The sequence below is a fragment of the Thamnophis sirtalis genome, unplaced genomic scaffold (assembly GCF_051295495.1).
Source record: "Thamnophis sirtalis isolate CommonGarterSnake01/CBP01778 unplaced genomic scaffold, rThaSir2_p1.2 scaffold_8, whole genome shotgun sequence".
Lineage (NCBI taxonomy): Eukaryota > Metazoa > Chordata > Lepidosauria > Squamata > Natricidae > Thamnophis > Thamnophis sirtalis.
Genome location: NW_028261388.1, coordinates 70,009,860 through 70,154,038, shown reverse-complemented (window position 1 = coordinate 70,154,038; position 144,179 = coordinate 70,009,860). Strand labels below are relative to the sequence as shown.

Below are 144,179 nucleotides of genomic sequence, written 5' to 3'. Positions count from 1 at the left end.
TTTCTTTTACCTCAGACCTGATCCCATCCTTGTCGCCAGTGTTCTGTAGGGAGAACGAGGCAGACAGGAACTGAGGCAAAGCAGGTTGAAGCTAACACAACCTTTATTTACAGTAACATACAGCTCAAACCTTGAACTGGCAAACAGCAAAACATTTGACAGCTGACAGACCTTTTATACTAGAGCTGTCATACGCTTTACCAATAGGATAGCTGGATTATCCCGTCTCCTGGTTGCTCGCATCTTAGCCAATCAGGAGCTAGCAATGCAAGTCAATGGCGTTGTAGCCACGAGGACTTAACAATAAGATTTTAAACATTGGACACTAAAAGGAATTAAATATTCAATTAAAGGAGAAAAACACATACACTTGACTAAAGTTTACAAAATGGTGCAAAATATTCTAATATTTTGAGGGATATTTTGAAAAATATCAACATTGATATCTTTTAGACTGTGTCTAAAAGATGTTATAGAAAAACAACAGATTTTACTTGACAAGAGACTGAGTTGAAAGTGAACTTAGAAATGTAGGCTACAAGAATAATACAGAAAATATGTTATATTGGACATATAAAAGAAACTGGCTGATGTCTAAATAATTAAAAGAGATACACAAATAAATCAAGGGGGTTTCAAAACTTTGAAAAATCTCACTGGGGGTGGGGAGACAAAGATTTTATTTCTATAAAATCATTTCAATGGAAGATAATTAGAAGTAAAAAGAAGGAGCATAAAATTAGTTTATTTGATCAAGATTAAAATAAACGTGTGGTTATTACTGGTAACCCTTAATAGACTTTGGCTGACTACAGGACCATTTAATTTGTAGTCATGTGACCACAGGACACTACAAGTGGCCATAAATGTGAGTCAGTTTCAGAGTGCCCAAATCGTGGTAACATAACTGCAGAGAATTTGGAACTGTGAAACTAGGTTTTCACAGGTTTTGTAGCTTTGAGCAGTTGCTAAGTAACCAGTTATAAGTCAAGGATTCCCTCTATAATTTTTGAAAGTATTGTCGTTCTGGTGTTGTTTTCTCTTGTTTTTATGAAGAGGGGAAAAGAGTATGTTTTCTGCCTCACTGGTCCTTCTGTAATAGAGGGAGACTCTATTACAGAAGGACCAGGGATCACTGATTGGTTAACAATTATCTGCACGCAGCTAAAAGCAAAATGAAAGCAAAGCAAAGTGAAATTTAAAAAAAATGAGATAGAAGTTCCTATATGACTGATACGATGGAACACAGCGAATTTTGCATAGAGCAAAACAGAATTTGGGCACAACAGTTATATATAGATAAGATCAGAGTGGCCTGAAACTTTAATTAAAAAGAGATCAATGAAAAAGAGCCACACATCTTTTTCAAGTGGAAAATGTTCCAAAACGTGGACAATTAATTCTTTACCACATGGGCAGAGGTTAAAATGTAGGCGTTTCCCCCTGAATTTTTCTTCAAAAATATCCATTGGGAGCATATGCTAGGGGTAGTGATGTTCATTTGATTTAACTATCATGCTGATCTTAAAAAGAGAGACTTCTTTACATTCAAACATTGTGCTGGAATAATTTGAAAAGAATCAGCATAATCTGGATCTATCTTGAATGTTTTTAAAATAGATTCAGAAGGATTAGAAAGTAAGAAATATAGTTGTCAAATACATCTCATTTCAAGTGGTAAATTGGAGTGTCTCTGGGTCACATGTGTACCAAAATACCTGTTCTGGATTGGTGGCAGGAAGTTTGTATACTTGAACAGGGATGACTTTTCCCTTTAATCTGAGAGCAGTACAGCGGACTAGCAGGGGCTGAGCGTGGCACGACAAAATCACGCTCGACTAAGCCGCGCCCGATTAAACCGCGTTGCTGACGTCATCAACAGGGTGACAACAGCAAGCGCAGAGAAAGAAGGGTGGTTTAAAAAGTGCTTTGAAAGCAAGCCGATTCAACTTAAGGTAAGGGTTAGGTTTAAGGTTAGCTTTAGGGTTAGCTTTAGGGTTAGGTTAAGGGTTAGGGTTAGATTTAGGGTTAGGTTAAGGGTTAGGGTTAGGGTTAGGTTAAGGGTTAGGGTTAGGTTTAGGGTTAGGTTAAGGGTTAGGTTTAGGGTTAGGTTTAGGGTTAGGTTAAGGGTTAGGTTTAGGGTTAGGTTTAGGATTAGGTTTAGGGGGGTTAGGTTTAGGTTTAGGGGTTAATTTTAGGTTTAGCGTTAACAGCGTGCTTCTGTCTCCACGCTGTTGTCGCGCTGTTGATGACGTCAGCTACGCGGTTTCGTCGAGCGCGGTTTAGTTGAACGCGGTTTTGTGGTGGAACCGGGGCTGAGAGCAGTGCAGTAGACCAGCTGAGCAGCGACAGTGCAGAGCTTAGTATGACAGCAGACTGGAGGACTCACAGTAGTGGCTGAGAGCAGCAAAGCAGACCAGGATCAGCTGAGCAGCAACTGAAGGGCAAGAAGGCAGGTAGAAAAAGGATAAACTTTCAAAACCAAGAGTAGAAGATTAAGAGGAAAGCATCTTCTAGAAAGCAGTCTGAGATTTCCAGGCAAAAAGAAATGCATATCACTTCATAAAGGACCAAGAAATTCTGTAAACTTTTAAAATCTCTGGATTAAAAAAAAACTTTTTAGAAACTAAAAAAATATATTTTAAATTTCTTTTTTCAATTTTTCATTTTTTTCCAATTTTTTCATTTTCTAAATCCTTTTCCGTTTTTAATTTCTTTTTTTAATATTTTAAAATTTCATTTTTCATTTTTTTTTCAATTTGCAAATTTATTTTTTTAATTAAAAACGAGAAAAAAACAGTTTACTTATTTTAACTCTTTAGAAATTTTTAAATTCTTAATCTAAAAGGGGGAAAATCACCCCAAAAGAGACATACACTTCGAAACAAGTAAGATGGTGATGAATTTTTTTAAGACAGAGAATAAAGGGCCAAGAAATTTTTTAAACTATTATAAATGGACACTTCACAATAGAGAAAATATTTAATTTTTAGACATTTTAAATTTTTAAACAAATAAACAAAAGTCACTGGAAATAGAGACTGGCATTATAGTGATTTACAAAATCACTAAGCAAAGCAACTAAGACCTGGCTGTTCCGGCAGGCCTGGGGCTGAATTTTTCAGCCCCATCCGAGGTTACGACTGTTGCTCTATTTTAAATTGTCTGTCTTTTTATTTTTATTTTGTATCCCCCTCCCCTCCAGATTGTTAGCCGCCCTGAGTCTCTCGGGAATAGGGCGGCATACAAATTAAATAAAACCTAAACCTAAAATATGTCATATATTTGAGCTTATCTCCACAGAAGACCCAAACTACATATGTATCAAATGTAAATTACATGAATTACTAGAAGAAAAAGTAAAGGGTCTAGAGGTGAGAAACCCCAACTTAAAAAAGAAGACTACGCCAAAATTAAACACAATAAGGAGCAAACAGTTTCTAAAATGATGATCCCATAAATGAACCTAAAGAAAACTGATTCACCCAAACTGAACACAATAGGGAACAAACAATCGGGAGGCTCTGTGCACAGTCACTCATGCCCTCGTCCTTTCTCGCCTGGACTACTGTAACACTCTCTACATGGGGCTGCCCTTGAAGAGCACCCGGAGGCTTTAACTGGTCCAGAATGTGGCTGCGCGGGTCATCATGGTGGCACCTAGGTGCTCCCATGTTACACCCCTTTTAGGCGGCCTGCACTGGTTGCTGGTTGTCTTCCGGGTGCAATTCAAGGTACTAATTATGACCTTTAAAGCGCTCCATGGCTTAGGCCCAGGGTACCTGCGAGACCACCTATTGCCACCGGTAGCCTCCCATCGTCCAGTGCAGTCCCACAGAGTTGGCCTCCTCAGGGTGCCATCGGCCAGACAGTGTCGGCTAGTGACCCCTAGGGGGAGAGCCTTCTCTGTGGGAGCCCCTTCCCTTTGGAATGAGCTGCCCCCGGAGCTTCGTATAATCCCCGACCTCCGATCCTTCCGACGCGCCCTAAAAAGTTGGCTTTTCCAGCAAGCCAGCCTGGCCTGAACAAAACAAAATAAATTATTGATCATTGTTAATTTTAATTCGATTTTTTTTAAAAAAATATATGTTATTGTCAATTCTTATTTAGTTTGTTTGGGTTATTCTATTTAATTTTTTTAAACTTTTGTATTATGTGTTTCTTTTAATGTTGTACGCCGCCCTGAGTCCTTGGGAGAAGGGTGGCATATAAATCTAATAAACCTAAACCTAAACAGCTTCTTAAAGTGGCTAAGGTTAGGAAACATTACTCTTCTGTGATGAAGAATAATGTCTGAAACCTATTTCTATAGTTCATTCCTACTTTGTCCTATTATGTGAATTGTAGTTTCTTTTAATGAAATTTGAAAGTTTGTCCAGAAACATTAATTTTTCATAGGTATCAGGAGAAAAACAAGTGGTGGTTCAGTTTAACTAATCTGAGACACAACAATTAACTGAAAGCAAAGTATTTAATTTTATTTCTCCAAATAAAAGCAATAAATGAAGATAAATGAATCATTTTCTCATAATGAAAGGTGTTGCGTTATCACAAATGGACACAGGGTGGCAGTCTAAGACTCCATTACGATCACATGTAAACCTAATTGTTAAGGATGTCGTCATTTCAGTTTTGAAATCCCAAGTAGATATTGGTTAGAGTCTTCTGTTGAATTGATGTACTTTCAGGGATTTCCATTATGACCTTGTCAGATTCAGACCAGGCTATGAAACTGCCTTTAATTTAGAAATCCTCACCAGAAGGAAGGCTGCAATCCATCTAAGCAAGGTGTAAATGGACAATTAAAAAGTGTCTTCCTGAATTGAAGGGGAAGAAAATATCTGAACTGAAGACATCTACATGCCGATAAGTCTTGTGTTCACAAGGATCTTGTTTTCTAAGGAAGTTATTTTTCAGTAGCATTAAAAACGTTCATTTGAGGATTGGACACGATTATGGTACCTTGAGGAGAATTCACTATGGGGTGCATAGCTGATTCTTCATCAATAGAATAACAGAGATGGAAAGGACCTTGAAGGTCTTCTAATCTGATCCCTTGCTCAAGCAGGAGACCCTATAACATTCTGGAGAAACGGCTGTCCAATCTTTTCTTATGGTAGCACCCATAACTGTGAAAGGCAACCTGTTCCATTGATTAATTGTTCACACTGTCAGAAAATTTCTCCTTCTAGCTTAAATCTTTCTTTAACACCCATTATTTCTTGCCCTGCCCTCAAGTGCTTTGATAAATAAATCATCCCCTCTTCCCTGTGATAGTCTTTTATGTTCTGGAAGCAGAGGTGGGTTGGTCCCAGTTTTACTACTGGTTGGCTTCGTGCGCGCGCACTTCGCTTGCTCGTGCACCAAATGCATGCTGTGTGCGCGTGCATATTTCAATTTAATTGTTCTTCGCATATGCACAGAACAATTTACAGTGAACTGCACACACACACACACACTCACTACTAAACAACATGCTGGCAACGGCAGCGGCGACTAGGGAACCAGTTTAGGGGGGTGGCCAGCCTGGGTTGCTGCCGGTTCTGCGACCCAGGCAAAAATACCACTACCCGTTCGACCGAACCGGGAGCAACCCACCTCTGACTGGAAGACAGTTATCATGTCACCCCTTATCCAAGTCTTCATTATGCTAATATACCTAGTTCTTTTAACTTGCACAGTTTAGCCTCCACACCTCTTTTCATCTTTGTTGCTCTTCTCTGCACTCTTTCTGGAATCTCAGCTTCTTCTCCTTCTCCTTCTCCTTCTCCTTCTCCTTCTCCTTCTCCTTCTCCTCCTCCTCCTCCTCCCCCCCCCTCCTTGACTAGAACTGGATGCAGTATTCCGGGTGTGGCCTCACTGCTGTGGCCAGCATTGCTTCTGAAATGTGCAAGTGATGTTGACTGCCAGGCATGTTCTTAGCAGCATGATGTGGCAAGTTTTTCCAAGATGAAATCGTCTTAGGTCCAAGCCACGGTTACACCTGTGCTAGTAGATGGTGATGTTTTCCCTGTGAATTTAAAGACAACTCAGAAACTCTTGTTCATACCAAATGCAAATATCAGTATGCTGGCTTCAGAGGTAGTGATCCCAACACAATGTGTGAGTCCCATTGATTACCTTCAAAGCCTTGTGACTTATCTCCAGGGTTCCTTAAAGGTTGTCCTTCATTAAGGTTTGTGTTTTCCTCAGCCTTGATGTTATTTTAGGGTGGGCTGGGGGGAAATCTTCTTTGTCATTTATTGAACATGGGAGTAGCAAGTTCCAGGCTGTTTTATGATGGTTCCTCAAGTGCTTTATGAAAACTTTATTCAGTAACTATGTGATCATTCTTGTTCCTTGATAATAATTTGGTCTATAGTTTTATAATGATACTATTTAAACTTTGTGTAATATTTTGCATGCTGCTTTGAACACAAAGGATGGATGATAGATGATAGACAAACAGTCAGATAGATAATAGCAAAGGGCATATATAGATGATAACTGAAGTGACAATTAATTCATCCTCTGAGCTCAAGAGAAAGGGGTTAAACATTCAAGCAGTCTTGGCCAGGGTGGGTTTCAACCGGTTCGCGGCGGTCCCTGCGAACCGGTTGGTCGCCGAACCCAGAAGTAAGTAACTCCCGGGAACGGCGAAGGGCGCGCCCGCCCGCCCGCGGTCCTTACCGGTTTTGACGAGTTCTGCGCTTCCACGCATGCGCAGGACGCATACAGCGCCTGCGCGATCGTCCAGGAGCAGCTGGAGCATCGTGCAGACTCTAGTACGCATGCGTGCACTGCGCGCGTGCACGAGGACGCTGCCGGCCCCATTCCAACCGAACCGGTTGGAACGGGGCGAGAAACCCACCCCTGGTCTTGGCCTATGGAAATCTTTCTGATCAAGGAAGCTAAGCAGCAGAATGGCAGAAAATGAAAACACCTGCTTCATTTTGTGGCTGATGTGATGGTAAATCAGATTTCTTGGTTACAGTTGCCTCATGATACAGCAAAAACAACATGCTGCAAACCACATTCTGCTTACGCTGCTTCTACTTTTCATCCACAGAGAAGGGGATCTGGCTCTTCCTTCCCATCGCTCATATCTTCTCTGTTCTATTCTCTTCCATTGAACTCTTCCAAAGCTCTTCCAGGTCTAGGTAGTCCCCCCATAGATAATTCTGAATGCTGGTCTTTGTCTCAGGGCTGTTTTTCACAGCCCAAACCATTTCCCCTTCCAGACTGTCAGGTTCTGGCATCTTTACTTAAAGCTGCTGGTGGTTTCGTCTTCCCCGCTGACATAATGGGATCAGCATGCTGGCACTGCAGACTCCCAAGGGATGCTGTTGCTTAGCAACACCTCTTACCCAGAAGGAAAAGGCTGAGAGTGTGCCATCCACCCTATCAGCTATTGCAGAGGTGCCAACAGATAACCGAAGCAAGACAGAAACTATCTTATGGTTTCTATGCTCCTTATTTCACGACAGGGGAACCGCATTTTGGGATCAGAATCTGTTGCTGCTTCTTGCAATGATGGGGCAAATATTTTGTTTAGCCGCACCCTCCCTTCCCAGCAGAAAAGTAGCAGAAACAGCTACAGAAACAGCAGAAAGGCTGTTGTGGTATTTGTGGGAAATGAGAGATGGGCAGAAAAAAGCACCTAAATCACACAAAATACATTATATGAGCAATCTTATGATTTTGGATTGGATTGGATTGGATTTATTCGACTTGTACGCTGCCCTATTCCCAAAGGGACTCAGGGAGGCTGAACAAAAACCAAGGGGGGGGGGAGGGAACAAATACAAAAAGTAAGACAAAAAAACAAAACAACAATACAAACAATTTAAAAATCACAACAGGCACGACCAATTCGAGTAGGGGTGGAACTCAACAGCCCCAAGCCTGCTGGAACAGCCAGGTCTTAACGGCTTTACGGAAAGCCTGAATTTTGACTAATTCTGCTCCACGTTTTAATTTCTTATGGCCATTGATTCTGTATTCACATCTCTAAATTTTATTATTAGCATACTATATACATTCAACAGCCATTAAATATTTTATTGTGGTTGTATGGTTAGGAGGAGGATGAAGGCTAGGTAAACCAAAGAAATGTATATAAAGGAAGTAGAATATCCCCCCACCCAACACACACACACAAAAACAACGTTTTTTTTAAGAAATCATATCATGAATGGTATAGAAACCATTCGTGGTTCAGGAAAGGCAATTTGGCCTGAGCTCCCATCTCCTGTTGCTTTTTGCCATCTAGAGGCCCTTGGAATTCTCACACCCACATCAGAAGGCTGAGCTCCTCTTTTCGAATCATTAATGCCATGAAACGTAATCTACGATTTTTCTAAACCCTGCTATTCTTCTACATTTTGACTATGTTTCCATTCGCTGCATGCCTCATAGGTGGAATGAGAGAAACAGTATGTTGGCTTACAAGGGAGCTGGTAGTTTATAAATTCTAGTGTTCTTAGGTAGAAATGGGCTTTGGTTGCCCTTGATCTTATTGGCCTAAATGCATCCAAACTGACCAGTTCTGTCCTTACTTACAGCAGGGAAAGCTCTGTGTAGCATGAGTACAGCTAAAACTGGTAATCACGTCTGTATCTGAAGTCTTATGCAAAAAAATTGATTGAACAAAGTCTTGGTGGGAGCAGAGCAGGAGTGGGTTTCAACCGGTTCGCGGCGGTCCGCGCGAACCGGTTGGTCGGCGAACCCGGAAGTAAGTAACTTCCGGGAACGGCGAAGGGCCCGCCCGCCCACCCGCGCTCCTTACCTGGTTTTGACGAGTTCTGCGCTTCCACGCATGTGCAGGCCGCATACAGCGCCTGCGTGATCCTCCAGGAGCAGCTGGAGCATCGCACAGACGCTAGTACGCATGTGTGCACTGCGCGCGTGCACGAGGATGCTGCCGGCCCCGTTCCAACTGAACCGGTTGGAATGGGGCAAGAAACTCACCCCTGGAGCAGAGATATGTAGACCTGTCTGGTGAGAGCCGTCACATATGAAAGACTGCAACTTGGGGTGTAAGAAAAGTCAAATGGGAAAGTGTGTACATTAATTAAATGAATGAAATGGATTGTGCTGGAGCTGCCTTCCCCTTAGGGCAGCTCCTTGGATTATTGAGATCATGGAACAGAGGAGATCCCTAGAGTACTAATGGAAGAAGGGCCATCATCTCAAACCTGACCAGTCCCTATTAGTACAGTAATACATGTCTAAGACTACATGGTGGTAATAGGGATGGTTAAAAAAAATGTTTTGTTACTCTTACTTCTATTGAACGCCATCCAGTAGCAGGACCTGTTGCCTCCAAGGAAAAGAAGATTGCAAAGAACACCTGATGTGAGAATTCTAGCAGCGTTTGATAGATAAACCTGATCAGACACAAGCTGAGTTGGACTCTATTGGCAATTAATGCCAGTTGTCAGCTGTTCTGATCCCCCTCGTCCCGCACCAACACACACTCCGAGCCAAATATAAGTTACGGTATTTAATTAACAGACAGACAGGTCCTTGGCAGCAAACCGGCACAGACAAGCTTGGGCAGCAATAAACACAGATAAGGCTTGGCAGCAATAAACACAGATAAGCTTGGCAGCAATCCAGCCTGCGAAGCTCACAGTAATGTTCTCTGACATTCAATCCTGTGTTGACTTCTGCAAAGAGGGGCGTGTGCACAAGGAGTCTTTTTATAGTCTGGAGAGGAGCCTAATGACCACCAGCTGAGTGCAATTACCTCCTATAACTGTGCAACTGTTCCTGACACCTATTAGCTCTTCGATGCCATGCATCCAGGAACAACTCACTACTGGCGTCTGGCTCACTCTCCCTTCTCTCATCCCCACTGGTCCAAGGCTCAGGAGCCTCCTGGTGGCCAACCAGCCTCTCTGAGTCCTGCTCGGAGTCGGAACCCTGTCCAGGGTCCTCCACATCCTCCAGAGCCGACTCATAGGGCCCCTCACTGTCGGAGTCTGGTGGCAGCTCCAACGGTTCCTGCTGGGCCACAACAGTCAGCCATATAAAGTACTGTAGATCAGACTAAAAACCATATAGGTCTAAACTACTTTTATTAGAACATCTGTAGCTGTGGTGACTGAGCCACGGTGGCACAGTGGTTAGAATACATTCTGCAGGGTACTTCTCTTGTCTGCCGACTCCCTGAAATTTGGCAGTTCAAATCTCACCAGGCTCAAGGTTGACTTAGCCTTCTATCTTTCCAAGGTGGGTAAATTGAGGACCCAGATTGTTGGGACAATATGCTGACTCTGCAAACCACTTAGAGAGGGCTATAAAGCACTGTGAAGTGGTATATAAGTCTAAGTACTATTGCTATTGCTATAGAAACAGGACCTTGCAAATTTAAAGATGTTTCCCCCTCCCTCCTCCCTCCTTTTATATAAAGTAAGGAGAGGCCTGTCTGGGGTGTTAGCTCAAAATAGTTTCTTGGAATGGGCTCCAGTCCTGCTTATCTAATCACTATCTCGGTAGCAGTTTTTCCTCCTGTCCTTCAAAGCCATTCCCTGTGTCTTTTTTTTTTTCATGGAGATTGGGGAACTGGGGACAAATAAGGTTCTATCCTTTCCTTGTGGTTCTGAAATGTATATTAAATAGAAGAGACAAACTGAAGGAGTCTGATGACCCTCAAAGGGAAGGAGGCAGAAAGGAGAAACCAGATTATTGCCTGCTCCCTCGTGCGCGAGGAGACGGTACATGGTACAGCTAAAGAACGCTGCTTATTTTAGGAGCTGCTAATATCAGCAGAAGATGGTGAGCTTGGAACCTTTGTAGGAAGGTGGAATTTAGAGACAGCCTATAGTAGGTCATCCCATAATATTATCAGATATTACATTCTCGTTGTAAAAGTCATATGATTTACATTTCTTTTATGTATCAGATCTGTGGGTACAGTTCTGTGAGTATAATATAACCTTTATTTGGGGCACTTCTACATTTTCTTGCCTGGGGCCCCAGTAATTACTTGTTGCTATGCATGCCAATAACATTTACTTTCTTTTATCTCCAAGCAAGTTGGTTCCTTATTTAAAATGGATAACTTTTCCCACAACAATCTTATGAAATTATCTGACCTCAGTCTGTGAGTTCTGAGGAAATATATAGTGCTCACTGTAGTAATAGTTCCACCACTACTTAGTTAGATCCCAAGTCCCTCATGACTGACAAATAGTAATAGCAATTTTCTGTACTGTGCATAATGTGTCTTACCTTAAAAAGAATACATAATCAGTACGGAAGTATGAATGTTGTATTCTTGCTCTCCTCTACAACATTTTTTCCAGGGTTCTTGTCATCTTCCTAGAAGGTGTCGGGCGGAGGGAGAGGGGAGGAAAATCTGGCATCTGTTATGTGTTCCCAACTATTATTGTTCCTCTTATGCCTCTGTTCTGCTATTTCTGGATTGTGACATTGCTTTTGACGAATGGGCTTTTCTCATCTCCCTTTCTCCCTCCCACCATTTGATACTTTATTTTTCATCTCAACCTTTAAGCATAGTTAGGGCCAAAATTCATGAACAGAAGTGATTCACACTCTGATTCTCCTCCATCAGTCATTATCTTATAGCAGGAAAATTCTTCTCCAGTTTCCTAGGCATCAAAGCCATTATTTTCTCTGTATGTTACAGTAAACATGGAACTAGATGCAGCAGTTCAGTGTGCAGATACAAGATGGGCCTAAACAGAATTTGTTGCCAAATTATCAGGAACTTCTGATTACTGGGATACACAAACAAGTTTTTGATTTCTTTAAATATTCACATTTTTGTTTTAAGCAGAAGTTATTTACTCCTCTTTCCACAAACATTTGTGAAAATTCTTGCTAAACCTTACAGAATAAAAACCCCAAACTACATAATTTGTATCTTTCATACAGTACTCTTTGGATATTTTATCACTACCATAGTTTCTACTCTCTATTCCCTTAAAATCATTTTGAAGCTGGGCAATAATTTTTTTCTCCTTTGCCAACCTTGCGATGATGTGAACAATTATATGATGTATTGGTTTACATGCTCATGCTGTTTTGGCCTTGTCTAGCATGGTGATCCAACCAATGAATATGATGATTGCACGAGGATCTGAACATTCCTTTTTTAATTTATAGTTCAGGGATCTTTGGGTTATAGAGTTTTAATCAAAAGCTGAGGGAATCAAATTATAGAAGCTATATTTATCTAGACACCCCATTCACATGCTTGATTGCATTAGATTGCACTAGTCTCCAATCATCTCCAAGAGCTTCTCTTTGCAGTCATCATGCTGATTTTCCCCTGGTAAGACCTGTCATTTGATGTGCTTCATTAATCTGTGTTAGAGTGATTACTGCCCAGTTGTGCAGGTGTGAAGCTAATTCAGTTTTCTTAATCCTGACAACTCTATAATGTCCAAACTTCAATTCCCAGAATTCCCCTTCCACCATGCTAAAATTAATGTCCAGACTGTTTAAATTTGCCATTTCCCAGGGCTCATATTGTTCCTCCCATGCCTTAAAAAAGTGTATGTGTATATGTGTATATGTGTACGTACGTACGTACGTACGTACGTACGTACATACATACATACATACATACATACATACATACATACATACATACATATATATATATATATATATATATATATATATATATATATATATTGTTGTATTTGTGCTGATAAATAAATAAAGGGAGACTAGTATAGATCTATTTCAAGCTATTTAGCTCTCATCAGCTAGCCATACCCTTACTGGGATTTGAACCTGGGCTATATTACATACTAGGCAGTATCAATACGCTGATAACGGATAAGAGCCTGTGGCCTAATGGCTAAGATATCTGCCTAGTATGTAATATAGCCCAGGTTCAAATCCCAGTAAGGGTATGGCTAGCTGATGAGAGCTAAATAGCTTGAAATAGATCTATACTAGTCTCCCTTTATTTATTTATCAGCACAAATACAACACAAATATAACAAAGGCAACAGTAAAAATATTGGGTTTCTGTCATGATGGACTCTTGTGACGAGCCGATTGACAGATAATGGAAGCAGTTAGCTTCCTCCCATAATTGGGGCATACCAGGGGTTGTGACACTAAATATATACCTTCTTCCCTGGCTTCAGCTGATAAGGAGGACCTGTGGCTTAATGGCTAAGACGTCTGCCTAAGATGTAATACAGCACAGGTTCGAATCCCAGTAAGCGTATGGCTAGGTGATGAGAGCTAAATAGCTTGAAATAGATCTATACTAATCTCCCTTTATTTATTTATCAGCACAAATACAACATATTATATATATATATATATATATATATATATATATATATATATATATGTGTGTGTGTGTGTGTGTGTGTGTGTGTGTGTGTGTGTGTGTGTGTGTGTGTGTGTGTGTGTTTGTGTAGATCTTTGGTTATTCGGGTTTTCTCCCGCATAAATTTGGAAGTGTCTTGGCGACGTTTCGACGAAGTCTCATTCATCATCTTCAGGCTGGTTTGCTCAGCTTTGTGCTTCTAGGAGCAATGTGAGATCGCAGCTGTTTCTTGCTTTTAACTGCCAGTGTGGGTGTGAGCTGATTGGGTGGGAGCTTGGCTGTGATTCTGATTGGGTGGAGGTGTGTTCTGATTGGTTGGGGGTGTTTGTGCTCGGCTTAGTGTGGGTTGCCGGGGGATTTGAGCTAGTGAGCTGCGTTGCTGTGGTTTGACACTTCCAAATTTACGCAGGAGAAAACCCGAATAACCAAAGACAGACAGACAGACAGACAGACAGACAGACAGACAGACAGACAGACGTACGTACGTACGTACGTGTGTGTGTGTGTGTGTGTTTTTGTGTTGTATTTGTGCTGATAAATATAAAAATAAGTAGTAAACTTCCTCCCATATTTGGGCATACCAGGGGTTGTGACTTTAAATACACACACACACACACACACATATAGTCAATAAGTGTCTCAAGTTCTTTTTTCTAATTTGTTTCATTCATTTGCATTAAAAATTCCATATTGCAAAATGGTAATGAAAGTGATACATAGGACAAGAAAGTTTAGAAAACTTTTTTACAGTAGCTTCGTCTCCAGACAGATACAGATCCACATTAGAGTTAGCAGTAGCAATAGCAATTAGACTTATATACCGCTTCATAGGGCTTTCAGCCCTCTCTAAGCAGTTTACAGAGTCAACATATTGCCCCCACAGTCTGGGTCCTCATTTTACCCACCTCGGAAGGATGGAAGGCTGAGTCAACCTTGAGCCGGTGAGATTTGAACCGCCGAACTGCAGCTTAGCAGTTAGCTGAAGTGGCTGCAGTACTGCACTCTAACCACTGTGCCACCTCGGCACTTCTAGTGTGGCATCAATAGATAGCAATATTCCCATGTATACCACCTGGTCCACTATACACTGTTCATTTAAGATATCATTTTAATTTTAAACATGGGAATGTTTATGCTATAACCTCTCAGGAGACATACATGAAGCATATGTCTCCCGAGAGACATATGCTTCAATTTCCCATCGCCCATCAGACACATATCTGTACAGAGACGTGCTCAGACACCCTCTCAGCCACATCTACATATACACATATCCAGCTTTCTCCTATATACAGTCGTGGGCACAGACACCCACAGTCACACACACAGCATGCATTACTAGAGAAAAGAACAGGTGAATCTTCTTCTTTCCTTCCAGAGAAAGAGATTAAAATACATAGAGGAGAAAGGCTGCATGGCTCCATGAAAACTCTGCAAATGGGGACTTGGAGTCCCACTGAAGAGAAGTACCCTTCAACATTATGAACACTTATGATCATCCACTGCTTCCTTGGCCCAAAAGGGCTCAAACTAGTTCCTTTACTCAGTGTGGTAAAAATTGCGAGGTTGTGGTCACCACAGACTTAGAGCCCAAGGTGGCCATGGGAACTCCCCTGAGAAAATGAACAGCAGCAGCCACCATAAACAGCAACCCCATATAACAGGTACTAGTCCCACAACATTTTGATCAAGCATATCTATACTGTGAGCCAGGGACGTGCAGTCACTAGAGGCAGGGGAGGCGGGGCCTCACCAGTCTCCTAAGGGAAAAGAAAGAATTTTAAATAATTTTTTAAAAATAATTAAAGCCAGGGTAGTTGCTACCAGATTCAAAGTCACAGTGGCTTGGTGTCTGCTCTCAGTGTTAACTATGGGAGGAGGCCACAGAACTCGGGGCCTCTTTTGCCTAAGGAATTTTTCGCCTTTTAAAAGTTAAGGAGGAGTTAAAAACCGAAAACTTTTATATGCAAAAGAGGCACTGATTCTCCCGCCTACTGATCGGGGAGCAGCGAATCATGCCTTATGAGCACGCTTACATTGAGCACGCTTACGTTGGGCGGACAAGAGGAGAGTTGAGAAAGTTTCCACAGCTGGAAAAGGTGGATTGGACGGAGCGAGGGGGGGGATTCAAATTTATTGTAATTTAATTTGTATTTTTTTATTGTGAGGTGTGTGTGTGTGTTTTCTTTCTTCACAGCGGTGGGGTCGGAGGAGGCGGGGGGGGCGAGGCGACGGAGCGCGGCGGCGGCAGGGACGTTCTCGCCGCTGTGTCCCAAAAGGCCAGGTGTCTCGTGTTTTATGTCCGCCATAAACACGAGACGCCTGGCCTGTTGGACACAGTGGTGGCAGGGGAGGAATGGGCTAGGTGGGCTGGCTGGCTGGGGAGAGGGGAGCCCTTTAAAGCCCATCTTCCCAGCAAGACTTCCTTTCGGCTCGCGCAGGCTGTGGAAGGAGGAGGAGGAGGGAACCAAGAGAGGCATTTACCGGGCGTGCGCCCCACAGCCAGAACCGTCATTGCTCCTCAAGCCGCGTTTCTTCCTGCAAAGCCCTTCAGGAGTCAGGCGGAGCTCTCGGGTTGCCCGAAGGGCTTTGCAGGAAGAAACACGGCTTAAGGCGCAATGACAGTCCTGGCTGTGGGGCGCACGCCCGGTAAAAGCCTCTCTTGGTTCCCTCCTCCTTCTCCTTCCACAGCCTGCATGATGCTGCCACCATAGGCCGAGAGCTGCTGCCGACGCTGCTGCACAGCTGAGAGAGGGAGAGCGCGAAAGCAGAGGCAGGGCGCCAAACTTTGGTTAAGGCAGGCAAGGGAAACTGCAAGCCAAAAGGAAGTCTCGCTGGGAAGACGCGGCAGCAGCTTTAAAGGGCTCCCCCCTCCCCAGTCAGCCAGCCCACCCAGCCCAATCCTCCCCCGCCACCACTGTGTCCAACAGGCCAAGTTGCTGGGAGGAGAAAGTTTGGGCTGCAGAGCAGAGTTTGAACTGCCGAGTGACGTGCGTTGAGCTTCATGGCCGGTGAGGGTCCCGCTCTATGGCAGACGCGGCGCCGGGGCTTTCGCGGGGCTTTCGCGCTTGCCTCACTGGCCATGAAGCTCATCGCACGTCACTGCTGTGAGCCACATAATAGTCACTTTTACTTGAACTTTGAAATGTTCCCTTTAAGTGATCTTTCCATTGTTTCCATCCCTGTAACATCAAAATGTCATTTCTGATAGTTTAGATCAGTAGCCCACAATCTTTTGGGCACCAAGGACCGGTTCCTTGGAGAGAGGTGTTTCCATGAACCGGAGGGGACATGGTTTGCATGTTGCCTACATCCTGCAGATGGGGCTTTGCGTGCAGCCCAGTTTCTGGCATGCTATGGACTGGGGCCAGCCCACAAACAGGGGGTTGGGAACCCCTAATGTAGATAATTTGAGAAAATGAAGAGGCACTCAACTTCTGTAAAATGACCTTGGAAACCTATTTCCTCTGCTATAATGGGAACATTTACTATACCGCTATAAAAGCAAATATAAAAAGCAGGCATTAAAACAACTGGAAGTGTTAGGCTATTTCCAGGCTAGTGATTTACAGCATCTTCTAACATCAGCTAGCATCCCACTGCTGATATCACAGTAATAAGGTCAGACTTTATATTGTCACAGTGATGACTGAATGATGCTAGAAGATGCTATAAATCATTAGTCTGGAATTGCCATAAATGTTGTAAAGCAGCATCCGATAGAACTACTGTAGTTGACTTTTTTATTGCTTTGATTACAAAATGAGTAAATAGCAAAGCCCAATTCATCCAGGGAAAGAAATACAATTTTTTCATGTTTAACAAAATTTGTAAGAAACATTAAAAAATCCTATATCTCTAATAATTAAGAGACAGACATTATTCTCCTTTTGCCTTTAGCTAGATCAGGTATTTGTCTCTTATAGCAATAATACTTAGACTTACCAAACTCAGAAGGATGGAAGGCTGAATCAAACTTGAGACAGTCAAGATTGAACTGCTGAAAGTTGGCAGAATTTACCTGTAATACTGCATTCTAACCACGGCGTCACCAGGGCTCAGTTATCTTTACATTTCTTTCCTTCTTATGGATAGTCAGTTTGTCAGGCCTGCAGTTATATACCTTTTAGGATCTTTGGCCTGCCACACTCTCTTTTATTTCACTCTGCTGTTTCATTAGTGTAGTAGTTGGGAGGGGGGAATAGAAAGGAGTAGAATTGTGGAATGTGCTGTTGTCATTCTTTTTTAGAAGCCCAAGGTCATCTTTTGTCTCCGCACCTCTGCATCTGACCGGAATTAGATCGGTGGAAATGCCAGCGTGGCTGAAGAAGATTGGACCATGTGATGAATTTATGGGTGTGGGGATAAGATCATGAACTTTCAACTGGGTGAAATCCCAGGAAGTTTTCAGATTTGGGATTTTCCACAGATGTGCCAACATGTCTGTCTTATTAAATTGGAACTTTGATGAAAGTTTTGCCTTGGACTCTGATTTAATTCTGCATGATATGTGGAATGCTGACACAGTTTTCAACCCAGGCATTGAATTCTCTTTGACTTTCTCATGGTTTATTCTCAGATGTACTTCTTGCAAAGTTCTCAGTTTTGTGATCCTCCAGTCTTCTAAGCTAGCACTCTCTGTCCCATAACACTCTCAGTAATTTTTTAATTTCTTTTCTTCTCTGCTACATTCCTGTTTCCTTCCCCTATCTGTCCCACCTAAACAGTAAAGACCTTCCCCTTCAAAAGTGTGACCACAAAGAGGCCTCTTTGTGGCCACACTTTTGAATTTGTAATATAAGTACCCTTTCTTAAATTGGTTCTTGTGAAAATTCGCTAAATGAACAGTTGTACCTGCGGGATTACTTGTATTGGATTTAGACATCATCAACAAGGTTGTATAATGTAACAGAGAAGTTTTCTATTTTGCTGGAACTGTAGTATTCGAGGCTGAACTCTCTCTCAAATTGGTGTGTGTGTGTCTGTGTTTGTCCCTGGTCACATGGCCAAACAATCTCCAATGATTTTGCAACTGGCGCACACTTTGTTTTTGCTTTTTGGTGCTGCATGGCAGATTATTTTTTTGCTGGCTTGAGGACTGGAGTGTTAGAATTTTTTCTGTAAGCATTTTAAAATATTCTTTTTTGTTATTCTATAATACTGTACTGTTTGTTTGTAAACACTTGGCAAAATCTTCTGCTTCTTTTTAAGTACGGTAGTTTGCAAACTATTGTGTTTGTAAGTACAATATTTTGCAAAGATAAAGTTTGTTTGCATTTACCTTGAAACTGCCTGTAGCAATGCTAGTCACATCTACACAAAGCATTCTACAACAGTGGTTCTCAACCTTCCCAATTCCACGACTCTTTAACACAGTTCCTCATGTTGTGGTGACCCCCAACCATAAAATTATTTTCGTTACTACTTCATAACTGTAATTTTGCTACTGTTATGAATTGTTAAGCCTGGTTCACTTAACAAAAGTGTTACTAACTTAACTTGCAGTGATTCACTTGACAGATGTGGCAAGAAAAATGGTAAAATGGGGCAAAACCCACAATAAACTTCTCACTTAGCAACATAAATGTTGGGCTCAAGTGTGGGCTGGTAAATCAAGGACGACCTGTATGTTAGGCTTGAACAAAAACAGCCCAAGAGGCAGAGGATCTCCATTTGTCCCTATTCCAGCAAGGCAACATTTGCTTCTTAAGGAAGGCAGAGAGATCCCCGCAGAGCCAAGGTGGCGCAGTGGTTAAATGCAGCACTGCAGGCTACTGCTAGATCAGCAGGTCAGTGGTTCAAATCTCACCGGCTCAGGGTTGACTCAGCCTTCCATCCTTCCGAGGTGGGTAAAATGAGGACCCAGATTGTTGGGGGCAATATGCTGACTCTCTGTAAACCGCTTAGAGAGGCCTGAAAGGCCTATGAAGCGGTATATAAGTCTACTGCTATTGCTATTGCTCTCACCAGCGGGGCAGCTCGGGTCTGCTGACTGTCACTCTTTCAAGGGCGCCAGAAGGCAGTGCCCAACCCCGGACTTCCTTTGCTGCTCCCAGGAAGCTGTGGGCTGGGCCATAAGGGCAAGGCACCTGCAGGGTCATCAGGGAGCGAAGCCGGCTGTCACTTGATGTGCTGCCCGACTCGTTCGCCTGCCTGGCTTTCCCGCCTCCTTACCAGGCCCAGGAAAACGGCTCAAAGAGCAGCTGAAGTACACCACTTCAATGCCCGCCGGGAAACCGCCACTAGCTTTCCTGCACCAAAGGACTCCCGCTTCTTCTCGCACTCCCTCCTCTTCTTCCAACCGGGCAAAGTGGACCTGCTTCTTCGCACTCACCACTGCCATATGTCTACTACATCCGAGGGCCGCCACTGCAGAGCTGGGGAGGTGACACATGACCGGAGCTGGCGGCATCTTGGCAGGCAAAAGGAGCACCTTAAGACTACACTTCACAGAAAGCATCGGAAACCAGCTATTTACAGTGCGGAGGCTGCTGCTGCAAAACGCCTCCCTTTTCACACTGAGGTTGGCAAATGCTCCCATTGGCTAACATCAAGTGAATTAATTCCTGTCTCCGGTTATTGACTCTAGGCCCTAGAGGTCTTAGGCGACCCCTGTGAAAGGGTCGTTTGACCCCCAAAGGGGTCGTGACCCACAGGTTGAGAACTGCTGTTCTACAGTGTTGTTTCCTTGCTTTTATTTTGGAAATTAGTTTATATTACTGTAGTTAGTTTGTAGAAGTACTACATCTTTTCGAATGTATGAAAAAGAGGGGAAGGGATACATAGACAGTTTTTAAAAAGTATGCTGCATTGCAGTATTTTTTGCAGTACTCTGGAGGCTTTTAAGAAGAGACTAGTTAGGCATTTATCAGAAATACTGTAGTATAAGTCTCTTGAGAGACCAGTGGGTTAGACTAAATGACCTCAAGTAATAGTAAGTCTGATCTTTGTTCATTGAATGACTCATTGGATTCAATGAATGTGTTTGATTTTTAAAAAAATAGTTAAACTGAGTCTGATTCATTTGAGGATTTTTTTTTATTTATGAGCCTAATGGGCAGGCTCCATTAGGGTCGTACCTTGAGAACTACCTATACTCCCTAAGTTATATAATAAATAATGTTAGCTATGTGGCCCATTTAAAAAAAATATTCCAACCCCTTGTTGGTTTTGTCCTTAAACACTTGGGCATTATGTATGTGCCTAACAGTTGGTGTATTTTACAAAAAGATCCTAGGTCCAGGATGGCAAACCTATGGCACATGTGATGGCCTCATCCATCTTGGGCTACCAGACCTAGCTGCGGGTTAGGGACTTCATGCGAGCTATGCCTGGGTGGCCCAAGTGGAGTCAGTCCAACACCTGGTTCCCGGGGAAGGGGGAACCACCACCCGGTCTCCCCACAGCAGGCAACCACCCTGGGTGGAGACTTCCAGCTGGCATAACTTGTATGGCTAGAACTCTGCAGACACCCTGCACAGAAGCCACCTGCTGCACACCTGGTTGAGCACCTGGGCCGTCATGGGGTCTGCCTTGGAGTTGTTGGTGACATCGGAGGTGGAAGTGGGAGGTAGAGGTCCTTAGTGTAGAGGACCAAGGAAACCGGAATCAATGGAAGGGAGGGGCAGTGGCTTAGCACGTAAGCATGGCCAAGCTGCTTGCCCGGGTCATATAGCAGGGAGTAGGAATAGATGGTCAGGAACTCTGTCCAGTGTGATGTGCATGGGGACAGAATGGGGTGGGTGGGACAGTCACCGGCCAGAAACCCAAGGAGAGTCTTATCGTCAGTGATCAGGGTGCCATCCGTAGAGGTATTTGTGAAAACTTTTAATCCCAGAAACTGCAGCTAGAGCCTACTTGTCAATCTGGCTGTAGTTTCTCTCTGTTGAGGAGAGAGTCCAGGAATAAAAGGTGATGGGGGCCTCTAAGCCATTTGGGAAGATGTGGCTGAGGACAGGCCCCACTCTGTAGGGGAAGGCACCACATGCTAATGTCGGCGGCAAATGGTCATTGTACTGGACAAGGACAGCTGCTGAGGTTAGCATGGATTTTACAGTCGCAAGTGCACGCGCTTCACGGCTGCCCCAGTGCCAGGCTGCCGATCAGTTGAGAAGCCAATGGAGCGGCTTGGCTAGTGATTCCTTGTGGAGAATAAAAGGGGTGTAGAAGTTCAAAAGGCCAAGGAATGCCTATACTTTGGTTTTGTTAGTGGATGCCTTGGGCATCAATGAGGAAGCCCAAGAATTCCACCTGGGAAATGCTGAAAAAGCATTTACTGCATTTCAATTTTAGACCCATGTCCCTAAAATGAAGTGTTTCAATGAGTTCCGATCAGCTGCCAGCAGCGATCAGAACATCATCGAAATATGGGACAACTCCTGGAAGGCCATGGTGCAACTGCTCCATAAGGCTCTGGAAGATCCTAGGGGCTACGGACACTCCAAATTGTAACCTGCGGCACAGGAAAGCTCCCCGATGGGTAACAATAGTCTGGCCTCGTCATCCACCGGGAGCTGCTGGTAGGCCTGGGCATATCTAGCTTCACGAAGATGCAGCCTTGCCCCAAAGAGTGGAGCAAGTCCTGCACCATGGGAACTGGGTATGGATTTGCCTGGAGGCCCTTCTTAATGGTCAACTTATAGTTGGCGCAGATCCTGATGGACCTGCCAGCCTTAATGAGGATGTCTCCCATTTAGAATGGTCGATGGGTTCCAGGATTCCCTGTGCCAGGAGCTTGTTGGGCTCAGCATCGACCTTGGGCCTTATGGCAAAGGGAACCCGGCGAGCCTTAAGTCTGATTGGGGCTACCTAGGGATCCAAATTGAGGGTGATAGAGGAGCCCTTATATTTACCTAGTTTGCCATCAAAGACGTCAGCAAACTCCTGGATGATGTCTTCTACAGAGATGGCAGCTGGGCAGGTGGAGTGAACGCCCGCTAGGGATAGGCCCAGTTTAGGGAACCAATCTAACCCTAGGAGGGCTGGGAGGGGTTTGGCCACTACGAGGATAGGCAGGCTGCCATGGGAATCAGAGTAATCAACCCAAATGTCAAGGGTTGTCAAGCTGCCCAGGGTTTGAATTTCATTCCCCTGGTAGTCCCTTACGTTAGTGGCAGCATTGGTCAGCTGGTCTTGAGAGATGGTTGGCATCAGGCTGGTGAGGGTGGTCCATGAGAGATTGACCTAGAGGAACCACAGGCAACCTCCATGCGGCATGGAGCCCCCTCAATGAGCAGCGAGAGGTGGATCTTTTTTCCATCAGCCGAGCGAGACGTTGAGTAGCTGACTGAAGCAGCAGGGTGGCTCTGGTTCCTGGAGATGGCAAAGCAGTCATCTCTAGGCAGTGTTGGATGGTGGGCAGGATGGGCAGCCAGGGGGCGGTAGTGAGTTAGGGCCAGCACCAGAAGGGTGGCTCAGCAAACATGAGCGAGGTGCCCCTTTTTGTTGCAGCACCGGCAGATTGTATTTTTAAACTGACAAGCGATGTGGGCATGGGCTCCTCGTGTGGAGGCAGCAAGTTTCTTGTTAGGCTGTGTCTTCAGGCGGTCGATCTAGTGATCCTCTTGATTTTCGAGAAGTGCCAGGTCATCAATTAGAAAAGTTCTGGGTGTCAGTGAGGTAAACTGCTGGCACTTTTGGATTTCAGCCATGGACTTTTCAGAGAGTTTGGCTGCTCTGGCTTCGTCCATGGCTGCTTGTAGAGTCAACTCAGAGAGGGCCAGCAGTCACCGCTTTAGGCGAATGTCCCGAACCCCACAAACGAACTGCTCCAATAGTGAGTCATCCAGATCTGGAAACTCACATTGGATGGCTGCTGTTCTCAGAACTGCAAGGAACTGGCTGACAGTCAGTCCATCTTTTTGACAGTGTAGAAATGGGCAATGCGGGAAGGAGTAGGAGCATAATGTTTACGGAGCTTGGTGATTAAGGTGTCCCACAATAAGGCGTGGGCTGGTGAAGGTGCGGCTAAAGCTCTGGCAGTGGTAAGCATTTTCAGACCACAAGAGCTGAGGAAAAAAATGCATTTTCTGTCCTCAGACAGTTTGTAGTAGTTGTTGGCAATCAGGAAGCATTCGAAGCGTTCCAAAAACCCATCCCGCGATTCTGAGGTAGAACCGAAGGGAGCAAAATGAGGAAGTGATGCCATACTGGAAGCCACAGGAGACTGATGAGGGAAAATAATTTTCCCCCTAGTCTAAGTTGTGAGGTCCTCATGATCCCACCTTTGTCGCCAGTATTGGAGACTGAGTTGAGAAAGAGGCGATAGACTCAATGAGGTAACCGGAACAACATTTATTAACACAGAATTGCAGAACAAGGTAACTCAACAACTTCAGCACCCACTCTGCTTGACAGCTATTTATACGGGAGCTGTCAAGCAGAGTGGCCAATAGAAATACAGTAAAAAGCGTGCTTCCAGCCAGGTGCGTCTTAATCAATAGATGCGAGCCTTTGGTTGCCGGGGTGTCATTCGTAAGTCGAGAACTTGCAGCCAGTCGTAAGTCAAGTTGAGGACTTAACAGCAACCAACCCTCTCTTTACGATCCTCATAGGTCTGTAAAGCAAAGGAAAGCTCATAAGCACAATCTTAGTTTCCAAACTCTTCACTTAACCGCTGAGTTCCTGATCCTAAATGTGATCCCTAAACAAGGACTACGCGTACTCCATTTTATAAGATATCATCCAAGCCTAATTTCTGCCTGGAATTCTTCCGTCCTTCGAGTTTTAGGGTTACATTTATTAACTAACTAGGTATCAACCACTAGATGGAAATTCTGGAAGTTGAAATCCACAAGTTGCCAAGTTTGAAGACATTGGTCTAGATCAGGGGTCAGCAAGCCGCAGCTCTGAAGCCACATGTGGCTCTTTTATCCTTCTGCTGTGGCTCCCTCTTGTGGATTCTTCACTCCCTCTGCTGTGCAGAGAAGTGGCTGGGACTGAGTCTTTGGCACCTCATCTCTTGCTGAGTCTTGCAGGCAATGGAAAGGAGGATGGGCCCACAGCAGCCAGCTTTGGTTTTAAACCTCGCACAGGGGACTTTTGGTGCCTGGAGGATGCTTTTCAATCGACGTCGCCAGTGGCACTGCTGCGCTGGAGGAGTAAAGAGGCTCAGGGCAGTGGGAAAAGGGGGATGGCCCTGCCAAACTTTGCATGCCCACCCAGGGGGTCAGGGTCAGAGAAAGCCAGAGCACCCTCACCAAAGATACTCACCCGCCAGCCGGTCAACCCACCTGCCCTTTGCTGTGCTTTGACTGAGCCTGGCTGCTCGCTTCAGGAGGGTCTCCCTGCTCATGCATACCCTCCCGGCTCCGCCACAGCTGGCCAGAAGGTTGCATGAGGAGGAGGAGGAGGAGGAAGAGGAGGAGGAGGAGGAGAAGGGTCATCTTCTTTCGCTTCCTCATGAACTGCTGCAGTTCATGCTCGCTCCACAGCCAGCCCTTGCACAGCACAGTGAAAGAGAGAGAGAGGAAAAATGACATACAAATACACACAGAGAAAGAGACAGTGGCACACAGAGAGAGACAGAGACACAGAAAGAAAAAAGTGAACAACACACTCAAGGCTGGGTGTAGCAAGAGGTGGCTGGGAGGGAAGGTGTGGCAAATAATTTAACAACCGGTTTTCTGCCCTAATGATCAGCTGGGTAGGCATGGCTGGGGGGCCATGTGACTGGGTGGGAGTGAGTGACATTGAGTTGGCCATATTCACCCAGTCACACCAGTTGTTAAATTATTGGCTCCTGGCAGTGGTGGGATTCAGCCAGTTCGTACCACTTCGGGAGAACTGGTTGTTAACTTTTTGAGCAGTTTGGTAAACTGATTGTTGGAAGAAATCATTAGGGCAGAGAAACAGTTGTTAAATTATTTGAATCCCACCACTGGCTCCCGGTGTTTTCTTTTCTGTGGGAAATGGTTCAAAATGGCACTTTAGATGTTTAAATTTGCAGACCCCTGGGCTAAACCTCTAGACCAAGAAGAGATTAATATCAGAAGAGGAAAAGAACCCATTTATCAATTTAAGTTGACAATTACAACCTGTACATTTAAGAATTATTTCTGCAACTCTAATGGAACATTGAGATTTGGTGGCAACTTTAGTAGGAATATTGAAGGACAAATTTGTGGACTTAAAAGTAATGGCAACTGCTGCTATTCCTGTGCAAGCAAAAGCTGGCAAATTACAATAATATTTTAAAAGATATATTACTTCAGCCACAATCTTTACTGGGAAAACCTTCTGATATAAAAAGCCTTTAAACTCTTGCTGACAGTTGAAGGAGAGGCATGATTTGGATTACATGATAACTTCAGAAACTTATATGAGGCACATTTGTATGTATGTATTTTAGAAGATTTGAAAGAACATCCAAATGACTCTGGGAGGCTTACATATTTAAAAAGAGAAAAAGGCGATTAAATGAGGAATTGTCTAAAATAGAAGATCAAGTAGTAATCAAACAGCCTATCATTTGACTTGGTTGTCTCACACAAAGGAACCAGCCAAATAGTACAAGAAGGCAGGATTTGTAATAAACAATACAATTTCCCTTTTAGTGATTTGGAATACTTTTGATTTCATTATCTTTTTTAAAGATATTACCAGTGGATGGAATGGATCAGTTTTATGAATACTTGAGTAAAGCTGTGCAAAAACTCAAGGCATCTATTTCCCCCTTAAATGCTGTACTGAACCCATCTGAGGGGGAAAAGGTGATGGGCATCCATAGGAGATGAATGATTCATGCCTGGTGAAATCATTAAACAAATGCCACAACTTACATCTTATGTTAGTTATCACAAGGCATGCATGACTGACTTGAACAGTGGGCCCTAAAGAGCCAATTTGATCTAGTGGTTAAGACACAGACTAGAAAGTGGGAGATAGTGAATTGAATTCCTGCCTTAGCCATGAAAGCCAACTGGATGGCTTTGGGCCAGTCACTCTCTCAGCCCAACCCCAACTCACAGGATTGTTGTCCTGGGTAAAATAGGAGGAGAAAGGAGTATTAGGCATGTTATATAAGTATAATATAAGGAAACTAGGTGAAAATTGCCAACAGCAATTTGGAAAGGAGGATTAGAAAAGTCTGTTATTAAATATTATGGATGTTTAGCTAGAATAGGACATAAGGATTCAGTGTTATTGGAGGATTTTAGAAATATTAAATGAAATGCCAGTATGTGGTTAGGTATTAAATTTCGGTATATTTTATGATGAAGGACGTTTAAATAATTATACTCAAATAAAAATGGAGGTATAAGGGTAACATGTATAAATGAGTTAAAATACTTGAGTTAAATATGAATTATGCTTGATGACTGTGGAAGAGATGCACGAAAACCTTTTGTAACCAACTGATACACTTTCTACAGTATGTAAAGAAGGAAGATTTTATGTGTTGTGTCTGTTTTGAAAATAATAAATAAATAAATTCTAAAAAAAATGTCAACACAATTGGTAATCTTCTATAGTTACCAGCTTATTTAGCTTGTGGCAACTGAAGCACTACTGAAACACATTGTTCAAGAAAAAAGGTGATATGATATGATATGAAGTAATCTATTCAAAATAGCATTGTTTATGGCATGAGTTAAGGCATGCATGCAGCTGACTTGTTATATTCATATGCTACAACATTTGGTGAACTTGTGAAACCTGTGAAACCCCCTTTTTTCAAACTTGGATTCTAGTTTTATATTCAAACTTCAGTAGAAAATGGATAGCTAAAGTTAAGGCACCAGGCTAGAAACCCAGAGACGATGAGGTCTAATCCTGCCTTAGGCTGGGTGTCCTTGGGCCAATCATTCCCTACTCGCTTACTTACTATCGGCTGCCATAGAAATGGGGAGGGTGGGGGCATGGTGTTTGGGATGGGAATAAATGGTACGGGAGCGATATGAGAAAGGGAGTTTTCTTATCACCATCTTCTGTGCATGCTGGTGACCGGTGTTTGGACTTGGTCAAGGTCAACCATACTGCATACCAACATGATGATGCCTTTGGAGATGCACCCCACATGACACCTAAGGGAGTTGCAGATTGGACACTGGGGTGGGGTCATTGGAGGGAGGGGGCTGGGTTATCATTTGATATGTAATTGTTTGCGCCTTTTTGGCTCAGATCTTTCTTTACTTTCGCTGCTATCTTTTTCATAACCAGTAAAAGTATTTTAATTCCACAAACAATGGAGTTAGGAGTTTTCTTTCTTGGTTATTGATGGAGGCATGCCTGACAATTATTGCTGTGGGGAAAATAAGGGGAGGAAGGAACATTAGGTATTTTTGCCATCTTGAGTTTTTTTATAAAATAAAGTTGGAATATAAATAAATTTAAAAACTAAAAGTTGCCTGTTTTGAATAGTTTTGAATTAATTAAATGTCTTTTTAAATATTGTTGTGACTTTATTATATATTTTTTAATATTGAATCTTTATACATATGTTGCTCTTTCTTGTATTCCTTTGGACATGTTAATAATTGATTGTTATGAATCAGATAATCTGAAAATTGACTGTCACAATATGCAAGGCATCAGATATCAGACTAAAAGACCTCCAAGGTCCCTGTCCATTCCAGCTCTATTCTGATTGATTGATATGGGGATAAAATTAAATGTAGTGAAGAAATAATGAAAAATTAACAGTATGAGTCAATTTCCAGAAATTTGCTAAGTGAATTATTTGTTAAGTAAGTAAGTGATCACGTGATGCTGGGACACTGCAACCATCATAAATATGAATCAGTAGTTAAGCATCCAAATTTTGATCACATGACCACATAGATGATACAATGGTTGCAAGTGTGAAAAACGGTCATGTCACTTTTTTCAATGCTCCTGTAACTTTGAATGTGTTGTGATGTGCCAGCAGAGCTGGCAGCAGAGTCTGCAGGCTTCAGCAGGGCTGGGGTAAGGCAACCCCCCCTTTTTTTTGCAAAAAACGGTCTGTTTTTTGTCCTTTCCCTCCTGCAAAAATTGGGACATTTTTGCCTTGTTCCAGCCCTGCTGAAACCTGCAGAATGCTGCTGGGGGATGAGGGAAGGCAAAAAAGCCTCTGTTTTTGCAAAAAAAACGGCCTGGTTTTTGCCTGTTTTTCACAAAAATGGGATGCGGGGCAGGGCTTCGGGAGGTCAAAAATGGCTGTATTCGGTGTATAAGACAACATTTCCACGCTCTTTTAGGGGGGAAATGTGCGTCTTATACTCCAAAAATGCGGTGGTTCATCTGGTCAGTTCAAGCTTTGAAAAGTTCTGTTTGACTCTGTGCTAAGTTTGACCTTGCTCTGCATTTGGCAATTAGGTCTCTGGCAGCATTCCAAGGGAGATAAGGTGGGTGTTTATCCACATTCCCCTGAAAGACTGTGGCAACTGGAGCAAACATCTGTCGGAATCTTCACAGACTGTTTGTGAAGCCTTGTGGACTGCGAATGACCATAATTCACAGCCGTATAAATAAAAGAGGGTTTTTGGGACTAAGATTGTGATTTATGCTTTCTCAGGAAACCTAGGTCAGAACAGAATGGTCACTGAATGAACTGTTGTAAATCACGAACTACATGTATTACCAAAACATTTGAATGCCCAGAAAGTATCAAAAGAAAATTCTAAGCATAATGTCAGGATTTTTAAAGTTAAAACATTAAAAAGAATCATTGTCTCTCATTGGTTCTAGGTATATTGTTCTTAGCGTTTTCACTGATTGGGATTTCAAATTGGTACACATTCTGAAATAGGCATAATTGAATCATTATTTAGCATTCCAGTATTATTGTTTTATTCTAGTTCACGCTTCTTTGGATTCTAACATAGTCATAGTCAGTAACAGGAAAGCCATGTTACTTTGGGGATACTTTCATCATTATTACTATTGTTGCTGATATTTAAGACTGAGAAGATCAACTAAATTCCCTAAGAATTCCCATGGAAGTAGGTGTGCATATGCTCTCACAATGTATCTTCTCCGTGCAGGAACAACAGTGAACAAAACCACTCCCTCCTTGTCAAATATCTGCAAATATTTGAATCAGATATGCTGGGGGGGAAGGGGGGGGAGAGACTATCCACTGAATAATGTTGGCCTTTCCCACTCGCCTAAAAAATACAGCCTGTTCCTCCATCTTGCCCCCTGTGCATGCTTGGCTTCTGCTTCTTCCTTCCCCGGGAAATTTCACATAATTTGTCTTTCTTTCACGTTTTAATACAATAAACTAAAACCATCCAGCTTGAGATCAATCCTCCTCTGATTCCCCACCCCCCTTCTCAGTATATATGTTTCATGCATGTTTCATAGATAGCTCGTTGTGTTGAGGAGAAGACTGCAGTGGCACGTATGTTTCTGGGTCTGAAAACACTGGTCAACCAAAAAAAAAGGTCATGCATGTAAGAGAAAATAACCAACCCAGTCAAAGCATTTTACTGAAGCTGTTGCTTTGTATGCATCCCATTTTCTTAAAGACGGCTTGCCTGTTTGGTAGGAATTTCCTAGTTTCCAGTTTCCAAGTGTCTGATTGGCTAGCAGGATCATCCATCTCTCAGATCCTTGAGGAAAATGTGAAATACTCCGAGAGGTTTGCTCCCTCTTGCACTAGGAGCTGCTGCCTCGATGGCTAGCTGCTTTATCTGCATATTCACCCAAAGCCTCGTGCATCAGTTTTCTCCCATTGCTCCGGTGAGCTCCGACGATCTCCGCCTTCTGGTTCAGGCTTCGCTCTCTCCTTCCCCTTCCCTTTTGTCCCCTCCTGCCTTTTCTGCAACCTGATTCCTGGCAATTTTTTTGACACCTGAAGGAAAAGCTTGGGAGGCGTGAAGCCTTGCAAGTAGTAATGTTAAGGGAGGGAGTAAAAAAGAAGAAAGTCTGGGAAGGCATGAGGTACAGGATGACTTATTACAAATAGCGTCTGCTGATTTTGCATGGATTGTGGAGCAAAAGGAACTGCGTTTGGGGGAAAAACGTTTTTGCTCTGGTAAGTGGAATCACAACCTGCTTGATTTGATCCTATATCTATCCACTCTCTGGCATATTGTTCTTGAATAGGTGCTTTATTAATCTTACACTCATCATGAATATATCTTGCATTTACTTACAACCACAGTTGCTAGGGTTTCATTTATCTCTAGTATTCCCTAATGAATGTATGTCTCAATAAGCATATTCTAAATATGTACCTATAGGTTGAGATGTAAATATTATTGTTTTAATGAAGCACCATCATGTTTGCATTTAATTGCTTTCATATGCCTTGACTCATTTAGACAAGCACCTTATTTTTATATATGAATTATTAGACTGGGAAATGAAAAATGAACTGTTCAAATAATTATGTACATATTTTGCCTTGTCCAGCCTCAAAGATCCAGACACGGAAAGCAATAAGTTTAATTGTGAGTTGATACTTATTTAAAACACACACATGGCTAGGTTACCATTCATTATGTACAGAAAAGGCATATGCAAAAAAAAACCTGATGTATTTGATGCTGTATTTTATATCATCACTTCATTTAAGCATCAGTTCTGCAGTGTAACATCCACCTTGTAGGGTTGTCATGGAGATGGTACAAAGAAGATTTATCTGAACCATCAAAATGTGATGCAGTCTTGTTTTAACTTACTCCTTTTCTCCACGTTTTGCTTTTTGTGTGTTAGAAATGTGTTACTTTTATTTTAGAAAGAAACAAATCAGTATTTCAGGATATAATGGAAATTATCTCACTTTAATCTGGCTTCTTTGCCAAGACACCCTGGTTATAGCTGCTGCATTAGTGTTAGTGCCTGTGTCCACTTTCATTAAACTGGAGATGAAGATGAAGCAGGGACCAATATAATTTAATCTCTTAATCATTTTAAGAGATGCATTGAAAAACAATCCTGCAGAGAGTGGGGTTTTTTTTTGGTAAGTAAAGCAATGGGAGATTTGACTTGTTTTATTAGGAGTTAATGGCATTTCCCTCCCCTTCTTAATTTCAACCATGCAATGTAGTCTGGATATTTCATTTTTTTAGCCAGAGTGAGGGGGATATTTTACATTTGACAAAAAAGGGAAGATGTCAGCTCTTGAAGAAAAGGAATATATTTCATGGTAAAATGCTTCCTCGCAAGACACACTCCTGTGCTCCTGTGACAAATATACATATGTATCTCCCATAATGTGCTCGGTTTTATAATGCAGGCATGCTTAATTCTGTTGTAGCTGGATTCTCTTTTATTTGGGGTGTGGGATGAGTTTTACCCATTATTTAATTTAACTTTATTCTATGCCCATACTGAACATGTATTTGGAGTCCTATCTGAAATGCGGTGGGGAAGGCATCTTTGATTTCTCTGCAAATAATTTCACCCTTTGCCATTTAATATCCAGTAATATGTCAGTTAAAAATTTATGTTGGAAAGAGCATGTTGATATGGCAAATATCTCCAAGCTAGCAAAATTTCATCACCAGGATCTGCACTTTTGTCTGTTTTGTGACAAATCCATGTAGTTTCATGTTCACATGGTATCAAGGTGTACAGAACTGTAATTGGTAGTAACCATCCCTTATCAACTTTCCATAGATACATCTTAGCCTGTTCACTTTGATTCTGCAGATTGGATTGTTATAAGAAGAGAAGTTAATCATATCTACACTTGATCTTTACTCCTCTGATAGAATTGAGAAGGCTGAATTGGAACTCTATACCTGCAGAACAGAAATTATTCATGCTTTGTTAGGAAAAAATGAGGCTTTCAACTGAACTGAAAATGGCAGTTACACATTTTTCAAAGACAAAGGAAAATTATTCCCCTTCTGCTTCCAATGTAAACAGCTTTCACTGAGCTTTGAAAACATGATGCATTGGCTCAGTTTCAAACCTTCTGAATGAAATGATCTGGGATCTCTTTCAGTCACAAGGAAATGAGAATCCCAACAATTGGATTCATTTAGATTTTTCTGGAGATGGAAACTGAGCTTGGGTAGGCAACCTGTAGCTCCACAGTGGCACCTACCACCTGAACCCCTTTTACAATTCCATGGAATCTGTAGCTGTATTTAGTGGCAGTTTCCAAACATGTGGGAAGTATGCAGAAACTGCAGCATAAGCCCTAAAACAGGTTTAATCAAGTTTTTAACAGCAATGATCGCACACCGACACACCCCTCAAAAAAGAAAAGTGTTTGTTTGCATGTGTCATGTTTGGAGTTCAATCATGAAGTTGATTAGGTGGCTTTGTGCTGTCATAATTCTTTATTTTCTATTCAATTTCACTATACTCTTCTGATGAAGAACTGAACAATCCATGTCTCCCTAAGGAACCTGGAGGCAGATACTATATAAATGATAAGTAGTCTAATTTCAGGTGAAGTTCGAGTCCTTTATTGGTTGTGACATTATGTAGTGTCGGGCTTTTATTTTTAACTCTGACTATTGCTGGTAATAATAATGTTTGAATTAACAATTTCAGAATGCTGTCCATAGAATTTGAAATAAATATTTTTCAAACAGAATATTCTGGGGAAAACATATATTTCAGCTTTCCGCAAAGAAGTGCTAGTTTCCAACATTCTTGGTCAGCTTGATGGTACTTGTCAGGATCCAAGAGCCTTGTTCTTGAGCCACTCCATTACTCCGCTTCTTGTTGGCCAAGGGAATAGAAAGAATGAGGTGTTCTTTGACACCTCATTCTTGAAGCTGGACATAGTATAGATGCCTGATTTGCTTTCCTCCCATTCAACCTCCTCCCCGGGTCTGTCCTATGATTCAGAAACTTACCATCAACCAAGAAGGGAAAACCATCTGGTCGTTGTTCATTTCAGATATTGAGGGGGAGAAAAGCATGGGACCCAGAGATCAACGGGTTGAATTTCAAATGAAGACAATCATTACAAGTAAATTCTAGTTGGCCAGCTGGTGAGATGCTTATTTTTTTTAAATATACACAGGAATAATTTTTGTATGGCAACATTTCTCTAGTTAACAACCAATTTTATTTTTCATCACCCTCATTGCCATTGTCACTTGATTTTCCTTCCTTAGTTTGCTTTTCTAACTTTTGATTGCTCTCCTTTCCAATTACCTTCCATTTTCTATTTTAGTAACAGTTATAACAACATAGTCACAGTAGGTTTGTTTTATTTTGTTTTTACTTAATCCTCTTCTGTTTATCCCTCTGCAAATCACTCTACTTATTAATTTTTAAAACTATGTAATATTGTTTTCTTCCTGATTTTGTCCTTTTAAGCGATATTCTTCCCTGAAGCAAAGGCACACTAGACTTTCTGAAACATCTCTAGAGAAAATCTTTAAAGTTATAATTCTCAATGCTCAAAAAGTTTCTTCAAAGGATTCAGAACTAAAAAGGTTGGGCCATGCATGAGGCAGGGAAATTGGACCAATATGTAAATAGCTAAATATATTTGCATCTGATAAGTACTTGAAAGGGACACTACTAGCAAATCCAAAGGTTATATGTTATACTGTAATATTGAAAAATTATCCCTGAGAATGATAATGCCAAATATTCTCTCCACACACTCACAAACACCATTGCCAAGAAAACTGCATGGATGGAGATTTGTTCAATTAAATGGAAATATATTACTGTCCTGATAAATGAACATTATTTAAAACACTGTCATAAGATTATGCATTTACCATTACCATTACATGTAAGAACTATAATGACAGATAACTGCAAACTCCTGCAGAGTATGTCTATAGCAAAATTAAAGACTGTAAATGGATTTTAATCTTGTGTATGAAGTTCAGGCTAGAATCAGAACAGAGCTGGAAAGAACCTTGGAGGTCTTCTAGTCCAGTGTTTTTCAACCTTTTTTGTGCAAAGGCACACTTTTTTCATGAAAAAAATCACGAGGCACACCACCATTAGAAAATGTTAAAAATTTTAAACTCTGTGCCTATATTCAATATAGGCGGGTGTTTTTCCCACAGCACACCTTACACTATGTCACGGCACACTAGTGTGCCGCGGCACAGTGGTTGAAAAACACTGTTCTAGTCCACCTCCCTGCTCAAGCAGGAGTTCCTATACCATTTCAGACAAGTGGCTGTCCAGTCTCTTAAAAACTTCCAATGATGAAGCACCCACAACTTCTGAAGGCAATCTGTTCCACTGGTTATTTGTCCTCATTGTTAGGAAGTTTCTCCTTAATTGTAGATTGCTTCTCTCCTTGATTAGTTTCTATCCATTGTTTCTTGTCCTGCCCTCTGATACTTTGGTAAATAAGTTGATCCCCTCCTCTTAGTGGTAGCCTCTCAAATTCTGGAATACTGCTATCATGTCCCCCCCCTCCCCAGTCCTTTTCTCTAGACTAGCAAACTCAAATCCTGCAACTGTTCTTGATATGTTTTTTCCCATGTTTTAGACCTCTGTTCTAATATCCAGGTTTGCATGGTCATATAAGAAATGGAAAAGAATAAAGATTCAGTTCTACTTCCTTTCTCCCACTTTTCCCGACAACCATTCCCTGCCAGAAAAAAAGGAGGTGGTAAAACTCTATATATATGATTTTAATTGCTCCATGTATAGCATGTTAAATTAGAAAAGTGCAGCAGAAAACAGTAAATATTGAATTATTTAAAAGTTAAAAAATTAGCTTTATTTGACCTCTAATGATTTGGAAATGGGATATGGTTCACTGTTAGTTAAAAAAAGATGTGCAAAAGCAATTCTTCTGTCTGATTGGCCCTCCTACCAAAGATCACGGCTGCCAGAAGTGTCCTTGGGATATTTTTTATTGCTTTTCTGCAGAGCTGCGAAGATGGTATTGTGTGAATGAAGCATTTAAAGTATGATTTTTAGTATAAGTAGTCCCTGGTTAATGATGCCTTGTTTAGAGACCTTTGAAAGTTACAACGGAGCTGAAAAAGTAACTTTACAACCAGTCCTCGAACTTACAACCATTGAAGTGTTCTTCAGTCACATAATCATCACTTCCACACCTCACTGCCAGCTTCCAAAAGCAGAATCAATAGTAAAATCATAAGTTGCAGTTTATGTCTTGTTTAATGACCATGGGTAATCGATTCACTTAACAAGCAAGGTGGAAGTGAGTTGTCAACCCTGAAGCTGGCCTGACTGAAGCCATTTTTTTACCGCTTCAGTGTTTTCACACTGGAGCTAAGGGATAGGGAGGGGGGAATTGTGATAGAGGGGCCCTTGTAGCCAAAACAAAATATTTTCTCTTTGGAACCAAGGACATTCTCACACCTGGTTGGAGGAAGGTGGAGTGATGCTACCCGGCTACCAGACTGCACCGTGATTGGACAGTGTGACTGATTGTTTTGAAAAAGTAAAAAAAAAAACTTTTAGTTAGATGAAAACCAATGGAGGCTTCAGAGTTGGTTTTCACCAGATATATGCCAATATGATATTTCCAATAAAGCTATTCTTTGAGGAATCTACCTGCCTCAGAGTTTTGTTTGCTATGGATCTATTACTTGAAACTCTGACATGAGGTCTTAAGTCCATTGCACTGATGTATTCTCTTCCAACTACAATGCCACATTGCAAGAGAGTTGCTGGTCTCAGTTGTGGTCATTAAGTGAGGACTAACTATACTGTCATTTTTAAAAAAATATGGATTGGTAATTTGATTATACAGATATGGAATCTGTGGACTTACATTTTAATTTCATATTAGTTGAAACTGCACAGAGTCTTGGAAGTTGAATGACACATAAATTTATGTAAATCAATTACTCTCTGGCACATTCTTGTTAGAATTTGGAAAAGGCTGGGACTGAAAATTTGGAAAGCTGCTTATTGGCTTAAATCAAGTTAGCACAACTTGTAAAAATGAAAGGGCCAGACTGATACCTTAAAAATAATCACAGGCCACAATCTGCTGGCATGCCCATCTGCTATTTGGGGGCCAGAGGTGGGTTCCTACCAGTTCGCACCTATTCGGTAGAACCGGTTCGTCAAATCTACCGAACCGGTTAGAAGAGGTTCCACCAGTGGACCCGGAAAGCAGGCCACACCTACAGAAGAGGTTCCAAAAAATTTTGAAACCCACCACTGGTGGGTGTGTAATGTCCCGCAGTTACCTACGCATTAATAATCTAGTAATATTTCCTTATACATTTTAGGGACCTTTCCTTACATAATTGGTGTTTTCTTTCATACTTTTGGATTTCTAATTTCTGTTTCCATTAGTTGGCAATTGCTAAAATCAATCCCACGTGAAAAAGTATTCAAAGCCTTCTTGATTTTAATTGTCTATTTATTCCTGCACATTGTAATATTTATTCATTTACGTATCTCTGTTTTTCCACTGTTGTACAAGCACAATTCCAGCAGCTGCTAATATGTGTAAAATTAGATCTATATTATACTCCCTTTCAAATAGCCAACAAAATATTTCTGGTTTTAATTCCATATCTTGCTTTAAGATTGCTTCTAACCACTAACTTCTGAATAGCTACTTGGACCGATCTAAGTACTAATTCATAATTTCATATCCGGTCACATGGGCAGCAAGCCACTCCCATCCGGTCACATGGGTGGCAAGCCACTCCCACAAAGGAGGTCACACCCACAGAGTAGGTTCCAACAATTTTTGAAACCCACCACTGTTGGGGGATAGCAATGCAGTGGGATGATGGAGCTGGCTGGGCCTGTGAGGCCTGGAGGCCTGGGAGGTGCTCAGCAATGTGTCTTTAGAGCTACAAGTGGCTACAAAGCCAATGATGACAGGGGGTCCTAATTGGAAGCAGTGACATTTGGTGGCAGTGTATTGATTATTTTTCAAATATTGGTGGGCCACACATTATATAGTCTGGCTTAGGCAAAATGAATGAATGAATGAATGAATGAATGAATGATCCTGACAAAATGGTGATCGATTATGAAGGCTGCTAACTTCAGAGTTTCTCTTGCGGTATAGAATCAAAAGCCACCTTTAGATCTATGAAAGAGATATACAGGGCTTTCATTACAAAGAATTAATTTTGCCGGATATCTTAAGCTAAATCCAACATGGTAGGTGTCAGTGTTAGCCTCTCTTTCACCTCTATGAATCATTCTACAAAGAGACAGAGATTACAGAGAGAGAGAGAGAGATCCCATGTTGGGGTCAAAAATGAGAGGGGATGTGTTCAAAATGAGCTATTCAGCTCTGCCTCATGGTCGTGGCATACTCATACTTAATTTTCCCGGGTATATAAATAGTATTGATGGGGGGGAGGGGTTGTTATTTAAAACTACATTGTAATTTGAGTCTTCTGCTCCCATCTTCTGTTATCCTTTTTGTGCCTTTTCATTTTCTTATATTTATTCCACTGTGTGATGCTTTAAGGATGCTTTGCACCATTTTAGTTCCTTTTATGTTGTGCGTTATTATCATTCTGATTTTGTTTTGTTTGTGCTCTATATTTCTCTGAGATAAAGAAACTACAGCATTTTAAGAATAATATAAATGTATATGTGTATTAAAATGTATTATTTAGAGAAAATGAAGGGGCAGCATGAATATTTTAAGATCAATAGTGTGTGAATATAAATGATCCCCCATTTTAAAAGTGGCATTAAAAATGGGAAGCAGTGAGCATATGTGAAATTAAATAGACTGACAATAGCTTAAGTCCTCTGTCAAACATATATATGAAATTGCCTGACCAAAAATATTGGGGTAGTGTTATTTTCAGTAGAGAAGCGAGTCAGGCTGCAGCTGCTATGTTGATCTTGACCAGGTTTAGTGAGCCAGATGAGTTATATAAGTTCATCCTGCCCCTCAGCTAGATTGCCGAGTTCTTTGTTCCATAAATAGTATGGAGTTTTTGCAGACAAAATTAACTATAATGTATTTTTAAAAACCACTATTCTGACTGTATAAATAATAAGACATGTAATAAGGCTGGTAGCTTTGAGATATATTAAGAAGAAAATGGGTTGGTCTCAACAGCAATGTTATGGAAATGAAAAGCAAGACAAGTAAAGTACAAAAATAAATTATTTTTTTAAAGTGATGAGCAAGCAGGGTCTTGGACCAACTTCTCTCATCCTCTTAGAGCAGTGTTTCTCAACCTTGGCAACTTGAAGATGTCTGGACTTCAACTTCCAGAATTCCCCAGCCAGCATTCGCTGGCTGGGGAATTCTGGGAGTTGAAGTCCAGACATCTTCAAGTTGCCAAGGTTGAGAAACACTGTCTTAGAGCTTTGAGATCTGACGCAATTGAAGAATTATTTCAAGAAGGCTTCCTTCAACGAAAGAAGATAAAGGGGAAGAAGAATGAATTAAAGTCTATGGAGATTCTCAGTCATCTAGGTCATTGTTGTCCAAAGATGCTTTTTTCTAAAAGGCAACTGGACTTTCTTGTTTTTTTTCCCTTTGAGAAAGTTTCACTTCTTAGCCAAGAAGCTTCTTTAGTTCTGAAGTTCTCTGAAGAGAACTGCAGAAGCTTCTTGGGTGAAAAGTGCAATGTTTTCAAAGAAAAAAAACATCAAAGTCTAGTTGCCTAGTGGGAAAAAGCACCTTTGGGACAAGAATGAATTAAATCAGGTCAGAGTACCTTCCACTAATACTACCCAGAACCATTCACATGGCAGTTAAGGGTTGCAAATCTGATTGTTAGAAATTACTATATGTGGTCCTCAACGTATGACTATAAAGGAGCCTGTTCATCGTGGCCTTAAATTGTGACACTTGTACACCAATTTTATAACTTTTTGCCATGGTCATTAAGGAAATGACATGTTGTAAAATGACGACTGTGGTCATTAAGTAAACTAATGGGTGACTATTGGCCAGTTTTGCTAAAAGCCAGAAGTAAATACCAGTTTTTGGCAAAACTGTCATAAACACATTCACATGACAGCATGATGCTGTAAACGGTTGTAAATGCAGGCCAGTTGCCAAGTATCTGACAGTAGTCATGTGACCACAGGGGGGAAAGCCACTGGAACCAGGGCATAAGTACTCCCAGGGAGGTCCATCATGACTTCAGTCGCTAGGTGACCAGTCATAAGTCAAGGACGACCTGTACAATAATTGTAGTTTGACCCTATCCATTAACTTGTGCTGTATTTTATTCTAGGAATGGACATAAATTGAACTGGATGAATGAAGGAAAAGCGACATGATTAATTGAATGAAAAGGAATTCTGATATGCAAATCTTATGTTTGAGAAATGAGATTTGCCTTTATGATATACAAGATTATGACTAAAGGAACTTCATTTTTTCCTTATATTTCATTTTAGTTTTTTTTTTAAGTTCTGCATACTTATATCAGCACAGGAGTCCCCTCTCCCCCTTTAAACTTCTTCTGTGGCAGCACATCAGAAAGGATGACCCTACAATATCCTGTCAATTGGACATTCCAGAAGCAAAACAAAAAACAGCCCCTTTCTACAGACAGATGGGACTTTTCTGGCATTCCAAAATACATTTTTGTTCGTGATGGCACAACTTCATAGCTCTCCAAAGGATAAGCTATAAACAAATCGTGCTCTTCCCACTGTTCCTTTCAGTAAACCAAGTCAAGGACTTTGAGATATAAAATATAAGTCAAATGTTCATAGGAATTAGTGTTTCCAAGCCTCCAGCCTCTAGGTGGCAGTGTTACTTCTTTTTCTCCTGCTTTTAGCCCTTTCTTTGTTCCGAGCTTTGGAGAAAACTTTTTTAAAAGGTAAAAATCCACCCGAACGTTACAAAAAGAAGGAGATTTTTGCTCCGCAAATACAAAAAGTGAGGAAAAATAGAAGAAGAAGGAAGAAAGAGACCAGTCCAATTTAAAAAAGTAAGAGGCATTTGTAGGAATTCCATCCAAAAAAAGAAAACAAAGTTAAGAAAAGAAAGATAACACTCTAATTTTAATACAGGTTTAACCCGCCACTTACTCTCTTCTGTCTTCAATTTTAATTTTGCTCTAAATCTTTTTGGGTGTTCTCTTCCCCAATAGTAAAGTTTATCTCACCAATTTCGACACACTCTCTCTCCTACTCTGCTTCCGTTTCAGGGGTCTGTCCCAACCTTGTGTAGCCTCAATGGCTGCTTCTCTTGGAGCCGGAGGAAAGAGCTTCTCCTGGATCAATCAGGGGCTTTGCAATGCCCCTGAGATCAGCAGGACATGCCCTTCTCTATCACCGTCTCTTCAGGATGGTTTACCGTCTCTTCGGTCCAAAAGGACCGTCCAGCAAGAGAAATCAACAGCAATCCTGGAGCACCAAGATTGCATGTCATGTTGTAGCGACATCAGCCCCGCCTCCCAAACTGCTAATAAATATTTTAGAAATACAATAGGATAATTGGCAGTAGTGGCTTTGCTGGAGGCAAAAAAAGCCTCTCAGAGTCACTTAAGTGGAATAACTTATAAGCCTAATAGAACAACCTAAGCAAAATTTTTGATACGGTGCAAGTAAATTTGGGGAAAATATTTCGGTTAAAAATCTGGTTTTCTCCAATTTTGGATGTATTAAAATGCAGTATTGCCTGGGGGTGTGGCCTGAATTCCAGCAACAGGATGTGATCTCCGGAGGGCTCTCTGAAGAACCGTCAGATTCCTGCTTTATCAGGGGAGGGGTGACCTGTAACCCCACCATAGCTGTCCTGGAGAGACAGTGAAGAGGGGGGGTGCAGGTGGGTGTGGATGGGGAACCCGCAACTCCACTAAAACACCTGCTTTTGCCTTGGACCCAAAGCAAGAAAGGTAGCCAACGTGAGCTATCACAGCTGGAAGGCCAGATAAAGTACGGGAATAAACATGCGTGGCACGACAAAACCGCACTCGACTAAAGCGCGCCCGATTAAACCGCGTCACTGACGTCATCAACAGGGTGACAACAGCGAGCGCGGAGAAAGAAGGGCGCTTTAAATAGCGCTTTGAAAGCAAGCCGATTCAAGTTAAGGTAAGGGTTAGGGTTAGGGTTAGGTTTAGGGTTAGGTTAAGGGTTAGGGTTAGGGTTAGGTTAAGGGTTAGGATTAGGTTTAGGGTTAGGTTAAGGGTTAGGGTTAGGTTTAGCGTTAGGTTAAGGGTTAGGTTTAGGGTTAGGTTTAGGGTTAGGTTAAGGGTTAGGTTTAGGGTTAGGTTTAGGATTAAGTTTAGGGGGGTTAGGTTTAGGGTTAGGTTTAGGGTTAGGTTAAGGGTTAGGTTTAGGGTTAGGTTTAGGATTAAGTTTAGGGGGGTTAGGTTTAGGTTTAGGGGTTAATTTTAGGTTTAGCGTTTACAGCGTGCTTTTTTCTCCGTGCTGTTGTCGCGCTGTGATGACGTCAGCTACGCAGTTTTGTCGAGTGCCCTTTAGTCGAACACGGTTTTGTAGTGGAACCTAAACATGGACAGCGTCTGGGTGAGATAATAAGAGTGCTTGAAAGTGCAACATTCCTGTAAACTAACTTTTAAACCTCCGGTTAAAGCTTTTTAAAGAGAAAGTGGCAAAAGAAAGAGGGGCAGCAGACATTACAAAGCTCTCACTTCCTCGGGTCAGCAGCAAACGGACAGAGCCATTAGCTAGAAGAAAGGAAGTGATAGATCTTGAGAACTGTTTAAGGATGTTAGAAAGCGAATCGGAAGCCATTGGTGTTTAACTTGCACTCTATGCCTATGATTTTCTTGGTAACTTGGTGACTTTTGAGAATTGCTTAGATTCACTTGGAACTTAAAAGAAAATATGTTGAATTAATTATCCTCATTGCTGTTTAGTAGCAAACAGTACCCGGTAAAAGCTGCCTAAGAAGAGTTGACCTTGAAACATTGTGGATAATAATGAATTGATAAAAGTCCTCTAAAAGAAAGAAATAAGACCAGCTGTGTAAACATTGTCGTGCCTTCCCTTGCTACATTATAATGGGCTGTTGAGACTGCCATCCTGTTAGTGTGTGCCTCCACCTGCTGCCTAAAAAGGGGGGGGGGGGAATTGGGATAACTCAGACAACTCATACCAAAGGTTTCCCTTTTTTTCTTTTTGTTTATTTGCCTACTTTGGGTCATTTTTTTACCTATCCAACTTTTATCTTTTTATCTTTTTTTACCTCTTGCAATGAGGTGTGGATTACCATCGTGGAATTAATTTTGTGGGTTTTTTTCTCCCCCATTTTTTTTGGGGTGTGTGTGGAGCGATTGGATTAAGGTAGCAAGAACCTGAAGACAGGGCCCAAGAACAGGAGTCGGTTTATTGGAGGCTGATGCTTGGGCCGGTGCGGGTGACTCCAGGACTACAATTAATTTATTAACCTATTTTTTGAATTACAAAACTTGATTGCAAATTACATATAACAATGTCAGATCCAAATACCAAGATGAAGAAAATAACATCATATACCTCTGCAAGAGCTACCCCACCTGGTTCAGTGACACAGAAACCAGCAGGCACAGGAACACAACAAGACAAAGCTGTTTTGGAGCTAAAAAAATATATTGCAAGACATACATACAGATATCAAGGAGCACATAAACAGAGTAGAAGAGTAAGTCAGTAAAGTGGAAGACAAATTGAAAGAAGTCAAGGAAATGATGGGGAAAAATGAATAAAGACTGCAGAAGGTGGAAGAAAAGGCAGAGATAACAGAGAAAAAAGTGGAGGAGATGGATTATAGGCTGACAACATTTGATAAAAAACAGGAAGGAGCCAACATATTGGGGGAGATGGAAAGATCTGAATTCTATCTAAGATTCCAGAACATAGAAGAGGAGAAAGGAGAGAATTTAGCAGAGAAGATCGCAGAAATTCTCTCAGCGGCTACAGAAATGAGTAAGGAATATATTCTAGGCAGAATGGATGAGACTTTTAGAGTATATACAAGATATACAATGAGAAACAACTTGCCCAGAGAGGTACATGTAGGATTTGTCAAAAAAACTCCTAAAAAATGAAATATTGCAAGAAGTGCCACAATAAAATACAAATCTAGAGAGATAATAATATTGAAGCAAGTTCCAAGGAAGGTCAGAGAAATAAGAAAGGAGTATCACTTTTTGATTAAAAGTCTGATTAAAGAAGGAGTGAGTTTTAGATGGCTTGTTCCAGAAGGATTTTGGTAAACTGGTACAAACTACAGACTAGATATACTAGAAAAAGCAGAATTATTTTATGAACAAAATATAGCAGCACAGGAGGGAACTCTGGTAAGAGAAAAGGAGGGAGCCAAATGCCAGGAAGCTAAGGGGAAAGATCAAAGAGAGATGAAGAAAAAACAGGAGAGGAAGCAAGAAAAAGAGAAGGAGCAAGGACCAAAGAGACAAAGGAGAAGAGGGAGTTAAGAATGACTAGATCAACTAAACCTATAAACCAATGACATGGAGGAAGAAATAAAAGTAATCTCCATTAATATAATCAGATTAAATTCGGCAACAAAAAGAAGAACATTCAATAAATTAGAGAAATTGAAATTGGACATTATATGCTTACAGGAAGCACATATTAGAAAGCAATAAAGAAATTTTTTGGAACAGGCAAAACTTGGTAATTTATATATGACCCCGGCTGACCAAAGCAAAAAGGGAATAGCATTATATATTAGAAACACAATACAATCAAATACAATTTTTGAAGATGGGGAGGGGAGAATAATGAAAGTGGAAATAACGATGAACATGAGAAAGATATTATTAGTGGCAATATACGATCCAAACAACAAACAAGAAGAATTTTTTGGGAAACTACACAAAAAGAAAACAGAATATAACTATGAAGATATATATATACTAGGAGACTTCAATGCAATCGTAAATAATGAAATAGACTATAAATCTACAAAGATGAACAAGAATCCGAGAAAAATTCTACCCAAAACATTTTTCATGATGGAAGAATTAAACTTGCAAGTTCTTTGGAGAATAAGACACCCGAAAGAAAGAAAATATACATTCTACTTAAATAAGACATTTATCGTGGTCAAGAATTGATATCATGTGGTTGTCAACAGAGCTAACGCTCAAAATAACTAAGATAGACATAGATATAAGCACTTGGGCAGATCATAATCCAACAACAACAATTCCTCTGGAAGGGACAGAGGAAAAAGGGGAGACGGACTTTAAATTCAAGAATATTGAAAGAAAAAAGTTTCCAGCAATATATGGAAAAAGAATTGACATATTTCTTCCAGTAAAATAGAAAGGAAGACACATCATTACAGAACATAGGGAACACTTGCAAAGCATATATCAGAGGCCTTGCAATGACATACTTAGGGAAAAAGAATAGACAGAACAGACAAATTCAAAAGAAGTTCAAGTCAGAGTACAAAAGTCTGGAGACGGAGCTGCAGAAAAACCCACAAAATAAAAAATTAAAAAATATGATGGAACTGCAAAAACATAAATTGAACTTAATAGAAAACGAGAACTTGGCAAATAAACTAAAATCGGCAAAAAAAAAAACTTCTTTGAAAATGCAAATAAACCAGGACCTTGGCTGGCTTACAAGATGAAAAAGGAAAGAGAAAAAAGACTGATAAGTCAACTGGTGGATGAAGAAGGGAATATACATTTAAATGAAAAAAGAGAACAATAATTGAGAACTTCTACAATAAGTTGTATCAGCATGAGAGAGTTCCAGAAGGGAAAATGAGACAATATTTAGAGAAAACTAGAATAAACCAAAATCCCAGAAAAAATTAAGAAGGCACTAGAAGAAAGAATTACAATGATGGAGGTAACAGAAGGCATCAAAAGGCAAAAAAAGAGGAAAACACCAGGACCAGATGGATTACCGGCAGAACTGTACCAAACACTACAAGAAGTATTAAGCAATGTAATGTTGGAACTATTCAATGACTTATTAAGAGAGGCAAAAATGCCAGAAACATGAACGGAGGCATATATAATGCTTATACTAAAAGAAGAGTCAGATCCACAACAAGTAAAGAACTACAGACCTATTTCACTATTAAATGTGGATTATAAAATGTTTGCATCAATAATGGCAGAAAGAATGAAGAGACTTTTAAATGAATGTATACACATAGACCAAAAGGGATTTCTTCCCAAGAGACAGATCAGAGACAATATGCGGATTGTATTGAATACGCTAGAATACTATGAAGCCCACCCAGAAAAACAAATGGTGTTGTTGTTTCTGGACACTCAAAAGGCCTTTGATAATGTGAACTGGCAATTCATGATAATGCAACTTCAAATGATGGGATTTGGTGAGGGATTTATAAATATGATTAAAACTATATATAATAACCAATTGGCAAAGGTAATGGTAAATGGTGATATGACAGGAAAGATAGCGATTACAAAGGGAACTGGACAAGGATGTCTACTATCGCCATTATTATTTATAGTGACACTAGAGATTTTGAATAGAAATACGACAAAATAAAGAGGTAAAAGGTGTGAGGGTCAAGAAAGAAGGGTATAAATTACAAGCGTTTGCGGATGATTTGGTGTTTATTATGGAGGATCCAATAGAAATAGGGCCAAAACTAGTTGAAATAATAGAAGAATATGGAGAAGTAGCGGGCTTGAAGATTAATAAAGGTAAAACAAAAATTCTGGTAAAAAAATATGACATAAAAACAGAAAAAGGAATTGATGGGGAATCTGGACATACAAGTGGTACCCAAAAAGTGAAATATTTGGGTATTCAATTGACATCAAGATGTGGAACACTAAAGGAGGATAACTTATAAGGAGTGAAAACAAATAGAAATAGACTTGGAAAGATGGGAAAATCTACAATTATCACTGATGGGAAGAATAGCAGTAGTAGAGATGACTATATTACCAAGATTGTTATACCTATTCCAAACAATACCGATAAAACTAGAGAAAAAATTCTTTGAAAGTATGAACAAAATAGTGGGGAAATATATATGGCAGGGGGAAAAAAGCAAGAATTAATATAAAAATGTTGCAAGATGCAAGGATTTGAGGTGGATTTGGATTACCAAACTGGGAATTGTACTATCAAGCAGTGGATCTAGCTTGGATGAAAGAATGGTTTTTACTGAGAAATACAAGATTATTGACACTGGAGGGGCCTGATTTGCAACTGGGTTAGCATACTTTTTTGTGGTATGATAAAAGTAGAGCACATGGCTATTTTCAAAGACATTATGTTAGGAATGGATTATTAACAATATGGGAAAGAGTGAAAGGGAAACATTATTTAGAAATACCAATGTGGCTTTCAACAATGGAAGCATTGACACATTCAAATATAAGTAGTACGAAAATTATTATTAGATACAAAGATATCTTAACAGAAAGAAGGAACTAAAAAGACAAGAATTAGAAAAGCAAGGGATTGATATAGGTTGGTTTTCACAATTGCAAATACAATCAAGATATGAAAAAGATAAAAGGGAGTATGGTTTTAACTTAGGAAGTTCGGAGTTGGATAAGATACTTATGGGAACGGGAGAAAGAAAAATCAAGGAATTCTATAGCTATCTATTAAGAACTATGCTAGAAGAAGAAGTGGTAAAAGTTACAATGTTAACTTGGGCAAAGAATTTTGGCCATGCGATTGAACTAGAAAAGTGGCAACAACTATGGGAAAGAAATTATAAATTAACCATGTCAACAGCTTACAAAGAAAACTTATACAAAATGTTTTACAGATGGCACATGTCATTGGGAAAATTAGCAAAGATGTTTAAAGACCAGTCAGCGAAATGTTGGAAATGTCAACAAGCAATACTATCATATGTGGTGGACATGTGCAGAAGCAAGGAAATATTGGACTAAAATAAGAGTATGGTTAAAGAAAATGTTACAACAAGAAATAGAATTTAGACCAGAGATATTTCTACTAGGTATTATCCCAGAGAAATTCAAGAAAGAGGATACTTATTTGATACATGTATCTACAGCAGGGAGAATTGTATTTGCCCAAAATTGGAAATTAAATAAGCAACCAACAGACGAAGAGATAATAAAAAAGATATTAGATTGTGCTCTGCAGAGATGAATAGGTTGACAATGAAAATAAAGGATAAAGAGGAATCGGAGTACTTCAAGACATGGGGAAGATTCTATGACTGGCTAGAGAAAGCAAACTAGAAAAGAAAGTAGGGAGAAGATAAAGTACCCAGATTACGCACTATTAAATGGAAAAGTGGGGGGGGGAGAAGGGGAAAACAGAAAAGAAAATATTAAACATATAAGTATATATTCAAGAACGAGATATAAAGGGGGGGAACATACCTAGGGTAGATTAGTGAAGATAAGGAAATAAGAAATTATGCTAAATTATATTTGGGCTGACAGAAATACCATCCCAAGGAAACATAAACTGAATTTTGAAATACACACCAACAATAATAGAAAAAGAAAGGTAGAGAGAAGGAGAGAAAGAAAGGAAGATGAGGGAAATAAGAAAGAGAGAAGGAGAGAAGGATGGAAGGGGGAGAAAGAGAAGGAGAGAGGGAAGAGGGGGGAAGAGGAAGAGCAGGAGTAGGAGAAAGGTAAGGGAAGAAGAGAGGAGAAGAGAGGAGGAAGGAAGAAAGTAGAGAAGGGAGGGAGGGAGAAAAGAAAGGGAAAACAAGGAGCTGTTACAAAAGGAGGAAGGGATGGTAAATAAAGCAACCCAAATTGTACATTATAACTTATTAAATGAAATAATAAATGTATAAGTATGATAAATGTAAAGAAGAATATCAATTATGTGAATGTATATCTAAAATGGTATGTAAGAGAATAAAAAAATAAAAATTCTTTGGAAAAAAATGCAGTATTGCCTTAGTAGAATTTCTTCATCTATTAAGGTATCATAAGAACACACCTTTTTTAAAATTCATTAAAAATGTATTTTATTTATTTAAAAAATGTTAAGACTCTACAATGACTCTGGGTCCCAAATGCCAATGTCTGGAAGAAAAACAATCATTGTGCAACAATCAAACTCAGAATCTCCCAATCTAACCCAAGAGCCAGGTTTTCAGAGTTCTTGGAAGGTGACTAGGCTGGTAGAAAAGAGTGGGGAGTTGTGTTCAAGGGGGCAGGTGCTATGACAGAGAAGGCAATAACTTCATTTTAAATCCATTGGCCTCTCAATTAAATCCAGCTAATATTTTGGAATTAAATTGAGTGTCAGGGTTCTGACCAATGCCCTAATTAAATCATGAGCCTCGAGCCAAGCTTCAAAAGAAATCCAGTTATTTATTAGGAGCGTCATGTCGGCACGTTCAAAGTGAAGCCAACTCTGACCTCATTTAATTCATATCCAGGCTCTGACTCTGTTCCCCACTCCCCCCAAGATGTATCATCAGTCACATTCCCCAACGAAGCAATTTTGCAGGCTGTAGAAGTCCCTCCCTCCAGCCACTGTGGGTCTCCGTGGAGATGGCCTTGACATAGAGATGGCTGGAATGTGCTGTTATTTTGACTGAAGTGCAATACCCACACTGCAGCTATGAGGCTTGGTTCCCCATCACCCTGCCTATGGCAACTTGAGAGCAAGCCAGGAATGCTTCATGCGTTGACATTCGGCTCCCCACACTTTCTGAAGGCAACCTGTGCAAAGCAAAAATACCATATTTTTTGGAGTATAAGACACACCTTTTTTCCTCAGAAAAGAGGCTGAAAATCTGGGTGTGTCTTATACATTGAATACAGCAATTTTTTGCCTCCTGAAGCCCTGCCCTTTCACAAAAATGGCATACCCTTATGGAGGCTTTCAAAGAGCTCCTGGGGGCTGGGGAGGGCAAAAATGAGCAAAAAATTGGCCGTTTTTTGCTCCCCAGCAGCACTCTATAAGTCTCCATAAGGCTATGCATGCAAAAAAAATTTGACAAAAAGCGGGCCCATTTTCACGAAAAACTGGGTATTTTTTTGCTTATTTTGGGGGGGCCAACCCCCACTAGGAGCACTCTGCAAACCCACACAAGGCTATTCATGCCTTTTATTTGGGGGGGGAAAAACGGGCCCGTTTTCACAAAAAATGGTTTTGGGAGATTTGCAAAGTGCAAAAACTTTTTTTCCTTTCCTTTTGGAAAGCTCTTTAGTTAGAGCGATTGATGAGAATTACATTGATCAAGTGCTGTGCCAGCAGAAGCAAGTCTTAAGTGCTGCAGGTTGTCAGCAATTTCCTTCTCCACACATGGATTCCAGGTGTATTTACACCTGGAAACATCTACCTACCTACTCTCTCTCTCTCTACCTACCTATTGTATTTCTCTCTCTCTTTCTCTCTATCCCTCTACCTACCTACCTACCCTCTCTTTACCTACCTACCTACCTACCTACCTACTCTCTCTCTCTTCCTATCTACCTACTGTATTAATGTATTGTAATCAGTACAGGTATTGATTTCAGGGGTATGTATTTGTGCATTTCTTGTATTTCCCGGTGTGTCATTGCATACAGTTTGGGTTTGAGTAGTTTTGCCCCAGGGATGATTTAGATGGTGCAGTCCATCTCATGATTGGGGGGGGGGTGTAGGATGTCATACTTGGGCTCGCTGAACACTTCCATGAAGTCCTGATATTCTCTGGGGATCTGTTTGGTCTCTGCGGTTTTGTCAAAGGTGACTGCCAGTTGTTCTGGTGGGGCCATTGGGAGGATTTCCTGCGTCAACAATGTTTATATTTGCTGGTGTGGAGGGGGTTGGAATCCTCTTTCTATCCTCAGTCTCTGGTTGCCCCCTTGCCACCAGATGGCCAGGCCCCACTTGTCTAGCAAGGAGACAATTTTGGGGGCTATTACAAATTGAATTGCTTCCCAGTGATTCACTAGCTCTAGCTTCACTGGTTCGGTCAGGTGGGTGGCGTAGGCTCCCCGCAGTAGGGACCCATTGACCTGTTCGAACCTGATTGGGTGGGCCACTCTGTTCACTCTAATCCCCAGTTTTAGGACCGTAATTAGGTTAATCAAGTATCTAATGCAGTCTGAGTCTATTAGGGCTTGAAAAGTACCCCAGGTTCCTGTTTTTGGGAAGATGAAAGGTTGGATCGGTTTACTCACCATTGGGTCATTTTCACCTTCGTTTTCACTGTCATAGGGATTCATTGATTGGTCATCATCGGCTGGAGTCCCCCCCCCTTTGTCTGGGTGAGGAGGGACCTCTACGGCTTGGAGGGACGTGTCGTGGCACACCTGGGGCCTCGTTTTACTACTGTAAAAAAATGGTTGACACTTCCAACTTTGCAAGATTTTTTTTTCCATGAGAAGTTGGAAGGTCTGAACTATGGTTTTTTTTTATTGTAGTCCCACAGATTTTTTGCCCTGCACGGGCAGCGGAGAACGGAGCTGTCTCTCTCTCCCTCCCCCATCCCCCCCTCTCTGTCTTCAGTGCTCTCTCTCTTCCTACCTACTTATTGTATTTCTCCCTCTCCCTCCCTCCCTCCCTCCCTCCCTCTCTCCCTCTCTCTCTCTCTCTCTCTCCCTCCCTCCCTCCCTCTATCTACCTACCTATCTACTTTTTTTTAAATTTGCCTCTTCAAAACTTTGGTGCGTCTTATACTCTGGTGTGTCTTATATTCCGAAAAATACGGTAGTTAGGAGTACAGGTATTGATTTTAGAGGTGCGACTCTTGGCTTGGCTGGCTCTATGAACCCCCTTGCTAGGTTTTTATCTATGTATTTGTGCATTTCTTGTATTTCCCAGGGTGTCATGGTGTACAGTTTGGGGTTGGGTAGTTTTGCCCCGGAAATGATTTAGATGGTGCAGTGCATTTCATGATGGGGTCCAGTGATTGGTCATCATTGGCTGGAGTCCCCCCCCCCCTTTGTCTGGGTGGGGAGGGACCTCTACATCTTGGAGGGGTGTGTCGCAGCGCACCTGGGGCCTCGTTTTACTATGGTAAAAAAAAGGTTGATACCTTCCAACTTGGTGAGATTTTTTTTCCATGAGAAGTTAGAAGGTCTGAACTATGGTTTTTTTTTAATCGTAGTCCCATAGACTTTTTGCCCTGAATGCGCAGCGGAGAATGGAGCTCTCTCTCCCTCCCTCCCCCTTCTCTCTTCAGTGCTCTCTTCCCTGGTTCTTTCCTTGCACATTTCCCCTTCAAATTGGCTTTTGGATTTATTCTCAATTTTTGTTCAGTTTGGTCCATATTATGGGGAAAACAGCAAGACTGTCAGATGTTCTCTATTAGTTCATAATCATAAGGCTCAGGCTCAATCCCTCCAAGACTGAGTGGCTGTGGTTTCCGTCATCCCGATTTGGGCATCTTGTTCCATCTTTGATGATAGGGGGAGAAACTTTACCCCCCTCAGAGAGGGCCCACAATCTGGGAGTCCTCCTGGATATGTGGCTTAGTTTAGAGGAACACCTGACAGCTGTGACCAGGGGGGCCTTTTAACAGGTTTGCCTGATACGTCAGTTGCACGCCTTTCTGGATCGGGATGCTCTGTGCACAGTCACTTATGCCCTCGTCCTCTCTCGCCTGGACTACTGTAACGCTCTCTACATGGGGCTGCCCTTGAAGAGCACCCGGAGGCTTCATCTGGTCCAGAATGCAGCTGCATGGGTTATCATGGGGTATCTAGGTGCTCCCATGTTATACCCCTTTTAGGCGGCCTGCACTGGTTGCCGGTTGTCTTACGGGTGCGATTCAAGGTACTAATTATGACCTTTAAAGCGCTCCATGGCTTAGGCCCAGGATACCTGCGAGACCACCTACTGCCACCAGTAGCATCCCACCGTCCAGTGCGGTCCCACAGAGTTGGCCTCCTCAGGGTGCCGTTGGCCAGACAGTGTCGGCTAGCGACCCCCAGGGGGAGAGCCTTCTCTGTGGGAGCGCCTTCCCTCTGGAATGAACTGCCCCCAGAGCTTCGCATAATCCCCGACCTCCGGTCCTTCCAACGCGCCCTAAAAAGTTCGCTTTTCCAGCAAGCCGGACAGGCCTGAATAGAATAAAATATAGGATTAATTTGGTTGTTAATTTTAATTTAATTTTTAAAATTTTATTGTAAATATCAATTGGGTTTTTTTAAATACTTTATTTAATGTCCCTTTTAATTTTTGTAATATGTGTTTTCTTTTATGTTGTACACCACCCTGAGTCCTTGGGAGAAGGGCGGCATGTAAATCCAATAAACCTATAAACCTATAAATGTAAATGTGGTTATATGGTACTGGGGTCTTAATAGACTTGACAATATCAGACATTTTACTTATTTCAGACACTTATTTCACTGCAGCACTGATGGGTAAGGAGCGGTATGGTGGGAGGCAGAGGTCAGACTGCAACTTGGGAAATTTGCCCCTGGTGTTTGGTCCTGATATGTTCTGGCTTCCTGCACTCTACCCTCTTCCCTATTTGGACCTTCAGAGGTTTGGGGCTGCAGCTGCAGTGTAATAAGATCTTCCTTTTCTGTGACTTAATCATGGATGAGAAGACTTAGCTGGTGAGTATTACTGAGTCCTGAGCCCAGAATAGGGATGGTAGAGCTACTCTGGGAGCTTGTAGAGTCTTGCAGATAACTGGATGTCAAACCCTGATGATTAACCAGGGCTCTAGGGATCAGTTGGAATTGCTGTTGCTATATTAGCTTCCCTGTTGCATTGCAACCTCCCTGCCTGAACTCCTTGATTGTGTAGCCATAGCCATTGAGTTCCCACAAGCTTGGAGGATTTCAGTTTGTTTTCTTTGGGGTGGAGTCTGATACAGGTTCAGGTCAACATGGTGGCCATGAACTAACTCAGATCAACCAGAACCAATTTGATCAGTTCATTTCAGGTAGATCCATTGGATTTCAGAGAGTTTAGGCTTGTTCCTGAAGATTTGCTGCGTAAGTCAACAGAAGCTTTAATCATGGCTTGGAAAGACCGGGCAGCCGGAACTTTGGATTGGATCAACCTTATGTGGCTGTTTTCATCTTATAGATCTTGGATCTCTCTTTGATTTATCAAGGAGTTCAGGGAAATGAAGCAAGAGAAGCGATATCTAGAGCACCACTAGAGGATATTAGAGAATGAGTGTGATTGAGCATGAGTTAGAGTTGCTATTAAGATCTACCTCAGGGTGGTTAAGGAGGAGGGGAGCAATATATCACTATTTCTTTGCCCTTATTATATTTACACATAGTTTTCAACTCCTAATGACCACATAGATAGATTTCCCCCATGACAATCTGTCCTTAACCTAATTTTTCAGGTCATTCAACTCTGCACTCAACTTCACTGTAATTGAGTCCATCCACATTGTTACTGATCATCTCCTTCTTGTCTTTTCTTTTACCTTTCCTGGCATTAGACTCTTTTCAAGAGATCTGATTCTTCTCATAAGGCATGACATAATTTGAACCTAGTCATTTGTGCCCCAAAGGAGAACTCTGGGTTCATTTGTTTGAAGATCCATTGGTTTGTTTTCTTGGCTGGCCACGGTATTCTCAGGAGTCTTCTCCAATATCAAAGTTCACAGCTGTCAATACTCTTCCTATCTTGCTTCTTTAAGCTCCACCCTTTATTTCCATAATGTGTCACAGGAAATACTATGGCTTGCACAGTTCTGATCTTTATAGGTACAGAAATCATGGCATTTCAGTATCTTTTTCAAGTTTTTCATGACTGCTTTACCAAGTGCAAGTATGCAATGCATTTCTTGACTGCTTGGTTTTTCACTGTTGCTGGTTGAACCTAAAAGGCAGAACTTGTTCCCTACTGTGATAACTTCATTGTCACTTCTGAAGCTGGTTGTCCTCAGGTTGATATTAGTTTGATCTTTAATTTTATTCCATTTTTTTCACTTTGCTCCTTAACATTTATTACTAGCATTTGCAAATTCCTTACATTTTCGGTTATCATTGGAATACTGCAGGTTATTATATTTCCTCTACAATTTTAAAATCACAGTTATCTTCTTCTAATCAGACTCAGGATATGTACTGAAATGAACCATAGCGTCCAAAAATAACATGTGATGAAATTCCAAGAAACAATTAAGGACTGAAAGCATACCGAAATAAAATATTTTTTTCCTTTGTTTTCAAAATGCAAGTAGAGTTGGGGTCATCCGTACTTTAAGAAATGGATGGTATTCCAAAGAGGGGACTATCATTGAGAAAGAGTGTTATCTAGTTCAGTGTTTCTCAACCTTGGCAACTTGAAGATGTCCGGACTTCAACTCCCAGAATTCCCCAGCCAGCGAATGCTGGCTGGGGAATTCTGGGAGTTGAAGTCCGGACATCTTCAAGTTGCCAAGGTTGAGAAACACTGATCTAGTTCACACCTCACAAAACTCATGTAGAAGGATCTTGGAAAGTCTCTCTCTAGATGCCTAGACTGGCTAGGACAATCTGCCAACAAATGCTGCATTCTGTACTGGTTCTAGCTTCAGAATTATCTCCAAAGGCAGCCCACATGGAGTTTCAGTACTCCAACTAAATGGTCAATAAGGCATAAGTTAGTATTCTGGTCTGAGAAGATTTAACGGGACTGAGAAGACCAAAGGACATAAATCATAGGCTGGAAGGGACCTTAAAGGTGTTCTGGTCCTACTCCCTGCCCACACCATCTTGAGAAAATGATTGTCCAATCTTTTCTTGAAAATGTCCACAACTCTCGGATGCAAGCCATTCAATCGCTTAATGGTTTTTACTGTCAGGAAATTCCTCCTTATTTCCAAGTTGAATTTCTCTCTGATGAGCTTCCTTCCACCATTTACTTCTTGTCCTACCCTCAGGTGCTATGGAGAATAAATTGGTGCCCTTTTCCCTACATCAGCCCTTTAAGTATTGGAAGATTGTTATCATTTCTCTCCTTAGTCTTCTCTTCATTAAGCTAAACATACCTTAGTTCTTTAGCTGGTCTTCATAGGATTTAGTTTCCAGACACTTTATCATTTTTGTGCTCTTCTCTGCACTCTTTGTAGGACCTCAGAATCATTTTTGTGTTGTGGTGACAAGAATTGGATGCAATATTCCAAATGTGGCTCCACTAGTGTATAATAATATGGTAATACGATACTATCTCCCTGTTGATATGTCCAATCCCTGTGTTGGCTTTTTGGAAACTGCAGCACACTGCTGAATTATATTTAAGTGGTCATCCACCAGGACACCTAGATCCCTCTCATAAAGCATTACTTTTTAGACATATACGTACTATTCTATATGTATGTGTTTGTTTTTTGTGCCTAAATGCAAGACTTTAGTTTTCTTGCCATTGAACTGGATCTTGTTGGATAGGGCCCAATGCTCAAGTCTGTCAAAATCCTTCTGAATCTTGAATCTACCTTCTTTTTTGTTTCATCCACAAATTTGTTTAGTGCCACTTCAGTCCTCTCATCTAAGTGTTTAAAAATGTAAACAGTTACCAAATGGAGCAATTTGAAAAAAGAGTGAATTGTGATTTTAAAAAAAAATTCAGTTGCTTTTAGACATTACTGAATTGGGTTGATTTAGGCTGGATTCAGGTTCTTTGAAATCAGAAGGAAAATGCGGCATTCCAATTAATGCAAAAATCCATTCTAGTTGAAATAGACTGAACAGCATTCAGGAATAAAAAATTGGTCTTTTAATACCTTTTGTGGCCATGGACTTTGGCAACAGACCATCAAGACTTAAAGACCATCAAGATTTAAATCATAACATTTCTTTAAGCCTTTGCAGACCCTCTGTGATGACATTATAGCCCCCCAGGGGTCCGCAGACCACAGGTTGAGAACCACTGGTCTAGATTGTTATATGCTGTTTGTTAATACTAGTGAAGCAGAATAACTTGAAATTGCAGCAATTTAAAGAATTCTGTTGACCTGAACGGTTTAGAACAAGCTCACAATTTACAGTACAAATATTTAAAAGAGTCACCTCTCCTATTTAAACTTTTCATTTTTTTCAGATCATTCTTGGAGGCGTCAAGATCTCTCTAGTTAGTTCAGGGAGACAGCCTTTTAGTCTCGGAAATTTCCTTCCAAGGAAACATCTTACTTTTTGTTCACAACCTCCTGGAAGTTGGCAATAGCTTTCTATTTCAAGGGCAGCAATGAATAATTGTTAAGCCTCTGCGGGACTCCATATTTGAAAGCCTCAGAGGGTGCAGGGACACAAATGGAAAGCTGCAACTCTTTAAAGCAAATCCCATTTTGCTTGATCCTGGGAAAAGGCACGGCGGTTTTAAGGAGATGTAGACAAGGGTTACGCTGTTTTAAGGAGATATAGACAAGGGTTACGTTTGCGTCCCCTGTGCACCAAAGGGACCTTTTTGACTTTCAAACTGAAGTGCTGAACCCCTGCTGTGCTTTTTTGCCCCTGCTACTGGTTTTAACTTTTAACTATTAACTGTCAAAATCCAGCTTGTGTATCCAAACATGTAATTAATTTTGTGAGATATTAGAACTCTGTGAAGGATAGTTACAATAAGCAATTATTTGCTGTGAGCTAAACTATTTCATCATCTCATCTGCAGGAGTGTCCACAGTTGGCAGATGTATATCTTTTAATGTTTTAAAATGTTACCGCTATTTTATGTTACCACTATTTTAAGAATTTGAGTTTTTAAAAATCTTTTTTTTTTTGTTTTCTTGTCACCACAGGCTGCAGGGTCACAATCAAGAAAAAAGGCAGAGGAACCCAGGACAAGTTACAATTGGTCAAAGATGAGTGGAAATATTCCACTGCCAACTGCAGAGTGTAATGAATCAAATATCTCCGGGTTTCAACTAGCCATGATCGTGTCTAATAAGATGGAGCAGCTTACAGAGCCTACGGATGCTCCAGCTATCACATCCAGTATTCAGAATGATGCCGAGTCTTTCAGAGCAATGGAGAACAGAGCCCAGACAGATGATGACTGCCTGGGTAATGCAAGCAAACAAGAGGAAGTGGAAATAGATGTGTGGCAGGAGATGAGTATGCAGAAGAGCAATGGTCAGCAAGAACAATTAGGAACCAACAGTGACAGCACCAGCAACATAATGCACACAAATGGGTTACATGCTGAATCGAAGCCTGGTATAGAAAATGATAAAGACAGAGCACAAACTCCATCCACTCCAAGGACTGGCAGTGCTGCTTTCAAAGAGAACATCTTGGCAAATGAGTTGTTTCTCAATGATAGAAGGAACAATTATGGTTTGCAATCATGTCGGGATGTTACTGAGCTGTTTTATCCTGAGGATGGAGAAGAACACATAAGGTAACAAATAGAGAAACCATGAGAAGCAGTTTCTGCTACAGTACCATTCATCTTTCCATTGATCTGGTAGGACTAAAGTTCTAGAATGTATTTTCAGAAGGCTTCATCGTGGGATTCTTTTTTATGCCAAGGAACAGCAGAGTTTAGCATTCATTTATTACTTAAATTAATTCTTATTTTTCAGTAATTCTTCAAAATTCCTTGTCACTTTAGAATAATCCCAAGAAAGCAAGAATTTGGTAGCTGTCATTAGTTCAAAAGTATCTTTTTGCAGTGACTAAAAGGAGGGAACATTAACTGGGGAACACTTATAGGGTGTCAATAGATGCCTTCTTAGGCTATGAATCTCTGCCATCTTGGACAGGAATGCTAAGATAAATTATTGTAAACTCTTTGAAGGTCATAGTCTAATATAGATTTCTCTGTTAAGTATTAGATCTAGTCTCAGGGCCAAGGGGTGTATTCAAATATTTTGAGCACTAATTCTGGTTTATGGGAATTGTTAGAAGAATATTATGGAAGACGTTTTCCAAATATTTGCTCAGTCGCATGCTTTTCATTTTTTTAGGGGAATGTAGAGATGAATAGATTTGAGAGCCTGATGTACGTGCCATAGGAAATGGAGCATCAGGGGCTCCTTGAAACTGATCACAATTAATTCCCACTGAAAAGGGAACTATGCCAAGAAATAACATGTTATTTAAAAAAGAGCAACAAAAACAAGTTGCATATGATTTTAAAACAAATTAAAAGACTCCCCACCCTTTCTTCTTTAACTGGAAAGCTAGAAACACTTTACTGATTAAGTATATTCTATGTTGATACCGTATACAGTGTTAATTCTATAATGCATAAAACACTGAGATCTCTTAAACTACTGCTGGGAGATCGAATGCTTCAATTTCCCAAGTCTTATTTACTTAATTTATAGGTCACCTACTTCCTAAACAACGCTGGGTTCTGACAGTTAAAGAAAACATATAAATAATGCAACTAACTGGAAAAGCAAAAGTACCAGAATAAAAGGGGGCTTTACAATAACCTTTTCCCATCATCTTACAGAACTCTCATGTCTTTAATGATATAGCATACGAATCTCTTGTTTATGATACAGATCTAAATCAAAGCAGATTTAGAAAGAGCTACATTGGATTATTTTTCTAAGTATCCAACTATGTCTTATGGTCAGTGGCCACACTTCATGGACAGCATCTTGCCTCTTCAGCATCTTGTAGAATTTTTTTAAGAAACCAAGCACTCTGTTTGTCTTTTCCATTCTTGAAAATAGAGAAGAAATTATTAGCAATAATTTAGCTGTGCTACTATAAAATGGATTTAGATCTATAGATTATTGCAAAAATAAAGATTAACTGCAAATATTGAGTTAAATTAGTTTTGTCCTAAATTACCTCCTTAAACTCTATAAAAATAGAATCTATTGTGCATAAATTTTTAACTGGTCTAATATGTCCTTTCTTTTCAGCTTAATTGTTGCAGAATCTAACCTCTGTTACAGCAGTCACGACAGGGAAAATTTTGCATTCAAAGACATCAGGGATGGATTCAGTTCTACTTTTGAAAAAATTGTGGAATCTGACCTTATGAAGGGCACATACTACAGCAGCTTGGACTCCTTGGATGTGCTCTCCCTTACAGATGAGACAGACAGCTGTGTTAGCTTTGAAGCTCCACTCACACCTCTTATTCAGCAAAGAACCAAAGAAAGTTCTGAATTTTCAGAACAGAAATTCCTCACTAACCAGAAGGAAGGTCTGGAGCCCAGGGCAACAGAGAAACAGGGTGAAATGATGTCCAGGGTTATGGATGATGATTTGGGGAGTCCCCTGCAGCACTCCATCACTAGCAGCCAGTCTGAGAATGTGCTGAGCCAAGTATCACTGAAAAATATTCCTAACGGCTATCACATGGAACGGTCAGAAGAAAAGCTTCCAAAATTTAGTAATTCAATCAGGTAATTTGCTTTACTCAGACTATAGCTGTTATTTAATTGCATTTAATGAATCCATTCAATTTTCTGCACTGCATAGTCTTTCTCTTATTACTATTCATAATAACATCTAAAGCGATAGTAGCAGTGGTAGTTTTGGTAATAGCAATGGTAATGATACATACACAATACTAGTTTTAATTTATTCACTGCTAAATTAATTAATGGGGATGATAGTTCCTGATGATTTACTGTTTGATGGGACTAAGACTAATCAGTATGGTTGAGAATTGCTTGTTTAAGCAATTTCATATTTGTACGCATTGTCATTATCTCTGTTCTTCTATCCATATTAACCATTTTTCCCTTCAAAAGTTGTTTTGTACTTTTAGATGATTAAACTATTATCTTAGACTTTCAGTAATATTTGTACTGTTACTATATAAAAATTGTAACATTTAACAATGTTTATATTTAATCAATACTTCAAATACATTTTTGAGCTGCTAGCCCTAATTATTTCCATATTGTATAGATTGGTTAGATTTCCTACGTTGTGTGATGCCCTTGTGAAGTGGTGTATATTTGTTTCACCAATATACACATCTCACTGCATTGTATTGCATATAACACAGTGCTCAGTTAATGACAAATGACAGGCATGCAAAGTTAAGGAGACATGAAAATGTTATCTCCTTGTATAATTAAGGATTTCTTCCAGAGTCAACTTCATAAAGCTATTAAAAAAACGTGGATTCAACCTGAAGTTGATTGACCAAATATTAATTTGTTATTGTTAGACAAAATCATAGGAGCCCAAAAGGGGGATTTAAAAAAAAAAACCTGCACTAAAGAAAGTGAGGGAAGGAAAAGACTTCGGGTTTTTGAGGGTTGTAAAAATTGGAGTCAGAGGTTTAAAATAGTAAATTGTTCTACAATTCTCTTAATTTTTCCTGTGAGTTTTTTCATATTATCTTGTCAGCAGTTCTAAAAAAATGATAAACTAAAATGCTCTTCCTGGACCTAAATAACTTTATTTTAGGTATTATTAAATCTATAGAACAACTCTCCTAGGAACATTTATGGGATTTGGATGAATTTTATGTTATCTGGATTTTATCAAATTGTTATATGAAAACTATCTATAAAAAGACAGTTTTGGTCATTATGGCACACCATCAGTTTAAGTCAGCCATTCAATTTAAGCCTGCTTTATTAAACATATATAATTATATATATAATTTACATATTTATTAAAGTACAAAACAGGTTTGGGGCAAGCTTTTTTTTAAAAAAACCCACTTACTAAATTACCTACAGTGAATTTTTGTAACTGGTTAATGAATATGTAGATGATGAACTTAAATGAAAAATCTGTATTGAAAGTATATAGAAATGCATTTTACTCTTTTTTATATATATTTTTTCATTTTCATACAAATAACCACATATATTCCGTTACATAACTAACACTATTTTGTATTGTTAAATATTATGTCAAGTTGTCTTACCATCAACCCCCAACAACTATCTTTGGTTCTTCTGCTCTCCATACATCATATTTGTACCCTATCCATCATTTTCTTCTCCCTCTCTCCTCCCTACCTCCTTTCTTCCCTCTATCATCCTTCTCTTGTCTACTTCACCTTTCTCTCCCCTTCTCCTCTCTCCTCTTTCCACTCCTTCTTTCTCTCCTCCTCTTCCTCCCCCCCTCCGCTCTCTCTTCTAATCCTCTCTTCTTCCTCTTGCCTCTCTCCTCTCTTCCCCACTCTTCATCTCATTTACATGGTGTATTTCAGCCTCTGAGCGGGTTCCATTTTATGTTGATGGTATTACTGTTTTCAATAAACATCTTTAATTTAACGTATATCCTCCTTTTTTTTAAAAAAAGAGAAAAGTATACATACACACACACACACACATATTACACACACACACACACACACACACACATATTTTAACACCCCCCCCAACCTATTTTTGGCCCAAATGTGGACCTGGTTACAATTTCCAGTTACTCTCATAATATTGTGTAGTTGTACATCATTGTACGCCCCAAATTTTTAGTTCTGTCTTTGTAATCTCAATAGTTTTCCATTATATTTCAAATTCCCCCTCCATTTTTCCATATCTTTACTTAGCTTACATTTAGTTCTCTTTAAATTACAATCCTTGCTATTCAATGCTTATTACAATTCCGTTGATCTGCTATATAAAATAACGCACCTCACTTTTATTCATCTTCTTAAAAGTTCTGTGTGTATCCATATTTCATATATTTTAACCTACTGCATATTTCATTATCTTTTCATTATAATATTCAATCAATAAGCAACTCAATTTAATTATCATGTAAAAGAGTAAATAATTTCCATAATAATTTCCAATTTCTTGCTAGTGAGCCTTTTATCCCAAGTTCTAAACTGCTTTTTCTTTCTACTGGGTATATATTCTTCCTTCTCAAACTTTTTCCTCTCCCACTGCTGTGTCTTTTGACGTATCCTCTGTCTCCCTGTCTTCTCTTCCTCTTTTTTTCTTATCACTCCTTCCTTTCTTCTCTATTCCTAGTCTGGATGTTTCTTTTCCTTTCTTCTATAATCCCTTCCCTTTTTCTTGTTGGGACATATCCCCCCTTTTCAATTTTCTCTGTGCCACTGTCAAACCCAGTGAAATCTTTTGTCTGCTTTCTATTTTCCATTATTTCTACAATTTCACTATCCTCCCCCGCTTCTTCCCTCATTGACTGTTCTCTCCTCAATTTCTAACTTCAGGATTCTATTTAAGTTTAATTTTAATGACTCGTGCACATTTTTATAATTTCACGTATTCAAATTCCCAACTTTCCATAATGTCCAGTTCAAAAATTACAGTTAATTATAATTTAAGTTCCACGGTTTCTTCTTATTTCCCAATTCTGATTCAGCTTCTATATTCCAGTTCAGCTGTAATGGAGAGAAAGAGAAAGGGAGACATCTTAATTGCTTCGCTTTATTTATTCTTCCCTCCAGCAAATGGCTCCGTATTCTTTCGACTCGATGATTTTTCAGCAATACAACTTGATATTTTTAAATCCAGTTTTAAATCCAGGAAAGATAGAGTTATGAACGAAGAAAATAGTGCTTTTTCTTGATTTTCCTTCTTATTAACTTCCACCTCTCATTGATTAGAGTTGCTTAAGATATGTAAATTAGAACAAGTTCAAATAAAGCTAGTCTCCTTGGTGTATTTTTAGCTTCCATTCCCCCATCCTCCTTTCCCCTTGTGAGGTTCCCAATTGTCAATTAATCTCTTTTAAAGACACAATCTTTTCAAATCCAAATTCAAAGTTTGTATCTCAATGTCTCAGTCAATGTCTCAGTCAGTTCTCAGTTCTCTCATTTCTCTCTCCAAGTTGTTTAAAACAAACAAATGATTTAAACCACAAATGTTTTTTTCTTCTTTCTTTTCTTTCCGCCAAAATCCCAATCTATCCGTCAATATTATTTTCTACTCACCAGATTCTTTGCCTTTTCCAAGTTCTAATTTGTGTCAGATGGTTATTTAAATCTTCTTACCAGGTTTCCGCATTCCTTCCATCCACCGCTCCTGCTCAGATGCTTAGTCCAGAAGCTTCAGCTTAGCCATGCTGCCTTCCCTGGCCTGATTCAGAGAGCTAATCTCTGACCTACCAGGAACCTATTGCATTCCTCTGGGTCTAATGAGATGCAGCTCCTTCTTCACTTTCCCTTCAGGAAAGTTCTGATCCAAAAAGGATCCCCTGCATTCGGTTTGCCAGCCAGAATTTACATGAGGCTCTTCAGAGCTCATGGTTTTCTGTCTGTCTCGCTGAGATATTTCCGGTCTCTCCCCTGAAATGCATTTTATTCTTGAGAAGCAATATTTATTTGTTGTTCTACTTTTAATAGTGCTATTCAAAATATATCTACATAAAAGGAGATACTCTCTTATGAATTACTTTCAATTACTCAAAAGAAAAACCCAGAGCACAAATAAATAAAACAATATTTATTTAAAGTATTATTCAGGATGCTTTGCTTCTGTGTAAGTGTTCTATACTTTTAAATACTATTGATAAAATGAAAAGCTTTCAAGTGTTTTCTTGGAGTAAAGCTTGTAGCCAGGGTGTTTTTATAAGTTAGGATTTTGGACTAAAACTTGCAGGTCCCAGCACTACTTTCCAAACCTGGGTAAATTACCCAAAATTGAGTAGAAGTGGGTTTTTGGGTGGTGATGACATCCTTTTATTTATTTACATCCCACCTTTATTTTCACAAATAAGGCAGTGAACATATTTAACACACCTGCCTCCTCCTATTTCTCAACAACAACCCTGTGAGGTGGGTTGAGCTGAGAGAATGACAGAGTCACCCAGCTGGGTTTCATGGCTCGAACAGGACTAGAATTCATGGCCTGCTGGTTTCCAGCCTATTGCTTAACCATTAAATCAAACTAGTTAAACATCTTACATCAGGATTATATAAATAAGAACTTTCTAGTGAGGAGTTTTCAGTAATGAAGGAAAGAGTTTGGGAAGCACTGTTCTAGATGAAAGACATGATAAAACTCTGACAAATAAACAAGAACCAGAACTGTATTCAATTATTGTGTGGCAGTGTTTTTATATGGGAAAAAGGGTCAACAGAGCTTCTCTGGAATTAAATGTTAAAGGCCAGTATGAATTTGTTTTCCAAGTCTTTCAAGTAAAATGAAAAAGATAATACAGTTTATCAAATATACATCTATGCACAAAGATCACCTGGGATGATGTCATTATTGGAATGCTATTATGCAAATGATGGAACTACAATGGAAGCTTTGCTTATTGTACCCAGCCTCCTACATTGAGATTTGTAAAATTTGATTTGTATGAATTATTTTTATAATCAAATCTTAATGTTTTACCAAACAAGATATGTAGAGTTAAAAGCATAAATTTATAGCAAAGTGGCATGGCAAGCAGTACCAATTTATTCTTAGTATATTTGTGAATTCCTTTTGCACAGTACAAATATATCAGTCCCATTATCTTCCACTTTAAACATGCATGCTGAAAGTCAATGCAAAATCTAGATCAAGAAAGCAGGTTAAATCCCAAGAGTCTGTAAAGATATTTAATAGAATATAGGACATGTTTAAAAATGTTTTAAAAAAGTCAGCCACAGTCAGGTCAAAGTACCAATTTACTAATTACCTTAATAATAATAGGCTAATAGAATTCAAAAAAATCCTTTTCTACTTTTTACACTTTGAACACTTAGGTTGTGGCCAATACAGTATGTGTCACTCATCTCTTCTGGAGTGCAGGAACGCACATCATGCTCTTTTCCTACTCCATTTTCAACGTGTCTTTTCTAGCAACAATTCAAAAACAATCCAAGCCACCTTCCACCCTTCAGAGCAGATTGTTTTCAGTGCTTCATTCTAATTTAGTTAGACTTTTCTGTTACTGAACTAGCCCCAACCAACCCCTGCTCTCAGTTGGAGTCACTGCCAGCCCCTTATATTTCTCCCTTCAACCCATTATAGGTGCAAGACTGAAATAGGAAGAGCTCTCCCATTTCTTTTAACTGAAGAATAGAGTGGCAAGTTGCATTGTTCATTAGTAAAGATTTCAAGACTGCAGATGAGACACCTGACCTTCCAAGAAGAGACTGTCCACTGTCATGATGATGTTACAAGAAGGTTTTTTAAGAGTGGAAGCCAGACCCGGAGGCTTCTGATCATCAGTGTGTGCCTATTTCCATCCTCAAGCTCCCAAAGGCACCATATTGTCATTTTTCAGGATTACTTGTGCTACTGTAATGTTGGTGGGGTTAAATATGAGAATGAGAATTGTTTGTCTCCTATAGAGTTTGCCTTACTCCTGTTTCCACTCTTAAACTCACACAAAACAGCATCAATAGCCTAATCTTGGCCATTGGCTTTAAAGGTAACTTCTAAAATACAAAAATAACATTAATGGAAAAAATGTCAAAATATCGGAGAACAATAGATTTAAAAATCTGATCACTTTTAATTGAAGAGTAGGAAAAAGAAGCAATTTTGGGATTCTCAGATATTTAACATCTAATCACAGCTGCCACTTATTAACATTATTTTTTGTTATTCTAGTGATGCCAACATAAAAGATGGCCTTTCGGATTCAGATTCTGATATGGGCAGCACAGAACAACTTGACCAGGGAAGCACGGACACTCTTATCAATGGCTGCAAGGCACACAGTGAGGCTGCGAAAAGACTAGCTAAAAGGCTCTACAATCTTGAAGGATTCAAGCACTGTGATGTGGCCCGCCAGTTGGGCAAGAAGTAAGTGAGGGGCAGAGGGATAACATAATTCTAGTAATTGGTTGGCTGTTACCCTTTGTGGGAATCTCTCTTTCTGATTCTTTATTTTCTTTTTTCTTTCTAAATGATGGTGCAGCTTGCATCATGGAGTATTAAATGGTAATATTTTTAGCAAACTAAGATGAAGTCTGGTGTTATCTCTGTGTATATCTTATATGTCTATATCTTGCAAGAAATATGTGTTTTCTTTTTAAAAAGCATTTCGTCTAGAAAATGGATGGATCAGATTTACATAAGTGGAAATTAAATTTTGGCCAGAAGATTGTTAATCAGGGAAAGTTTCACAATAACATTTATTCACGATGGTTCACAATTGAGGAAGTTGGATGGTCTGGGTTAAAAAAGAACAAATTTTATGGTTCAACTAGAGATAAGCCAAATATTTCATATAACTGCTTTGCAAAAACTTTTTTACTTGCAAGTAGGTCACATACTATAATTGCTATTGGGGATTTTCGGTCATGGATCCATAAACAATTGAAATGAAAATTTAAAAAATAAGTTAATATTCAGAGGTAAATTGCCCTCAATGCAAATATGAATATATTTAACCTAGTTGATATAGAGAGACAATATTTTTAACTTACACTTTAACTTATTTGCACCTGAGGATAGAACAAGAAGCAGTGGGTGGAAACTAATCAAGGAGAGAAGCAACTTAGAACTGAGGAGAAAACTTTTAACTAAATTTGACTAATATTTTGTTATTAGTTTTCATATCTCAACCTGTGTCTTTCCAGTAATAGTGTAGTCCTATTTCTTTTGCCATTTGTGGAATTAGTCTTCTGGTTATTTCCTTAATCAAATTTGTTTGGACTTCTCTTTGCAACTTGTTGCTTGTTACATATCTTGTAAAGTCTCGAAACCCTCCATCAGCTTCTTTAATCAGCTTATTTTGGTTATCAGTAGTGTTTTTGTTAAAATTTCTCTCCTTATGTCCATCAATTCTTCTCTTTTTACTTCTTCTATACCTTGAAATCTGGAGTAAAGTACCTTTCCATCGATCTTCCCTTTCCTTGTTCCACTCTTTCCATCTCCAACCACCCTCAGTTCACTGTCAATATCCACGGTTATCTTGCCTCTTTGTTTATTTTTCCCTTGGGTTTTTAGGGCTCTAGCCTCTACTTTTTCCATTTGCTGGATATCTTCCATTTTTCCATCATACCATATTTTCAATATTTTCCCATCTCTTCTCAATTCTCTCTGTTGTTTCTAATAATTTTTGAATTCCAAACATAATTTGTTGTAATGTTATGATTTCTTTTTGATGTTGTGGCATCCTTCCAATTAGTAAACACTGCTACTCTGGTTTAAAAAACAAATCTTTGTTTTCACTTCTTTCCAGCTACCAACAAACATCCAAAGAGCACCTATGTAAACAACCCATGCTCTTCTCCTTATTTCTTCTATAAACAAGCTGAAGCCTTTGTAGTGCAAGGTCAAAATAATCAAAGGGAACAAAGAAAAAGCAATGTTTCCAGGTCTCAACCTCCAACCTCCAAGTGGCAGTGTAACTTCTTTTCCCTCTAAGATTACTACCCTCTTTATATTCCTTTTATATCTTCTTTATGTTTCAGGCTTAGAAGAAACAAAATTCTTAAATGAAACAAAATTAAAAGAAAAAATCCATCCCAACCAATATTGTAGAAATAAAGGAAAAGATTTAATCCATAGGTAAAAAAAGAAACAGAAGAAGAAAATCCGATACTTTCACTTTAAAAAGTAAAAAATGTTTACAAAACTTCCATCCATAGAAAAAAATAAAATAAAAAAGATAACACGCTGTCCAATAATGCTTAATTTTGCCGCTTATTTCCTTTTCTTTACCAGTTTAATTTAACTTCAATCTTTTGGGCAGTCTTTTATAAAAATAAGATTTCCTCACCAGATGGACACACTTTCTCTTTCCGCTTTCCTCCCGTTGTGGACTGTCCTGACTTCAGCAGCTTGAGGCTGTGCTGCCCTTGGGCTACTGGGTCTTTTTGCTTACTTGTTTTGGAGGATTTTAGTTGACTTGTGTGCTAACATGATATTGTCTGGTTGTCATGAGTTGTTGGTTGTTTCTGAGATGTTTTTGAAGTATGGTAGTACATACCTTTTCGTAGCTTGTGTTGATTGTGCTGCAGTGGTTGAATATTTTAATAAAGCTGCATAGGTATTCATTTTGCTGAAAGAGGTTGTATGGATATTTCCTTTTTCTCTTTCCATGTTCTGGATTGCTGCAAAGTGTTTGCATTAGAATTCTTCTTGGCTTTCCCATGAGTTGAACATTCTAAAAAATGTCAACCAACTTAAGCTTGAACCTTTTAAAAAATAATCAAATAAATCCAAATTTGTGTTTGAAAAGAAAAACACTTTAGAAATCAGTTTCATATCTTTCCTCTCTTTAGAAGATAGTCTTTAAAATACAGTATATGTTCATTATTAATAATCTTACATCACTGGCCATTTTGAGTAGTGGCTACTCAAGCTGGAGTTCTAGTTCTGCCTTAGACAGAAGCAGTTGGGTGACCCTGGGCCAGTCACTCTCTTTCAGCCCTAGGAAGAGGTAATGGCAAACCACTTCTGAAAAATATTGTCAAGAAAACTGCAGGCAGGACTTGTCTAGGTAGTCACCAGGAGTGAAGACAGACTTAAACACACAAATATAGAAACACATATAAATATTATAGGTTATCACAAGGATTTCACATTGGGGATTCTTGCATAAGCTGATGTTTCTGCGTGTCATTCTGTCCATCCACAAAAAAATCTGGTATTTTGTACTAGCAGAAAAAAAAAATAGCAGGTGCTATTTTTTGTGTGTCCTTTACCTAAGGTAATACTAATGTAAATGTAATGTAATGTAATGTAAGATTTCTTTTTCTGCACTTTTGGTATTGCAGCATGCACATAGATATAAAACCTATCCTGATTTCTAAAGTATGTAACATGTGAATTTGAGGTATGCATTTTGCATATGTTTTACAATGTCCTGTTTGTTTCCGGCTTAGAGATATTTCTGATTATTTGCAGAACCCTGCTTAATAAGGAATGACTTATATTCTCTGCTTCGCTGCTAATTGATTCATTTTGATTTTCTCAGAAATACTGGAATTTGAGATGCTTTTAAGATGTGTTCTTATATAGACAATGAGTTCTGTAAATTAATTGTAATTATAATCAGGGTAAATTCCACTCTGTTATGAGTAAACACAACAACAAATAAAAACAAAATCTGGGAGATTATCCAAAACACCCTAACCCAAAGCAACCAACCCTGAAATGTATTAATGTATATCTTAGGATTCTTGGGCATGCACTGATATATACCAAAAAATCTTAGTAGTACATATAAACAGTCATTGAATTTATGATATTTTCAATTGCATATATCATATGTATCACATATCATGCTGTCAGAGAGGGCCTACTGTGGATCCAATCAGTCAATGAACTCTGACTATTGGGATCCAGAAGAAGAGCCTTCTCTGCAGTAGTGCCCGCATTTTGGAACATCCTACCCTCCAAGGTGAAACTTGCCTCCAGCCTCCTATCCTTCCGTAAGAGTCTGAAGACTTGCTTTGCCAGTTGGCCTGGGGCCCCAATAGGGGACTACCACATTGGAGGTGACTACTAGATTGATAGCTAACCCCACCTCTCCTCTTGCTCCTTGCTTTCCCATCTTCCCATCTTCTCATATCGCTATATCATTGTTATTCTTGTAAGCTGCCAAAAGTAGCCCCCACAATGAGTTAGGCAACAAATAAATTTAACAAACAAATAAATATATCTCCCTCCTCAGTCCTCCATCTCCACTTCCCTAATGCATTTCTAAAGATATGTGAAGCAGCTCTCCCAGTATGGAAATTAAAAAAAATGCTTCCAGAATTTGGAACGATGGAAAAAAGTTCTGTACAATCATGTATCATAAACGCATAAATAAAATCCCTATTCCTAGACATAAACACAGCTAGTAGAGTATAAGGTTCTCCAAACCAAACTATTAAGAGATTGTATCCCCCCAAAAAACTTTGATACTTTCTTGTATCAGTCTATTGTTTCCAATTTTTCCATTTGAGGTTTAACTTATTGTTTATATATTGAAACGAGAACAAAAATCAGAATCATACTGAGAGCAAAAAATGAGAATGATTTTTTTTCAGATTCCAATGAGAGGATAGTACCCTACTCTTAACCCAATCAAATGTGGTCTTTTCCACTTCCAATTTGAGGTATACACTAGTTTGATGTTGTATACTCACAAACACATTCATTTATGGGATTCTTTGTGAAGAGTATGCCCATAATTATTGATGGTGTCATCTTTAATTACAGTAATGAATTTAGCAAAATGGTAGCAGAAGAATATCTCCGTTTCTTCGACTTCACTGGATTGACCTTGGATAAAGCACTCAGGTGAGCAGGGTTGATTGATGACTAATACATAATTGAATCTATTAATTGTATGCTTCTGGAATTTTGCAAAATTAACTTAACCATGTTTAGGGTTAAAAAAGTAAAAGAGATAGCATTGGTTGTTTATAAACAAGCACTGTTCATCTCAAAATAAAATATTGAATATTATAAAAGCTAAAGAAGTTTGAAATGTTTGTTGGTTGAGCAGAAACCATATACTTACTCACTGAGTAGTCTGATCCACATGTGAATATTATTCTCTCAGGCCTCTTCTCTTTATCCATTGAGCATGATGGCAAACCATGACCCCAGTTTACCTTTGCTTTGCTTATAAAGCTTAATAAATAGCAAGGTGAAGATGTCTTCCTATGAAAAACTAGTACGATGTTTTCATCCAAAACATTTGGACTCCATTGAGAGCCAGTTTGGTGTAGAGAGCCAGTAAGGTGCTGGCTGAACCAGGAAACTGTGAGTTGTACTCCCACTTTAGGGTTCACCAACAAAACCGCGAAGCCCTTTTCCGCGTCGACATAACCGCGGAGGGCAAATCCGCGCCGTGCTATCTGTTTTATTTACATGTTTATCTGTAAAACAAAATTATGCCTTCCATTTCAGATTTCTAATCAGGTTGTTTTCAGGGCAGTCACAGCCATATGATCTAAATCCACCCCTTTTTTACATGCATTGCAAAATATGTATTTATTTATTTATTTTTAGTTAGTTAGTTTGTCAAACATGTACGAGATAACAGATCTAAGTATAAACATGGACATGAACACAGGAAATGAGTACGAATAAATGGGGACAGTAGGACCATAGCTGTGGCCGCTACTGATTTTGTTTCCCCCCCACTCCTGTTTCTAACTCTTACATTGGTTTGGTTAATATACATTTTTTTTGGATCTCTGACATATTTCTTTCTATTGCTTCTATGCTCCTCAAACAGAAGACATTTCACTGTAGATAAGTATATGATACACATTGAAGAAAACAATTCTAACTTCACATCTAAACCAGTGAATTAGCAGAGACAAATCAAAAAAGATATCTAGTGGTTATGGTGAATAGCTTAATAAAAATACAATCTAGTCCATAGGTACTACAGTAAATGCTTTTCACCCAGCACATTATTAAGCTATAGAATTCACTATCATGGGTTACAATAGAATACAACTTTGATTTGATTTTTAAGAGGGGTTTAGGCAATTGACAAAAGAGATAATAGCTCAATAACCTCTAGCCATAATGCTCATAGTGTATTTAATGCAGTACTAGAAGCAGGATCGCTTTTAATGCTGGTTCCTGGGGAATAGGAATTGGGAAGAGATATTACATTTATATTTTGCTATGGATTTCCTGCCGGTACCTAATTAATTATTGTGAAAAAGCTTTTATTTGGGCATATAATCTACCAGTTCAAATGTACAGTAAATCCAAGCCATTCTGCTTTCCATTTTGCAACCTAATTTTTTAATGAAACATCTGGATATAAATTCGTTGGTGTGGCAGTGATGTAGAATGTATTTAGCCCCTCGTTCTTTGGTTTTCTTTTCTTTTCATACTCATATTTCACATAAATATTGTGCATTTGATATTTTTATTCCTTTCTACAACAAAATTGTTTCACATAAGACCAGTATTATAAGCTTCCTCCAAAGGCGGCTTCTTTCTTACTGCTGTTTCTTGAAATGATAGATGACCATACCATGCAGTGCTGCTCATTGAGTGACTCCAGGACTGCCATGAAAGGGAACCAACCTGTTGTCTGAATGGAGGGTCTTTCTGCTATGAAAAGAAATAAAAACCAAAAGCATGAGCCACCTGCAAATTTTCAAAAGTGAGAGGTGTCTTTTTTCCATGGGAATGATAGTCACTATCTGGGCAAATTCCACCCAAGATCCTTTGGGAGCAAAACACCCAAATCAGATCTCCACAGGAGCTAGAGCAAAAGCCTTTTACACAGTCTTTGCTATTTAGTTCAAATCACTTGATGACTTGCAGTCTTTAGAGTTCAAATCCTCACAGAATGTCTCTGATCCAGTGGTGGGTTTCAAAAATTGTTCGAACCTACTCTGTGGGTGTGGCCTCCTTTGTGGGAGTGGCTTGCCGCCCATGTGACCGGATGGGAGTGGCTTGCCACCCATGTGACCGGATATGAAGATGCCGACGACACTTGTCAGAACCACCTTAAATTACCTCACACACAGCACTGGCATGCATAAGAATATGATGTAAACTTGTTTTTTTAAAAGGCATCTTTGGTTTGCGTTAAAACAACTTCAACACATGCAATGTTCTGATTGCACCACAAACGCAGTAGTCATCCTAACCTTTCACAGAGGCACTGAGTTTTATAAATATGAGCATGATAGTGTAGAATAATCATATCCAAGGACCAGTGGTGGGTTTTAAAAAAAGTTGGAGCCTCTTCTGTAGGTGTGGCCTGCTTTCCGGGGTCCACTGGTGGAACCTCTTCTAACCGGTTCGGTAGATTTGACGAACCGGTTCTACTGAATAGGTGTGAACTGGTAGGAACCCACCTCTGCTCTGATCCCAAAAGGTTTGGTACTTTTAAAACTTGAAAAAGTTTGATATATTAAATCTCTTGTTTGTTTAGTTGCTTTTTTAAACACTTTCTATGTTTAGAGCTTTCCTAAAAGCTTTCCCCCTTATGGGAGAGACACAGGAACGCGAGCGGGTCCTCATCCACTTCTCTCACAGATACTGTCACTGCAATCCCCAGGAGAGCACATCGGAAGGTAAGAGCTGATGCCGCTCAGATTTCAGCCTCAGACGCAGATGAATTTATTTCAGTAACTCATTTATTTAAATTGTATTCAGACTCATGGCAGAATTCTAGCTTAAGAGAAACATTGCTTGAATTTATCAAAGGAATTGCACAGGGCTGTAGGGAAGAACAACAACTAATTTTTCTCTCCCTGAATAAAACAAGAGGGAATAAAGACATCAGCTGAGAAGGGGTGATATTTTTCCATGGAACATGCGGATTATTAAAACATTAGAATAGTGTTTCAGATACTATTATTATCATTTTTCTTCCTGTCCCTATTTTCAGAAGACAATTACATACAGTATGGTGAGCTGAAGCTTGAATGCTATTAATAGGGTTCTTGATATATTTGTGACCAAGAACAGAAGTCTCAAAAGACATGTAACAGCAGCAATGCTTTGGTTCTGTTCACCCTTGTCTCTGATTAGCTTCAGATAGTTTTGTCTAATATGAAATACAAAAATCTTGCACGTGGTGATAAACCTATTACTTCCTGCTTTTCTTCCTGTTGCTTCCCATTCTCGTTTCAGTTCCTTTTGTTTCAGTAAGTTCACTTTTTTAAGAAGGTATGATACTGTGTGAAGGAATAAGGGCCAAGTGCAGAGGCCCTACATGGCCTAGGACCTGCGTACCTACGAGACCGTCTCCTGCCACATACCTCCCTTAGACCAATAAGATCGCACAGGATGGACCTTCTCCGGGTGCCTTCAGCAGGACAATGCCGGCTAGCGGCGCCTAGGAGTAGGGCCTTCTCTGTTGCTGCTCTGGCTATATGGAATGAGCTGCCCCCAGAGATCCGGGCCCTCCCCACTCTCATGGCCTTTCGCAAAGCCATTAAAACCTGGCTTTTCCGGCAGGCCTTCTGATTGGGTGTTTGTTGTGTTCCTTTTTTAACTTCGTGTGTCCTTTTGTTTTTAAGCTCTTTTAAATTTTTTATTCTGTAAGCCGCCCGGAGTCCTTCGGGATTGGGCGGCATAGAAATCAAATAAATTCAGTTCAATTCAATTCAAGGAGACTGCACAAGAAGGATATAATTAAGTACTTAAAGAGGTACCATCCATAACACTTGAAATATCAAATGGTATATTTATTATATCATATAGTTTAGGCCAGTGTTTCTCAACCTCGGCAACTTGAAGATGTTGCGAATGCTGTCTGGGGAATTCTGGGAGTTGAAGTCCAGACATCTTCAAGTTGACAAGGTTGAGAAACGCTGCAATAGAGCATGACTCCATAAAGCAGACTGTTCTGCTGCTTAATAACTCTCACAATGAGAAATTCCTCCTTATTTCAAATTCTGATCTCTCGGTATAAAGTTTTCATCCACCAGTTCTTGTCTTTCCTTTAGGTGCTCTGAATAATAAATCCACACTTCTTCCCTCAGTCATCCATGTTTTAGAAGACTGTTATCATACTCCTGTTAGCCTTCTCTTCTTCTGACTTAATCTTTTCACAGTTCTTTATAGCTTTACCTTCCAGTCCCTTCACCATTTGTGTTGCTCTTCTCTGCACTCTTTTCTCAGATCTTTTTTTTGTTGTGGTGACCAGAACTGAATACAGTATTTCAGGATGATCTGTCCAACACTTGACTACCAGTAAAATGGTACTATCACTTCCCATGATCTATATTGATGTGGCTCAAAATGTTATTGGCTCTTTTGACACTTGCTAGCTTATGCTTAATCTGTAATCTGTCAGAATGTAGACTCTTATCTAGCACTACTGCTGAGCCACATGCTGCCTGTCTTCTATCTGTGCATCTGATTTTCCTAGGTAATTGAGAACCTAACATTTTTTACCATTGAAAAGCATTTTCTTGGATAGTCCATTTTCTAAATGTGTCCTTTTTGTTTGCCTCAGAGTTCTTTATGCAACAAAATTTCGTCATCTGTCTCTCATTTTTATTTCTCTGGTATTGCTTGTGGTTGGGCTTTCTTATCTCGTTTTTCTTAACCGTTCTGAATTATTTTCTGCCTCGGGATTTTCATACATGGAATTTTTCTTACTTTTCCTCTTCATTTATCAAAATCAACCCTCTTGAAGACTAAAACACTGATCTGATTGCTTTTAGTTCTCCCTGCCTGAAATACACTGAATTATATATCATATTTCCTTTCCTTTTTTTGAATGGCAAATGTGGTTGACAGGCATTCAGTAAGCTAAGCATAATTTTCAAGAACAATCTCCCCCTATGCCTGAACAGAAAAGTTGTCAATCAGTGTGTGCCACCTGCTCTAACATATGCTGATGAAATAATGGACACTAACCTCACAATCGTTACAAAAGCTATGAGTGGCGCAAAGAGCCATGGAAAGGTGCATGCTCAGAATCTCAAAACCTGCACATGGATTAGAGAACAAATGAAAGTATACAATAGCATCAAGCGTGTCAGACTGACCCCAGCTACTCCCTAAGAAAGAATGACCCTTGACTCCCATAGGATTTAGAGAAGAGATACTTTTACTAGAGATGCTGAGTGTAGCATGGATGAGGCAAACTCTGAAAAAAGAAACTGCACAAAAATTAGATATTGAAAGGAATCCCCAATGTCCAAAACCCTCCTCCCTGGGAAAGTAGTCCAATCAGGTTCCATTCCAATGTTTTGGGAACTCGATGCCCCAGGCACCAATGTAAATTCCTTTCCCAGGACTAGTGTCCTTGAAGCTCAGTTTGGCATCTCTGGTTCCTGTTCGTGTCCATAGTCTTCAATTTCCCGCAGCATTCTTTCACATCTTCAGCATGCTTCCCTTCCTAGATGCCCCCTGCCCCACCCACCCCCAGTTATGGCAGTTGCTAGCGACCTTCAAAGAAAGTGAAGATGAGCAGCTGACAGAATAAAAGAACTGGGTTGGTCAAAAAGCAAGAAGGCAAGTGGACCAAGGCAGTTATAGAATTAATTCCACTTGATAAAAAGCATCCACAAAAGAGACCTAAAATAAGTTGGATTGACGACATCAGCAAGTATTGTGGGCACAATTGGCAAAAGAAAGCTCAGGACCGTATTGGAACATGCAAAAGAGGCCTTCATCCTGCAGTGGATAGACAATAACTAAAAAGATGATGATGATAGATCATATAGCCACTTTCTGCCAAGTTTCCTACAATTATCACTTCTTCAACAATTTCTTTCCTAGTAGAATGCATTAGACCCAATGTAGCTGAACCTTGAGTTCCATCCTCCACCTAATGGACAATGAAAGTGTCTGCAAGGCATGTAAAGAACCCTTTTGGAGCAGTTATTGCAATGTTTGATTCCCAATTAATGAGGGATAGTTGAAATTCCCTCATTTCCATTGCAATGCATTTCCTGGATTCCTCACACATTTAAACAGTAAGTAATTCAGTTGTATTTTCTGCTTGGATGGTACACACACAACATTGCCATTATTGCTCTTTTTTCCTTTAATATTCACCAGATGCTTTGGGCAATTTTCACCCTTAGTGTCACAATTAAATGCAGGAATATTATTAAGAATTTGAACAGTTCCTGGATTTGGGACGAAATTAATCTTATCAGCTACTGCTAGCCGCTTGGTCTCAGATGTTAAAATCTTGTCCCCTCCAGTGAGTTAAGCAGATATAGGAACTGCCTTGTTTTCAATATATTTCTTGGGACTAATTTTAAAGTATATTAAATTCCTTGTATTTTCCAGATGGAATCCATACACTCACCTGTGCTCTGATGCTGCTGAACACTGATCTCCACGGCCATGTAAGTATGGCTAATAAAAAGAGACCAACCTTGTTTCTCCCCTGAGATTCCCCCTTTGACTCTTCCCTTATGGTAAATATGAGGCTATCTGGGAATACTAGAATAGTTTTTAAATGAATATAGTAAAACAAATGGTAGAGGAGAGTGTCTTAAACAGTTCAATTAAATCTAGTTTCATGCTCCAGATAGAGCAAAAGACACTGCCAAATGTAGCTTTTTTAAAAGTATACTTTTGATCTTAGCTAGAATATCAGTTAAAATTATCTCCAAAGTATTTGTTAACATAAAATTCTCTGGTTTCTCTTCTTCACCTACCATAGAAGTTAGCCATGTGTTTTCCCTCAATGTGAAGAAATTTTCAAGTTAACAACTGGGTTTAACATGTTCAAGTGAAGGATTAGCCGCAGTTGATTTGCTTCTTTGATTCATCAGCCCTTGAGAAAGTCCTGAACCATCTTGACATAAGCTATCTGGAATGTCTGCAGGCTTTACTATAATTCATTAAGGTTATAACGAAATACAGGCTTGAGGCTTGAACAGCGACCCTTTTTTGTTTAAGTAAGTGAAACTTACTTAAGAATGTGTGACTCCAAATTAGCCTGATGCAAATATTGCCCTACTGAGAGGAGACAGATATAATGATCCTTCAGAATACAATGTCAAAATGTATAATATTTGGGGGGGTCTGATGTTACTCTACCACAATTGGTATAAATACAAATCTAGAAATTAATGTATACAAAATCCAGAACTTCATCATATATTGTAAATAATTCCATTTGTGTTAAATCTCATCAATGACTCTGTCAGACCTGCCTCAGTCTGATCCCTTAGGGAAGAAAAACCTTTGACTCCATTTGTTTGAAGTCAAAAGTACTTTTAGTAAAGATGCTGGTTGCAGTAAAGTCAGACGGAATCTGGGTTTCCCATGCAACAAGACCAAACTATTTCTTCAATCCCATCCCTCTCCCCTATGACCAGTCCAACCCCAGCCAATGTGATGCAACCTGGATGTTTCTTTCCACACTCGGGGCTAACAGCCTTGAAGACACCTTGGCATGAACTGGTCCCATGGTGATCTGCTTTTCTTCAGCTGTCATTTCCCTTCCCAAATTCCCACACAAAAATGCATACAGATTTATTGCTGCCCCTTTGTCCGCCCCTCATTCCTCCCCTCCCAGTCCTTTGATAGCAGGACACCAGGGTGGCACCAAGCCGAAGATGGTGGCTCTGACACACTCATTAAAAGGTCTTTAATTTTGTGTAAATAAAGAACAAAGAATAATAAAAGAATAGGTCAAATATTTTTAAGGTTATCAAATGGAAATTATGGGAATCACTTTGGTATAGTAGTTAAAGTGCTGTCCTAGAAACCAGGAGACTATGAATTCTAGTCCCCCATTAGGCATGAAAGCCAGCTGGATGTCTTTGGGCCAATCACATTATCTCAGCCGAACCCACCTCAAATACTTGTTGTAGGGGAAAAAGGAAAGGAAGGTTTACTAAGCACATTTGCCATCCTGGGTTACTTATAAAGTAATAAAGGCCTGATAAAAATCTAATAAATAGAATAATAAACCATACATGTGTATTAAGTAGTACAATTTGTCATAAAAAATAGAAACAAAGCTAGACAAAAACAATTATGAAGTTGGATGAAAGTGTGAAATTTTGCCCCATGAAATTTTTTTTGTGTGTGTTATTGTGTGTGCCTTCTGGCAACTGGTCCCTGCAGTTTTCTCAGCAAGGTTTTTTCAGCAGTGGTTTGCAATTATCTCTTTCCTCGGGTTGAGAGAGCTCAACAAACTGGAAGTCATCCAGCTGGCTTTGCGCTTAAGGTTGGACTACAACTCATGTTCTCTTGGTTTCTAGCCTTAACCATTACACCAAACTGGTTCTTGCATGAAATTCTTTAGTACTGTATATGTGGAATTATTCATGGAACATTTTAGTTTTGCATTAGTATAGGAATAGGCAACCACCAATTCCCAAAACAGTATCACTGAAATCAGATGACAAGATAGTTAGATTTTAATAAAATGACTCTGGCCAATGGGGGAGGGGGCAGTTGAGTTACTTTATGCATGGTAATAAAAGTGAGCTGCTTCTAGGAGGCTCCCCATTCTCATCCTTATCCTTGAATCTGCAAAGGGCAGGCAGGCAGGGATACTCTGATGATACGTTTTTTTCCTGATCTTTGTTTTGTAACATTTAGTTTCTTAAATTAGTATGTTTAAAAAGGAGAACATTTATCTTGCACATCACTAAAACTAGAATTATGTGCCTTTGTCAGATGAAGTCTGAAATTTGTTGAGTACACTGAAAAACAATTACTTTAATAAAAAAAATACTCCACAGTTTAAAAAAACACCAAATGGATTTCTAGATCAGCAGCATTAAATGTCATAATTTGCATCTTTATATATGTGGCATAAATATTATAGTTCAGTTAATCAATCAGATTTAAAGCTGCAATTCATTAAAACTCTTTACAAGAATACAGCCCCCCAATATCTTCTCCCACCCATTTACTTTCAGTAATCAAATTGTGTTTTTTTTAAGTATGACCATTAAAATAGTCCAAGATAAGTAACTGTAATATAACTCATCTATATAATAAAGGCAATGCAAATGTAATCCAAGCTCCTCTGTGGAGCTCAGTTGGGTCACTACAAGTCATTTCTTCATTGGGAAAAAGTCCATATTTTTGAGAATTATTTTTCAAGCACCATGTTGCATTTCAAATGTGGTCCTTGCCGTAAAGCTGACCTACTTATATTTCTGCCTAGATTTTCATCTTCTTATTGGCTTCAGTTTTTCTTTTTTTTCCAGACAATTTGGTCCCTTTAATTATAATTGGCAGCTTTCAATCTTCATGTTGCCTCTTTGCCCAGACCTTTGGTTAAAGTGATTGAAGGCCCTTCTGAGTACTATGGATCTGTCTTTATTGTTGCCCATGTTTTGGTCACTGTTTGTTCCTTTACTATTGCATTGTTTTATGGTTATTTTCTCTGATTCTACTTTATGTAGAATCACTGGGAGTTGGGCAGTATATAATTTTAATAATACATTTAATTAATAAATAATCTGGTATTTATCCAAGTCTCTGCCACCTTCCTCATTTTATAGAAATAAAAACGATAAAATGAAATACGTGAGAGACAATTTGTCTCAGAACAACCAATGATTTCACTCAGTAGTGGAGTTTTGCGGTCTTGCCCACCACTGGCATTGAACCATCCCCTCTCTCCCCTCCTGCCAGTCCATAGAGCCGGAAAGGTTGAAGAACTGTGCCGTATATCATTCCAGACAAATGGCAGTCCAATCGCTTCTTAAAAGCCCCCAGTGTTGAATTCAATTGAATTCTATTTGGCCAAGTGTGATTAGACACACAAGGAATTTGTCTCAGGTACAGAAGCACTCAGTGAACGTGCAAAGCAACACAATCATCATCATCATCCCAATAAAAAGGGAGAAGAAAAGAATGATAAATAATACTACAACTATACTACATGAGTAAATATGCATACACATTAGAGAGATGGAGCACCCCCAATCTCAGGAGGCAAGCCGTTCCACTGGTTAATTGTTCTCACTGTCAGGAATTTTTTCTTTAATTCTAGGTTGGTTCTGTTCTTGATTAGTTTCCATCCATTGCTTCTGTCACACCTATCTGAGCTTGGGCATTTAGGAAAGAAAGACCCTTGACTCCATTTGTATTGAAAGCTAAAGTGGTTACAGCATAAGGAAAGCCAGATCTGAATGTTCTTGCATAAACCCTTACCCCCCCCCCCCAATAGTCCTTTCACAATTGTCCAATGGTATTCAAACTAGGTGTTTTGGTAACAATGCTAAATTTTGCACCTCTGGTGGGTGCTCACATTCCATTCTCATGCTTTTGTCCTTGGATCTGCCATGCTCTGTCCTGGGCTGGCACCTGTGGTCCCAATCATCCCACCTCCCTATATCCCCCTACTTCACCTTCACCTTTTTATGGCAGGATGCCATCAAATGAAGCAGGGCTGAAGTGATGCAATGACAGATCAGACATTCTGCCCCTTTTGAAAAAAGTGGTTTATTCCTGAAACAGAAAGAAAACAAGATAAATGGTCAGTTTATCAGGGTTTCAATGGGGTTTGTCGTGGTATTTATTGTGGAATTTGTGGAGGATTCTTGGGGTTTGAACAGGTTGAGCATTGTCTCATTCAGTTTCAGAAGGGTATCAATCCTTCCCTGGTATCAAGTATTGTATTTTTCCTCTATGTTTACGTGAATCTGAGAGCTCTTTGACTTTGAAGTATTGTTCTCCCTTGGTAAGGACAGGGATTGGAGGTAGTTTCTTTGTGGGGCACAAGTGGGAAGTGGAAAGGCTGCAGTGGAAAACTGAGTTAATGTGTCTGAAGGTTTTTGGTAGTTCCAATTGCACTGTCACGGGATTGATAATTTTAATTATAGGGAAAGATCCAATGTACTTTAGTTTCTTTGAGGGTTGTCTTGATTGGAGATATTTGGTGGATAAGTCTCCAACGTTAAAGTCTTTTGGTTTGGATCATTTGTTATCAGCTTATTTTGTGTATGTTTCATGCACTTCTTCCAGTGCTTTGCAGACCACTGGCAAAGTGCTCTGTAGCTTATCGGTCTAGTCTGTTAATGATGTGTTTTGGGGTTTGATTTGTGGCAGTTCTGGTATGACCACAAAGTGTTGACCTGGTGTAAAGAACGGTGTAAAACTAGTGCTGCTGTGGTGTGCATTGTTGTATGGGAGGAGGTCAGCCCAATTGCCTTGTTGGTAGTTAATGAAGCATCAAAGATATTGTTGCAGGACGCCATTCATGTGTTCACAACCTCCATTCATGGATGATGGGAGGAATCAAGTCCTTGCGTGGTACTCAGTATCCTTAGGAATGCTGGCCAACATTGAGAAGTGAATTGAACTCCACAATCTGAGATGATCCGCTCTAGGTACCATGGAGTCTAGATACATGTTGCACAAAGAGCTTGGCCAGTGTACATGCCAAAGGGATTTGGGAACATGGCATGAAGTGCATCTGTTTGGGAAAGAGGTCAGTTACCACCCAGATCACCATGTTTCCTGAACTTTCTGGTAGCTCCATTATAAAGTCCATGGAAATTTCCTTCCAGGGTGCCTGGGGTTTAGCCAGAGATGGGTTCCTACCAGTTCAGCCGAACCGGTAGTGGTATGGTGGACTGGGTCGCTTGAACTGGCAGCGACCCAGGCCTGCCATGCCCCCGAATCAGTTCCCTGGTTGCCGCCATTGCTGCTGCCATCTTGTTTTTTAATTCTGCACATTCACAGAACAATTTTAATTGAATTGTGCATGCATGCGCAGTGCACATCCAGCACATGCAAAGCATGCGCCCGAGTGAACCGGCAATAAAGCCGGCCAGAACCCACCTCTGGGTTTAGCCATTAGTTGTAGGAGGCCAAGGGTTTTACCTATTGACCTTTAGCTGCAGAACAGATGGGGCAACTAGCAACATAACTTTCAATGTCCTCCTTTAGTGACAGCCACCAAAATTGGCATTTTACTAAATGAAGGGTTTTTACAAAACCAAAGTGCCCGACCAGCTTTGAATCATGGCTTCTTTTCAGGTATACAGTATATAATTTGACTCCAATCCAAATGAGACCATCTCACACTGTGCAGTCTGCTTGGTGGTTGTTAAACCATCTTTGCTCAAGGACTCTTTCAGCGCTGTCAGTAGATCTACAGCAATGGTGTGTTTCAAAATTTTTTAGAACCTATTATGTAGGTGTGGCCTGTTTTGTGGGAGAGGCTCGACAGTCATGTGACCAGGTGGGCGTGGCCAACTTGGAAAATGTGGTGAAACTCACTTAACGACACTCTTGCTTAGCAACCCAAATTTTGGACTCAATTGTGGTCATAAGTTCTCTTTCTTTCTTTCTTTCTTTCTTTCTTTCTTTCTTTCTTTCTCTTTCTTTTTCTTTCTGTCTCTCTCTGTCTCTCTCTGTGTGTCTGTCTGTCTGTCATTCTCTCTCTGTGTCTGTCTCTCTCTCTCTCTCTGTATCTCTCTGTCTCTCTCTCCTCCCTCCCCCATCTGTCACTCTATGTTAGTGTGTGTCTGTCTGTCTGTCTCTCACTCACTCACTCTGTGTGTGTGTGTGTGTCTCTCTCTGTCTCTCTGTCTGTTTGTCTCTCTCCCCTCCCTTCCTCTCTCTGTCACTCTGTGTATATATGTGTGTATGTGTCTGTCTGTCACTCACTCACTCAATCACTCACTCTGTGTGTGTGTGTCTCTCTCTGTGTCTATGTCTGTCTATCTGTCTCCTCCTCCCTCCCCCTCTCTGTCTCTCTCTGTGTGTCTATCTGTCTCTCTATGATTCCCTCCCTCCCTCCCTCCCTCTCTCTCTGTGCCTCTGTCTGTCTGTCTGTCTGTCTCTCTCTCTCTCTCTCTCACACACACACACAAACACACACACAAACACACAAACACACACACACTGTGGTCACCTTGTGTTCCAATCACAGGTTAAAAGTACCTGGCAGCAGCATTTTTCTCTTCGGGGACAGGTCCTCTTCAGAAGGACGAGGCTCCGCTGGTTGTCCTCCCGTTCCTCATCTTCCGGCTGTGGCTGCACACCATGGAAAACATATGAGCCTCGCTGTGGCTGCACACCATGGAAAACATATGTGTGCACAAGCCCCGCACAATTACAGCCTGGAGCAGGACCAAAGCCCCTCTCCCAACTGTTTCCCGGCATTACGAAGTCTCCAAGGCTGTAATTTATGGGGTGTGCGCATGCGCCTATGTTTTCTATGGCGTGGAGCCACAGCGAGGCTCTATGCAGCTGGCAATGACTCTGGAGCCCATCCAGGAAGATGAGGAACGCGCGGGGGACCCCTCCCCCGTGGATGGGCTCTGGACCAGTGGAGTCTCATCCTTCTTTTTAACCAGGCAGCTGTCAAGAGAGAAGAGGGCAGCGCACGCCACGTGGGCTTGTGCAGCAGCCGAAGAACAGGAGATGAGGATTCGGCTGCTGCACAAGTCCAAGGGCATGCACTGTCCTCTTCTCTCTGACAGCCGCCTGGTTTGCTTAATCCAGCACAGCAGCGGGACTCTTGCCTTCGCTGAGAGCTTCGCTGGCAGCTGCTTCTTGCCATCACCACCATGCCGGAAAGAAGCCAGTCTTTGGAAAGAACGTAGTCTTTGGAAAGAACATTCTCCTCCAGGGAGCCCATGCCGGGAAACAAAAGGGGGTGGCCTGGTTTGAATGCAGATCAGCAGGCGGTTTGGAGCCAGTGCCTCCTTTGCTAGGCAGAAAGAGGCAGAGAAAGAAAGGAGGCTTGTGATAAAGCACCAAGGGCGAAAGGGAGCACCATTGCCCTTGACTATTGCATGCCTCCTTTCTCCACCTGCCCGAACTAGCAAAGAAGGCGGGTCACTAAACTGCCCGCTCACCCCATTCAAACCAGCCCGCCTCCTCTCTTTCAGCATGGGCTCTTTGGAGGGTCTCAAGACCTGCTTTCCTTACCTTGTGGCACAGTTCCAGGACACGTTCGGGCAATGGGGGGCTTTCTCACACACCTTTAGAGAAAGAAATAAGGCGTGCTAGAAAGCTCCCCCCCCCGCCAGAATATTTGAATGAAGGAGGCTGTTGCCCTCGGCTATGTGATCTCCTTTTGTTCTCTGTACCTGAACAAGTGAATGAGGCAGACGGAGAATGAAAGGAGATCGTGTCGGGCAGAGGGAGCGAGCCAAGCGTTCCAACCGGTTCTAAACGGCACGGTAGATTTGTGGAACCTCTTCTACCGAACCGGTTAGAACTGGCAGGGACCCACCCCTGATCTGCAGGTATCTGTGCGGTGGATTTTGCCTGAGTGCTAGTGATAGCAGAGGATGCTACTTAATTGGAAGGGATGATTGGGCTAATAGCTTCAGTTTTGGAACTATTACATTGAGGTAGCTGGGAGAGAGCATCAGCTACAAAGCTTTTCCCCTGAGGAGATAGTGCAACATGAAATTGCAGTAGTTAAAGTACTGAACCCAGCAAACTTCTTTTGGGGATAATTTCCTGGGTATTTACAAAGCTTTCAGGTTTTTATGCTCTGCCCATATTTTGAATGGGGCTTTGCTCCCTTCCAAAAACTGTCTCTATGGGATTGATGGAGTCTTACAAAAATGACTAGTTTTATATTATTATGAAAAAACAAAAAGTTGTGATTTGATGTTAACGCCTTATTTTCGTGGCACGACAAAACCACGGTCCATTAAAGCGTGCCCGATTAAAGTGCGTCGCTGACGTCATCAGCAGCATGACAACAGCGACCGCGGAGAAAAAAGAGCGCTTTAAAAAGCGCTTTGAAAGCAAGCCGATTCACGTTAAGGTAAGGGTTAGGGTTAGGGTTAGGATTAGGGTTAGGTTAAGCGTTAGGGTTAGGGTTAGGGTTAGGTTAAGGGTTAGGTTTAGGGTTAGGTTTAGGGTTAGGTTTAGGGTTAGGTTTAGGGTTAGGTTTAGGGTTAGGTTTAGGGTTAGGTTTCGGGGGGTTAGGTTTAGGTTTAGGGGTTAATTTTAGCTTTAGCGCTCACAGCGTGCTTTTTTCGTTGCGCTGTGATGACGTCAGGTACGCGGTTTCGTCGAGCGCGCTTTAGTCGACCGCGGTTTTGTGGTGGAACCCTTATTTTACTGCAGCAGAGAGAGTGCTTCTTTTTCTTTTTTCCTAATCCTTTCTCACTCTTCTTCCCCTCCCCTTCCTCCCACTGTTTTCCTATTTTCTTTTGTATTTTTGTATCTTATTTTATCTTATAACTCAATAGAAATATTAACTCCAAAAGGAGTCTCCACGTGCGGAGTGCCTACCACACAGTGTACATCTCCTTCTCCCAGACTGCCTATCTATGTTCAGCACTGGACAGTTTTCTAGATGTGAAAGCACACTGTAAAGTCCGTTGGCTGTTTTTGTGGAGTAGTTTGGCCCATCTACCATGTCACTGGCATCGGCTTGAATAACGAATGGGGCATTCGAGTTTGGTATTTTAGTATGAGTTCAGCTACAAACAAACATTTAAGTTTTTTGAATGCCACCTGGCATTCCATTGTCCATTTAAGAGTCTGGCTCAGCTTGGGTTTTCCCTCTCCCTTAGTCTTTAGAAGGTTAGTGATAGGTAGTACTATTTTAACCAACTCAGATAGAGCCTGAGAAAAATTCCATGGATGAAAATCCTAAAAGAGAAAACAACTCAAGAAGCATGAGAAACTCTGAAAAATATGATCGTAAGAGCCCAATACAATACAATACAATTGAAAAAGAAAAGCAAGAAATCCAAGAAGAAATCACAAAGATCACTCTGATAAACTGAAAGACAAAAAGGACAAGTACAAAAAAATGGAGAGAGGGACACATAGCTAAGACAGAATATCAGCAAATAGCCTGAATCTGCAAATATGAAGTCAGGAAAGCAAATGCTCGGTGTCTGGGCTGCCTCTGTCCATTTCCTAGGAAAGAAAAATTCTCAGCTCCATAGATTTTTTAAAAAGTATTTTTACTAGGAACAAACCAAAAGCAAGAAATTCCTGGCAAGCTCTGAGGCAAAGCCCACGAAAACAGCAACTTGAAACAAACGTACAGCCCAACTCCCTTGTAGCTAGGCAACCAGAGGGCCTCTGCATACTAATGCTAGGAGAACTGACATTGGAGAGTTAAACAAAGTTTAGGCTGTAGTTGCAAAGCTGCAGTGAAAACTTCTCCACTGATCCATCCCCCCTTTTCTATGGCAGCAAGCAGCAGGTTAGCTGACATTTGCTTCCCCCCTCCCCCTCCCGTAACAGAGGCTTTAGCCATACAGAGAAAATTTAAAACATACAATGCACCACACTAAGAACAGTTATTCCTTCAGGGTTTGTCAGGGTATTTTCTATGAAAAACATGGAGGAGTTTAGATGCCTAGACATGTTTAGCATCCACACATTCAGACTGCACAGGGAGGAAATGTTTCCAGGCAATGAGGTATTGGACCTTCCGTCTGTTTCCTCGAATATAGAATTTCTTTAACTTCAAAATGCTTCTCTCCTTCAATGAGAGTGGGTACAGGAGGTACAGTTTCAGGTTTCAACAAACTGCAGTGAAACACAGGGTGAATATGTTTAAGGTTCTTGGGCAATGCCAGTTGTATAATGACTGGGTTAATTACTTTAACAATTGGGAATGGGCCTGTGTATTTAGGGCCCAGTTTCTTAGATGGTTGGATGGACTGTAGGTATTTGTACAGAGGTAAACTATAGACCTACTTTAAAATCTTTTGGCTTCAAACATTTCTTATGTGCCTGACGGGCTCCTCCAATGCATTATAGGCAACTGGCCAAGTGTTCTGCAGTTGAGCTATCCACTCTGCTAAGGAGGATACATGTGGTTTCTCTTGAGGCAACTCAAAGTCCTGACCAGAGGCCACCTTAAAGGGGGTAAACCCATGCTACTAGGCACAGAATTATTATATGCTACTTCTGCAAAAGGCTAAAGGCCAGCCTAATTGTTCTGTTGATAGTTAATGAAGCACCTGAGGTACTGCTCTAGGACTGAGTTTGTTCTCTCATACGCCCCATTAGTTTGGGGTGATGCGAGAAACTTAAGCCCTGAGCTGTTCCCAACAGCTTCAAGAATTCCTGCCAAAACTGTGATGTAAATTGCACTCCTCTATCTAAAATAATATGCTCAAGTGCACACCGTACAACCTACACACGTGTTGTATGAAACGTTTGGCATCCTCTTTGCAGAGGGAATATTGTGCTGCAACACAAACTGGACAGCTGGCCACATACCTTTCAAGGTCTTTCTTCAAAGAGGGCCACCAAAATTGCCTCTTAACCAAGTGCAAGTTTTTATGAATCCAAAATGTCCTGCTGACTTAGAATCATGAGTGCCCTTTAATATGGTCCCTCTCAAGCTGAGTTGCAGGGCCAGGTGCTGGGGCAGTTCCTTCTGCCATGGGGCTTGCTGCTGTTGCCGTTGCAACAGCAGAGATTGTTGGCCCATCGCTTGCCATGCCTTGAGTCAGCTAGTCAGCAGGTGTCCTGCCTGGACTAGGGCTTCTCATGCTTTGAGGTTACCAAAAGCCCCCCTCAGGAACTTTATGGCTTGCTCCAGAATCCAGTCCTCTCGATCTGGCTCATTGGCAATCGTCTCTTCCTCCAATTCAGAGGTGGGTTCCTGCCGGTTCACACCGGTTCGGTAGAACCGGTTCGTCAAATCTACTGAACCGGTTAGAAAAGGTTCCACCAGTGGACCCGGAAAACAGGCCACATCTACAGAAGAGGTTCCAAAATTTTTTGAAACCCACTATTCTCTCTCTCTCTCTCTCACACACACACACACACAGACAGACTCACACAGAGAGAGAAAGAGAAAGAAAGGAAGAAAGAAATAAAAAAAGAAAAAAGAAAGAAAAAGTGAGAGAGAGATGATAAAAAAGGGACAGAGAGACAAAAGGAAGGAAAGAGAGAGAGATAGAGAGAGAGAGAGAGAGAGAGAACACATGGCCGGCAAGCCACTCCCACCAGGTCACATGGCTGGCAAGCCACTCCCACAAAGGAGGCCACACCCACAGAGTAGGTTCAAAAAAAATTTGAAACCCACCACTGCACCAATTCTACTCGCATCTCCCACTGGCAGCTGCCACAGCTCCCATGAGTGAATGACACCCCCGTGGGCTTCTCTTCCCACTCCTCCTTCTTTCCAACTCTGAGGGACCATCAAGCTCTTGGCAGGTCATTCTATCCCAGCAGCTTGGAGAGATCCAACCCTCCAAAGAGGGTTTTTTGAGTACTTCAATCTCTTCCTGGTCATTTTGCTTTGCACAGTCCTCATGGTAGAGACGATTTCCACTCCAGATTGACCACAACTGCAGAGAAGCCTAATGTCACACCTGCCCCAATCTTATCCCTTAGGAAAGAAAGACTCTCGACTCCATTTGGTTGAAATAAAAGGTTCTTTTACGAAGGGTGTTAGCTGCAGTAAAGTCATAGTAGCTCTGATATAGCCCAAAAAATACATCTAGGATTACTTAGAAGAAGGGCTATTGGCAATGGATGCACTGCACCTCACAAGAATTGGAAACAATATATTCGGAAAACAAAAGGGCTTTAAATTAAAATTGAGGGGGGAATGAGCCCAATCTTCATGACCTATAGAACCCAATTCCAAGCAAAAACCACCAGATAACCAATCACATAAAGAGGAAGGGAGTAAAGAGAAAAAAGAAAAACATAATGAAATAGAGAGTGATGGAAAGGATATAAATCCCAATTACAAAGTAGGAGATATAAAAAACATACCCGACAAAAAAAAAGACTCAAGTGCCTATACGCTAACACTCAAAGTTTATGGAACAAACAGGGTGAAGTTGAACATTGGTGGGTTCCTACCGGTTCGGACTGGTTTGGCCAAACCGGTAGTGGTTTAGCGGCCTGGGTCACTGGAACCGGCATCAACCCAGGCCTGCTACGCCCCTGAAACACTTGGGGTTTTTTGCTTCTGCGCATACGCAGAACAATTTTTATTGTATTGTGTATGCGCGCACAGCGCACATCAAGCACACACACACACTGTGCGGCCACAAGTGAACCGGCAGTAGTGACTGCCGGAACCCACCCTGAATTTGAAGCTTTAGTACATGAAGGCAAACATGATATAATTGCCATTATTGAAGCTTGATGGGATGAAACTCATGACTGGAATGTACAAACTATTCAAAAGAATCAGGATACAAAAGGAACAGACCTTACAAAAGAGGAGGTGGAGTTGCATTATATATAAAAGATCACTACACCTCTACAGAAATACACAAAACCAAGGATGAAAACCTCCTAGAATCTATATGGGTCAATATAAAGGGGGAGGGGGGGGTTGACATTGCTATAGGAGTATACAACAGGCCACCCAACCAAGCAGAAGAAATAGATAAACACTTTGCTAATCAATTAAGAAATGTATGTAGAAAACATACCACAGTAGTAATGGGAGACTTTAACTACCCTGATATCAACTGGGAGGATATTAACTCTTCATAATATTCCGACTCTCCTTTATTTTTTAATTCTAGGGTGAGCCTATCTGCTTCCGCACAGGCCAAAATTTTCCTAATTATGTCTAACTCTGATGGGATTCTTTCTTTTTCCCAATACTGCACATAGATTATTTGTGCCACAGTTAATACATGGATAATTAGATAGAGCACAACTTTCTTATACCCCTCTGGTATTATGCCTAGGAGGAAAATTTCTTGTTTGAACAGAATTTGATTTCCCACCATTTGTTCCAGCCATGATTGTATCATTTTCCAATATCTTTTTTCCTCATTGCATGTCTACCACATACGGAAAAAGGCACCTGGTGTTTTTTGCACTTCCAACAATTTGGGGCCAAATTTTTAAACATTTTGGAGAGCCGTGCTGGGGAAAGATGCCATCTATTGAACATTTTATACAGATTTTCCTTATAAGCCATTGTTAATTTCTGATTAAGTGTCCAAAGTCTTTCCCATTTAGCCAATTCCACATTGTAACCAAAAATTTTTGCCCAGGCAACCATAGTTTCCTTAACATGTTCTTCCTCGAGTTTATATTCCAGCAGGTATCAAGCTATCTTCTGTCTCTATCAGGAGCTTATCTAATATTGTGTATTCTTTGGCAATGCCTTCCTTCTTCCTATCCTGTGCAAACCTTGTTTGTATCTGTAGATAAGACCACCACTCTAGGTGTACCCTTTGTGATGCCAATTCTAATCTGGTTTTTATCTCCTCCTGTTTATTCAATATCTCTTTGTATGTAACAATTTTTTTCATGTTAATTAAATTTGGATGTATATATGCTTCCATCGTGGATAGCCAAATGGGTATTTCAATATAGAGGTCATGTTTAATTTTATTCCATACCAATATCAGGGACTGTCTAAAGTAGGGTCTATGAAAATACTTATGTGCAGATCCTTTTTCATACCATAGGAAGGCATGCCATCCTGCTTGGAGGTCATGACCTTCCAATTTGAGTAATCTTTTATTTCTTAACATTATCCATTCTTTTATCCATGTAAGAATAGCTGTGGTATAGTAAAGTTCCCAGTCTGGTTTGCCAAATCCTCCTTTTTCCTTGGTGTCTTGCATAGCTTTGAATTTTATTCTTGATTTTTTTCCCTGCCATATGAATTTAGAGACCAAATTCTTTTAAAAGAATTTTTTCTAATTTAATGGGAATGTTCTGAAACAAGAAAAGAAATTTTGGTACTACACTCATCTTTATGACCACAATCCTACCCATTAGGGACAATTGTAAATTTTTCCACCTTTCTAAATCTTGCTTAGTTTTATTAGTCAAATTAATATAGTTGTCTTCTTTAATGAACACACACCTTGCTGTTAAATGTATACCTAGGTATTTCACCTTTTTGATTATTTGAATACCCAATTTCTTCATTAAATCCTCTTTCAAATTGGGTGTCATATTTTTAACCAACATTTTAGTCTTTGTCATATTTATTTTCAGACCAGCTACTTTCCCATACCCTGTCAATTCCTCAATAAGTTTCATTCCAGACTTTAAAGGATCCTCTAAAACAAAGACTAAATCATTCGTGAAGGCCTGTAACTTAAATTGTTCTTTTTTCATTTCTAATCACTTTATCTGTTCCCCTTTACGAATATTCCTAGCTAGAACTTCTAGGGTTAATATGAACAACAGCGGGGATAGAGGACAACTTTGTCTTGTATCTTTCTGTATTGCTATACTTGGTGTTAATTCACCATTAATTATTACTTTAGTTTTTTTATTTGTGTATATTGTTCTAATTGTGTTTATGAACTTATCCCCAAATTCCATATATTCAAATTGTTGATGTAAAAATTTCCAATTCACATTGTCACATTGTCACATTTTGGGCATCAAGAAAAACAGCACAACCTGTTTTTCATTATGTAATTCATAATATTCTAAAATGTCCAGTATGGTCCTCATATTATTTTTAATCTGTCTTCTGGGAAGGAATCCATTTTGATCTGGATATAAACATGGTAAGGAATTTTTTCAACTATTCTGCAATTATCAGGGCAATTTTTTTTAAATCTGAGTTCAACAATGAAATTGGACTGTAGTTTTGTATAGACATCTGATCTGAATCTTCCTTGGGTAATAAAACAATATTAGCCTCCCTCCATGATAGCAGGATCTTCACCTCTTTCAACACAGCATTATAAATCTCCATCATCGTTGGTACAAGCATCTCCTGGGATTCTTTATATATTTCCGCTGGGAGTCCATCTGGCCCCGCTGTTTTATTATTTTTTTGTTTTTGGATGACCTTAGTTATCTCTGATGGTTTTATTTCCTCCTTGAGCATATCTTTTATTTCTTCAGATATCTTTGGCAAATCTGACTTTTCCAAATACTGTAATATTCCTTCCTTTGAATAGTCTCGATTTTCTCTGTATAGTTGTTCATAGAACTTCTAAATAATCCTTTTCTTTTCCTCTAATTGATAGCAAATCTTGCCTTTTTCATCTTGCAATTTGTTGATCCAGTTCTCTTGCTTCTGCTTCTTCAACCTATAGGCTAGCCACTGCCCCGGCTTATTCACATTCTCAAAAAAATTGTTATCGTGACCCCTCTTATAAATGCCTTAGTTGTATCCCATCTGTTTTGTATGGATGTGTCTCCTGGCAAGTTTTCTTTGAAGAAAAATCTCAACTCTTGATTGACTCTTTCAATATATTCTGGTCTTTTAGGATTGTTCTATTGAATGTCCAATGGTAACTGCCCTTTTGGTTTTTTCCAGGTGATTGTCATGGGATTATGATCAGCCCATTGATTGGGTTCTATATCTATCTCCTTCACTTCTGAAATTAACTCCATCAACAACCAGACCTTATCTATCCTTGACCAGGATTCATACCTATTCGAGTAGAAAGTATATTGCTCTCCCTCTGTACATCTTTCTTGTCGTACATCATAAGATATTTACTTCTTCAGCCATTTGGAAAAACGACCTGGGCAAAGTTTTCCTAACTCCTTTTCTCTTATTCCCACTTTTATAATCCCATTTCTGGTCAACTATAGCATTGAAATCTCCTAGTATGCAAACATTTTCATTTACCATCTCTCGGATAATGCTATGTAATCTATGATAAAATTTTCCCTGACCTTCATTTGGTGCATATATTACAACCAATAACAACTTTTTTTGATCTGGATCTGTTGTTTACTTATATGGACCTCTTGCAGTGCAATTATATCATAATTCAGATGCTTTAATTTATTAAAGGTTGTTTTTCTTTTCTGGGGTGAGTTTAGACCGTTGATATTCAGTGATAGGATCTTGACTTCCCCCAACATGATTCTATGTATATATTTAGGTCTTGTGCTTCTTGTTGCCATTATCTCTCTCTTCTTTTGGTTCTTACCTTTTTTCTCCAATTCAGCTTCTTTCTCCTTTCTTTCTCTGATAACTCCTTTTCTCTTCTTATCTGCACTCTGAGTCCTTGCATTCTTGCCTCCAACATTTCTGCTCCTTCTTCCTCATCCTCCTGGCCAACAAGTTGATTGTAGAATTTTTCTGCTTGTTCCACCGTGTCTATTCTGAATCTTTTGTCTCCCCAGGTTACCAGTATGTCCTCTGGAATCAACCATCTAAAGTTAATTTCATATTTATTCATCACTGATGTTAGAAATTGATAGGGCCTTCTTAATTTTCTGATTCTCCTTGGTACCAGTTTTAGGACTGTCGGTTGTCATTGGTTGTATACTACCAAGTTGTTTCTTGTTCTATTCAGCACCTCATTGCATATTGATTTTTTAATGAACTTTACATAAACTTCCCTCAGGAGATTGTTCTTGTTTGCGTTGTTTGTCTATATTCTATATGTCTCGTCGATTTTGCTTGCCATTTCATCCTTTTCTATTCCCAAAGCCTTTGCCATGAGATCTGCCATCATATCTGGTAGATCCTCTCCTTTTTCTTCTTTTACGTTCTGAAACCATAGAAATTGGGCCACTTTCTCCAATTCTAATGTGAGAACTGTCAGTTCAAGTTCCTTATTCGCCTGTATCAGCCTAGTACTCAGCTCCCCCATTCTTTTCTCTTCCTTCTCCATCCTTCCTTCTACTACATTTATTCTTTGTTCATTTTTATTAATCTGTTCCTGAAACGTTTCAAATGTATCATCCATCTTCTGAATTTTTTCCTTTAATTCTCCAGTGTCATTTCTCATTTCTCATATATCCTTTATCAAGTCCTCATGATTTCTAGCCATTGTTTCTTGCATAGCCTTTAATATAGTCTGAAGATCCTTAATTGAGTTAGATCTTTCTGTCTTTAGCATGTCCTCAGAGGATCTCTGGTTCGAAGGGCTGGAGGCCGCTAAGGACATCTGGAATGCTGGCTTCCTCCCCATGCCAAGTTTTGTTAGATTTGTAAGACTTGTCATTTTTTTAAAAAAACCTGATCACTAATTTAGAACTCCCACCTTCTCCTCTCACTCGTAGCTTCTTTTAGTCCTTTTTTTCCCCTCTCCCTTTCCCTCTCCCCCTACTCAATAATTAATTTTAGGGGGGTATTAAGGGGTAATATTCTGCTTTCCCTTTTGAAGTGGTCAAAAGTAGGGGTAAATACCAAATTTTGCCAGTAGGTATCCCTCTTCCGCAAGCTGTCAAGATGCAGTCTAACAAAATGCACAGTCAGTGAGAGCCATTTTAACTGTTTGTTTCTTCTTCAGACACTTTTTAGATTTTCCTTCAATATTTTATCTATTTTCCCCTAGGGGCTTCAATGTTATCAAAGTTGTTCAAAGCCTGCCCTTGTTGTAATAACTAATTAGGTTTAAATTCAGCTCCCCAGTCAGTTCAGAGAAAAAAAAAGTTTCCTGCCTCCACTTCGACTATCAGATCTTCTTGCTTGCTTGCTGGCATCCAACTTGGCTCAACACTTTTCTCTCGCTGCTACAGTTGGGGAGGGGAAGGGGTTAGAAGGAAAGATCCACACCTTGTCCTCAGCCTCCTGGGCTATTTTGGAATAAAATACTTTCCACCAAGATCAGGAATCAAATAAGCCACTCACGACTCCGCTGCTTCTGCTGCTCCCTCTGCTTGATCCCCGCTTACTCCAGCCAGCTATCAGCACTCTGGGATGGCCATGACAGGTCTCCCTCTTCCGCACCCGGGATTGTGAAGGAGATTTCAAAGCCCAGACCACAAACCACCAGCCTGATGGTCACGCCAAACTGCCGTTCTTCAGTTGTCCCTCCAAGACATCTCCGACTTGCAAAAAGCCTTAATAGTCCTTAATAGTACTACATTTACATGGAGGGAAGTAAACAGTGGAGTACCATAAGATTCTGTTTTAGGCCCAGTACTCTTCAATATCTTCATAAATGACTTAGATGAGGGAATAGAAGGGGAACTCATCAAACTTGCAGATGACATTAAATTGGCAGGAATAGCCAAGACCCCAGAACACAAGCTCAGGATCCAAAAAGATCTTGACAGACTTGAACACTGGGCCCTATCCAACAAAATGAAATTTAATGTGGAGAAAAGCAAGGTTTTATACCTGGGCAAGAAAAAAGAAAGGTACAAGTACAGATTAGGGAAAAAATGGCTAAAAATCAGTAATTGTGAGAGGGACCTTGGAGTCCTAGTGGACGATCACTTAAACATGAGTCAACAGTTTGCGGCAGCAGCCAAAAAAGCTAATACAATCCTTGGTTGTATAAACAGAGGCATAGAATCAAAATCACATAACGTATTAGTTCCATTTTATAAAGCTTTAGTAAGACCACACCTGGAATACTGCATCCAGTTTTGGTCATCACATTACAAAAAAGATGTTGAGACTTTGGGAAAAGTGCGAAGAAGAGCAACTAAGATTATTAAAGGCCTGCAGACTAAAACATATGAAGAACTGTTGCAGGATTTGGTTTGGCTAGTCTTGAGAAAAGAAGGACTCGGTGTGGGGGATATGATAGCAGTATTCCAGTATTTAAGAGGCTGCCACAAAGAGGAGGGGGCCAATTTCAATTTATTTTCCAAAGCACCAGAGGGCAGGACAAGACACAATGGATGGAAACTAATCAAGGTGAGAAGCAACCTGGAGAAACTTCCTAACAGCGAGGACAATTAACCAATGGAACAGCTTGCCTTCAGACATTGTGGGTGCTTCATCACTGGTGGTTTTTAAGAAGAGACTGGACAGTCACTTGTCTGAAATGGTATAGGATCTTCTGCTTGAACAGAAGACCTCCAAGGTCCCTCCCAGCTCTATTCTGATTCTGATTCCCTCTGTGACAAATCTGTCTTCAGCCAATCGGAACTTGCTGAGGGGTTTTGAGAAAGGTGAGATATTTTGGGGTAATCCACTTTTTTCAGGGTGCTTGGCTTTGGATGCTGGTGCAAACTGGTTCCAAGCTGCTCTGGCCTTTATCGCCTGTCATTCTCCCCTCCCTATTTCCCATCACCTACACACGCAGCTTTATTGCCCATTCATCCTTGATGGCAGGATGCCTCTAAGCCACTTGGTACAAGACATGAAGGTGAACCTGCTAGATCCTGACACAGGCTTTCTTTGGAAAAGAATAATGACTTTTAAACCTATAGAATACTTTAGATTACCAGCTCACCCACAGGCTTTTCACTCTGCTACCCAAAGGAATAAATAGCATTATCTCCATATTGGGCATGGGAAAATAACTGTGGATGATCTGAGATCACTCTCACAGAAGAACCTTGGTTGTGAACAGAAATTCTAGTTTGAGCTAAAATTACTCAAATGAAATAGATTTAACATACTGTGCTCTATTAGTGAGAATTAGGCATAGATTACTATACACAAATATCACAACTTTTCTACCTAGAGGAGATTTTGCAGAGAACTTTTGAGATTCAAATTCAAGTTCCTTTGTAAGTGATGTGGTTGTGGTGATATGATGCAGGTGTAAGTTTGGAAGGCTTCTCTGAATTTTAACCATTCAATAGTATATGTTGACATTAATTTCTTTTTGTTTGTTTATTTGTTTTCTCTTTTCTTTCTCTCCTGCTCCTGGATCTTCTACTTTTACTGTATTGTATAACCTTTCTCAGGTGGTAAGTTCAGTCACTAGAACATTTTTCTTTAAAAAAAATGTTTATTATTAAAGTGTACTTTGTAAAAAGGAAATGTATGCAACATATAGTTTTCCTTAACTTTTTCAAACTCATTTTGTTTTATTGAACTTATTGAAATTAGCACTATTTACTTGCAAGATTTACAAGCCACATTGATATTATATGTGCCATATAATTCCTCTTCTTTGTATATTCAAATTAAAAAACAAATAATTGAGTATAGCAATATCAACAATAAGGACATAACAAATTAACAGGAAAAATAATGCAATATGTACAAAAGTTTTAAAACAGGAATATCACTCATAATGAACCAAACATCAAAATACTCTTATACCCCCCCCCCCCCGAGAGAGCAATTACAACATTCCCATTCTTTTGGCATTATGTTGTAGCTATGTTTTAAGACAGGACGAAGGGCCATTCTGATGTGATGAGTATGAGTGTCATTTCTCAGAATACATCCTTCTGAGGTGTCTGCAGATATTTATTTATTAGAAAAAGGACCATAATCCATGATGTTACTTCTTTATTAATACAACCCCATCCAGAACTAAAGGTGTGAAAGTTCTGTAACCTGGAGTTCCACACACCCACAGCCATTCGGTCTTACCAGGTTCAACCAAAGTCTGTTATCCCCAACCAGACCGCAACAGCCTCCAGGCCCCACAAGAGAACAGCAACAACATCAGGTGCAAATGTAAACTTGAATATCATCAGCCTATTGATGGTACTCATTCCATAGTCGCAGATGATTTCACCCAGTGGCTTTACGTAGATACGTTCTTGAGAATTTAGACTGAATCCTGTCCAGAGGGGGAAAGGAATAAAATGGTCCCAATGCCTTAATCAGTGTATAATTTGAGCAGTCCTGGATTATGCCGGGGACAACAACTACTTTACTGGTACTACTTATTTCAGCTGCTATCTACTCATCAGGCGGGATATATGAGTTTAGAACTCCCAAGGTACAAACCAGTTCTGTACAAAAGATGGTATCTCTCTGTAATTGGATGCCTTTCATATCCAGAGTCTGTTCCTCTCCATCTAGGCCTGAGCACCCTCTAGACACCCAAACAGCATTTTAATGATACCATTTGATTGACTCACTGTCAAATTATAACCAGCAGCATACTAATGACCTTACTCCCAGGTTGATGGATGAGCTCACCCAAGCAGATGTTAAACAGGAACAGGGAAAGTGTAATGAGGAATACAGGATCCGATCTCTCTGCCCTTCTGCAACTGTCCCTATAGGACAGGGCTAAGGGATTGTGGCCCTTTTATGACTTGTGGACTTCAACTCCCAGAATTCTTGAAGCAGCCATGCTGACTCAGGAATTCTGGGAGTTGAAGTCCACAAGTCATAAAGGAGCCATAGTTTGCTATTTCTGCATTAGGAAGAACTAATTTTGAAGGGGTGGCCCCAAACGATATAATGTTCAATGATATTGAAGGACAATGGGAAATCAAGGAATCCATGAAGGCATCTTCCCTCCTTTCTTTGCCTGTCTAAAATTACTGGAAAGTATAATCAGTGTTGTTTCCAATGCCTTACCAAAGACTGAAAACAGATTGAAATGTATCCAGATAGACACATTTATTATTTGTGTACATTTTTATGCTTTCTATCCAAGTTTGGCCAGAGCCAAACTTTTCTCACACCTCTTAGGTTTTTTTCCCCATGGTGTCTTGTTGCCTTATCTGCTGTACATGAGAACATTCTGTTGTTCTGGATCTCAACTTTCTTTTGTAACTTTGAACGATCACTAAACAAACTGTTGTAAGTCAAGAGGCTACCTGTAATTTATAGCTCATTAATTAAATTATCATAGTAATTAATAGGTGATGTTATTTAATATATTGTCATAATGCTATTTAACATACATGTGGACCAAAAGCTTTAGTGTGTGTCTGTGTCTGGTGTGTGTGTGTGTCTGTGTGTGTGTGAGAGAGAGAGGGGGGGGGAGACTGCTGCAATACAGTTCTGAACAAGATTCCCAGGAAACTTCTTAGAATGTTTTATCTTTAAAATACAACTTACTCAACTTACAACAGTTTGCTTAGTGACTGTTTGACCTTCAAATGGCACTGAAAAAAGTGACTCATGTCCATTTTTCACACTTATGACCATTGCAGCATCCCCATGATCACATGATTTACATTTGGATGCTTGACAACTGTCTTAAATTTATGATGGTTGCAGTGTCCCAGAATCATGTGAACATCTTTTGCAACCTTCTGATAAGCAAAGTCAATGGGGAAACCATTCACTTAACAACAGGGTTACTAATTAAATATGCAGTGATTCCCTTAACAAATGTGGCAAGAAAAGTCATAAAATGGGGCAAAATTCACTTAACAAATTTCTCACTTAGCAACTTACATTTTGGGCTTAATTGTGGTCATAAGTGGAGGGCTACCTGTATTCTGAGTCAAAAAGTATCTTCCTGTCTTTTTGCTAAAATATAAATATCTTAGCTATTAGGAAAAGTTTTTAAAAAGTATCAAAAGATTACAGACGTGGCATAACATCATAATGCAACCAAAGGTAGATTTATATACCAAGTCTTATAAAGAAATAGCTAACTATATTTATTAGAAATATATAGAAGACCTTTCATTAGAGTTTGAAGACCTGGATGTTCTCCCAGGAATGGGGTGAACCCATTGATGTGATTCTCTATGTTTTTGTGGTCTGAGTTAGGTTTATTCTTAGGCACTACTATTCTGCTATTGTTCTTTCATTGGTTTTTTTTTGGGGGGGGGGCTTTGTTCTGCATAATCTTCTGGAGTCAACAGCCGTATAAACAAATACATCAAACCTACAAGCTGGCTAGCCAGCTAGCTAAAGGGAGGAAAATTAAAATTTACTTCTTAGAGAGCTGAAATAATACGCATAGTTTATACTTTTTCTAATCTAATTGCTTGCTTGTTAGGTTCAAGCCCGATTGAAACGTACGACTCAAATGCCTGAGTAACACCATTTTCTTCTAAATCAAAATACATCCTTTTATCAAACATCTTTGAAATTCCTCACATAGGGTTATGTTGATATTTACATTTTTAACGTACAAAATATTTTCAGTGCCTTCCTTATACAACTTATTTTCCAAAGTTCTGATTAGAATATGTAAACACACTATAAATGTATAACAATCCCCTATATTATAGATCTCCCGTGTGTTATTAATCCAGTGTCAGCAGATAGTAGTGAAAAAAATAATATTGGCTGCTTTCTGGCTAGCTCCCCCAACACCAAATGTTGTTTTGCATTTGATTTTGTTATCTTTTTTTCTTTGAGATTTTGTACATTTAATTTACCAATCTCATGCAAATGAATCTGTTACAGATGGTGCGTCCTTTATCACAGAGCAAAGCAATTTCAGCAGAATCACCTTGACCTGTATTCTGCAGTTGCCCAGTTCCCAGTGTGTGCAGTGATTGAATTTCTTCCTCACCTATTATTTTAAGAAATGGAATTCAAAGGGAACTCTAGAGGTTGAAGAGATGCATCAGGCATACATTCCCTAGGGGGCATCTCTATCCAGTGAATGTACTTGTTGACTGTCTGCTTGGATGAGTCCCTCAGCCCAGAACTGATCTGAAAGTCTAAGGCTCTTTAAGTCTAAGGCTATGTGTTCTGACCCCGTCCTCCGTCCAGTAACGAAAGCTGAGACACGCTTAATGAGAATGTCCTTTAATAACAAGACCAGACTCTTGGTGGCTGAAAGCCAGGTAAACAAACAGATAAGGACCTTGGCAGCAAGGCCGACAAACCTTGGCAGCAATTCAGACAAACTCTGGCAGCAATCCAGCCTGCCAAGTTTGTTTCTCTTTAGTCAAAGCATTGACTGCTGCAAAAAGGGCATGGCACAAGCAGTCTGTTTTATAGTCTGGAGAGGAGCGTAATGACCATCAGCTGAGCATATTTACCTCCTGTAATTATGTAGTTGTTCTTGATGTTGAGTAGGTCTTTGACGGCATGCATCCCGGAACAACTCACTGTTGGTTTCTGGATCACTCTCCCTTGTCTCCTCCCCGCTGATCCAAGGCTCAGGTGCCACCTGGTGGCCAACCAGTCTCTCTGCGCCCTGCTTGGAGTCAGAACCCTGTCCAGGGTCCTCCACATCCTCCAGGGCCGACTCATAGGGCCCCTCGCTGTCAGAGTTGGTGGCAGCTCCAATGGCTCCTGCTGGGCCGCAGCAGATATGTATAAATTTTGATTGCTGTGGCCACCCACTCATATCTGATTTTGAGCTGCTTACAGGAGTTTAAATATATAAATTAAAAATAAGAATAGAAATAACCAGGGTAGGGAAATGGGGAAGTGGGGACTGTTATAAGAAGATTCATGATAATTAATAATAAAGAAATAAAATCTACTAATGGAGTCACATCATGTCATGGGCCTTTAGAAACAACTCTTTAGGTCTTTACGACTCTCCTTTGGGTTTTATAGATTTCAGGGTGGAAATAAGTGGGGTTTTTTTTACTACAGGGCATGAAAGTATAGATATTATTTTGAGGCTAAAGTTGAATGGTTTGTGCTATATATACTTCTACAACAGAAAGGAGAATGAAATGTTACATCTCATATGACATGGATTATAATGTGCATATCTTCGGGTACTGAAACTTGAGTGGAAATTGGATGCACACCAGTGACATGCAGTCAGGGGAGGCAGAGCCTCACCATTGTCATCATGAAAAGAGAAAAAATGTAAAAGAAAAAAGGCGAGAGCTGAGGTCAGGCTGAGCTAGTTGCTGCCTGAGCCTGCCTCACCGTGGATTACTCTGCTTAACTGCTTAAAAAAGCCTTTAAAAAGCGCCCTCTACTACTACGCAGGAGAACTGCGTGCCTCTCCTATGTCAGGAATTTTTAGATTTTTAACCCTTAAGTTAAGCAAGGGTTAAAAGCCTAAAAATTCCTGATGTAGGGGAGGCACGCAGTTCTCCTGCCTCACAGTAGAGGGCGCTTTTTAGAGGCTTTTTTTTAACAGTTAAGCAGAGTCATCCACGGAAGCCAGGCAAAGAGCCATGCTGTAGCACAGACGCTTTCCCCCAGCCTCTTTCTTTTGGAAGGTTCAGATCGGCTCCCCTCCGGCTTCTCTGCCTCTCCTCTCACCCCAGCCTGCCAGCAGGAGGTGAATGGGTGGGCTTTATTGCGTTCCAGGCATTTCCCACCCAGACAGCAGGCTGCATTTGCAATGGTGGAGGTGTTTGGGGAAGGCAGCAGGGGAATGGGGGATATGGCAGAGGAATTGCTTTCAAGCCACTGGAAAAGATATGCAATCCAACTTTTGTGTGTGTGTGTGTGTGTGTTTGTTTGAGAGTGAGTGAGAGAGGGAAGGGGGTAGGAGAGGTAGTCCAATCCAACCGTGTATGTGTGTTTGAGAGAACGGGAGGGAGGGAGAGAGGGTGGAATGAGGGGAAGGGAGAAGAAAAAGAAAAGGAAACTTATTTAGCAAAGGAAAAAACAAATGCTGTCGCTTTAAATCAGAACTGAGCATGCCTGGCTGTGGAATTCTGGGAGTTGAAGTCCACAAGTCTAAAAAAATAGCTGCCTCACCAGCCATAAACCTCACTGCACGTCACTGATGCATACACCTAATAAGGTCACTAAAATCAAGGTTTGTATATTGGGGAAATCTAAAACAAGTACACCTAAAACAAAAGAGAAAGTGATGTGGTTCTGCAGTTGTGATCTACAATGGGTTCTTGCTTGAATACAATAGAGCAGTGGTCTCCAACCTTGGCAACTTTAAGACCTGTAGACTTCAACTCCCAGAGTTCTCAGTCAGCCAAAGCTGGCTGAGGAACTCTGGAAGTTGAAGTCCACAAGTCTTAAAGTTGCCAAGGTTGGAGGCCACTGCAATAGAGTATGCAGTATCTTGCAGCAAGTGGAAACTTCCAGCAAATTCTGAAGAAGAGGATCATTGCAGCTGTGAATGGTCATATTTCAAATAAGAAAGAGTAAAGATTTATTACAATATAACAGACAGGTCTCTCCAAGGAAGAAGCAAGCTCAGGAAATAGGAGTAACAGCAGAACCCAGAAAAAGTTTTCAAAACTTTATGGAAGAGACTCTTGAATTTTCAGAAAGAAAAATAGCACTGTAGAATAAGATGAATCTGAGTCTTGCAGGAAGATTAAGAACAACTTTGAAAGTTGTTGACTCAGAACTGCAAGGATTTGAAACAAATTGATGCCAATTAGACTTGTCACCTGAAGTAATTGGGATGCCTGACTTGGTAATGCAGACCTTAGATAGCTAGTTTGATGTAATGGTTAAGGTACCACGCTAGAAACTGGGAAACTGAGTTCTAATCCCATCTATTCCATTGGGCCAGTGACTCTCAGTCTTAAGAAGGAAGCAATGGCAAGCCACTTCCAAAATCTTGCCAAGAAAACTGCAGTTGCGAGAAGTCAACATTGAATCGTAGGCATACACACACACACATACTCACACTCACACACACACCATATGATGGAGCCCTTATTACTGACTGCAAACTTCATATGAACCAGAGCTAATCTAAACTTAATGGGTTAACTTTACTTCTTTGTTTTATTGAATATATTTTTATTGGGCAACCACCTAGGTCAAAAGTGGCACATGTTTATTAGGCAGCTTTATTCTTCCAATCCTGCTCAAGGGCTGGGCACCACATTTTACAGAGGATTTGGAGAACAGTTCAAAATAGGGTGAGAAACAGTACCTTGGAACTAGAAACTGAACCTTATGAAGAAAGGGTTATTTTTCTGGAGATAACTGAGTAGGGACACCATAGGATTTCTTGAATACCGAAAAATATATATATATTTTTAAAGTTCAAGCCCCAATCTCTCTTGTTTTGGAGTGCAGAAGATGTTCCTTGTGAACGTAGTTTTCAAAAACCTTTGAAAATTCAAGCCTACTTGAATTTTAACATAGGTGTTCCCATTGAAGATGTTGCCAATGCTGTAAATTTAATCATATTTCTTAACAAATTCACAATTTGTTGTAAGGAACATTTCTGTTAAAATCAGATTTTAAAAATGAAGAATTCAAAATCCTGCCAACAATCTACCAGGTTTCATATTTTTATAAAAGCTTTATCCTAATGTTTGTGAGTAAAGTTCCAGGAGTAAAAATGGAAATTGATTGTGGGAATGACTTTATACAACACTGTTTACAGTTCCGCAATTGTTTTCTTCTTTTAACTATTATTGATATTGTTTTTACAGTTCTGTGTGTCAACTGTCCAGGTTGCAAATCCAGGAAAAAAACCTCTTTGAACATTATTTTTATCAAAAGCATAAACTGTACTAAATAAACCACATTGACACAGAAGAAGCAAAACCAGCTCTGGGTTTTACCACACAAAAGCAAGTGTAGTTAATTTTCCCTTTTTCCTACGAGCCACCCACAGTCCAAAATGTCCACCAATCACACATGTTCATTTTGTTATGGGAAACAGTCTGCAACACTGGGGCATCTGCTTGCTCTGTCCTTGGGATGCCAGCAATGTCTCACGGTGCTGATGGATGATTGAATATCATTATCCTTCCCTTGCATTCCAACCAGCCCCCTCCCTGTTATTGTCAGGCTGCGAGTGAAGTAGTGTAGGTGAAAGTCTGAAACAGTCTTGACATGTTGACTTCCCAGAAGAAGGGTAGACCTGAAACAATAGTAAACATATATACATTATTATTTAATAAGCACCTACCACTGCAATTCCTATTGGAGCCATTGAGGGTATTTATTGTGAAACTATTCTTAACTAACCTAGCTGCCCTAACATCTGGAGCAGCCACTCACTCAGCATTTACTAACGGGTAGCCTTTCCACAACACTAGATATTGTAGTTTTCCCTTGTGGTATCTGTAAGCAATTATTTTTTTATCTCTAATTAGGATAGGAGGAGGAGGAGGTTCTCTGACTGGTCTCAATCCAGAGTATCAAAATGGTTTTAAAAGACTGCAATGAAATACTGGCTAAACCCACCTAAGGCTTTTTGGCAATCACAACTCCATTGCCACCGGATTTAAAATCCAGATGATTTGGAAAAGCCCTATATATTTGAGATCTAATTTTTTCCAATTCCTCCTGGGGTGGGGGGGTGGGGACTCTTTTCCAATTTGCTTGCCTTTTTTTGACTCCCTAGTCTTATTCAATACCTCACACACGGTATCCCACTTGGCTTTCAAACTAGCCATTTACTTGACTAATGACACTAAGGATGGGGTTCCCCATGATAGCTCTGGCATGAGCATGAACTCAGTTCTGTAGCCACCTCAAAAGGTGTAAAACCTGTGCTTCTGTGCACTGAGTTATGATATGCCACCTCTGCAAAAGGCAGTTCAGTCCAATTAGTTTGCTGATAATTTACATAACAGCATCGGGGTGAAATTCTCCCAGTTTGGCTGAACCAGTCGGGACAATTGTCTTTGGTTCTGCAAACTGGTAGAAAAAAAAAAAAAGCTTCCGAGGATCGCACTGCTCAGCTGTGAGCTGTGCAATACTTGGAACCCTTTTCCCCCCCCACTTTTTAAAGCATTTCTTTCCTGCCTATTCGCCCAAACCGGCAGGAAAAAAATGCTTTAAAAAGTGAAAAAAAGTTGGCCACAGCCACCCAGTCACATGACCCCCCCCCCCATCCACCAAGTCACGCCCACAGAACCAGTGGCAAAAAAAACTAGATTTCACCACTGGCTCCCACTGAATTAATATGTTCAGTAGCTCCATTGGTACTAGGATAATAGGCAGAGCTAAGTCCCTGGGATGAGCCTATTGTTTTCAAATACTCCCACCAAAATTTTGACATGAACTGCATCCAGGTTTAGGATCTTCAGGCTCCCACCCTTGGCCGCTCCTCCTTTGCCTCCAATCTCCTGCCTCAGCCCATTTACAGCCAGATTTCCTCTGCCTCCAGCTATTCACCCTGGCCAATGGACTGCAGCCCTCTGCCCCACACTATTCAGCCTGGCCCATTCGCCAATACACCTTTTGTCTCAGGCCTTTGGACGCACAGGACAATTAACCACCACGGTACTGCCTGCCAGTGTGTGATGGCCAATAGGCAATCACAGGGGCTGTGGGGCAATGGGGGAGGTGCAGCAGCCAAACAGTGGTGGGGCACAGCTTCAGCAATGTGGGAAAGGCAACTTCTGGCATGGCAGCCAAATGGCAGAGGTTCATGACCTCTGGTGCAGGGGAAAGCGGCTTCTGGGATGGGACATGACAGCTTAATGGCAATGGCACATGGCTTCAGGCACGGGGGAAAGTAGTTTCTGGCATGAGCGTGGCAGCCAAATGGCAGAGGCTCACAGCTTCAGTCATGGAGGAAAGTGGTTTCTGGCATGGGGGGCATGGCAGCTGAATGGCAGAGTGTGTGCTTGCTTCGAGAACAGGTCGATGACAGTTTAAATTACTGTGTTCCCAGCACTCTCAGGCAACGGCATGATAACATCCATGTATATCTCTTCCCATGGGTTAGGTGGGTTGGCTACCAATTGTAGCAAGGCTGGAGGTTTCCCAGGTAAGCATTTCATGAAGGCACATAAGGACAAGTAGCCACATAGGCCATCAAAACTTTTTACCAGGTGAAGCGCCTTCACAAACCCAAAATGCCCTGTGGGTTTTGTGTTATGGGCTTCTCTGCAGGACCAAGTTTCTCTGGCTGGCTAGGACATACAATTTACTCCTCTTCCACACCAAGCCCTCCACCCTGTCATCAGGTCATCTTTATGTCTCTGGAACTATTCACCTGCCCCCAAAGTCATCTTTCAGCAGTTGCATCGCCAAGTCCCCAGCTGGCTGTGGGGAGACTGTTCTCTGCTGCCATGCGAGCACTGGTGCTGCAAGCTGCCTGAATGGTATAACTACTTCCTCTCAGATACTCCTGTACTGGGGCATCTGAGAGAGGGTATCTGCTAAAATACACCCCCCCCCCCCCGGTAAATAGTGAAGGGTGAAAATGAAGCATTTAAAATACCAAGCACACCAGGCCTGCTTAGGGGATAGCTTCCTTGGGGTCTTCAATGCCTCCAGGTTCTTGTGGTCTGTCCATACCTCGAATGCATTTCCATCCCATCCTTAGAAATGTACTACCCAGTTAGTCTAGGCTGGTCTTGTGAAAGTCACACTTGGATAGCTTGGCATACAACTCTTTTTAGCTTCTCAAGTACTGCCCTCAGTATCCTTACGTGCTCTTCCGTGGTTTCAGTATAAATTAGAATGTCATTTAGGTACCCCAGCACCCCTTTATACAGGCATTTGTGCAGGACTTTGTTTATCAATTGCATGAGTATCACTGGTGCCTCTTTTAGCCCAAATGGCATCACCCCAAAATGGTAGCAACCCAAAGGACAGTTAAACACAGTCTTCCACTCATCCCCCCCCCCTTAATCCTCACTCGGTAGTATATTTATCTTAAGATCAGTTTAGTGAAAATTTTCCCTTTGGATAGGTAGCCCAGCATGTCCCTCATGAGGGAGAGAAAATACACATTTTCCATATTTTTGCAGATACAATTCAACCCATGGCGGTCCACATACAGCTTAAGAGACCCATTTTCCTTTTCCTTCTGCACAGGGGCAGCCATCTTTGATTTCAATGGCTGGATAAATCCGCTGGCTAAGTTCCTGTCTATAAACCCCTGAAGTTCTTTCATCTCCCTCGGCATCATGGAGTATATCTTCAACTTGGGCAATTTTGCTCCGGGCAAGATTTTAATAGCACAGTCTGTAGGGTGATGGGGCATCCAATTCCCTCTCGCTGAACATCTCTTCTAGGTTGTGGTATTCATTCAGAATGAGCAGCTTTTAGTCCTTGCTTCTCATTAGCGTATTCTCTGACTCTGCTTTCACTTTCCTAACTATAGGCTCATGGCTGGCTTTTGGCGCTTTGCTGGTTCCTGCCAACGAGCTGCTTTCTTTCTCGTTCACCATTTATTGCTGTCCCAATCTACTGACAGGTCCCATTTCCTCAACCATGGTCTCAGTCATTCCAGAAGCCACAATAAAACAAATAGTGTCTACATGGATCCCAACTCTGAGGCTCACTGACTCCATTAGGCAGGTTGCTGCCATCCTGTAAGAGAACCATCTAACTGAGAAAACCCCATGGACTATCTTAACCACTTCAGTCCTATCTTCTCCGCTGTCTGGATGCTAATTAGGCACTGAGTGCAACCAGAAACCAATAAGGCCATGAGGGGGGGGGAGCTTACTCCCCAGGAGGGCGCCAAATATCTACCTGGGTCATTAAGCAGATAATGGGGCCACTTACCATTGGGTCATCTTCCCCCTCACTGGATTGGGGAGACACCTCGATGAGCTTTTGAGCTGCCCACGTTTTCTCTTTTGGCTTTGCAGGTAGTTTTCTTGGCTTCGGCTGGCTCAGGGCTTGTAGTCCAAAGTATCCACCAATCACACATGTTCATTTTGTTATGCATCTTCTATGGGTCTGCAATGCCGGGGCATCTGCTCAGTGTTTCCTTGGGATGCCAGCAATGTCCCATGATGCCAATGGATACTTGAATACTATTCTCTCTCTCTTGCATTCCAAACACACACACACTCTATTGTTATCAAGCTGAGAGTGAAGAAGAAATGTAAGTGAAAGTGTGAATCGGTCTTGACATTGAGGCTATAAAAATGAAAGTATATCTCTTCATATGCTGCTTTACAGGTATGTGGTGAAGGACTCAATCCTTCACCACATACCTGTAAAATTTACATTAGTATTTCCTTCTCTTTCACAGGATATAAATATATTTCTATAAGAGCCCTAAAGAGGGGAAGGGGTATCTTACCTTGGAGGTAACCAAGTGGTGGGTCTTTTTGTTAAGTTTAAAAAAGAATCCTGTGCATACTCACCTATTTGTCTGAAATAGCGCAGACATTCTTTTCATCTTACAGCTTCTTCCAATGTTGACCACATCTGGCAATGCACCACTGTTTGGTCACAAGAAGCTGCAATATGGAAGTGCAAAAGCAATGTGCTGCTTAAAGCAACAAGTGCTTGTATGTGCACCTAAATTATTTTAAAAAGTTGAGAAAGGACACTCACACACAAACCAGTGAACCCCAAGGTAAGATAATTTTACAAATATTGCTTCTAATGCCACAACTTCCTATCAGGTTTTTCAGATTCTGTGTGTTTTAAATTATGTATTGTTGCGTGTTGTTTTAATTTTTTTGTCTGTATCCCCCTCCCTTAGTTGAGTTGTGAGCTGCCCTGAGTCCCCTTCGGGGGAAAAGGGCAGCATATAAATAAAATAAACATCAAATAAACAACATCAAAGTACCTGCCCTGTTCTGGATTCTGATGAAGCAAAGCTTGCAAATTTCACTCCATGCATCGATTGTCTGAAAACAGACATTCCATGAATGGCGTGTTCTGTGCACGGAACTGTTAATTCCTGACTGAGATCACCTTATATATGGAGCTTAAATGAAGAAGGTGAAGACACCAACTGGTCAAATTTACCTCCTGCAAATCCATGCAGTTTACATTGCAGCAGCACAGCAGTGGTGTGTTGTTACTGCTGTCCTGTATGTTTTTCAATTTCCCAGTCTACCTTACAGGCCTCAGATTCTCTGGTGGTCTGACATTCAGTTATGAACTCACCCTGCATCACTTCCAAGCACAGACAAAGGTAGAACAGTGCTGCCATCTGGTGAAACAATTTGGGAGTTTACAGGTCTGTAAATTTCGTCAGAAACCTAGAAGGCAGGCAGGCAACAATTGAACGTTTTCCTTATTATCTGCATGATAACATACATTTTGCTATAGCTGTGTAAATAACAAGTGGATAAAACAATATGAAGAAAAGAAGGAACAAAGTGCAATACCTGAAATCCTGGGATGTTCTCATGACCATAAAAAAAGTATTATTCTGGGCTACATTCCTTGTTTCCAGTCTGTATTTTCCCCGTTAGTTATTTCAGCATAAGATACTTATTCAGCACGGTTCTTAAGGAATAAGCACCACAAACTGTAATATATGTAGTCCTTGGGTTAATCATTCAGACCAACCCATTCACAGTGCCGAACAGTGGCTGCAGCACCCCAATGGCCACATAATCATGATTTGGGCACTTTGCAATCATTTTGCATTCATAATGGTTATAGTGTCTCAGTCGCATGATAGCCATTTGCAACCTTCCTTGCTGGCTTTCCAAGCCAAGTCAAAGCCAGTAGGGAAGGTTTTGTGTCACGCCTATAAATTACTGCCCCTTTTTCTCTTGTGGAGCCCTGCTATCGAGCACAAAATCCTGGGATCTGAAATTCCATAGCGTGTATCTGCCTGCAGCATCCCTCCCCATAGGAACTTGTACTCCATAGCACATGGTCCCCTTCCTGGCCCTGCTCATGCCAAGCCAAAGCACATGCCTTTTGCCTGCCCAGCCACATTCATGCCGCAGCACCCCTTCCCACTTGCTCCCAGTCACGCTGCACCATGCCACCTATCCCCCTAACCTGTACTTGCACCGCAACATCTTCCCACCTGGCTGCACTCCACAGCAGTCACCTGCTTGCCAGCTCCTAGTAAGTTGCCATTGACTTTGTTGGAAGGCAGCAACAAAGGAGGAGAGCCTTCTCTGTTGCGGCTCCGACGCTATGGAACAATCTCCCCGTGGAGATTCGTACCCTCACCACCGTCCAGGCCTTCCGCACAGCCCTCAAGAACTGGCTAACCCGTCAGGCCTGAGGATAAGTCTACTTTCGCCCCTCCCGAATGTTGAGTGAATGTTGTGTTTTACTGTTTAATTTACCTTTGTTCACACCTCTTTTTGTATTTGTCCTACACTCCCTTTCCCCTTTGATTGTAAGCCGCCCTGAGTCCCCTCAGGGAAAAGGGCAGCCTATAAATGTGCAATAAATGCAAAAAAAAATACAAAAATGGCAAATCCCAGCCACATGAAGTTCTCACTTAAGAGCCTGCAATCCTGGCTTATTGATAGTAACCAGGACTGCTGGGATTGCCATCATTAAGGGATGGAGATTGTGTGTCATCACACTTTATAACCACCTTGTTTGAGTGTTGGGAATTCTGATCCTAATTACCATCATTAAGTGAGGTCTAGTAGTTTTGCACATAGCACCCCATTTCAATATGTACCACAATGTTTACTGGAGGCTGCCTCTGGCGTTTGCTCAGATTTAACAAGCCACAACTGCCTCCTAAGATTAGGGATCCCATGATTGTTCCGGTGTCACACCCAGCAACACCCTCAGCTTCTGATTACATGCGTGGGATGTTGTATCCTTAAATGCCATGCCAGTGATATATCTATACTCTGCACTAATCTATGAATTATGGTTGTATGAAAATTCAGCTAATCAGTCAGTTGTTTGAATTATTTAGAAAATTGATCCAATTTATATATCTCAACTGAATCACTATGTCAGATCAATACAATTCAGATTTCTGTATCAATGAAAAATGCAGTTTCTGTGCATACATACGAATGTTTTAATAATCAAAATCATTAGAAAGCTGTATCGGGTAATTTTCTATTTGTTAAATTAATTTGTTTAAAGGTATTCCCTTATCTGAATATTTTTTAAGTCCTAATATAAAATATTTTTAACATATCTAGCATAAGGAAATATACTAGATATGTTATAGGAACATTTCAGCAATATGTGAACAGGGATTACAACTGTTTGAAATGGCTTAGACCATTTCCTCTCTACCTCCAGGTAAGCTTCTGGTTTTGATAGTTTATCAGTTAAGCATTTTGGAGTCCCGTGATGCAGTACTAGGTGAAAAGGGCTTTTTAAACTGATTTTAATGAAAGAGGCCAGTGAGATGGCAGTAAGGAATCCTTTTCCTCATTTCTCTGGGAAGTTTTCAGAAATGGAATCCAGACAAGAATCTTTTAGTTCACTTCATGTTCACGTGCAAAAAGATGGCTGCTTATAAAATGACTCTTTATTATTTTTCTTTCTTTTTCATTCTGCTGCACTTTGGACCTGATCTCTAGATAAATATTGCTATATAGCAGTGGTTCCCAAACGTGGCAACTTTTAAGACTTGTGGACTTCAACTCCCAGAATTCTCCAGCCAGCAGCTGGCTGGAGAATTCTGGGAGTTGAAGTCCACAAGTCTTAAAAGTTGCCACGTTTGGGAACCACTGCTATATAGGAAACATTTGCTTCATTTATCTGAATATTCGTATATTTTATATAGTATTTAAAACATTATGGTTTTTTGAAAAAAAGGTGTCCAGTGATCTGCTCTTCTGCATTATAGAATATTGGGAAAAAGATGTCCTGCCAACAGTTTACAGCAAATCTGGATGGACTAAATGATGGGAAAGATTTTGCAAAGGATCTGTTAAAGGTAATGCTGTGCCCCAAAATGAGTCATTATGGTTGATAAAAGGCCAGGTGCCTGAAACCAAGACCCTATTAGCAATAGCAATAGCAGTTAGACTTATATACCGCTTCATAGGGCTTTCAGCCCTCTCTAAGCGGTTTACAGAGTCAGCATATTGCCCCCAACAACAATCCGGGTCCTCATTTTACCCACCTCGGAAGGATGGAAGGCTGAGTCAACCCTGAGCCGGTGAGATTTGAACAGCCGAACTGCAGAACTGCAGTCAGCTGAAGTAACCTGCAGTGCTGCATTTAACCACTGCGCCACCTCGGCAAACTTGGAAAGGAAAATAGAGATAACATAAAGTATCAGAATTCACATACAGTAGTGGATGATAAGCTACCACTGCTTACTTGCTGCGCCTGCAAATTCTCATTTTCATTCTTAAGATATTGTCCATATCAGTCTTTGTCACCCTTTGTCTTGGACTATAATCCATATCATTGTGTTTACATAATTAATGGACATGATGCTTGGAGATTATGGAAATTATAGGTCAAGACATCTAGAGGCCATCAGATTGATGAAGGGTAAAGGGGAGGAAGGGGAAGGAGAGACGGGAAAGGAGAGGAGGAAGGAAGGAAGGAGAGAAGAAAGAGAAGAAAGGGGGGAAGGAAGGAGGGAGGGAAGGAAGGAGGGAAGGAAGGAGAGAAGGAGAGAAGAAAGGAGGGAAGGAAGGAAGGAATGTAGGAGAGAAGGAAGGGGGAAAGGTAGGAGGAAAGGAAGGGGGAAAGGAAGGAGAGGAGGAGAGAAGAAAGGAGGGAAGGAAGCAGGGAAGGAGGAGGGAAGGAGAGAAGAAAGGGGGGAGGGAAAGGGGAAGGAAGGAGAGTAGGAGAGAAGAAAGGAGGGAAGGAAGGAAGAAGAAGTAGGAATGTTGTAAGATAAGATGGAGTTATGGGATGGTGAGAAAGTAATCTCAAGTATATTGTCAACTGTAGGGGAAAAATTGTTATAAATACATATTATTAATAACAGTTATGAGATCATATAATTGTGAATGTATATATGAAATTAATAAAATTTTCCAAAAAAAAAAGATTGATGAAGCTCAATGCAAATCATCAGAAAAAGTGTTATACTACTTTGCCTTACAATTATAGAAAGTACTAAATTCAGACTTCTTTCATGTTAAAGCCTTATGTCTCTTGAAAGTCACCCGAAAAGATTTAAGGGTGCTACAAAGTTTTTATTTAAAGCACTTATTTTGTGTAAGTAGGAAACTGCTCCCATTCAAACTGATGCATCTTCTATTACCTTCTGAAGTAGTACAAACTTGGAAAGGAAAGTAGAGATAACATAAAGTATCAGAATATGATGCAATTGCCAAATATCTATGTCCTCCAATTACATTCTAATGTCTATCTGCACTTTGTCATGTAATGGCCTATAGCCAGGAGTTCAGTCCTTACTGGCTCAGGGTTGATTCAGCCTTCCATCTTTCCAAGGTCACTAAAATGAGGATCCAGGTTGTTGGGGGCAATATGCTGACTCTATAAACTGCTCAGAGAAGGCTGTAAAATGTAATGGAGTGGTATAAGAGCCACGGTGGCACAGTGGTTAGGGTGCAGTTCTGCAGTACTAATTCTGCTGACTGCCAGCTGCCAGTAGTTCGATTCTCACTGGCTCAAGATTGACTCAGCCTTCTATCTTTCCAAGGTCAGTAAAATGGGGACCCAGATTGTTGGGGGAAACCACTAGAAACCCCTCAGAGAGGGCTGAAAAGTACTGTGAAGCGGTCTATAAGTCTAAGTGCTATTGCTATACGGGTTTTCCAAACAGATGTTTACTCCTTTATCCTTTTCACAGTAAAAAAAACAACAGGTTTTACAAGAAGTAATATCCAAGAAGCAATGCGGAATGGTCATGTAGTCTGTGCCACTGTTAACATGATTAATATAGATTTATATCAAACAGCTAGCTATCTTATAGAATTGGCTCTTCACAAAAATATCTCACTTAAATTAGACCATTATTATTGAATAATTTTGTTTCAGTTACAATCTTCTTAAAACCAGAGCTATGAAGATAAAACAGTAAGTTAGTTCTAAAAATGCTAGCAGAAAACCAAAGCATTTATTATGTCTTGATTATTCATTGCTTGTATACACTGGATAATGGTTACAAAATAAATAAACAAGCTCTTCAAATCTATTTTTCGATATAGGGTTGGCCATTAAACAAAGGATGCAGCTTAAGGGTATTCAAGAACAAATGTCTACTGCGTATCTTGTTCTAAACTAAACTGATCTGGCTTATTGTCCCTGGAAAATGAAAGATACTGTCCTATGCCTTCAGTGCTGAAGCTAAATCTCTAGTTTTTGTACACAGAATGCTGAGCAAGTGCAAATTTTATCTGTAATACCATACATTAAGATAACTGTAAAATATTTTCCCATCAGAAAATGTAATAATAATTAATAGATATTCAGAAATATTATGATAATATTATGTTCTTGTTTCAGACACTGTATAACTCCATAAAAAATGAAAAACTAGAATGGGCAATGTAAGTAATTGTTTTAAATATATATGGTAGATTATTGTCTGGTGACTGTAACCCCTACAAAGATATTGCTGTACGGATTTTGTTCCAGATATAAACAGTATGCACATCTCGACATGAATGATAAACAATTTTAGGAGTTTGTAAAAATCATTGTTCTCAATAGTAAATATGTACTGTTTTGAGAGCTCATTTTTAGAACAGTTTTCCTTAATATTATATAAACAGAAAGATAGCAAAGCATTATTTAAACAGACTTGTTAAAATCTATAATTCTCAAAATCCAAAGAATACAACAGAAAAATATAAATGGAGTAGTCCAATTGCTTTTTAAAATACTTTAAATGTAGTATTACGTTCAATATAATGACTGCAACTGTATTACTTACTGTAAGCATCATTTCATTTGCTGTTTGCAATTGTTTTGTATTTGTAACCAACTGTGTAACTGAGGTGTATGGTCAAGAGTTGAAATTGTTTAATTAATCTATTGCAAGACATAACAAATTAGAGCCAACGTTGGCTGACCTGAGAAAAATGAAGGAGGGTTGTACCTGGGAATCATCAAGGAAATCCTAAGGCTGTAGGCTAAATTGGGAAATCAAGTGATATCCCAAAAGGCAAGGCGAAATCTCTTCACTGTAATTGCCCTCAGCCCAACATGGATGTATCCATTCAGTCACCAAGAATTAAGTTTGGTGCAGAGACGTTCTTGTTTAATGGAACACAGATTACTGTATTGTTTTCAATGCCATCTACATCTTAGCAGCATTCTTTTTAGACTAACCTAAACTAAATGTTAATTTAGGAAAAAAAATTCAAGGGCTTAGTAATGATTACCTCAAAGCAGAGCTAAAATAACTAAAGTATTTCAAAATATTTTAGTTTGGATTTTAATACAAAGGCAGGAAAAAGAAAAGCTTTGTTCCCTCACATAGCCATTTAGTGTGGGACAATCATCATTTTTTTTGTCCTGGAAATCTCAACAATATTATTCTTTGTTTCATAGTACTTATGACTGTTGAAATTAATAGATAGAGCCAAGGTGGCACAGTGGTTAAATGCAGCACTGCAGGCTACTTCAGCTGACTGTAGTTCTGCAGTTCGGCTGTTCAAATCTCACCGGCTCAAGGTTGACTCAGCCTTCCATCCTTCCGAGGTGGGTAAAATGAGGACCCGGATTGTTGGGGGCAATATGCTGACTCTGTATGCTGAAAGCCCTATGAAGCGGTATACAAGTCTAACTGCTATTGCTATTGCTAATTTATATTGGTTTTACTAAATAATCTATTTCACATATGTTTGGGAAAATATGTACAAATAGTTCTTTACTTACAACAGTTTAGTGACCATTCAAAATTACAACAGCACTGAAGAAAGTGACTTATGACTGTTTTTCACACTTGCGACCATTGCAGTATCCCCATAGTCACGTGATCAAAATTCAGATGCTTGGCATCCGATTCATATTTATGACACTTGATGTGTTCTGGGGTCATAGGATGACCTTTTGCAATCTTCTGACAAGACAGGTCAATGGGAAAGCCAGATTCACTTATACAACTGTGTTAATAATTTAACCACTGCAACAGTTAACAACTGCGGCAAGAAAGGTCATAAAATGGGGCAAAACTCAAACTTAACAAATATCTCACTTGGCAACGTAAATTTTTGGTTCAGTTGTGGTCATACGTTGAGGACTACCTGTAGTCCCTGCCAGGGACGTGCAGGCAGGGGAGGCTGGGCCTCACCACTGTCATGATGAAAAGAAAAAAAAAATTAAAAGGAAAAAGGCAGAGGTAGTTGCTGCCAGAGTCACAGTGGATGACTCTGCTTAGTGCTTAACTGCAGGGGGAGGCGAGATAATCACGTGCCTCCTTTAGACTATCTTTATGATCACTTGAGCAGAGTTAAGCAAGGGTTAAAAGGCGAAAAATTCCTTATGCAAAGGAGGCACGTGGTTCTCTCGCCTCCTGCTCTGGCGGCAGCAGCTCTTGCCTTTTTCTTTTTACATTTTTTACATTTTTTACATTTTCATCATGGCGGACAAGAGGAGAGTTGAAATCAGCTGTGACACAGCTGGAAAAGGTATGTAGTTTCCTCTGTTTTAGAACTTCAGGATTTAGACAAATTGAGATTATCACCTCCATTCCCTTCATTTTCATATGGGCCACTTTCTGATTCTGCAGTGTGGAATATTTCTATATTAAAAGACTTGGGGGGGGGGGAATTGGAACTTTGATGTTATATATGTTTATGGCAACAAGATTATTTTATGCACAAAAATAGAAGGACACTTTAATCCCCAAAATTGATGAATGATTGATGATTGATCAACATCCACAATCTTACTGATGACTTTTTTGCTTTTCTCAATACTGTGTGGCATTTCCCCCCAAAATTTCTATGCTTCGGTTAAATTTTTTTATTCTTTTTTCTTGCATCAAAGTGATGAAGATGAACTCAGGAAATCATTATCAGAATTGGTGGATGATAAATTTGGTGCCAGTGCAAAGAAAATCACAAGGATAGTTGATGGCAGTAACCCTTTCCTGGATGCTCCCCAGGCCCAGAATGCTGTAACCTACAAGCATGGCATCCTCACTCGAAAAACCCATGCTGACATGGATGGGAAGAGAAGTAAGTCTTAACGGGACAAGATTGGTGTGATGAAATAACAATTTGAGTCTATGATGCATTTATTATAACTGTCAGTGCAACTAAAAATGGATTAAATAATCTTTACCATTAATTAATTTTGTGGCTGTTATTAATTATTTCATAGCTTTGCACATATGAAAGCATCATCTCCATCTCCTCATTTTATATTACTATGGCAACTTTCAGGTTCAATTACCTTTTTTTTTGTTAAGTTCAAACCAAAAGGATTTAAAAATCCTAGTTTCATATATCACATTAACATTAAATTCATCTTTTAATCACATTTATATACATACATACATACATACATACATACATACATACATACATACATACATACATACGTGTGTATATGTATATGTATATAAAAATAATATTCCCCCTTGATCTTATTTCTGCCTCTATTCTAGCTCTCAATGAAGAGATGTTCAATCTTCATTAAACAGCATTCCCATTCTAACCATCATCTCTTGCCCGCTTTAGTATTTCAATTCTTATTCGTTTTTTGACTTGCCTCCCAAACTCCTCCCTTGGGTCTTTGTCTACATCTTTCCTATTTAACCCAAATATTTCTTCCATCTCTACTATCTTTTGCTGCTATACCTCCCGAGGATCTGCCCAAGCCCCTATCTTCTCTTCAAAAATATCTTTCTTTTTATCGAATTCCATTTTTTTGATCTCTTAATATACAGTATATTGTCCGTTATTTGCGTCATAAGTCTTTATTGTCTTCTCCTTCTTATCTTCTTCTTTTATTTGTTGTTTTATCTGCTCTGTCTTTTTCTCTGGACTTTCTATTATCTCCTCTATTTCCTGTGTTTTATGCTCTTTATTCATTGTCCCTTGTTGAACATTTTCTGATTTCCCCACAATGTCATACATTAAGTGTTTTTTCTCCCTGTGGTTCTTTATCAACATATCATAAGTACTTTGGAGCATCAACACCATTTCTTTTTGAAATCCACTCATCTCCCCCTGATGCAACAGTCTCGTTTGCTGGGTTTATTTTCTTTGAGTTTAAGTTCTAGGTAAAAAAACAACAACAACAATCACCTCACCGAGTTCCAATCACTGTTCATCTACACCACTCCAGCACATTCTTTGTTTCTTCTGCTGCCCCAGATTCATGGCAGCCATAATGACTGCCTTTCCTTTTTGTTGTTGGATGGGAGGGAATCCCTGGGTCCATCTGGAGAGCTACTGCTCTCCACCATATGTAGGGTGCCCCTTCTTTCTTCATCACCCCTACAGGATGACTTTAGCCCCTTGGAGGACTCTCCAACAAGAAGGATTTGGTGCAAATTCACAGAGCCCTGTTCCTCATGTCCGATCTCGCCATGACATCAAACCGCTACATGAGCTACAATGACTAGGTTTACACAAGATTCTAAGTCAAAACTAAACCAATCACAACCAATGAAATAGTTACTATTCTTGTTTGTTGATAGTTATAACTTCCATTATCAATGTACGACCACAGCATCAATAATCTTTGATTATGATTGTTTTAAAAACTGTTTCATAAGCCCAAGTTGTAATTCAAAGGTTGCTTCAAAAGGTAACCCAATGACGAGGGTCTTAATTTATACTAATGTGTTTTGTTTCAAATGAGTTCAGTGTGCAGTGGAAAGTCATGGTTAATGACTAACCCATACTATGAAACATACTATGATTAAAGCAAACATCATCTTAGAGCATAATCATTACCAACATGCAATTCTTGAACCCCATTGAAGAAATCTAAGACGAAGCCCTTGGAAAATACTTTCCACACCATTATTTGTAGCAGAAAGTCTTGAACTCATTTCACATAGAAAATAACTGCTGTTGGAAGAAATATCCATCTGGTTCAGTTCTAAGCTGGGATAAAGACACTGGAAACGTGGAGGCTGATTGGAAAAAGGTTAATGGTGAAAAGAACCACCAAGCACATGATCATGGTGCAGCTGACCACACAGGGTTGAGAAGGAGGGGTATATATATACCTTCTCTTGGGCTTTGCACTTGAACTTCCTGTTCCTGTGGAAGAACATGTATTCTAATGGCTGTTGTAGAGGTCATAGCTAACTTTGTAGGTTGTCCCAGGTTTGGTTGAAGTTTACTGGGTGATGCAATATCCCAAGGTGATTGTGCCATGTGGTGAGCTCTGCTACTAGATGGGTTAATCCTATTATGTCCTGGAGGGTCATGTCTTAATCCCATCACCCTGCAGTTGGACGTCTTTTGTCTTGTAGATAGGCTGGCCCAGTCTTGCTGGGCCTATTAAGACAGGTGGAAGCTACTTTCCAAGAGCATGCTTCTCCTTTAGGGAAATGCAATTTTCTGCCTTTTTAAATATTTCTCAAAATATTTCATTGTTCTAGGACTTCCCGCACTGCAATACATAAACGTGTGTGTTATTCTTTGAAATGTTGATAATTCCAGATTAAAACAATCCCAGTTAACTCCATTTCCCATTAATTAAAGGGAAAGCAGGGAAATGCATGTATTTATTTATTTATTTACATTATCTATGCAGAAACTGCTGTAGAGTTCAGAGGCTGTTTACTCTTTTTGTGCATTGTCTTTTGGATACCTTAATAGTGGGTGATATCTAGCTTAATCCATACTTTTTCTCTTTAATCCCATTATGGACTCTCTACCACTGTTTTTGGCATGGTCCAAGAGTGACCTCTCATTCTATTTTTTGCTTGATCATTCAAAAGTGTTCCTTTCATATTTTCTCCTATTTATTTTAAATGTACAGGTAGTCCTCGGGTTACGACCACAACTGAGCCAAATTTATGCTGCTAAGTGAAACATATGTTAAGTGAGTTTGCCCCATTTTACAAATTTTTACAAATTTTCTTGCCACAGTTGTTAAGTGAATCGTTGCATTTGTTAAATTAGTAAAATGGTTGTTAAGTGAATCAGGCTTCCCCCATTGACTTTGCTTGTAAAATGTAATCTCATGACCCCATGACATTGCAACCGTCATAAATGTGAACCAGATGCCAAGCATCTGAATTTTGATCATGTGATCATGGGGATACTACAACGGTCGTTAAGTGTGAAAAAAGTTCATCAGTAACATTTTTAGTACCATTACAGCTTTGAACAGTCACTAAGCAGGCTGTTGTAAGTCAAGGACTACCTGTATCTTTTCATATCTATTAAATTGAAAACAGGTTGAGGTTTGAGGTTTATTGGATTTATATGTAAACAAACGTTTACATATAGTATTGATAGCTGGTTCAGTTTATTAGTCTCTTTTATCTTGTTTTTTTAATGGATTGCATCTGAAAGGACCTTTCTGTTCACATGATAATCATTAGATTAGATTAACAGAGCTGGAAGGGACATCTAGTCCAACCCCCACCCAAGCCGGAGCGTGACCCGTCAAAACCGCGGACGACAAAATCGCGCTCGACGAAAGCGCGCATTTGATGTCATCACAGCGCGACGAAAAAAATTAAAAATTGAAATAAAAATAAAATTAAAGCAGTTAGGTTAAGGGTTAGGGTTAGGGTTAGGTTTGGGGGGGTTAGGGTAAGGTTTTCGCTTTATTTTTACATTTATCGATCACAGCGCGATGTTTTCGTCGCGCTGTGATGACGTCAAATGCGCGCTTTCGTCGAGCGCGATTTTGTCGTCCGCGGTTTTGTGGTGGAACCAAGCCGGAGACCCTACATCATTTTTGACAAATGGCAGTCCAGTCTCTTCCTGAAAGCCTCCAGTGATGAAGCTCCCACAACCTCCGGAGGCAAGCTTCTCTATTGGTTGATTGTTCTCACTGTCAGAAAAGTTCTCCTCATTTCTAGGTTGAATCTCTCCTTGATCAGTTTCCATCCATTATTCCTTGTCTGGCCTTCAGGTTCCCTGATAAAATAGCTCAACCCCTTCCTCTGTAGCAGCTTCTCAAATATTGCTATCATGTCTCCCCTGGTCCTTCTCTTCACTAGACTAGCCATGCACAGTTCCTATAACTGTTCTTCATATGTTACTGAAGTCTAAGTATATCATGCCCACAATATTTCGCTGGTCGTCTAATTTAGTCACTATGTTGAAGAATGAAATAAGATTGGTTTGGCATGATCTGTTTTTAACAAACCCGTACTGACTGCTGGTTATTACTCGTGTCTAGATGTTGGCAGATCTGTTTTTTTATTATCTTTTCCAGTATCTTCCAGAGTATTGATGTTAGGCTGATTGGTCTGTAGTTTCCTGGGTCTGGTTTTTTCCTTTTTGAAGATGGGAACCACATCAGCTCTTTTCCAGTCCTCTGGTAGTTCCCCAGTGCTCCAGGATTTTTGGAAGATGTAGTACAGTGGTTCTGAGATGACATCTGCCAGCTCCTTTAGAAATCTGGGATGTAATCCGTCAGGTCCCGGTGATTTGTATTCATCAAGATCAGACAGGTGTTCTATTACTATTTTTTTTGGCTTATTTTAACTTTTATTTCTAGTCTGTCTTTTACAGTTATGTTTTTGGTAGGTTGGGTTACAGTTTCCTTTTGCGTGAAGACTGATGCAAAGAATGAGTTAAGCAGCTCTGCTTTCTCTCTGTTGCCTATTACTTCCTTGCCATCTTCTCTCTTTAGCGGACCGACTCTTTCCTTGATTTTTTTCTTGTTATTTATATGTTGGAAGAAACTTTTAAAAATTATCTTTGACTTTTGTTGCAAGCCTTTGTTCATTCTGAGCCTTTGCTTTCCTGACTTCGTCTTTGCAGATTCTGGCTATCTGCTGATATTCTGCCTTAATTGTGTGCCCCTCTTTCCTGTAGTCATGGGAAATATTTATCCATCTTTTTCAGCTCCAAGAGGACGAAGGGGATGGAAGAAATTTTATGCTGTGCTTAAAGGGACCATACTGTATTTGCAAAAGGTAAGGATAGTTGATAAACCCCTTTTACCAGAGAAAGGTATTTTCTCAAGGCAAGGATTTCTATTAAACCTAAAATGCCCAATGGATTGATATTAAGAGAAATGTAATGTAGGAAGAAACCTACAAATCTAGATGTAAGCTTTCCAAATACCATGTAAAATTAAATCAGAGTCGAAGCCAAAACTATGCTTAAAGTTCCAATTTAATAAAGCAGGCATGTTGGCATAGAGCTGTGCAATTCCGACTCTGGAAGTTACATCAGAATCCCACCCAGTTAAAAGTTCATGATCTTGCCCCCACACTCACAGTCCATCACATGGTCCAATCTTCTTCTTCCACGCTGGCGTCTAGGCCTAACTGCTTCCGTCCAGGTGTTCAGGTTTGGAATACAAAAGATGACCTTGAGCTTCTAGGAAAGAATTTCTTATTTTGAAAACAATACATTCTACCCTTTGCTAAATCTCCCCCCCTTAATAAGAGTGTGGCAGGCCAAAGATTCTTAAAGGAACCGCTGCAGGCCTGACACTAGTCTTAAATCATAGCTCTGGAAACTCACAAGTTTGCTTTAGAGGCAGCAACATTGTTTGTCTGGAATCAGCTAAACATTTCATTTTGTGAACCAAAGGAAAAGAAAAGTACTCATAGACATACATTCATGTTCCAATTTCAGAATCCAAATGGCTTGGCTAATTATCACTGCTGCCACAATACCAATGGGATGGGCTCGACCATCACAATTGAGGTTACAGACTAATAATGATATTCCAAAAAGATTGGCATGACTATGGGACTTAGGACCAATTTATTGGGAGGTGCCAATAGTTCCTCCCAGCATCTGGCGCCTCTGATATTTGGTCCCCACTACCTAAACACAAGGCCATCTATGACCCTATTGTTTATCTGACTTTCATGAACAGTACAGGCTATTCTTTTTCCATATTTTCAAAATGGCATTGATGCTACAGTCCCATCTTTAGTAGAGGGGCATCCATTTCTCCCTATTTCTCCTCCTAACCATATGTCACAGAACTATTTTGTCACAGGAGTCTCTCTCTCTGTGTATTTTGTGTAAAGACCTAATTAAAGGAGGATGAGTTTTGCACACAGAAGTTAACAAAAATAACCCTATCTTGTTTGAATTCCTGACAATTCAGGGGGAGGTGGTGGGGGGTGGAATCATTATTTAGGTCCCATGGCATGAAGATTATCATCCAACTTCTACTTTGCCATTTACAACCAAAGTCACCAGTAACTCCAAAATTCTTGTAACTCCTGTTCTACCTGGAAGGTAACATGCAGAAAATGATGCTGACAGATTTGCCCTTTGGTCATTAGCCTTGGGATACTTTATTATTCTTGATGCCCCACATCTACGTGATACTGAAGCCATTCTGCAAATTGGACTGTGTTCATTATTTGCACATCATTATGCAAATAATAATAAATTCTGCCTGTCTTGTTCATCTTCTGATGGCATGATATTAGTAAAAATATTGAACAGGTTAGGTAGATAAAAAGCATACAAGCTGAAATTTAATCCAGATAAAATGGAAGTAGTGAGGGTCAGGAAAATACTGACCAGATGATGGTATACAGCTGGATTTGCATGGAACATTGGTTCTCAAGAAGGACGAAACAACTAGTTTGAGAATAAATAAACAATTTCTGCGAGATGCCTCTTTTTTATTTTCTATCAGCTTCTGCCTGGTTCACCAACCAACCTATATATATTCTATATAGGGAAATCTGATTATACCACAATAAGCCACATGACCTCAAGCCCTTATCTTATAACTGAAGATTCTGACAAGGCTGAAGTTCAAATTGGTTTCTCAAATAAAGGCTGGTCATCTTTATATGTATATGGAATCCTGAGGCTAAGCTATTTTGGAGCTTCCTGATTTTTCAAAATTATCCCAATGAAATGTTGAATCCCCACTCTTGCAGATTGATGTGGAAGGAGCAGGAAATAATCCAGAGGTTTTAAATTGGTCTGCTTTGAGTCAACAGACCAGGAGACTGGGATTAACTAGGACAGTGGTCTCCAATCTTGGCAATTTTAAGACTTGTGGACTTCAACTCCCAGAGTTCCTCAGCCAGCAAAGCTGGCTGAGGAACTCTGGGAATTGAAGTCCACAGGTCTTAAAGATGCCAAGGTTGGAGACCACTGATCTAGGAAGCTGAGAAATGGACATGTAATGTAAGGATGGAAAGAAGAAAGTAATGAAGAAAAGGAAGAAGGAATGTGAAGCATGGTATGGTAACCTGGTAAAGAACACGGGACGCAGTGGGAAAAGAACATGAAGTATGTAGACGAGCAGAAAATATAGACCAGGAAAAGAAGGAGTGAGGAAGATAGAGGAGGGAAATGTTGGAATACAGAAAGAAAGGAACAATGGTTGTGGTGAATGGGGAGGAGGAAGAAAATGAAAGAAAGTAGGAAAGGAAGAAAACACATATAGGAATCATTAAATATCTCAGTTTGGGTAGGAATGTATGAGTGAGATACTTGATGTCAAATTCTTTGGAGGGTGGAGACGTTTATGCCTATATCATCATAACATCTGAGAAAAATCTCCGTAAGAAGAGAAGGACGATTGCAGTGCCGTGGGAAAGGCAGGGAGGGGAGGCAATTAAAGATCCTGGACACTGAAAATATCACTGTCACCATCCTTGCTTTGGTTGCTAGAAGATTTTATGATTACCATGGCTGACTCGCCTGAATAAGCACTGGAGAAGAGGAAGCCTATCATCACCCAGCATCACCATATCTCTGGCAAGAAGAGACTGATGAAATATGGTGAAGAAGGAGAGCAGGAAGTCTTAACCATCAGGATTGGATTACCATGTTGTACTGTTTATCACCATCGTTGAAGATTAACTAATTAAATAGACATGTGCTGTTCCATAGCACCTTACAACACTCTCTAAGCAGTTTATAAAACCAGCATTTTGCCCTCAACAATCTGGGCCCTCATTTTACTGACCTTGGAAGGAAAGAACACTGAGTCAACCTTGCCATCCCAATTGAAGATCACGTCCCTCCAATAATAGCAATCTTCCATTTCTGAGAATTATCCATTCTTTCACCCAAATTAGTGCCGAGGCCTGGTAATAAAGCTCTCAATCCGGCAACCCAAAGCCTTGTATAGTTGTCTTCTTTGATGCACATTTAGCTGTTAAATTCCCAAGTATTTTACTTTCTTAACTACCTGAAGGTCTATTTTCTTTGTCAATTCATTTTTCTGTTTATCTGTAAGATTTTTAGCTAGTATTTGGTAGGCAGCTATCTTGTCACCCCTAATCTTTCCTTTCATTGGTTTAGACCAGTGGTGGGATTCAAATAATTTAACAACCGGTTCTCTGCCCTAATGACCAGCAGGGTAGGTGGGGCTTGGTGGTCATGTTACTAGGTGGGCATGTCCAATTCAACATCACTCACATTGATGGGCACTTCACCTTAGCTATTACAATGTAATAAGAATTAACCAGAGAGGCAGTTTCTGTAAGCAGGGCAATAAAGATTAGGCTAGAAACAACACCAGAATGTTTCCTTTCTGCCTTCCTTATAGGATTAGCCCTGTAAAGAGGAAAAAAAACAAAATGAGATTTCTTCCAACAACCAGTTCTCCAAACTGCTTAGAAAGTTACCAACCTGTTCTCCCGAATAGGTGCGAACTGGCTGAATCCCACCACTGGTTTAGACATGCTTTAACAATTCATCATACAGTTCAGACCACTTTTCATTTGTATTGCTCTTCTTTGCACTCAACATATTTTTGTATTGGGATAACCAAAACTGGACTCACTATTCCAAATGTGGTCTTACCAGTGCAGTATAAAATGGTACTAACACTTCTCGTGATCTTGATTCTATCCCTCTGTTGATGCAGTCTAGGCCTTAAGGTTAAGGTGCAGTCTAGGTTTTAACATTTTAAGAAGCTGCAGGGTTATACTTAAATTCCTGTCCACCAGGATTCCTAATTCCCTCTCCCAGTTACTGCTGTTGAGCCAGGTATTTGTCTGTGTATTTGGTTTTTCTTGCCTAAGTGTAAAACTTTCTTTTCCTGCCACTGAATTGTATTTGCTCATTTAAATCATGTGTGAATCATTTTATGTTATTTTATCACTTTATTTTATTTATTTCCGTAACATATCATTATTCCTTTGGAGCCACTGATGTAGTACACAGATGAGCAATAAAACAATTTGCACAACATAATCTGCAATAAAATTAAGTAATAAAAGGCACAAATATAGATTAGAAAAATGTAAAGCAAAAGCTATTAACCAGTATATTTGAAGGCAAATTTTTTATGGAGACACTGTGAAATTATGCAGGAAATAACCCTTTCAAAGTAATTATCTGAAGCTAGGCAGTAGAGGAACAAATCATACTTTCCCCAGGAATGTTTTTCATTATATAACCAGAATATATAATTTGAAAGCTTTCTGTCCTCAAATAGCAGTATGTGTCTGCATTTATTTAGCTTGAATAAGAAAATTTAAAGTAATGAATTTCTATTTATTTACATTATAACAAATGTTGCTACCCCACCTTTAATTTTTGTTACCATATAATTTTCCCACTTATTGTCTGTTACCTCCATGCATGTAACTCACTGATTAAAATTCAGAAACTGATTTTTCTACAGCAAGTGACAGGAAACATGGATCAAGGAGATAGTTGCTATTCCTGCTGACAGGCCATGACTTTTTCCAAATACTTGATACCCCTCATTTCCAAGCGGAAGTGGAAAGCGGAAAAAATGCTAGGAAATAACGTAGCAGTAAAAACAAGGAACACGAAGAACTGCACATTGGTATAGTACTATAATGTTTCAGTACTATACTGTCCAAAGATGGTAGAAAATGCAATTCAGAGTTTTGATCAGAATCATCCTTGAAATTAACCTTGAAATGAACTCATCATAGATAAATTAATCAGTAACCATGGAATATTCTGCTGGATCTTTAAGAAGAAACAATTACAAACCAGATGTGAAGTTTCCAAGAGCTGATCTAATTAATTTACAAGCCTTGAGACAAAGTTCAAAAAAACCCCATTCATTTATTAGGACTAACATCTTGCACGAACTTCTGTGGAGCCGAAACTAAATCCCACTTAATGGCGTCTGAAGTTTACCCCTGTGTCCCCTCCCCTCTGCCTGAAGTTATCAATCACATTCTCCAACAGGACGTTACGGCAGGGTTCTGGACATGCACATTCACATCCCAGTTACAGAAATATGAGACTTTTTACTCTGGCCAAAAGTATGCATGGCATTTTCCCCCCTTCTCAAGTTGATAGTAGTCATGGAAACACTTTAGACGTTGACATCAGATTTATATTTCCAATATGCAAGTTTGTATACTATACTGGCTTTCTAGTTTGAAGCAGAGGTGGTATTCAGCCGGTTCGGACCAGTTCTGGCAAACTGGTAGCAGAAAATTTGAGTAGTTTGGAGAACTGGCAAGTACCACCTCTGGCTGGCCCCGTCCCTCCGCTTCCAGGAGTCCCCACGTGCCCTATTTTGGCTCCCAGGTAAGTGCAGGGAGGCCCACTAGGCGCAAAATGGGGTTTGGGTGGCTGAGGCTGCGGAATGGGAATTTTGCAGCATCCTTCCCCTGCCACACCCACCAAGCCATGCCCACCAAGTCACACCCACAGAACCAGTAGTAAAAAGAGTTGAATCCCACAGAAATCCTTTATAGCCACTAAGACCTTTATTCATCTGAGAGATTGTTTTAATTGTGTGTGGTTTGTCTTTCTTTTTCTGTGTCTCTCTCGGTGTGTGTGATTTTAATATTTCTATCATCTAATATATAAATATAAGAAAACTTTGTTTATGTTTAATCTGAAAGAGCTATCAAATCTGATTAAAACACACCACATAATGCAGCGGTTCTCAACCTGTGGGTCGCGACTCTTTTGGGGGGTCGAATGACCCTTTCACAAGGGTCACCTAAGACCATCAGAAAACACATATTTTTGATGGTCTTAGGAACCGAGACACCTGCGTGCCAGTATTTGGAGCCAGGGGAGCTGTGGGCGGCAGCAGGCGCTGCCTTGTGAAAGGGAGGGGCTACCTGACAGGAGCAGTGGAGCGAGGACAACCAGTGCCCAGCCAATTGCGACATGAGAGGCACCAGTGGACTGATCAGATGGCTGTGCTTGATGAGGGGAGGGGAGGAGTGAGACTGGAGTGCCTGAGCGCCAGCGAGGCAGCGCCCTCAGAGGTGGCCGGCTGAGCTCGGTCTCCCAGCAGCGAGGGGATGGGAGGGGACACCAGGAAGAAGGAGCTGAGAACCAAGGCAGGAAGGATGGCGACAATATCCTTTCAGTCCACAGCCTCCTCGGAGACTCGGAAGTTCACGTGGACGTTCTGCAGCAGTTGGCTCCAGAAGTTCGGGTTTTCCCTTTTCTGTAAAAACTTCCGTCCATTCACAAGGAGACCCGCCTTCGTTTCCTTCCGGCGATATCTATGAATGAATGAGTGGTTGGAAAACTTGGGGGTGAGAGGATTCCAGGAATTTAGGGGCGGAGGGGGAAAAAAGGTAGCCATCACAAGACATCTTCAGCAGACACTGAAAAAAAATAAAGCACTACATCATTTTAGTTTTAAGCTTCCATGCTTAGAATAGAATGGAATGGAATAGAAAAAATGGAATGGGAAAGGGAATAGGAATGAAATAGGAATAGGGTGGAATAGAATAGAAATAGAATAGAATAGAACAGAATAGAATAGAATAGAATGAAATAGGAATAGAAATGTTTATTGGTGAAGTGCGATAAGAGACACAAGGAATTTGTCTCCAGTGCATCAACTCACAGTGTACATATAAACAGCAAGTAATAGGTCATAGGTCATAATAATAGTTACAATCATTAGTTACAAACAACAATTGATAAATCATAAAGAACCAATAGGACAAGATGAAAAATAGGAGGGGATATCCAACCTAGTACTTTATTTCTCTTTGACTCATTTTTTTTACTGTCTTTCTTCTCCATTTTATTTTTATTTTGTTACCAACTGAAATGTTTCATGGACTTTTTGTAACAAGGTTAGAGGTTATATTATATTATATTATATTATATTATATTATATTATATTATATTATATTATATTATATTATATTATATTATATTATATTATATTATATTATATATATTACTTTCATTAGCAAACCATTTCACAATATATAATTACATATTATTTTTGTGATTAATCACTATGCTTTAATTATGTTCAATTTGTAACAATGAAAATACATCCTGCATATCATTACAATTCATAACAGTAACAAAATTACAGTTATAATATACAGTAACAAAAATAATTTTAAGTTTGGGGATCACAACAACATGAGGAACTGTATTAAAGGGTTGCGGCATTGGAAAGGTTGAGAACCACTGACATAATGGAATTGTTAGTGATTATTTATGTTTGAAGGATTCAGTGATTCTTATTTAAGATTTTAGAAAGTATAAATGGTAGCTAATTGTTCAACATAACTCTTAATATACAGATAAGAATTATCTAAATGTCACCAGTCATATCACAGAGAGATATGTGGCATATATCCAACAGCCAAGAAATACCGGACAGTATCTACATTTCTAAAGATTTGTCAATGAGGAACAGAAATATCAAGAAGAATGGAGATTATGCATGAAACACTACTCACATAAATGCAACAATCATATGAAACAACAATTAAATGTGAAGACATTAGTAGGAATGCAATGCCTTAAGAGCATATGGGAATACTAGTTTTAATATCTTCAGGTACCATCTGTCAGGTTTCCTAAAAATGCCCTAATTGATTCATGAATATTGAGCCAAGTTTCAATTCAAAACCAATCCTTTATTAGGAGCATCATTAGGCAACGTCTTTCGCAGTCAGATCTAAGCTTTGTTTGAGTTATAGCTGAATTTTACCCTGTTCCTCCCCTCCCCTCAGTCTGTGTCATAAATCACATTTCCAAAAGGGAGCATCAAATAGTACAATAGCATCACACAGCCTAATTCCAGTATGTGTTATTGTGTAGAATTGTGTAGCCAATTTTTACCACATTGAATTAATAAACTTTTTTTTTAGAACAACAAAGTGCTTGTCTTCTGTACACATTTTACTTTTAGACCTTGGTTAACATGAAAAGTAAAAATATTACACTGCTCATTCACTTGCCATGTATGAATCACTGCATTGATTAACTCATCAATACATAGGTCCCTCTCTTTTACCCCAGGAAAAACTTATTTGTAACAAAATGCATCCCTGCTTCCTCATCATATATCACATGTATTAAAAATGCAACATTATACCTTGCAACCTGCATTTATTTAATTTGCTTCTTTGTTTAAAATTGTGCAGTATATAGCACTTGTCAACCACTGTCCCAGGCCTGCATACACAAAATTTATTTTTAAAAAACTTGCATGCTGTATACTTATAATTTGAAATAAATCCAAAAAAATGGATTCAGTAATTGCTGGAAGAGTATTCAAAACTGAATTCCTTTATGCATTCCTCTTGTGACTATCATCTGATTCCTATTTCTTTTTATGGTCTTCATTGGATTGGAGTCTCAGGCTTTTTAAAGGAAAATCTGGGGAAATATCTTTCAGCAGATATAAAGGGTCATTTCCAAATGGTTATGGATGAACTGTTGTTTCTTTTTTGTCACAGGATGAATATAAACCTGATAAAGATCTTTCTGAAGTAGATCTAAAGAATGCTATTCGCATTCATCATGCCTTAGCCACAAAAGCCTCGGATTATAGTAAAAAATCCAACGTTCTGAAACTGAAGACAGCAGACTGGAGAGTGTTTCTCTTCCAAGCTCCGTGAGTACCACAGGAAAGATTAGTCAGGATTATTAGAACTTGGGGTGACTTATTTGAGATGTTGTTTTTACACCTTAAAAGGCTCTGGAGATCTGATGACATTGCCATAGAAACTGGGGAACTAAAAGGGCATATTCAGCCTGGCAGAAGCATAACTCATCTGTTTCAGTTTTTAAGTTAATGAAAAGCTGAACAATTATGGTTTGTTTGTAAATTTAAGTGACATGATCTTGGAGGCATCTCAGACCTCAAAAATGGAGCCTGAGATCCATGGATTGTGTCTCCTCAGTTACAAGCTCTCTTTTAATATAGCAAAGTCTCACAATCACATTAAGGTTCTTATTACAATTGACAACATCATCAGGTCTTACTGTTCAAGAAATGAAAAATATCGTATTATTATCAAGCTCTGGGGAAATCAGGAGATTCAGGCAGTTCAATGAGTATAAAGATTTATTGCAAGTTTAAGCTCTCTGCAAGAATCTGACCAACTAGCAGTCAAGGGAAATGAGTGGGAGATAAGAAAGGCATTCAAACTGGATTGGATTTAGATCTCGTGGTGTGCCAGGACTCGTGACATATGACATGTTTGACCTCTCCCTCAGGCTCAGCCTGGTCGTCCTACAATTACTATGTAATTAGCATTAGAAGCCATTATCTGAAGACAAGGACAGTTCTACAGTACTCAGGACTATGTTATAAATACTGTATAAAATAAAATATTTATATATAGGCAAAGACTAATTGTTACATATAATAAAGAGTCAAATCTAATCTATAAATTTCCTAGATTGTAAACATATCTTCCCAATGTTTACAATCTATCTTCTTCAACATTAATTAGATTATCTTCTTCAACATTAAAAGAAAAAAGAATATAAATCTCAACATAATTGTCAGGTTCCATAAATTATGTCCACATATATATATATATATATATATATATATATATATATATATATATATATATATATATATATATATATATATATATATATATATATATATATATATATATATATATATATATATATATATATATATATATATATATATATATATATATATATGCTGGATTGCTGCCAAAGTCTAGCATGTGTGTTAATAAATCCGTACTTGCAGAAAAAAATATTACCTGTTCTGACCCCCCCCTCTTCAACACCAAAGCACACTGAGATAAAGTTACTTCAAGGATTTATTAACACACGTGCTAGACCTTGGCAGCAATCCAGCACAAACCTTGGCAGCAATCCAGCCTGCCAAGCTAGCCACGATAGCTTCTCCAGCTCTAGTAAATACGTTGATTCCTGCAACGAGCGTGTGGAAAGTCATTCCTTTTATAGTCTTGAGAGGAGCCTAATTACCACCAGCTGAGTTCAATTATCTCCTGTAACTGCGTAACTGTTCTTTATGCCTATTAGCCCTCCATTGCCGGGCATCCAGGACCAACTCCCTTGTCTCCTCCCCACTGCTCCAATGCATGATGTCAGGATTACACTCCCTTGTCTCCTCCCCACTGATCCAAGGCTCAGGCGCCACCTGGTGGCCAATTTGGAGCCCTGTTTGGAGTCGGAACCCTGTCCAGGGTCCTCCATATCCTCCAGGGCCGACTCATGGGGCCCCTCGCTGTCGGAGTCTGGTGGCAGCTCCAATGACTCCTGCTGGGCCACAACAATTAGTGATGTGAAAAGAGAAAGGCATTCCACTTGACATGATAGGTTAGTTCAGTACCAATCATCAATTCCCCTTTTCATACTAATGGCATAGTAAATGTCTTTCTCTGGGTGTCTATGTTTCTGACCATTTGACTTTCAATGCTGCCTGCTTTCCATAGAAGTAAAGGAGAAATGCTGTCATGGATCCTGAGAATAAACTTGGTAGCTGCCATTTTTTCTGCCCCTGCATTTCCAGCTGCTATTTGCTCCATGAAGAAGTTCTGCCGGCCTCTTTTGCCCTCTTCATCCACTAAACTCTGTCAGGTAAAACTGAAATGTGTGTACGTAGGGTGGCCTGGAATTCAGGCAAGCACTGAATGAACCGTACATATTTTTTTTGCAAGAGAAGGATTTGCATCCCAAATCATAGAAGGCCTCAAAGATTAAAGAAGGCAAGTCACTACTGCTCCCTCTTCACATGCCTTGCCTGTTCTGTTTTATGATGAAGGCAGGAGGCCATATATAGTTCACTGCCTCCTGCCTTCATCATAAAACAGACCAGGCAGGTTCCACCACAAATCCGCGAAGCCCTTATCCGCGGAGACATAAGCGCGAAGACTAATTTGCGCCGTTCGAAGCGCTAAGGAAAAACGCGACCCTACCGCGATGACATAATCGTGGAGGGCAAATCCGCGCATTCCCAAGCACTCAGTACCCTAAACCTAACCCTAAACCTAAACCTAACCCTAAACCGTACCCTAAACCTAACCCTAAAACAAACCCTAAAACAAACCCCTAAACCTAATCCTAACCCTTACCTTAATTGAAATCAGCTTTCTGCCACAGCGCCGTTTTAAAGCGCCCTTCTGTTGCCGCACTGTTGTCACGGCGGTGACGACGCGCGATGATGACATCGCGGCTTTAGCGACGTGCTTATGTCTCCGCGGATAAGGGCTTCGCGGTTTTGTCGTGCCACGAACTGAAATACTGCCTAAGAGGAGTTTCTTTCCATATCTTATGTAACGTATGCCACCTTTTTATTTAAAATACTTATAACCTGACTAAGATTGCTATGCTATGCTATGCTATGCTATGCTATGCTATGCATATTATATAATTTGAAAGCAGCAAGAATAATAATACATTTTGAAATATTTTTGAAATCAATCAGGCACACACATTCTTTAAAATAAAATGGTTTGATTCTACAGAAGGGATGAATTAACATTTCTTATCTATCAGGAAGAACAGCTACAGTCCCACGAGAATAAAATGAGGCAAATTACAGATGAATTAACTGAACATAAACTGCATCCTGTAGTGAAATGCCTGAAGTCAAAAGAGGCTGAAGAATATCGTTTGAAGGAACATTACTTAATATTTGAGGTGAGTCTTCTTTCTATCTCCTACGGTAGTTGGCAAATGATATTTGTCAGTAGAAGAACTAATTAACTTGATGAATTTTTGGACATGCACAAAAGCATCTGACAACTGGGCATCATAATCTACTTCTATGATTAAGCAAAGGCTGTTTCCTAATTGAGAAAGGAAGTTATGTCCTTTCAGGATTCACTATATTTTCTCTAGAGCAGTGTTTCTCAACCTTGGCCACTTGAAGATGTCCGGACTTCAACTCCCAGAATTCCCCAGCCAGCGAATGCTGGCTGGGGAATTCTGGGAGTTGAAGTCCGGACATCTTCAAGTGGCCAAGGTTGAGAAACACTGCTCTGGAGGAATCAGGAATAATATTCAAATTGTAAAAGACATAAATATACCTATGATTTGCATGATCCATGCCAGCTAATTGTTTATTTATTGCACATCTAAATCATTTTGGGCCAGATAAATATGTTTCATTCTATTTTGCTGCTCTCCACAGAAAAACCGATATGAGACATATATCCACCTCCTATGTGCAAAGATAAAGGCTGGGACAGATGACCTGGAAAGAATTGAAACCAACCTCTTCGCAATGGAGACCCAGGATAGTTCTTTGAGGAAGACTTGTTCCAGTCCTTCTATAACCCAAGGGCAGTTGTCTGTTGAAAGCAGTAAGGCAGAAAAAGACACTCTAGAGCCAAATACTTCACACACAGGGAGTCAATAAGAGAGAGCTGGTTCTCCTTATCTGCAATCCGTGAGCACAATAATTTCTCAGATATAGAATTACTTCAATAGAAAGAATTCAAAGGTATTTTAGTTTACACTAATTCTATTCCGGTGCTTATGTTTTTGGAATTAGGGCGCCCATGTTGGTTTTCCTGAATGAATATGCAATAAAAGGGCAAATTTCCCATAGAAGGGCTGCATAGGACTTTGGCCCACTCCTTGTCTTTGTGAGTATTTGCATTTTCCAATGAACAACATGTGTGAAACTATGATAACATGAGCCGATGTGGCGCAGTGGTTAAATGCAGCACTGCAGGCTACTTCAGCTGACTGCAGTTCGGCTGTTCAAATCTCACCGGCTCAGGGTTGACTCAGCCTTCCATCCTTCCGAGGTGGGTAAAATGAGGACCCGGATTGTTGTTGGGGGCAATATGCTGACTCTGTAAACCTCTTAGAGAGGGCGGAAAGCCCTATGAAGCGGTATATAAGTCTAACTGCTATTGCTATAACATGGGAAGCCAACTGAATTCATTTCTTTGCTTGTTTGTTTTTAAATATGAATGAAATGGTGGTTTCACAGCCCTTGCAATAGACTTACAAAGAAAACTATTGAAACAGTGGGAAGATTTTTATTCATTGCTGATAAGACGTTCTGGACTGGACAGGGTATCTGTTGAATCACATTTCCACATGAATTGTAAAAACTATATTACTTATACCTGCCTACTGCCAAACACAGGTGTAGTTGGTTTCAGATATATAAATTGCAATCTAACATTTGCCAAAACAATAGCAGGAATAAAATTCCTTTAATATACAGGGAACTCTTAGCAAGACTAAGTAATGTTTTGAAAAGGTACTAGTTTTTTTTTTCCCTTTCTATTTCTAACAAAGTTCCATCTGACTTGCTGCAGTAAAAGCTGCTGTTGCTATGCTCTCAGCCTCTGTAAATAGCCAATTCACAGCTCTTGTTCCTGTTCCTTTTGCTTCTTCTTCCTGGCCATCCAAGCATCTGCAAGATAACCTATGTGTGTGATGACCGTAGAAAACTGAGTTGCAGTCACAGATAGTTGTACATGTTCCATTTTGCTGTAGGCATAAATATACTTGCATAATGGGATGTTGTGCTTCTGTTCCTTTCTTGCTGTGATAAATGTGGTTTTTAAGACCTCCAGCACTTTATTTATGGATTGATTCATGATCATCTTTTTTTCTATACATTTTTCACAGTCAATCAAGTTCCAGTTTTAAAGGATCTTGTAGCTGCTAATTACAGTAATTTACAGTTTATATTTTTGCAGCTTTTTAAAATAAAGATAATAAAGAGATTTCTTTGAATTCTCACAGCTTTGGAGAATTTATAAATGATTGAGTTTCCATATTTCTTACCACCGAGGGATATCACCCTCTTTGTCACCAAATTTTTAACCATCATTTTTGTATAGTTTGATAATTTTATTTGAAAGAATGCACTAAGAATTATGTACAAATAAATAATAAAACTGTTAATAAAGAAAATTCATTTAAAGCTCCATTTGGTATTTTGATTATTTTTAACTATTCAGTAGAATATTTATCCTTATTTAATGATCCTTGGGGGAGATTTACTGAAACAGGAAGTGGTACTATTCACCCAATTATAGATGTAGTAACCACAAATAGATACAGACTGCCAATAAAGGGGTGATGACTTCTCTTGATGATTATGGCTGATACAGAATACAATGACATTTCTCTTTTTGGCCCCAGTTGACTGGGATTTTCATTTGTAATTAAATTATTCCATTTTGTGTAATTTGCAGATCTAATAAGTATTCCACTTGTTCATCAAAATCATTAGCAAAACGTTGATAAGTACAGGAACAAAGACTGAGCATCCCACTTTATACCTTCTTTCAATTTGATAAGGAATAATTTACTTGTCATACCATTCGAGTAGATTTCATTAGCTCCATAATTAGAATGTCATGGAATATTTAGTCAATTTTTTTTGGTCTTTTAATGACCCCATAATCCCTTGCATTGGGTTGGAGTCAGGGCAACTGAATGAAGCTGAGTGTTTACTCTCTGTATGCCCTTCCTGTTGCCAAGTGCAGAGTTCAGAGTGGATAATTTCACATTGTGCCCAGAGAGAGAAATATCTGCTCCTACCTAGGATTGAACTTACAGCCTCCTGATTGTGAGGCGAGAGCTCCACCTCTAGGCCACTGCACCACCCATGGGTCATGTTGTGGCCTGTCAGCTGTTGGCCTCTCCAGCAGCCAAATCAAATGAGGAGGCGGTGTGGGAGTCGGGGCCAGCATCAAGGCAATCTGAGAGCTCAAAGGGGGAAGAGGGAATGGAGCTGTCAGAGACAGAGACAGTCTTGGCTGTTCATCAGCCCTTAGATGGAGAGTGAACATCCCCCAGGTCTGGAGGTGACTGATGTCCCCACCTGGACACCTGAAGAGGAGGAACAGCTGGATCTAGTGCCTGATGCATGGATGCACAGAAGGCAGGGAAGAGGAGAGCAGTGGGAATCTCTGGCTGGCCCTCAGGACAGAAGAGCCACCACTGCTAGCTAAGCCCCACCCTAGCTCTGGGGATAAAAGACAGGGGGTGGAGATGAATAGGTGTGGCAGACAACTATTTAGTTTAGTTTAGTTTAGTTTTGGTTTATTTGTATGCCGCCCTTCTCCAGGAGGGACTCAGGGCAGCGAACAACTCAAAGGGGAAAGGGAACATAAACAACAGTACACATAATTAAAATACACGAAAATCACACAGCCATACCAGTCGAGAGGAGAGGGGAACTCATCAACCCCAGGCCTGCCGGCACAGCCAGGTTTTGACGGCTTTCCGGAAGGCCTGGAGAGAGGTGAGGGTCCGGATCTCCGCGGGGAGTTCATTCCAAAGGGCCGGAGCTGCTACAGAGAAGGCCCTCCCCCGGGTAGTAGCCAGATGGCATTGGCTGGTGGACGGAACCCGGAGGAGGCCGACCCTGTGAGATCTGACGGGTCTTTGGGAGGTAATTGGCAGCAGGCGGTCTCTCAAGTACCCAGGTCCAATACCATGAAGGGCTTTATAAGTTACGACTAGCACTTTGAAGCGTATCCGGAGACCAATCGGTAGCCAGTGCAGCTCGCGGAGGATAGGTGTAACGTGGGTGTACCGAGGTGCACCCACAATTGCTCGCGCGGCTGCATTCTGGACGAGTTGAAGTCTCCAAATACTCTTCAAAGGCTGCCCCATGTATTTGTTGTCTGTCATCAGCCACTGATAGCCTGAACTTTTGAATCCTGTCTGGACCTTATCAGATTTTTTTCTTGGAATCTGTGGCACTGAAAATCAGGCGCACTTTCTGAAAGAGAGTGTGTTTGTGTGTCTGCTGCTGGAAGAAAGTGAGCGCACCTTCCAGGACTTATTTTGCGAGTGTAGAGAGTGAGACAAAGTCCTGGTGTGTTGGGGCCATTTCAGGGGGAAAGGTGGCAAGTATTGCTTTCCACAAGCACTTGAGAGACTTTGTTAGCCTGCTGCGAGAGAGGGAGAGACTTTGCCAGATCTTCTGGCACTCCTAATAAAGGGAACATTTAGTTAAATACAGAAAGCTTGTCATGTTTGGGAGCCAGATCAGAACAGGTTACATAGTCAAATGCTTTACTCAAATTAAGAAGTACATTGCCATAGTAAGTTAGCCAATTGAGTATGAGATAATGTTATTCTCCATGATTTATTCTTGAGAAGAATTTATTTCTGATAAATTACCATAGAGTTTTCATTGAATTTAAAGTTCACCCTCCTTATATTCTGGTATAGAACCTTTGCAGATATCAATGTCATACTAAGTGGACTACAAATCCTCCCTTGTTTCTTTCTGAGACACAATAATTTTCTTCCTCCAGTCTCCTAGTGTCATCCAATCTCTTTCTCTCCAATAAAAAATCTTTAAGCCATTGATTTATTAATGCGACATTCCAGTAATATTCTTTATTTTAAAAAGGCGGAATTGAAATACAGTAAAGTTAGAAACATTCCAAACATATTCTAATTCTGGCAATTTTAAATTCAAGACATTGCTATCTGGACCAAATTCTGAAATCAAGAGATGCTTTAATGTAATGAATTGTTAATTCACAATTTTAGGCAAGCCAATTGTTGATGGTTCAAGTACTTGACTGGCAACAAGCTAACCTAAACTTATATCACAACCTATTTGCTCATAAATGTATCAACTGCTTAGTAAAGGCAGCAATATGAAGAGGCAATCAAAATTACTTACTTTGTTTAAAAATCTCTGATAAATGTTTATCAAATAATTATGAACAGCAACCATAAAGAGCAGAATTGAAACCATCTCCAGGACCGAGTAAGTTTTTTCCTAGGAACTTTCAACCTGAAACCAAATACAATAGCCTTTGAGTTGTGAATGCAATGGACCCTACTCATTATGGTTATAAAGTTAATTTTAAATGAATGAACCTTTCCCTCCACTCCCCAAAGCATTTGTTAATCGAATGCATGGGTTGTTAAGGGCACATGAGATACCTCAAGGGTGGAGAAGACCATGGGCAAGGAAAGACTACATACCTCTGGTCACCCAAGGCTTCCATGCATCCACTGAAATATCCCTTCCCAAACTTAGGATCCCATAGTTTTTTCGGCCTTCTCCACACTTACCTTTCAAAGATTGGCAGAGATGAGAGCTATGTGGCAGAAAAACAGCTATCTTCTCAGTTAAAGGTGAAGCTATTTTCTTTAAAGTTTGTGTTCTTTTGTCCTCTTTGTAAAAGGCTTTTGGCACAGAGAACAGAGGCCTGCAGGCCCATGAGAAGGTTTTTGCCCATGAGAAGGTTTTTGTTCTCTGCACCAAAACTTGCAAAGGAAACAGAAGTCTTCAAGGGCGTGATCTCGCGCTCCTCCTGCAGGCCTCCATCATCTGTACAAAAAGCCCAGGGGCAGAAGGGGTTGTAAGAATTACAAAAACAGCTTCAGCACATCTGAGAAGATAGCTGCTTTTTTGCCACATGGCCCTGACTCTGCAGAACTTCAAAAGGTAAATGAACGATCAGTGACAGGATGGGAAAGAGCTGGTGGGCTAGCATAGCATAGCAGAGCCAGTGCCTGTTAGGTTCCAATAGGGGGAGTGTTGCAGCATCTCTATGGTCAGTTGTAAGGGTGAATGACTGCAGTGATACTGCAACATTCATAACTTCAGTGCCGTGTCATAAGTAATTTTTTGGGGGGGGCATAACCTTTAACTGTTGCTAAGTGAACCATCATAATGCAAGGACTATCTGTAAATTGTATCCTAGGAACCTTCAGCCTAGCTCAATTTTTTGTCCTTTCTTTGAGAAATCCTGTGAGGAGATGAAATATGGTACAACTGAAGTTCCTCTGTCTCTTGCTTCAAAAACAGGAGGAAGAAAATCCAGCCTAGTCCATCATACAGCAATATTTGGAAAACTATAAGCATATAATACATGGTCTGTAGGAATTTTAAAAATGAGAAAGTAATTTTGGGAAGTCAGAGTGGACTTCTTAAGAGGAAGAGACTAATCTACAGACTTCTTTCCTCTATCACAATGCAATCTCTCTCTGTGTCTCACACAAACAAACACACACACACACATTGTGAGAGAAAGGGTGAGGGAGGGGGAAAGTTTGATTAGATTGTTGGCAAGTGCCTTTAGTAGCCTGGTAGATTCCCCTCACACATATGTGCTAGTCATTCCTGACTCTACAGGGCAGTGTTCATCTCCGTTTCAAAGCCGAACAGCCAGCGCTGTCCAAAGACGTCTCTATGATCATGTGGCCAGCATGACTAAATGCCGAAGGAGCATGGAACACTGTTACCTTCCCACCAAAGTGGTCCCTATTTTTCTACTTGCATTTTTTTACATGCTTTTGAACTGCTAAAAGCTGGGACAAGTAACAGGAGCTTACTCTGTTACGCGGCACTGGAGATTAGTAGCCTAGGATACAAATAATTTGATCCTGGAAATTTAAACTCATTAAAAATTTGATATTCCAAAATCATGTTCTTATTAAATTCAATCTTCAATTCTGCTCATTCATCCCGCTCTTTTAGAAATGCCCTATCCAAATAGAATTCTCCTTTCCTTTTGGAGAAGTCTGAACTAAAATAGTCAAACAGTTATATCAAGTTATCCATTAGCATTTTGCTCTCTTCAGTGAGTATGAGGTATACAACTCCTCTCACAGGATCCTACTTTTCTTTGTTCCGAGTTTATTAAAATCCCTCTTTAAAGTCCAATAGACTTAAAGTGCATTCACAAAGTATTCAGACTCCCCTCACTTTTGTCACTTTTGTTACGCTGCAGCCTGATTTTACAGTTGTTGAAATTCCTTTTTTCTCATTAATCTACATTTAGTATCTATTCTGACCACCACCCCTCTTCATACACCAAAGCACGCCAAGACAAAGATACTTCAAGGATTTATTAACACACAGACCAGATCATGGCAGCAATCCAGCACAGACTGACCTTGGCAGCAATCCAGCCTGCCAAGCTAGCCACGTTAGCTTCTCCAACTCTAGTGAATACGTTGATTCCTGCGATGAGCGTGTGGAAAGTCATTCCTTTTATAGTCTTGAGAGGAGCCTAAGTACCACCAGCTGAGTTCAATTATCTCCTGTAACTGCGTAACTGTTCCTTACGCCTATTAGCCCGCTGTTGCCGGGCATCCAGGACCAACTCCCTTGTCTCCTCCCCACTGCTCCAATGCATGACATCAGGATCACACTCTCTCATCTCCTCCCCACTGCTCCAAGGCTCAGGCGCCTCCTGGTGGCCAAGCAGCCTCTCTGCATCCTGCTCGGAGTCGGAACCCTGTCCAGGGTCCTCCACATCCTCCAGAGCCGACTCATAGGGCCCCTCGCTGTTGGATTCTGGTGGCAGCTCCAACAGCTCCTGCTGAGCCACAACAGTATCCATAGTGACAAAGTGTAATAGAATTTTAGAAATGTCTGTAAATTTATTAAAAAGAAAAAACTGAAATATCACATTGGCATAGTATTCAGATCTTTCATTCAGTACTTTATTGAAATACCTTTAGCATCAATTACAGTCTTGAGTCTTTTTGGATATGAGGCAACAAGCTTTGGACACCTGAATTGGGGGATTTTCTGCCATTCTCAAAACTGACTGAATTTGTGGATAACATTTCATGATTACTGGAAGAAATCATATAAGGAAAAAGTTTTGTTCCTTTTCTCGATCTTTTTGACAATCAGCTGTTCTATCTTTGCTTTGTTTAATGCTGAAACTTGAAGATATTATACTAGCACACAGTGGGAAAAGACCTTGGCAAGTGAAGATTGATTGATAACAGAAGAAAAACAAGAAAACAGGAAATAGTGAAAAGCAAACAACATCTGGAAGGCCTCTTTACTTTGGTTCCATATATAATGGTGTTTTGGCTGCTTGGAAGCATTTAGTGAGCTTTTTAAAGATTTCTAAGGCAAGGTGGATTATAATTAAGGAGAAACATCTTTGAAACTGAACACTTGATTCTGCGGATTAAAGAGATTTGGGGAAATCTGGTGGGCCAATCTGGATTATTAATACTATTTTATAGAATACTCTATTAGGCAAAAGAAAAAAACAAGAAAAATTAAACAAGACTTTAAAATTTGGATAATTTTTAGGGTGCATATTGAACAATTTTAAGGACTATTTTGCGGAACCATCTCGGGACTGAGAAAACTTTACTACCGTGTTTCTCCAAAAAGAAGGCTGGATTTTATTTTCTTTTGACCCCCCAAAAAACAACTAGGCCTTCTTTTTGGAGGGTTCTAATTATTGACTCACCTTGTGGTGGTTGCACTGACAGCCCCGCCCAACAGGAACCCACTGCTGGCCCACTTCTTCTGCGGCAGCTTGCCGCCACTCACATGCATTGCCCCGGCCTCTGTTTTACCTCCAGATGCCTGCCAGAAGGCATCTGCAGTTGATAACAGAGCTCCAGATCAATCTGGAGCTCTATTTTGCCTCCAGATGCCTTCTGGAAAGCCCTCAGCAGCTGATAATAGAGCTCCAGATCAATAGAGTTCCAGTGATGCAGTTGTCAGGGGGTACAAGGCCTGGTAAGTAGGGCAGTTCCACCCCCATCCCCACCCTAGCTTATTTTTTACCTTTGTGCCTCATCCCACCCTCTGCACCCCGGGGTGGGTGGGGTCTTAATTAGGGCTAATTTTATGGGTGGGGCTTAATTTGATCACAGGCACTCAAAACATGATAGGGCTTCTTTTCAAGGTGGGTCGTCTTTTTGGAGAAACACGGTAATACGGGCATTTTTGGTGTTTCAAGGTAATTGGGATATTGGAATCTTGGTGGAATAATGGATAACTTTCAGCCTATCAAATTATTACAAAATAGCGAGATTATGGAACTGATGCAGGATACAGATGTGAGACTAGAAAACCCCCAGCAAATGTCAATGAAAGATGAACAAAAAACTCAGAAAATAGAGGAGAAATCAGAAAGAACTGAGGAAAGTGGGCTTTCATGTGTTTTGCACTGAGGAGAGGCTTCCATCTAGGCACTCTTCCATTAAGCCGAGATCGGTGGAGGGCTGCAGGGATTGCTGTCCTTCTGGAACTCTGACCATCTCCACACAGGATCTCTGGAGCTCAGTCATGATGACCATGGGGTTCTTGGTCACTTGTCTTACTAAGGTCCTTCTCCCCAATTGCTCAGTTCGACCGGGTGACCAGCGCTTGAAAGAGTCCTAGGTGTGCCAAACTTCTTCTATTTGGGAATTATGGAGGCCACTTATGCTCTTAGGAACCATCAGGGCAGTAGAAATGTTATTGTAGCCTTCCCCAGATCTGTGCCTTGCAACAATAAAGGAGGCACATGAGCTAAATTTCACGTTTGCAAAGGGTCTGAATACTTATGCCAATATATTTCAGTTTTTTAAAAAAATAAATGTACAGGCATTTCTAAAATTCTGTTTTCACTTTGCCATTATGAGTGTAGATTAATGAGAAAAAAATAATTTTAGCAACCGTAGAATCAGGCTGCAGCATAACAAACTTGACAAAAGCGAAGGGGGCCTGAATAGCTTCTGAATGCACCGTAGGTTGATAAAGTCATGTGCTATTCCTCTTAAAATAAAAAATCCTAGTCACTTTCTCTGCAATATTCCTGCTATTTCATTTCCTCAGCTGAATCTTCTCTGTTGGTTGGATCCAGGATTAGTTCATTGTCTTGGACCATCCTCCATCTTCACAAGGAGAAAGTTGTCAGCAAACTAAATCATGAAGAACCATGCTTGGAAGGATTTATCTCTCAACATATGTCAGGATAATTAAATTCTCCCTCAATACTACTTTATGTCTTCATGAATGAGATTTGGGGCTCATTCTTCCAAAGCTCTCATGAATTGTGCTCTTTTGTTCTAGAGAAGCATACAAAGATGAAATAGCAATTGTGGAAAAACATGATCTTAAAAATCAAGTGCTGTTGACAAAACATAATATAATGTAATAACTGATAACGGGCAAATTAAAAAAAATGTTTCATAACTCTCTAAATTGTATAAAATGCAAGCATTAGATAAGTAAAAAAT

The 144,179-nt window shown here is 40.1% G+C and overlaps 1 protein-coding gene across 1 annotated transcript; it reads left to right on the top strand.

Moving 5' to 3' along the window:
- The first annotated feature begins 29,830 nt into the window (after window positions 1-29,830).
- PSD2 (pleckstrin and Sec7 domain containing 2) lies at window positions 29,831-136,138 on the top strand. The gene is made up of 15 exons (XM_087721864.1): window positions 29,831-30,263; window positions 56,667-57,268; window positions 58,752-59,240; window positions 65,328-65,522; window positions 69,879-69,959; window positions 72,606-72,718; window positions 76,404-76,462; window positions 111,833-111,922; window positions 114,421-114,464; window positions 116,911-117,101; window positions 121,917-121,987; window positions 130,685-130,842; window positions 132,677-132,821; window positions 133,740-133,883; window positions 134,377-136,138. Exons 2-15 carry the CDS (start codon window positions 56,730-56,732, stop codon window positions 134,602-134,604), a joined length of 2,547 nt encoding a protein of 848 aa, XP_087577990.1. The 5' UTR covers window positions 29,831-30,263; window positions 56,667-56,729; the 3' UTR covers window positions 134,605-136,138.
- Window positions 136,139-144,179: the final 8,041 nt, after the last annotated feature.

Excerpts from the sequence above, each read along its gene's own strand:
- PSD2 (XM_087721864.1), top strand. The coding sequence starts at position 56,730 with ATGAGTGGAAATATTCCACTGCCAACTGCAGAGTGTAATGAATCAAAT. Across the intron at positions 72,719-76,403 it reads CCAGGAGAGCACATCGGAAG|ATGGAATCCATACACTCACC; the intron begins GTAAGAGCTGAT and ends TGTATTTTCCAG. Across the intron at positions 76,463-111,832 it reads ACACTGATCTCCACGGCCAT|AATATTGGGAAAAAGATGTC; the intron begins GTAAGTATGGCT and ends TCTGCATTATAG.